This window comes from Neoarius graeffei, chromosome 5 (genome assembly GCF_027579695.1).
Source record: "Neoarius graeffei isolate fNeoGra1 chromosome 5, fNeoGra1.pri, whole genome shotgun sequence".
Lineage (NCBI taxonomy): Eukaryota > Metazoa > Chordata > Actinopteri > Siluriformes > Ariidae > Neoarius > Neoarius graeffei.
The window spans coordinates 65,296,061-65,424,882 of NC_083573.1; the positions used below are offsets into that span (position 1 = coordinate 65,296,061).

General features: G+C 42.5%; 1 protein-coding gene across 3 annotated transcripts; it reads right to left on the reverse strand.

The window, feature by feature from the left end:
- Nucleotides 1-45,527: 45,527 nt before the first annotated feature.
- On the reverse strand, nucleotides 45,528-102,004 carry fhl3a (four and a half LIM domains 3a). 3 transcript variants are annotated; one of them, XM_060922252.1, is made up of 7 exons: nucleotides 101,811-101,882; nucleotides 95,371-95,411; nucleotides 56,592-56,770; nucleotides 55,609-55,783; nucleotides 53,781-53,950; nucleotides 47,488-47,674; nucleotides 45,528-47,384 (listed from the first exon to the last, which is right to left on the reverse strand). In XM_060922252.1, exons 3-7 carry the CDS (start codon nucleotides 56,745-56,747, stop codon nucleotides 47,233-47,235), a joined length of 840 nt encoding a protein of 279 aa, XP_060778235.1. In that variant the 5' UTR covers nucleotides 56,748-56,770; nucleotides 95,371-95,411; nucleotides 101,811-101,882; the 3' UTR covers nucleotides 45,528-47,232. The 3 variants fall into 3 exon arrangements, with proteins under 3 accessions (XP_060778235.1, XP_060778237.1, XP_060778236.1); XM_060922254.1 differs by lacking the exon at nucleotides 95,371-95,411 and having other exon boundaries at nucleotides 101,811-102,004; XM_060922253.1 differs by lacking the exons at nucleotides 95,371-95,411; nucleotides 101,811-101,882 and adding an exon at nucleotides 83,802-83,881.
- Nucleotides 102,005-128,822: the final 26,818 nt, after the last annotated feature.

Consider the following 128,822-nt stretch of genomic DNA (forward strand, 5'->3'; position numbering starts at 1 on the left):
CTTACCTTGTGAAAAGATGGCATCTGGATGCACTATTGGAAGAACGTAAGCCAGCGGAAGCAGTGTGATGCTCTGGACTATGTACTGCTGGGAAACCTTGGGTCCTGGAATTCATAGGGATATTCCTTTGACACGTCCCACCTACTTAAACATTGTTGCAGACCAAGTACACCCTTTAATCACAATGGTATTCCCTAATGACAATGGACTCTTTTAGCAGGATAACGTGCCCTACCATGCTGCAAAAATTGTGCAGGAATGGCTTGAGGAACATGACAAAAGTTCAAGGTGTTGGCCTGGTCTCCAAGTTCCCCAGATCGCAATCCGATCAAATTTCTGAAATACAGCCTGTCTGGCATCAAGCAATTGTGCCAAAGTCAGAGTCACCAAGATTACATTTTCCCCCATTCTGATATTTGAATGTTCCCCATTCTGATATTTGAAACTCTTTATCTGTATGATTTTATGCATTGCACCGCTGCCACATGAGTGCCTGAATGGATAATTGGATGAATGGTAAGGTACTCCTATTAAAGTGGCTAGTGAGTGTATATATCAGATTTTCAGCTGGTTACATAGAGCAGCATGGCAAAGAGACCAAAACAGTGGTGCTTTTTTCATTAGATACATCTTAGAAACTTGAATGAAAAACTTTGTATGGAAACTTCATATTGCAGTCTATGGTGAATTTATGAAAGATCACAAAAACCTCTACCAAGTTGAATAGCTGATAGCCATACTGTTCAAAATGCATTCCTCCTGCTAGCATACACTGCTTTTCAGTCTTACTTACAGTGCTCTTGGCCATTTCATTATCACACAATCTTATAGATGAAACAAAATATATCAGTCAGTTTGCCCATTAGTTTAAACATTTAAAATAATAGATATCTTCTGTTGCATATGTATTTGGCCACAGTCTAAAAGATTGCAATTGATTTACAGCATTTCAACAGTATTAACTTGCTATGTTTAAATACAGCACTTTACTGTTAATACAAGAGAAAATATGTTAAATTACACTCCACTTTTTTTTATCAGAACTATAATTTTATTTAATCCATATATCATTTAAAATTCTATCAGTGATGTTTCCAGGTTTTATTACTGAATATGTGCACATTAATATGTGAAGGATTCAGTAGCTAATGTTAGTTAGAATTTTGATTGCAGCTAGCTAGAATTTCATAGATTATTGTCTATTAAGCAAACAGGGTGGTGTAGTGGTTAGTGCTGTCGCTTCACAGCAAGAAGGTTCTAGGTTTGAGCCCAGTGGTTGACAGAGGCCTTTCTGTGTGGAGTTTGCATGTTCTACCCATTTCTGCATGGGTTTCCTCCAGGCAGTGTTGTATTTGAGTCACTAAACCACTCCCCAGTGTCCAAGTCATTAAAAAAAATTTCAAGACGAGTCTACTATTGGCGGCACGGTGGTGTAGTGGTTAGCGCTGTCGCCTCACAGCAAGAAGGTCCGGGTTCAAGCCCCACGGCCGGCGAGGGCCTTTCTGTGTGGAGTTTGCATGTTCTGTCCGCGTGGGTTTCCTTCGGGTGCTCCGGTTTCCCCCACAGTCCAAAGACATGCAGGTTAGGCTAACTGGCGACTCTAAATTGACTGTAGGTGTGAATGGTTGTCTGTGTCTATGTGTCAGCCCTGTGATGACCTGGTGACTTGTCCAGGGTGTACCCCACCTTTTGTCTGTAGTCAGCTGGGATAGGCTCCAGCTTGCCTGCGACCCTGTAGAACAGGATAAAGTGGCTAGAGATAATGAGATGAGATGAGTCTAATATTGATCTGAGTCGAGTCCAAGAACAAGACCCCAACCTGACCATTTGACAGTGGCTGTTTTAGTGCCATTAACATTAATTCATTCCTGAACATGACGTATGAACAGGTGAATGTGCTTGCTCTTTGTCAGGGAGTGCAAAGTATTCTGTAAGAGATGGTTGGGAGACGGATGTAAGTGCAGAAGGTATGTTTATTAATACAAGGGAAGACAGGTAAACAATCCAGAATGGCAGGCAAAATCGTGACAGGCAATAGGTCGAGTGAGGCACAAACAGGCTATCGTAGACTCGGCAGAATCAAAGGCGAGAAACAGGAAATCAGGGATCAGTGTCAGTAAACCTGTTGAAAATTAACAAACTACAAACATGGACACCTTGAACTACAGTTCTCAAGAACCACAGCGCCCTCTATCTCCAGCCTATTGAATCTCAGCTGTCACTCGTTTCCTTAATCACCTGTCCCTCTATTTAAGCTCCCCTAACACACACACCAGTGCAAAGTATTGTTCTGCTTACTCAGTTCATACCAAGCCTTGTTCCTTTCTGACTGCTTCTCGAATTTCTGACCCTTTGCTATTTCTCTCACATTTTCACTCTTTATCTTCCCTTTACTACGTTGTTCGCGATCGCCGGACCCTTGCTAGTTTACTGACTCTAATTTAAGTCTCTTGTCTTGGCTTTGTTGACAGTTTGTATCCTGCTCTCCTCTGCACATACATCTGTAAGTGCCTGTATTCTAACAGGATACTTTGCCTAACATGGATGTAGCAGAAGATGCAAAACAGACTGCTCTGAACGTGCAGGGGCATTTGCTAGGAGAAAATCAACAGATGCTTGCTGACCTCAACACTTAGATGACACAACTCACAACTGTGATGTTGCAGGCCCTCCTAGCATGCCCTGAGTCTCCTCCTAGCCCAGCACTGCAACTCTCCATGCCAGAGAAGTTAACTGGAGACGCCATCGCATGTAAAAGTTTTCTACTTCAATGTTCTATGTATTTCGCTACCATGCCTAATCTATCTAATGAGCACAAGATCACTAAGTTCCTATCCTTTCTCACTGGCAAAAGCACTCCGCTGGGCAACTGCCATTTGGGACAAGGGCAGTGAGCAGACTCCATCATATGAACAGTTCCTCTCTCTATTCAGGAGAGTTTTTGACCATGGACCAAAAGGGATTGAGGTCGGTGAAAGTCTACTTGCCAGCTCTCAAGGTTCTCGAAGTGTGGCTGAGTATGCCTTGGACTTCAGGACATTAGCAGCTGCCAGTGGATGGAACGATCCACCCCTGAAAGCAGTTTTTTGGCAAGGTCTGCACCCTGAGATCATTAGTGAACTGGCCTGTAGAGGTGAGAACCTCACATTGGACTCCCTCATTGACTTAGTTATTCATCTCGACCATCTGTTAAAACACTGACCCTCTATCCAAGAAAGTGCCGGGTCTGCTCAGCCTTCTGAGGACAGCTCACCCATGGAGGTGTCACGCACCCGGTTAACCCGCGCTAAGTGTGCAGGACGATGTTAGGAGGGTTTGTGCTTGTGCTTCTACTGTGGGAGCGCTGAGCATAACATCAGGCACTGTCCTATCCATCCGGCCTGTGTAGCTCCAGCAGAGACCTCAGCAAGATCTACGAGTCCGGTGAGGAAGTTCAACTCAAAATCTTTTAAGATTCCAGTCTTATTAAAGGTGATGTTCTCCACATACATCCTTTCTGCTTTTGTTGATTCAGGGGCAGAGGGGAACTTTATCAGCAGTACCATCATTCAGAGGCTCAACCTACCTACCACCCCTCTGCACAGTGCACTTTGCATTAGGACCATCAATGGAGGACCCATAGGAGATGGTCTCGTCATCACACGCACCAACCCAGTTCAGATTCAAGTAGGAGCATTGCACAAAGAACTCATATTTCCCTGTACGTGACCACAACTATGGATCATGATATCATCCTTGGGTATCCCTGGCTACAGCTGCATGACCCTGTGATCTCATGGCAAAATTAGGAAATTTTTCAGTGGTCATCCATGTGCTTCCAGAGCTGTCTCTCTCGTCCCCAGGTCAAGGTATCTTCCACCTCAGTGGACAGTCCTCAACCAGACTCCATGGACAACATTCCTGACTGTTATCAGGACCTTTCAGAGGTCTTTAGTAAGGGGAAGGCCTGTGGGGTACCACCACACCGGCCTTATCACTGTGCAATTGACCTACTGCCAGGTATGTCACCACCATGTGGTTGTATTTATCCCCTATCCCAAAAGGAACATGCTGCCATGGAGGAGTATATTCAGGAAGCCGTCAAGCAAGGATATAGCTGCCCTTCCAAGTCTCTTGCATCTGCCGGTTTCTTTTTTGTGGAGAAATGAGGAGGTGGACGAAGACCTTGCATCGATTACAGAAGTCTAAACCAGGTCACCATTAAATACCCTTATCCTCTTCCCCTTGTTCCAGCAGCTCTGAAGCAACTCGGATCTGCTCAGATTTTTTCTAAACTTGACCTACGTAGTGCATATAACCTGATCAGGATAAAGAAGGGCAATGAATGGAAGATGGCCTTCAGCACTACCGCCGGACACTTTGAATACTGGGTAATGCCTTATGGCCTTTCTTCAGCGCCCAGAGTATTCCAGTGCCTTATTAATGATGTGCTATGGGACATGCTACATAGATATGCCATCGCTTACATTGATGATATCCTGATATACTCCCCAGATGAAAGAAGTCACCAGGAACATGTCAGAGCCATTCTCAAATGCTTACTGGAGAATCATCTCTACATTAAGGCAGAGAAATGTGAATTTCATCAAAGCCAAATCTCCTTCCTTGGCTATATCATCAGCCCAGAAGGGATAAGCATGGACTCATCAAAAGTATCTGCTGTCAAGTCAAGTTTCAAGTCAAGTTTATTTGTATAGCGCTTTTAACAATAAACATTGTTGCAAAGCAGCTTTACAGAATTTGAATGACTTAAAACATGAGCTAATTTTATCCCTAATCTATCCCCAATGAGCAAGCCTGTGGCAACGGTGGCAAGGAAAAACTCCCTCAGACGACATGAGGAAGAAACCTCGAGAGGAACCAGACTGAAAAGGGAACCCATCCTCATTTGGGCAACAACAGACAGCATGACTATAATATTAACAGTTTTAACATGAAGACAGTTTCGTTGATGTAACTCTTCATTGATGGAAACTTGAGTGCAAAACTGTTCATGACAACTGCAGTCCTAAAGTTAGCAAGTCAACAGTAGTCCTCAGCCATAAAAACATTACTGTAAGAGTCTAGAGTGTCCTCCAGGTGTGACTTTCAACTGTCCTCATGGGGCCATCCTCCACAGGAGCGATGTGATGAGACTCCAACCAGACACAGGGCACCAGGATGGATCAAGCAGGTCCAAGGAGCAGAAGAGGTCAGAATCTCGATCCCAGGACCGACATGTAACTCAGAGGGACAGATTTTTTTTTTTTGGGGGGGGGGGGGGGAAAGAAAACACAGGTTGTTAGGTATGCCCAATGTCACCTGAATAAGTGTGGGCAACAGGTGTCAATATCTAAAAATAACACAAGTATTAAGTCTGTGTGGTAGGCTCGCAGAGATGAGAGTCCTGACATCAGGCATAATACACAACAATGGCATGTTAATATGGTTAAAAAATATCATGACCTGCTCTGGCTGGATGCTTGATTGGGTGATGGGAGCACACTCCTCAGCAATGAGACCGTTGGAATTATAGATCAGAGTGAGTGCAGACAGATGCAGATGGGACCCTTAGGGCTGGCCAAGACAATTCAGTTACATTTAACTGGGTCTGGGACATGCGACAGAATGTCTGATGGCCGATTCCCTGCAGGCTACGAGAGCCAGTTGAGGTCTCCACCAAAAGATTTCCTGTTGACTCCATGTAACTCAGAGGGACAGATTTGGGGGGAGGGGGGGAGAGAGGGAGAGAAAAACACAGGTTGTTAGGTATGCCCAATGTCACCTGAATAAGTAGGAACAGTATACATATTGTACTGAGTACAAGTAGGGACTCCGACAACTAACAATGACAGCATAACTAAAAGGGGAGAGCTAGAAGGTAACACAGACATGAGGGAGCCCCGGGACATAAAGCAGCAGTCACTACACTGTCAACAAACTCAAGTGAGCAAGCGAGTGGGGACTGACAGCATCCATACATCCCAGTTTACCAAAACACTCTATGTCTGAGGACCCTCCAGATCTACACCTTTACCTCATAAACACCATTAACAAAAGGCTTGACTAAACAGATATGTTTTCAGCCTAGACTTAAACGCTGAGACTGTGTCTGATTCCCGAACATTACTTGGTAGGCTGTTTCATAACTGTGGGGCTTTGTAAGAAAAGGCTCTGCCCCCTGATGTAGCCTTCACTATACGAGGTACCAGCAGATAGCCTGCACCTTTTGATCTAAGTAGGCGTGGCGGGTCATAGAGGAGCAGAAGTTCACTCAGGTACTGTGGTGCGAGACCATTTAGTGCTTTAAAGGTCAATAGTAGTATTTTATAATCAATACAAAATTTGATTGGGAGCCAATGCAGTGTGGATAAGACAGGGGTGATGTGGTCATATTTTCTAGTTCTAGTAAGGACTCTTGCTGCTGCATTTTGAACTAACTGGAGCTTGTTTCTCTTCTTGGAGCTGCTGTCACTTCCTGGCCGACACCCAAAACCATAAGGGACCTTCAGCATTTCTTGGGCTTTGCGAACTTCTACCACCAGTTCATTCAGGGTTTCAGCACTATTGTGGCTCCCTTAACAGCATTGCTGAAGAAGGGATCCAAGCACCTTCAGTGGAACCCAGAGGCAGAGGAAGCTTTCAGTCAGCTCAAGTTAGCCTTCACTTCGGCCCTTGTACTCCAGCATCCCGACCCAACTAAGCCTTTCATCGTACAACCCCGATTCCAAAAAAGTTGGGACAAAGTACAAATTATAAATAAAAACGGAATGCAATAATTTACAAATCTCAAAAACTGATATCGTATTCACAGTAGAACATAGACAACATATCAAATGTCGAAAGTGAGACATTTTGAAATTTCATGCCAAATATTGGCTCATTTGAAATTTCATGACAGCAACACATCTCAAGGGGCGGCATGGTGGTGTAGTGGTTAGCGCTGTCGCCTCACAGCAAGAAGGTCCGGGTTCGAGCCCCGTGGCCGGCAAGGGCCTTTCTGTGTGGAGTTTGCATGTTCTCCCCATGTCTGCGTGGGTTTCCTCCGGGTGCTCCGGTTTCCCCCACAGTCCAAAGACATGCTGGTTAGGTTAACTGGTGACTCTAAATTGACCGTACTGTAGGTTTGAATGGTTGTCTGTGTCTATGTGTCAGCCCTGTGATGACCTGGCGACTTGTCCAGGGTGTACCCCGCCTTTCGCCCGTAGTCAGCTGGGATAGGCTCCAGCTTGCCTGTGACCCTGTAGAAGGATAAAGCGGCTAGAGATAATGAGATGAGATGAGAACACATCTCAAAAAAGTTGGGACAAGGACGATAATGCCGCTTTTCCACTACAAACGCGGCTGAGTCGGGCTGAGCCGTGCCGTGCTGAGTGGAGCTGAGTGGGGCTGTTGGAGTTGCATTTCGACTACAACCGCGCTGAACCATGCTGGCTGGAAGTGGGTGGACACATTGGGTGGAGTTAGCGAAAGTGGGTGGACGTCACGTGATGTCGTTAAGCGTCGCAAACAGTGACATCAGTGATCTTTTAAGCGGTAGTCTCACACCCCGGAGAGTAAACAATAAACATGGAGGACATGGAGTCGTTAGTGTTGCTGGTCTTGGTTCTGTGGCTTGTTGTCACCGACAATGCCAACAGATACTGGCAAGAGCGTATAGATGAGGCGAGGCGCATAAGGCTTCAGAAATTCTCATAATTCTTCTTCTTCCGAGTTTACGGTGTTTACAGATCCCAGCGTGCTCACGGGGCATGTGTGGGCATGTGAGGACACTCCTCCTCACCAATCAGTGCACAGGGGAGTGTCTCCTCACGCCCCTAGCCCCACTCGGCTCGGTTTGGCTCGCTTCAGCCCCACTCCAAAACCGTGCGAGTTTTGGGTGCTAAGCAGGGCTGAAGTGAGCTGAGTCATGCTGTTTTGAGGTAGTCGAAACGCGAGCCGTGTCGGGCTGAAGTGAGCTGAAGCGAGCTGAAGTGAGCTGAAAAAGGGAAGTGGAAAAGGGCCATAAGAGGCTGGAAAAGTTAAAGGTACAAAGAAGGAACAGCTGGAGGACCAAATTGCAACTCATTAGGTCAATTGGCAATAGGTCATTAACATGACTGGGTATAAAAAGAGCATCTTGGAGTGGCAGCGGCTGTCAGAAGTAAAGCTGGGAAGAGGATCACCAATCCCCCTAATTCTGCGCTGACAAATAGTGGAGCAATATCAGAAAGGACTTCAACAGTGTAAAATTGCAAAGAGTTTGAACATGTCATCATCTACAGTGCATAATATCGTCAAAAGATTCAGAGAATCTGGAAGAATCTCTGTGCGTAAGGGTCAAGGTCGGAAAACCATACTGGGTGCCCGTGATCTTCGGGCCCTTAGACGGCACTGCATCACATACAGGCATGCTTCTGTATTGGATATCACAAAATGGGCTCAGGAATATTTCCAGAGAACACTATCTGTGAACACAATTCACTGTGCCATCCGCCGTTGCCAGCTAAAACTCTATAGTTCAAAGAAGAAGCCGTATCTAAACATGATCCAGAAGCACAGATGTCTTCTCTGGGCCAAGGCTCATTTAAAATGGACTGTGGCAAAGTGGAAAACTGTTCTGTGGTCAGATGAATCAAAATTTGAAGTTCTTTATGGAAATCAGGGACGCCGTGTCATTCGGACTAAAGAGGAGAAGGACAACCCAAGTTGTTATCAGCGCTCAGTTCAGAAGCCTGCATCTCTGATGGTATGGGGTTGCATTAGTGCGTGTGGCATGGGCAGCTTACACATCTGGAAAGACACCATCAATGCTGAAAGGTATATCCAGGTTCTAGAGCAACATACTGTATGCTCCCATCCAGACGACGTCTCTTTCAGGGAAGACCTTGCATTTTCCAACATGACAATGCCAAACCACATACTGCATCAATTACAGCATCATGGCTGCATAGAAGAAGGGTCCGGGTACTGAACTGGCCAGCGTGCAGTCCAGATCTTTCACCCATAGAAAACATTTGTCGCATCATAAAACAGAAGATATGACAAAAAAGACCTAAGACAGTTGAGCAACTAGAATCCTACATTAGATAAGAATGGGTTAACATTCCTATCCCTAAACTTGAGCAACTTGTCTCCTCAGTCCCCAGACGTTTACAGACTGTTGTAAAGAGAAAAGGGGATGTTTCACAGTGGTAAACATGGCCTTGTCCCAACTTTTTTGAGATGTGTTGTCATGAAATTTAAAATCACCTAATTTTTTTCTTTAAATGATACATTTTCTCAGTTTAAACATTCGATATGTCATCTATGTTCTATTCTGAATAAAATATCGAATTTTGAAACTTCCACATCATTGCATTCCCTTTTTATTTACAATTTGTACTTTGTCCCAACTTTTTTGGAATCGGGGTTGTAGAAGTTGATGTGTCTGATACAGAAGTGGAGGCAATTCTTTCTCAACGTTTTGGGGAGAAACAGAAGCTACACCCAGTAGCTTTCTTATCAAAGAAACTATCTTCAGCAGAGAGGAATTATGATGTGGGAACAGAGAGCTGCTCACCATTAAACTGGCCCTCAAGGAGTGGTGACATTAATTAGAGGGAGCTACTCACCCCTTCATAATCCTCACGGATCACAAAAACTTTGAATATCTCAGGAAAGACAAAAGGTTAAATTCATGTCAGGCCAGGTGGGCACTATTTTTCACCCAATTCAACTTCACAATTTCATTCCGTCCAGGTACCAAGAACACTAAAGCAGATGCCCTATCCCGGGCCTTTCGTCCATCTCACCAAGATTCAGTTTCACATCCCATTCTCTCACCCCAGTGTTTTGTATGATCTATCACCTGGGAGCTGGACAAGGAAATAAGGAAGTCACAACCACAAACCAGCCCCATTCATCTCCCACCTCGTCTTCTCTACGTACCTAAGCATCTTCGCCACAGACTCATCACCTGGGCCCACGCATTTCACATCACAGTGAGTCATTTACAGTGCGCGCGTGAGAGTCCACTTGGTGTGCGTGCTGGCCGGAGTGCATCTGAGAGTCTATCTAATGCACAAACCAAGGCGCACATGTATGACACACTTGCACGAAATTAGTACAAAATGAATGTAGATATAAATATCTTATGCCAAATTATTATGGCATGTTAGAAAAAATAAAGAGAAAATCCAAGTCCTCATCTCCAATTTACAAGTCCGAATGCAGTTAATGCATGAGTCCGAGTCTAAGTCATCAGTGCTTGAGTCCAAGTCGAGTCATAAGTCCTTAAAATTAGGGCACGAGTCAGACTTGAGTCTGAGTCCTGGACTCGAGTACTACAAGCCTGCCTCTGGGTGCTCCAGTTTCCCCCAAAGTTTCCCCCATTTAAGCTAATTGGCCGCTCTAAATTGCCCATTAAGTGTGAATGGTTGTTTCCCAAGCCCAAAAATGGGAGGATTGTGGCAGGAAGGGCATCTGGCATAAAACTATGCTCCAATTAATATGACATGTGGAAAAGTAGCAGTGGTGCTTGAAAGTTTGTGAACCCTTTATAATTTTCTATATTTCTGCATAAATATGACCTAAAACATCATCAGATTTTCATACAAGTCGTAAAAGTAGATAAAGAGAATCCAGTTAAACAAATGAGACAAAAATATTATACTTGGTCATTTATTTATTGAGGAAAATGAGCCAATATTACATATCTGTGAGTGGCAAAAGTATGTGAACCTCTAGGATTAGCAGTTAATTTGAAGGTGAAATTAGAGTCAGGTGTTTTCAATCAATGGGGTTATAATCAGGTGTGAGTGGGCACCCTGTTTTATTTAAAGAACAGGGATCTATCAAAGTCTGATCTTCACAACACATGTTTGTGGAAGTGTATCATGGCACAAACAAAGAAATTTCTGAGGACCTCAGAGAAGCGTTGTTGATGCTCATCAGGCTGGAAAAGGTTACAAAACCATCTCTAAAGAGTTTGGACTCCACCAATCCACAGTCAGACAGATTGTGTACAATTTGAGGAAATTCAAGACCATGGTTACCCTCCCCAGGAGTGGTCAACCAACAAAGATCACTCCAAGAGCAAGGCGTGTAGTAGTCAGCGAGGTCACAAAGGACCCCAGGGTAACTTCTAAGCAACTGAAAGCCTCTCTCACATTGGCTAATGTTCATGAGTCCACCATCAGGAGAACACTGAACAACAATGGTGTGCATGGCAGGGTTGCAAGGAGAAAGCCACTGCTCTCCAAAAGGAACATTGCTGCTCATCTGCAGTTTGCTAAAGATCATGTGGACAAGCCAGAAGGCTATTGGAAAAATGTTTTGTGGATGAATGAGACCAAAATAAAACTTTTTGAAAGCATTATGTTTGGAGAAAGGAAAACACTGCATTCCAGCATAAGAACCTTATCCCATCTGTGAAATGTGGTGGTGGTATTATCATGGTTTGGGCCTGTTTTGCTGCATCTGGGCCAGGACGGCTTGCCATCATTAATGGAACAATGAATTCTGAATTATGCCAGCGAATTCTAAAGGAAAATGTCAGGACGTCTGTCCATGAACTGAATCTCAAGAGAAGGTGAGTCATGCAGCAAGACAACGACCCTAAGTACACAAGTTGTTCTACCAAAGAATGGTTAAAGAAGAATAAAGTTAACGTTTTGGAATGGCCAAGTCAAAGTCCTGACCTTAATCCAGTTGAATTGTTGTGGAAGGACCTGAAGCGAGCAGTTCATGTGAGGAAACCCACCAACATCCCAGAGTTGAAGCTGTTCTGTACGGAGGAATAGGCTAAAATTCCTCCAAGCCAGTGTGCAGGACTGATCAACAGTTAGCAGAAATGTTTAGTTGCAGTTATTGCTGCACAAGGGGGTCACACCAGATACTGAAAGCAAAGGGGCACATACTTTTGCCACTCACAGATATGTAATATTGGATCATTTTCCTCAATAAATAAATGACCGTGTATAATATTTTTGTCTTAGTTGTTTAACTGGGTTCTCTTTATCTACTTTTAGGACTTGTGTGAAAATCTAATGATGTTTTAGGTCATATTTATGCAGAAATATCGAAAATTCTAAAGGGTTCACAAACTTTCAAGCACCACTGTAGGGTCCACATGGACCCTGACCTGGCAATAGCGCTGGACAAGGAGGAAGAAGAAGATTGTGTATTAATCAAGCAACACAAGGAGGTTAACATGCAATTTTTCTGCGTGTGCAGTTTAAAACTTTTATTTAAAAATTAAACAAAGTGCAATAAGAAGCTGTGGACTTTTTCTCTTGCATTGTAATTACATGACTGAAAATCAGTCATTTAGCTCTGTTCTTCACTTAAAATTATATTTTGTTTTCTGTGCTTTTAGCCAGGTTTGGACAGATTTTGGGATGACTGAAAACCAGTAAGGGCTATTGTCACCTTTTTTCTTAACAAACTTATCTTTAATCATATGTGGTGTGACTTTGTGTGTATAACTTATTAATTCAATAATAATTTCGATTAAAAAGCAGGTTTATTAAAATGTATGTAAAAATACAAACTAAAAAGTGCATTAACACAAATAAGTTAACTGTAAGATACTCACTCACTCCTTCCAGCTTGTCCCACTTATGTGTGTGGGGTCACGGCCATGTGGACCCTATTGATCCACATGTCAAATTAATTGGAGCATAGTTTTAGGCCAGATGCCCTTCCTGCCACAACCCTCCCATTTCCGGGCTTGGGGAAACAACCACATGTACACATTCACACCTATGGACAATTTAGAGTAGCCAGTTAACCTAACTGCATGTCTTTGGATGGTGGGGAAAACCCACACAGACATGGGGAGAACATGCAAAACTCCACACAGAAAGGTCCCCGCAGGCCACTGGCCTCGAACTCAGAAACTTCTTGCTGCAAGGCGACAATGCTAACCACTACACCACCATGCCACCAGTCAACTATAAGATACTGTAAAAGGAAAAAAACAGCTATATATTATATTTTTCAATTAACTGTGAAAGTACTTGAAAAAACAATGTCATACTGTATTTTTAATTAACAGTACAAAATCGTCAATTTTTGGAAAGTAAAAAAAAAATTAATTTTACAGTCACACAATGGCAACCCTTCTGCCAGTTGGTTATTGTTTTATTTTTTTATTTATTTAATTTTTTTTAATAGGGATTTTTTTTTACAGTGCAGTTATTTGTATGCAGTGAGGACTGTGTCCACTGGAGAGCAGTGCAGTATGTAAGATGCTTTATTACTCTTCCATATACAATACTTCACTACTACTAACAGTAATGGAACTGTTCAGCAGGAGAAAAACTTGCCTGTATATACAACATTTAATCCAAGGCATGTAGTTCATGATGTATGTTTTTACTTACATACTTGTACATTTCATTATGAGATGGAGACAACAGAAACGGATTTGCATACACATTACTACATATTTTCCCAAAAGAATAATAATATTTATTCAAATTTTATCATTTGGATTGACATCAGATTTAAGTCTACTACAAATGATTGTATTTAAATTACTACTATATACTTGAAATATTATTTAGAAATTGCTTTTAGAACAAACAGTTGGAGTCCCTCTGTGATAAACACATTTCATGTGTTCCTTTACTGACAATGTGTACTAGTTAAACAAACACATGTAGTGATAATTATGATATAAAACATAAAGCATTCTGCAATATATAATCATAAAATATAATAGTGTATACAATCCAGAATTATTAGTACACTACAGGAGAAGGTGCAAAATCATAGTATAAATACCAGTACACATAATAATTCAAAGTTTCAGTTTTCTCCAGTTGAAGAAATAACTTACCATTCCTCTAACAAAAACATTCTCAAAAGAACTCCTACATTTAAATAATAATAAATACATATATGTTTGTAAATTAGTGACATCCTTAAAGAATATTTAAAATATAGCAATTTTGGTTTTGTTAAAATTCTCTCAGTATCCTGTTGACCAATAAGATATAATACACGTTGCTGATGCTGATAGTAAGGTCAGTTAAGTTTCCATTTACAATAAAATAAATCATAAATCTCAAATTTCTCTAGAAGAAAACCCTACTGAAGGAGAGAAACATGAGTAAATAGAGCACATTGTACAATGTTTGAAGACCTGAAACTCACCATCACAAGATGCCTGTGACTGTGCTTAGCCAGACGCTTTCAATTCTAGCAGCATTAGCCACTGGCCTGTGAGTAATTTGGAAACATTCATTCATGTGCTTTTACCTCAGATGGACACAATCACATTAACAATCTTTTGGTTGATTTTACATAGCCTTCATTGAACTGTAAATGCCTGGTTTGCTTTTCTAGCTAGGCTTTGGAGGAGTAAGTAAAATGGATAAAATGTAAATCACTCTTGGAAGACGACATGACAGCCTTGGCCTAAACACGAGTGAGAGATCCACCATTAATTACATATTAAAGCCTCAAAATTCAAGCAGACAAAGTTTCATTAAATGAATATCTGTGACAGAGTCTTACACAAAATTTTTATTTTATTTTTGATGTGTTGCTCCATTTTTTTTTTTGGCTTAAGACATTCTATTTTTGTGGCATGTTTAAAACATGCTGAAGCAATGTCTGTGGCTTGGCTTTGCTCTCACCATAACCATTCCTCTCTCTCTCTCTCTCTCTCTCTCACACACTCTCTCTCTCTCTCTCTCTCTCTCTCTCACTCACTCACTCTTTGGAGGACAGAAATGGAGACTATCAAAAACTGTTCACAGGGATCTTGCTGCATCACAGAGAGAGAGAGAGAGAGAATGGTTATGGTTATGGTGAGAACAAAGTCAAGCCACAGACATTGCTTCCAAGCCTTCACCATCAAATACAAGGCTTAATGGTGATACTGGTGGATTTAGATTGAGAACTTTCTGTTCAGTTGTGGTACTACAAAATTCTCTAATTTCACATTTCGAGCCCAAAGGTCACAAATGTGTTGACAGCATTCAAAAATGATGAGTGTTTTAAAAAATTGACAAGAAAACCAAATATTTTTATTGAGTTACTTACGTACAAAACCTTACTGATATTATTTTGGCCATACATATTAGACACAGGCGGCACGGTGGTGTAGTGGTTAGCACTGTTGCCTCATAGCAAGAAGGTTCTGGGTTTGAGCCCAGTGGCCAATGGGTGCCTTTCTGTGTGGAGTTTGCATGTTCTCCCCATGTCTGCGTGGGTTTCCTCTGGGTGCTCTGGTTTCCCCCACAGTCCAATGACATGCAGGTTAGACTAAGGCTACATCCACACGACAACGGCAACGAGATGTTATTTAAAAATATATCGCGTCCAAATGGGCAACGATCAGTAAAATATCAGGTCCATATGGCAACGCAACGCTTGCTGAAAACGATGCAATACACATGCCACACCTCTAGGGGCGCTGTAAGACAGTCCCTTCGGAGACACCAGAACAATAGAAGTAGTAAGGACGCATGCGCATAAACTATTATGTGCGAGACTTCATATTAGCCACAAAGTCAGGAAAATCTGTTCGTAAAATTACATTATAATGACCAAATACAATGAAAAGTATTTTTCCAGTCTCACCTGTGAAAGGTAATCCCATGTGATCTCATTTGGACGGCAAACCTGTTGGTACAGTTAAACGCAACTAATCTTTATTCTCCGCTTTGACCTTTCCAATATGGCGGCGAGGATGACGTATGATTCTACGCGGAAGGCGGCGTCTTTAATGGTCCGGAATAAATTGAATACTACACGTTGATGGATTAATTTGTTGTTTCTCACCTGTGAAAGGTAATCCCATGTGATCTCATTTGGACGGTAAACCTGTTGGTACAGTTAAAGGCAGCGCATGAATCTTTATTCTCCACTTTGACCTATCCAATATGGCGGCGAGGATGACGTATGATTCTACGCGGAAGGCGGCGTCTTTAATGGTCCGGAATAAATTGAATACTACACGTTGATGGATTAATTTGCTCCTCTACGCCCTTTTTGAGGAATGTACTGTAGGACTAAAACCAACATCTGAAGAGGTGAGATCGCTCCTTTTTTCCCCTATTTTTGCTGGCGGGATTGACTCTGCCCTAAGGGCAGAGTCTCTCTCTGTCTCTCTCTCTCACTTTGCACCATTACACAATAAATATTCACAGTGAAAATATTTTGTAAGTGCATTTCATGAACCAAGTTATAGGATTTGTTGACAACTCGCATCGCAATGAGAAGATCATTGGCACTACTGGTGTTAAGAATCAGACCATTTCATAAATGAATATTTTGCTGTAGAGCTGCAGTGTTTGTACAATTGCATGTTTTTGCTTCACTATTACTGTCACTATTCTGCTTCTTGCATTACTACTGTGAACTAACACTGAACATAATAATAATAATAATAATAATAATAATATCCGGGGCGGCACGGTGGTGTAGTGGTTAGTGCTGTCGCCTCACAGCAAGAAGGTCCTGGGTTCGAGCCCCGGGGCTGGCGAGGGCCTTTCTGTGCAGAGTTTGCATGTTCTCCCCGTGTCCGCGTGGGTTTCCTCCGGGTGCTCTGGTTTCCCCCACAGTCCAAAGACATGCAGGTTAGGTTAACTGGTGACTCTAAATTGACCGTAGGTGTGAATGTGAGTGTGAATGGTTGTCTGTGTCTATGTGTCAGCCCTGTGATGACCTGGCGACTTGTCCAGGGTGTACCCCACCTTTCGCCTGTAGTCAGCTGGGATAGGCTCCAGCTTGCCTGCAACCCTGTAGAAGGATAAAGCGGCTAGAGATAATGAGAATGAGATAATATCCAAGCTCGTGTTTCACTCTCACTATTGCTCTGTAAGGCTTTTTCCTGGTGATATCCTGGTGATAGGGCGGCACGGTGGTGTAGTGGTTAGCACTGTCGCCTCACAGCAAGAAGGTCCTGGGTTCGAGCCCCGGGGCCGGCGAGGGCCTTTCTGTGTGGAGTTTGCATGTTCTCCCCGTGTCCGCGTGGGTTTCCTCCGGGTGCTCCGGCTTCCCCCACAGTCCAAAGACATGCAGGTTAGGTTAACTGGTGACTCTAAATTGACCATAGGTGTGAATGTGAGTGTGAATGGTTGTCTGTGTCTATGTGTCAGCCCTGTGATGACCTGGCGACTTGTCCAGGGTGTACCCCGCCTTTCGCCCGTAGTCAGCTGGGATAGGCTCCAGCTTGCCTGCGACCCTGTAGAAGGATAAAGCGGCTAGAGATAATGAGATGAGATGAGATCCTGGTGATATTCGTTACACTTCTACCCGGCGTGAAGCACTCACAGTCATGTGGTTGTGACGTCATCGTAAACAAATCCGTTCTACTCATCCAGATGACTTCACAACGGCAACGTTGCCAGATCTTTCCACTCTGGAACCCGTTCTCAAAAAGATTGCGTTTTGGGCACCCAAAACGCCGGTGCCGTGTGGACGCCAGGCCTAAACGATAAGCAATTGTATCGGAGTCACCTGAATCCGTTGCCGTGTGGACAGGGCCTAATTGGTGGCTCTAAATTGACCGTAGGTGTGAATGGTTGTTTGTCTCTATGTGTCAGCCCTGCGATAACCTAGCAACTTGTTCAGGGTGTACCCCGCCTCTTGCCCATAGTCAACTGGGATAGGCTCCAGCTTGCCTGTGACCCTGCACAGGATAAGCAGTTACAGATAATGGATGGATGGATATCAGACTCATTTAAAGGATATGGGACATGAAACATAAATGCACGCTATATCAGTTTCTTTCCATTAAAAATATGAATTAATTGCATCAACAAATACAAAATCATCTATTAAATTCAGCAAAATCGTTATATTCGTGATGATTATATGGCATTTCTGCTCGACTTCCGATATGCATTTTTTGCAACCGGAAGAGCCGCTGTCACGTGATCATACGTCACAAAAACTTTCGGGCACAGCACAAGTGGGTAGATGAATGGAGAAGTGGATGACAAGAAAATTGTTTTTATAGTCTTTAAAGTACATTGGACATCATACATTGGACATCATGGTGTATTGTGCTGCTTATGGTTGCAATAATTCCAATGGGAAATGCCCTGGAGTAAGTTTTTTTGCATTCCCCAAGGACCCGAAGCTGAGGAAAGTGTGGGCTCACCTGCGCATGCGCAGTAGGCTTCGCGCATGCGCAGTAGGCTTGGTAGGACAAATCCAAGAGGTAGGATAACTTTACAGAACACCTGTTGAAAAAACTTTGCACCTACTGTTTCTCACAAACTGTGTTCAGACCATTTCACTGAGGATTCTTTCAACATTAATACTCAGGTACTGAGCGATATTAATTCATGAAACATGAAACAGGAAGTATAAGGATGAGAAAAAAAACAGTTTAAATCGGGAAGCTGCGCACATTTGCGCCAGGCTGCACAAATGTGCGCAGCTTCCCGATTTAAACTGTTTTTTTCTCATCCTTATACTTCATGTTTCATGTTTCGTGAATTAATATCGCTATTTTTTTTTTAAAATCGGATCTGCGCGATTCAGCCGTGAAAAAGGCGGCATCCGCCGAAAGGCGCGCTGTTTGCATCCCTGCACAGAGGCCAGGGGACAGGGCAGGAATATTTTTGTTGATATGAGTGATCCGGTGCGATTTCGCGACCCCCCTGTTGAAGACCTCTGTGCTAAGCGTCTGAAAGCCGAGGTAAGGATTAGTATTATAATTTTGGGTGTATCAATTATTGATTATCATAATTCTGACTCGTTTTGCCATTTTGAATGTTTTCATCTCGGACTCTGGAAGCATTGTATCCCAATCAATCTCGAAAAATATCAGCAAAAAAAAAAACTAGCTTGCAACGGACTTTAGCTAGATCTATGATAAACTTTCAATGTATGATACAAAAATAATACTTCTTTCAACAGATCATTAGCCTTTGAGCAGAATTGTTTTTAACTTACCAGGAAGTGTTATCGAGCCAACCGCTTTCAGTTTCATGAGGGCTGAATGAACTCTCACTCTCAGAATCATCTGACCCGTCAGATTAAAGACAAGATCCATGTTCATGTGAATTTCCAGCTATCGGTTTGAATTGATAGGGTCTAACTTCACATCTCTGTGAAACATCGGGAATGTCACTGTCGATGGTGTCCATTTCGGTAACCTGTTTACATTAGATTCCCAAGCGCTGGCTCCTTGGAAAGTTTTTGTGACGTCATGGGTCACGTGACCACCTAGCTCATTAACGAATCCTTGTTTTACGCTGATGTATAAAAAAACTTGAATAATGTGATGATTTTCACATTTTTGACGCCCTGCAGTGATTTAGATGGCATTTCTTATGTCCTTTATACATAATTATGCCCAGGTAAAAATCCATGTCCCATATCCTTTAACTCCATAATTGAATTTGATGTATGTTGTTCTGTAAAACTTTCAAACTGTAGGAAAATCTCTGAATAAAATGAGTTCTTAGAAGCATGCCACAGTAAAATTTCAGACCAATGATGCATGCAGATGAAATCCAACCATTTTACACTTTATCTCAATGCCTACAAATACTTCACATAGCAGACATAACTGTGACTAAAGCAGTATTTCAGGTGGACTATAGGGCTAGAGATTATTAGCAATTCTTATGTGCTACCTGTTGGGACACTCCTCAACTACTGCACTTGTCTAGAGTCATGTTTCACAGCAGTAATGATAAAAGTTAAATTAAACATCAGATCAGTTAAATATCAGATACCGCTCTTTTTGCTCCCGCCTACACTCCCATCAGACTGAAATACATGACTCCTCAAACTCACGACTTCTTTGGTTATTATATAGCCACAATGTCACTGTGGTGAGAAAAGGGAACTGTATGCCAAGGGTTGAGGAAGGATGTCAAAGAGCTGCCTGGCTATTTACACTTTTTTAAAAAATGTGTTAGAGGGCTCACCACGTGTCTCAGAATCTTGAGGAATGTCACTGTGTTCAGGCCACCCACCGATGAAATGAAGATGTAAATGACACTGCCTATTTCTGAAAAATCCCTAAACCTTTCTCATTTGGTTTAATAGTCACAGTCATTGAAACTATTTTAGACCAGTATGGAGAGATTGCCTAGTAGCTTTTTCGGAACAGTGGTATAAGCCTGCTCTGTACATATACTTTGTGTTTGCTGAATTGAACTGTGTTTTGCCCCAATAAGGTGTAGATACAAACTTGTATATTAGCTGAGAATAGCACTTTTAATGATCATGGTATAATCCTATGTGCTAACAGTTGTCATCAAAATTATATACCATAGCAAACATGCAGGGGCGGCACGGTGGTGTAGTGGTTAGCGCTGTCGCCTCACAGCAAGAAGGTCCTGGGTTCGAGCCCCGTGGCCGGCGAGGGCCTTTCTGTGTGGAGTTTGCATGTTCTCCCCGTGTCCGCGTGGGTTTCCTCCGGGTGCTCCGGTTTCCCCCACAGTCCAAAGACATGCAGGTTAGGTTAACTGGTGACTCTAAATTGACCGTAGGTGTGAATGTGAGTGTGAATGGTTGTCTGTGTCTATGTGTCAGCCCTGTGATGACCTGGCGACTTGTCCAGGGTGTACCCCGCCTTTCGCCCGTAGTCAGCTGGGATAGGCTCCAGCTTGCCTGCGACCCTGTAGAACAGGATAAAGCGGCTAGAGATAATGAGATGAGATGAGCAAACATGCATTAAAAAGTTGTCAATAAATTTAAACAAACTATAAGAAATTGCTGTAAATGAAGGAACAAAAACAAACAGACAAACAAAATAATATACTTTATGTATTCATCCACTGGATGTTTTTGGACAGGTAGTGAAATTAGCTTAGCAGAGGTCAGGCTTTACCATATTCTCTTAAGTATGGAGCGCTCCTATGAATTTGACTGTACATGCTATACAAGGTGTCCAAACTTCTGAATGTATTGTTCAGAATAAAAAGTTTGTCCTTTAAAAAAAAGTTTCCATGTAAACTTTCCTAAAAGGCCACTTGAGTTCTTCCACACCAACCTTGGCAATCATGTCTTTATGGGCCTTGGTTTGTGCACAGGGACACTGTCATGCTGAAACAATGGCAATTGGAAATGCTACACATCATATATAATTATGTGCTTTGTGGTAACAGTTTGGGGAAGACCCACATATGGGTGTGATGGTCATGTGTTTACAAACCTTTGACCATATAATGTATATATTTGGGATTTGCCTTGCAACCAGAACTACTGTCAGAACCATGCTGTTAGAGAACATTAATTAAAGCACTTCTACTTAATGTACTATACACTACTGAATTATAATACTAAAGAATGCCTAGTATGTGACATACTGTAAGTACCATTGAAACTGAAATGAATAGGTTCACTGTAACATACACTGTAACAGTGTGGGAAATGAGGAATTTTAAGCAGACTGTCACAGGACAGACAAGTCTGAAATGTTGTCTGTCCGTCCAAATTTCAGCCTGTCCGAATGACAGGAATGACAGGCCAAAGGCCTGGAACAATGTGACCGGGGGTTTAGGGCCTGCCTTAGGGCCCCAGAGGCTGAAGGGCTTTAGATGTCTGGAGATGGTTTCTCAGCTATTTCCAGGCACATTTTTGTGATCTTCAAAGGCTACACTAGACATTAGTTGCTAATGACAGTACAAATTGAATATAATTTACAAGAAAATGTCAGAAGATTCAAGAAAAACATGCTTAAAGTTATACCCAAGAAAACAGTAGCACACACAGGTCAGTTCCATGTCTAGAAAAAGTATGGGGGGCAAGGATGTCCCAGTTGGTTACAACTTACTGATGCTCATACAGTAAATCCTCTAATACTGGCCTGTATTCCATTACTGGCCGGGATTCTAATATTGGCCGGTCTCGCTGTCGGAGGAGGTAAATAATGGCCGGACTCTAATACAGGCCGGGGCTATAACCAACGATGTTTCTGAGATCATAGTGGCCTTACACAATCGTTCCGATCTGAAAGACATCAGTGGCGCCGCCAGGCGTATGGCCGTACGCACTAGGCATACCTTGGGGAGAGAGATATTTTTTTTAATTATAATTGTTACCTGAATGCTTTGGCAATGCAACATAATTTGAGAAAGAGAGAGAGAGAGAGAGAGAGAGAGACATGTGTGTGCCGGCGCATTTGTGTGCTTCAGGAGTGGGCGGGGTGTGCGTGACCAAGAAAGCTCATTGGTCAATGCAGATATACTTTTCTTGCACCACTGAGATTCTCTCCAGTTTTGAGAAACGGAGACAGACAATCGTCAGTAGTCAGAGCTTGTGCGAGAATTTATTGAGAAGCGAGTCAAAAATGAGTAAACAAACCCTGAAACAAACGAGCTTGTTTCAGACTTTTACGAAAAAGTCCAAAAGCAGTGATCCAGGGGTGTCATCTGCTTGCCAGTCCTCTCCAGTATCAGCTAGTAACACGGCACCGGCAGCTTCCAGTCCTCCGCAACCTAGCAGCAGTACGCTGCAGCTGGATGCTAGCTCAGTTCCTTTGAGGGAATTGCCTTCATCTACCTCTGAGTTTGAAACTAGCCATACATCCAGTGAATTTCATATAAGAACACCTACATCTCCCCATGTCCCTTACGATCAGAAGTAGATGGTTGCTCCACCTTGCTGACAAATGAGCCATCAGATAGCTTTACTAATGAGCCACGAGTCAGCCCGCTACCACTGACATCAGATTTATCAGACATAGGTAAACTTCAACCAGATGCCTTAAAATGTGCACCGGACTCTGTAAAGCTCAATGTCCTACAGAACCGCTTCAAACCAGACAGAGGGTGGGTGGCTCCTTCTACTCTGATTTTCGGTAAACTCAGAAAAATACCCGGGGAGTTTTTCAACGAGTCTATGTACCCCACGTTGCGCTACAGTGTGTCAGAGTCGTGCGTGCGGTAGTGCTGAGCAAGTTCACTAGATTCTAATCGAGGCTATAAAGAGTTTATTGTTTATTGTCGTGTGTAGTTCACATATGTTGTTCAAATATCAGCCTGTGTTCATGGAAGGCTATTGTTCAATTTCAAGTTAAAGTTCTATCGTTGTTTTGTGTATAAGCCTATAGATCGACTCTTCATAGAAACTGCAGCACGCAAGCGTTTTTGTTTTTTTTTTGGGGGGGGGGGACTACACCGCTAGTGCGTACCTTACAGTTCAACCCTGCAGGCGCCCCTGATTGTGATTACCAGTAGGTCTGGTGGTAACCAGGCAACCAAGCATCAACTTGACTCGAACGTGAGACTTCAGTTTTCAGTCACCAGCAGGCTAACGGTGTTTACCATGGCAGCGAAGAGACGAAAATTTGACAGAAAAATTGTAGCTGCTGGAAAGGATGTCTGAATTACCGGTATTTGTTGATAATGTTCTGTATACCATTATGGTAACTGTACTTTTTCAATAAATGAACCTATTTTATAGGTTCAAATAGACACAAAATCTCGTTTTTATTCATTCCACTGGTAGTCTGTTTTGCTCAAATAGAAATAGAGGCCTGCCTCTAATTCTGGCCTCCTTCCAATAATGGCCTGGACCAAGATGCACTTGAGTGAAATAAAGGCCCCGGCCTATATTAGAGGATTTACGGTATATAGGTTCTATAATAACACTCCTGAAACATTATGCATACATATCAAGTTACACAGTTTCCCCATATTTTGTACGGGAAAATGCATTTTTTTGGCTAATACGGCATACACTGATTTTCATATGGGAAAATTACATTTTGTATCAGAGATTTTTTCCGTTACTCCGAGAAAATTTTCTTAGCATCCACCATTTATTTTTTCAAACACGCATGCCCAATGAAACGGAACTATTTTCGATTTATGTGGTTTTATACTTGCACGTGGTTTTCTCGGTCACTTAAGTCCATTGGCTCGGACTGCCCAGACTTCTGTGACGGCTGCAGAAGTTATGTTCTGCCAATTTCTCGTGGAACACAACATCCCCTGACTGTGGCAGACCATTTTTCACAGCTAGTGAAAAAAAATGTTTCCCAATTCAAAGACTGCACAGGTAAGCATTTGTGGGGAATTTTTTAATTATTTTTTAAAAAGTTTTTACTGTTTGCATGTAGGAAAGCTTCCTCCATTATCATGATAATTTCGAGAGGCGATACTGGGAGTCACCGTTTATACAACGGCAACTGTAGTTACCCGGTGATTTCTGGTTTTGCTTCCCAAAACATTTAAATTGCTGATAGACATTATATGTAGACACAGATGACCAACACCCATTACTACCATCAGTCGTCAGTAAACTGGAAAAGTATTGAATAAAGAGTAATGGTGGTAACGACCGTTGGTAACCTGTCTCTAAAATGTGTAGTAGGGGATGGAAGCAATTTAACACCATCTACATGTTTGCCGTGCTCTGATTTTCTTTTATTGACCAGGAAAATAATAGATGTATATTGGGGAAAGGTCTTCGATGTAAAAACTGCTCTGGGTGTTGCCAGGTTTCCAATGCTGAAACGATTTTTTACTGCTTTGCTGTGCTTCCCACATAGCAATGCAGATAGTGATAGGGCTTTTTCATTGGTTAGGAAAATTCATACTGAGTACAGAAAAAATATAGCTGCAGACACATTAACTGCATATCTGCAAATTAAAATGAACTGTGATGAGGAGCTACAACTGCTACCCAAGCAGTGATATTATAGGTAGTGCCAAATCTGCAACATCTTTGCACAGCAAAGAACATAATATTTTTACATAATTGTAGCTTTCCCTAGGTGTGGGTGGAGCACAGAGGACGGCAGGACAGAGATCAGGTTCAACAAATCGTTTTATTGCTTCCACTTTTCAGGGAACACAATCTGTTTAAACCAGACACACGCACACACACACACATCAGGTGTCTGGTTCGGGAGAGATCTCCTCTGCTCTCGCTCTCCCTCTCTAAATAGGGCGCGGTCCCTGGGAAGACACACAAACACAGGTTAATTGCTCTCAGGTGATGTGATTCTGCCACTTACCTTCCCTAACTCCGCCCTCCTGTCACAGACCGGTGCTTGACCACGCCCCCGCTGCCACATACCCCCACCGCCCGACTCAGGCCGGGCAGCCGTCCGGCCTGCAGCCGACTCCCCCCCCCCCCCCCCCCCCCCCCTTGACGGGAGAGGAAGTCAGCCACGACCATCTGCGCCCCCGGCCTGTGGACCACCTTGAAATTAAAGGGTTGGAGCGCCAGATACCAACGGGTGATCCGCGCGTTGGCATCTTTCATGCGGTGGAGCCACTGGAGGGGCGCGTGGTCCGAACAGAGGGTGAAAGAGCGCCCCAGCAGGTAGTACCGGAGGGCGAGGACCGCCCATTTGATCGCCAGGCACTCCTTTTCGATCGTGCTGTAGCGCCCCTCACGCACCGACAGCTTCCGGCTGATGTATAGGACCGGGCGATCCTCCCCCTCCACCTGCTGGGACAAAACGGCCCCCAGCCCTCTGTCCGACGCATCCGTCTGTAACATAAAAGGGAGAGAGAAGTCAGGGGAGTGTAAAAGTGGCCCCCCACACAGTGCAGCCTTTACCTCCGAGAAAGCCCGCTGGCACTGCTCCGTCCACTGGACCGGATCTGGCGCCCCCTTTTTAGTGAGGTCAGTCAGCAGGCTGGTGACGTCCGAATAATTAGGTATAAACCTACGATAGTAGCCAGCCAGCCCCAGGAACTGTCTCACCCCCTTTTTGGTCTTGGGCCTCGGGCAGGCCGCAATCGCTGCTGTCTTATTAATTTGGGGACGCACCTGCCCATTGCCCAAGTGGAAGCCCAGATACCGTACTTCCACCTGCCCAATCGCACACTTCTTTGGGTTGGCCGTGAGTCCCGCCCGTCTCAGCGACCTAAGGACGGCCCTCAGGTGTTGCAGGTGCCGCTGCCAGTCGTTACTATAAACGATAATGTCGTCCAGGTAGGCGGCCGCATAGGTGGCGTGGGGCCGGAGGACCCGGTCCATCAGCCGCTGAAACGTAGCGGGCGCCCCAAACAGCCCAAACGGAAGTGTGACGAACTGGTGTAAGCCGAACGGTGTGGAAAAGGCCGTTTTCTCCCGGGATAATGGAGTCAAGGGGATCTGCCAATATCCCTTCGTTAAATCCAGTGTCGAGTAAAAGCGAGCCGTGCCTAGTCGATCGAGCAGCTCATCAATACGAGGCATTGGGTACGCGTCGAATTTAGACACCGCGTTGACTTTTCTATAGTCCACACAGAACCGGACCGAGCCGTCGGCCTTGGGAACCAAGACCACCGGGCTGCTCCAGTCACTGTGGGACTCCTCGACGATGCCCATTTCGAGCATGGCCTGAAGTTCTTCCCGAACCACCTTTTTTTTGTGTTCGGGTAGTCTATAAGGGCGGCTACACACTACCACCCCCGGGGGTGTCTCTATGTGGTGTTCTATGAGGTTAGTGCGACCGGGCAGGGGCGAGAACACATCCGAAAACTCGGCCTGCAACTGGGCGACCTCCGTGAGTTGGGTCGGGGAGAGGTGGTCTCCACAGGGGACCGGAGAGGTACGTGATGCCAAATTCCCTTTTTGAACCTCCGGCCCCAGCTCCGCCTTCTCCGGAACTACCGACACCAACGCCACGGGGACCTCCTCGTTCCAGAGTTTGAGCAGATTGAGGTGGTAAATCTGTAGCGCCCCACCCCTGTCTGTTCGCCTCACCTCATAGTCGACGTCCCCGACTCGCCGTGTGACCTCAAAGGGTCCTTGCCACTTGGCGATTAATTTGGAGCTCGACGTGGGCAAGAGTACGAGTACTTTATCTCCCGGTGTGAACTCTCTAAGGCGCGTACCCTTGTTGTACAGGCGGGCTTGCCGTTCCTGGGCCTGCCGCAAATTCTCCTGAGTTAGGTGGGTGAGCATGTGGAGTTTTGCGCGCAGGTCCATAACGTACTGAATTTCATTCTTACTTTGTGAAGGTCCCTCCTCCCAATTTTCCCGCAGCACGTCCAGGATGCCGCGCGGCTTACGCCCATATAATAATTCGAACGGGGAGAACCCCGTGGAGGCTTGAGGGACCTCTCGCACTGAGAACAGCAAGGGTTCGAGCCACTTATCCCAATTACGTGCGTCCTCACTTACGAATTTCTTAATGATATTTTTGAGGGTGCGGTTGAACCGTTCTACTAAACCGTCCGTCTGTGGGTGATACACACTGGTGCGGATCGGCTTAATCCCCAATAACCCATACAGTTCGCGTAGTGTTCGTGACATAAACGTAGTGCCTTGATCAGTCAGAATCTCTTTCGGGATTCCAACTCGGGAGATGACGCGGAAGAGTGCCTCTGCAATACTGCGTGCTGAGATATTGCGCAGAGGCACTGCTTCCGGGTATCGCGTTGCATAGTCCACTAGAACTAATATAAAGCGGTACCCTCGTGCTGACCGATCTAATGGCCCGACGAGATCCATCCCAATTCTTTCAAACGGGGTCTCGATTAACGGTAGAGGGCGCAATGGCGCTTTTGGAATGGCCGCTGGATTTACTAACTGGCATTCGCGGCATGCCGTACACCACCTACGGACATCGCCGCGAATCCCCGGCCAATAGAATCGGGCCATTATTCGGGCTAGTGTTTTATCCTGCCCTAAGTGTCCAGCCATGGGATTAAAGTGAGCCGCCTGGAATACCAATTCCCGGCGGCTCTTTGGAATCAAAAGCTGCGTGACTCGCTCTTTAGTTTGAGTGTCCTGCGTCACTCGGTATAACCTATCCTTCATAATCGCGAAGTAGGGGAAGGACGGGGTGGCGTTCGGCGGGAGCGTTTGACCATCGATTACTCTCACTTGGTCAAACGCATGCCGCAGAGTCTCGTCTCGCGACTGCTCCAATGGGAAATCCGCGAGGGATTCCCCAATAGAGAGAGGAGGAGCCGGTGGCTCCTCACCCTGACGCGGAGATGACGTAGACGGCTCTGCGACAGCTGCTCCCGCCAAAACGACACCGGGACCTCCCCCTGTCAACTGGCAGGACCCACTCTCTACTAGGCGCGTCATTAAACCCCGAAATCCCGGCCAATCAGTCCCCAAAATTAACGAGTGGGTAAGGCGAGGATTAACCGCCGCCTTCACTATAAATTTTTCCCCTCTGAAAATAATGTGGACCGACACCAAAGGGTAGCTGTGAACATCCCCGTGCACACACAAAACCTTCACCCCTTGTGCTCCCCCCAATGCCTCGTTTTGAACCAGGCTTTGGCGAATTGAGGTCTGATTACAACCAGAATCCACCAATGCCTGATATGTAGCCCCTTGGATACTCACCGGTATGCGATACGCTCCGGCCCGATCGAGGGCGGCCTCTGGCGCGTCGGGGATCCGAACCACCGCGCCCACTTCCATTGCTGTGCACTGCTGTTGAAGGTGGTCCGGTTCCCCGCAGCGCCAGCAAACCGGCCCGGGCTTCCCCTCTGCACCTGTGCTCTGGGGCTCACTCACCTGAGGTGGGGGAGAGACAGACACAGAAGGGAGAAACGGGAGGGCACCGCGGGTGCGGCGGGCCGGCAGGGGTGGTGCCGGCCCCCGCCTCCGCGGTGGGGGAATGGGGCGAGGACGGGACACAGAAGGAGGGGAGAGAGAGGGAGAAAGAGAAGAGGAGAGAAGAGATGTCGACATCTGCTGTCCTGCCGCCGAGACAGCCGCCAGACGATCCTCCGCCAGCTCGACTGCCTGATCCAGCGACGCCGGGCGGTGGCACTGGACCCACTCCGCGGCTCCTGCTGGTAAGTGGGCGATGAACTGTTCCAGTACCACCTGATCGACGATTCCCGCGGCGTCGCGATCTTCGGCCCTCAGCCACCGCCAGCAGGCGTCCCGGAGCTGCTGGCCGAACGCGAACGGGCTGCCGACTTCCTCCATCCGCAGTGCGCGGAAGCGCTGGCGCTGCTGCTCCGGCGTGCGCCCCACGCGCTGAAGGACAGCCCGGCGAAGGTCGGCGTAGGCCAGCCGGCGATCGGCGGGGAGCTGTAGTGCAGCCAGCTGCGCCTCTCCCGTCAGGAGGGGGAGGAGGCGCGCCGCGCGCTGCTCCATCGGCCACCCCGAGGCTTCAGCGACCTGCTCGAATAACGTGAAGAAAGCCTCGGGGTCATCCTGCGGGCCCATCTTAGTTAAGGTGAGGGGAGACGGGCCCGCGGCCGGAGCGCTGGTGGGCCCCGCCGATGCGAGGAGACGCCGGAACGCCTTGCGATCTTCTTGCTGGGCCAGCACCAGGGCATCGAAGCGCCGCTCTTGTTCCTTTCGGAGTGTGACGAGCGCCTGGTGCTGGCTTTGCTGAGCCGTGGCGAGGGCGTGGACCAGGTCGGTGAACGGGGAGGATTCCATGGGGCTGCTGGGTTGGTGCTCCATTTCCCGGGTTTCGGCACCACTGTAGCTTTCCCTAGGTGTGGGTGGAGCACAGAGGACGGCAGGACAGAGATCAGGTTCAACAAATCGTTTTATTGCTTCCACTTTTCAGGGAACACAATCTGTTTAAACCAGGCACACACACACATCAGGTGTCTGGTTCGGGAGAGATCTCCTCTGCTCTCGCTCTCCCTCCCTAAATAGGGCGCGGTCCCTGGGAAGACACACAAACACAGGTTAATTGCTCTCAGGTGATGTGATTCTGCCACTTACCTTCCCTAACTCCGCCCTCCTGTCACAGACCGGTGCTTGACCACGCCCCCGCTGCCACAATAATATACTTGATGTGGTTCAGTCATCTTTAGTTGGATCTAACACTGCTTGTGGTGTCAACACTTTTTCCTCAAATGGATCTTTTACTAACCTTAATTTACTGTTTGACATGATTATATATAATTTATTACATGTAACCTACTATTTTAATTAACATACAGTACCTACTTAGTACTGCTGTTATATTTCAAGTAATTTTCTTTGGTGGAATGTAATATTGTAGGTGATGTCAACACTTGTCAAATAGAACTTTGTGTAATTTTTATGAACTGTTTAGTATTAATACATTTTATTTGCAAAATTTACATAAATAATTCTGGTATTGCTGATACAATGTATATTAAATAATTAAGTTTATAGTTCAGTCATTGTCTTTAGTAGATAATTGTTTACTTGACTGTACATATACGGTAGTCCTTTTTAATTCAGTTGTTTTCTCTGGGATCTAAAATTTCTTTTTATTCAGTACATGTTTATTTGATCCCTTTAACTTGATGCAATGTGATAAATATGCCTATTACAATAGGAGTGTATAATGTGGAATAAAACAATCGGTGCCTTGGACTATATATTGTAATTGTTTCTCGTGTATCAGGGCTCATGGGTGTATGTAAAGGAAAAGTACAGATTTTTAAGGGCATGGGTAACTAAAGGTTGACATGTATGCATTATGTCAACAATGACTATTTTTATACTATGTTTATAATAAGTCTATCAGAAATTTAGTAATTAACAATACAACTATTTTTACATAATAGAGTTAAAAATTTGAGTACAAGATTCCAAGGAACTTTGTAACAAAATTACTTTTAAAAACTATAACTATAACTGCACTGTGCTTGAAGTGTGCATGTGACGAATAAAGGTTTCTTAGTTAGTTAGTTAGTTAGTTAGTTAGTTAGTTAGTTAGTTAGTTAGTTAGTTAGTTAGTTAGTTAGTTAGTTAGTTAGTTAAAATGACTCAAAACTAGACATAGTCATATCATTTGGCATTCAGACTAAAATCTGCTGGACTAGAACATAGAAAATAGAAGAAAACACAGCGAAAGAGAACCCAATGGAAACCAAAAGAGTGAAAGTGATTATCATGCCGTTACCATGGGAATAATCTTTTATGAATGTGTAAGTGGGCACTCAGTGCGCTGACTCCAGTGTGACTGAGTAAGGTGACAAGTTTTATGTTTCATCTAATTTAGGTAATTTTAAAAATATATGATTTGGCAGTATAAAGTATAAAGTTTCTGCTAATATGTTTATCATACTTGTATGATAAAAAACTCTTGAAGATATTTATCTAAATCCATTACCTACTCATTCTAAACCTGCTGAGCTTTGCCGGAGAAGTTTTCGACCCCAGAGGGTTAAAATATGATGGAAAAAACACTATGTCAGGGTCCAAAACCTGTAGTAGTCTATTTCTTTTAACGTTAGTGGTAAACCTACCCAGCTGATACAGCGTCACGTGATGTCAGGCTAGAATGCACTCTGACTCGCTGATGAGAGGCGACTTGTCATTCATCGAGAGCGTCCGCGATCGGCCAATCACAGGCCATGTTACGACATAACGTATTCACCCAGTGTAACATTTGGAAGAAAATTAGAAGTAGATTAGACTCATATCTTTACAATTATTCATCGGCCATCCGGTTTGATGCTTTTGAATTACAGATGGACAAATGCAAAAATTGCCAGTCAGTGCCCGCCGGTCCGGCCTTATTTCCCACACTGCTGTAAAATACCTTTTATCAGTTCTACCCAGTGGTAGAAAAGTAAATCAAACACAACTGAACCATTCTGTTTAACTTATTTACCTCAGTGAGGCTGATAAGGTGGCTTTTCCCAAAGGAGTTTTTTCTGAGGCTGACTGTGTAGTGCATGTGGAAACAATCTAGAGTGTATGATCACACACCCTCTCCGCTGTTTTATAGACCTGCTTCCTGTTGACCCAGAATAGCTGAGCATCTGTCTGGCCCACAAACATTATTTAGAGGAATCACTTTATTAGGCAAATAATCAGTTTGTGGCACGTGCTAAAACTGCGATCCAATAATGACAAAGATGTGGTGCCATTAGTTTGAAGCACAACACACATACACACACACGTACGGTACTTCTATCTTTGTGGGGACAGTCAACTAGATTAGATTAGATTAGATTAGATTAGATTAGATTAGATTAGATTAGATTAGATTAGATTAGATTAGATTAGATTAGATTAGATTAGATTAGATAAACTTTATTGATCCCTTTGGGAGGGTTCCCTCAGGGAAATTAAAATTCCAGCAGCATCATTACAGGCTAAACAGAGAATAGAAAATAGAGAAAACTTCTAGATAAATTAAATTAAGTATTTACATATACAAATATAAAAAAGAATAAGATATGGGAAAAGAAGAAAGAAAAAAAGTCCAGCAGGAGAGGTATTGCACATTTATATTGCATTGTCCAGTATTGCTTTTTGTCAGGCTAGGCTAGGCTACTGCTCCTTCCTGCCCTCTGTCCTCCTGTTACCCCTCCTCCCCCCTAGAGAGGAGTTGTACAGTCTGATGGCGTGAGGGACAAAGGAGTTTTTAAGTCTGTTGGTCCTGCACTTGGGAAGGAGCATTCTGTCACTGAACAGGCTCCTCTGGTTGCTGATGACGGTGTGCAGAGGGTGACTGGCATCGTCCATGATGTTCAGTAATTTGTCCATTGTCCTCTTCTCTGCCACCGACCATCACCAGAGAGTCCAGCTTCATGCCAACCACAGAGCCGGCCCGCCTGATCAGTTTGTCTAGCCTGGATGTGTCCTTCTTGGATGTGCTGCCCCCCCCAGCACACCATGGTGTAAAACAAGACAGTGGCGACCACGGACTGATAGAACAACCACAAGAGTTTCCTGCAGATGTTAAAGGACCGCACCCTCCTCAGGAAGTACAGTCTGCTCTGTCCCTTCATGTACAAGTGGTTGGTGTTGCAAGTCCAGTCCAGCTTGCTGTCCAGCCACAGCCCGAGGTACTTGTAGGAATCCACAGCCTCCATCTTGACTCCCTCAATCAGAACTGGTCGTGTCCTTGGTCTGGACCTCCCAAAAAGTCAATGACCAGCTCCTTGGTCTTCAAGGTGTTGAGCTGCAGATGGTTCCTGTTGCACCAGATGGCAAAGTCCCTCACCAGGCTCCTATACACCCATGGGCGTAGCGGACGTGGGGTACGCGGGGGACATGTCTCCCACACTTCCTGTATTTGTGCCCTCTGTCCCCTGCACTTTTTACAGTCATTACAACCACTCAATTCATTTTTAACATGTGGAAACGCATTTTCCCGAGCCGCCTCTAAATGCATCATGAGCAGGTGGAGCTAAGGCGGCAAACAAACACCGCTGTCGTGTGTGATCAGAGATGCTTTAGAAAATATTGTATGAGTATCTTTGGTGTGATTCAGATCTGGGCAGTGCTTCTGTATGTTCAGCAAACCAGCCAAGAGGCTAAATACTTTAGACAGTTTTTTTTCCAAACAAACCATGTAAGTTGAGTAATGCTGTAGAATGTAGATAATGTTTAGCTAAAAGATGACAAATAGATGTCAATTTAGTTAGTTAAGCTAGCTAGCTAACTTAGAGGCGGTAGTAACTAGTTACATTTACTCCGTTACATTTACTTGAGTAACTTTTTGGATAAATTGTACTCTTAAGAGTTGTTTTGTTGCAAAATACGTTTTACTTTTACTTGAGTAATATTATTCTAAAGTAACAACTAACTTCTGGGTAGAAAATAAGAATATAAATGTATTTGTGTTCCTTTGACTGTTATTTTTGTAAAGATTTAATTTATTTTTGTGGTAGTTAAAGTTTAAAGTACATGAATTTGCTGATTATTATTATTACTGTATTCCTAATTCTATTTCAAAATGTTGCTTTCCACATATTTTTTAATCTTTATTGCCACAATAGAAAGAGCAGGGTGAGAGAGGAGACAGTGGACCAGAGGCCAACAGGGATGATTATGCAGGGTTACAGGTGAGAAGAGAATATAACTAGCTATGTCACTACTACTATTCTTAATTCTATTTATAAATTTTACTTTATAGATTTATAGATTTTGACTTTAGATTTTGATAGTATATCATTTTAAAGAACTCAAGTCGGTTCCCTGGTGCTGTGTTGTTTGTGGTTATGTGGTTCTTTAGCTGCTAAGGAGAGGTGCAATTGAATGCAAGAGGATGATAAATCACTCAATAGACCTCTGAACAATTTGTCCCCCTCACTTCTAAAATGATGGCTACGCCCCTGTATACACCTCCTCTCTATCGTCCCTCATACACCCCATGATGGCTGTGTCATCGGCGAACTTCTGAATGTGACACAGCTCCGAGTTGTAGCAGAAGTCCGCGGTGTATAGGGTGAAGAGAAGAGGGGCCAGCACCGTGCCCTGGGGTGCTCCGGTGCTGCTAATAACAGTATCAGACATGTTGTCCTTCAGCCTGACGTACTGTGGTCTGTCGGTGAAGTAGCTGGAGATCCAGGTGACCAGGCAGGGGTCCACTCTGCATTCCCTAGCCCCTTACCCTAACCATCACAACTAAGGCCCTGTCCACACGGCAACGGATTCAGGTGAATCTGATAAAATTGTTTATCGTTTCGGCCTGGCATCCACACGGCACCGGTGTTTTGGGTGCCCCAAAACGAAATCTTTTGAGAACGGGTTCCAGAGTGAAAAAATCTGGCAACGGAGCCGTTGCGAAGTCGTCTGGATGAGTAGAACGGATTTGTTTACGATGACGTCACAACCATATGTGCTTCACGCCGGGTAGAAGTGTAATGAACTCGATGCGAGTTGTCAACAAATCCTATAACTTGGTTCATGAAACATGCTTACAAAATATTTTCACTGTGAATATTTATTGTGTAATGGTGCAAAGTGAGAGAGAGAGAGAGAGAGAGAGAGAGAGAGAGAGAATAGCCCGTAGGGCAGAGTCAATCCCGCCAGCAAAAATAGGGAAAAAAAAGGAGCAATCTCACCTCTTCAGATGTTTATTCCGGACCATTAAAGAATTCTGGAGGATATCAGAATGTTGGCGTACCGGCTTCCATCTACCCCCATTCATTCCTCTTTCTGCGTCTCCATTCAAAAAACGAGCATGTGATTTAAAGGGACTATATCCATAGGATAGGGAGTGAGAAAGTGTGTGCGTGTGACAGTGACAGGGATAGTCACTGTGCGCATGCGCAGTTATGCGCATGTGTCTACTTCTATTGTTCTGGTGTCTCCGATGGGACCGTCTTACAGCGCACGTAGTGGTGTGGCATGTGTATTGCATCGTTTTCAGCAAGCGTTGCGTTGCCATATGAACCTGATATTTTACTGATCCGTTGCCCATGTGGACGCGATATTTAAAAAAAAAATCTCGTTGCCGTGTGGATGTAGCCTAAATGTGTAACCCCAACCCTTATCCTCCATCTATGTTGGCATATCACTACAGTGACATGGCCACTCTGATGGCTTGAGCCATCATAGTGTCTAAGGAACATTAGGGTAGTGGTTTCTCATTGCCTTCTATTGGATTATTATAGAGGCTTTCTCCTCTCAATCATTCACACACACATTCACACCTATGGACAATTTAGAGCCACCAATTAGCCTAACCTGCATGTCTTTGGGGGAAACCGGAGCATCCGGAGGAAACCCACACAGAAATGGGGAGAACATGCAAACTCCACACAGAAAGGCCCAAGCCAACCACTGGGCTCGAACCCAGAACCTTCTTGCTGTGAGGTGACAGTGCTAACCACTACACCACCGTGCCACCCAACTCTTACTCTAACCTAAACCTTATTCTAACCTGAACCCTAAAACTAAGTCTTAACCCTCAATCGGTCCTTTGAAGAAGTGAGGACCAGCCAAAATGTCTTCATTTCCCAAGAATGTCCTCACTCTGTTGATAAAAAACATATATTCCATTCCTCAATATGTAGCAAGTACAAGTACACACACACACACACACACACACACATGATTGCTGTTATGGGAGTTTTCCATTGCCCTGTGTAATACTGCAGTTAAAAGGAATTACACATTTAACTACATATACATGTGCATACACACAACTAAAATAGAAGTTTCTAGCTTTACAAATAAAATTTTCTACTGGAAATGACTGAACCAAATTATCAATAATCCTTCTTGGGTTTCAGTCATTTCCAGTGACAGACAGATTCCTGTTTCACACTGGGTGTTACAGAAAGCTCAGAAAGCTTTGCTATCAAGCATGAGGTGAGGTGACTTCTGGTTTCTCATGCTATACTCCTCTCATAAATAGGTTTAGATAAAAGCATCAACTATAAACAAGGATTTAAAAGCATGAGCTAATGAAGGTCTCATAATGGCATTTGGTCAAGGAATTTGTTTACACATAACTGCATCATAGACAAAGATTCAGATTCAAAATGACTTGAAATATTTCAGTCTAAATGAATGAACAATATGCTAATCTATGAACTCATACTAGTTTACTTTTACCGTCATGACTCATATCTTCTGAAATGAAAGCTGTAACTCTTTAATGGGGTGTATTTTTCTGTGTAATAGCTGCTAATCCTTTCTGACTGAAAGAATCATTTCCAGAACTGCCATTTTGGCATTTTCTGTAAGCAGGACTTCTTCAGATGAATTGTGCAATGCCTCTGTTTCGACACTACAAAAAACAGATTGCCAGGGAGTGCATTTGGAAAGCACGTTGAATCAGTGTGTTGGCTGACTGAACATTGCACTGTGTGATATGTGGTCATATAATGAATATCTCTAATCTAATGTACATGTGAAAACCATCAAGGTTGCAAGAATGTAATCACATAATGGAAGGAATGTAATACACCACACAAACACAGATACTAGCAAAACCTTTTTGGTCAAATATGTACATATGTGAATAGGTTTCTCATTTCTAGAAGCACATATATACATATACACACTTGAAAGTTATGTTTGAGCTGGCAGAAAGACAATTAGAGGTATCATGTGTTTCATCTGAGGAGAGCTATATAGTATATGTACATGGGACAGCCTTATACAACTGCTGATCACTTTCTTCAAGTATATCGCTGCATGGACAAAACCTGTCAAAACACACACACACACACTTCCTTTTGAGTCTCACTATACTGTGTTGTGTCTGATATGGGTTTATTTATTTATTTATCAGTACATTTTCAGACTCCATTCACATGAACGTTGCCCTCCTCTTCAGCTCAGGCTTTTTTTCCATAAGCCTCAGGGCAGTGGGTGTTTAAACATGTAACTGACCCCCAGCAGAAGTGCGAAGGAGTAGCTCCAGATGCCTCTAGACTCCTCACTCCCCTGACATGAAATGCTCTCCCACACACTCCTGCTACTTCCACCAGAAGGCCTTGTCCCCTCCCCCTACACCAGCTCCTTCTCCATTACCTTTTTTGGTGAAAATGCAGAAAGAGAGAAGGGGAGGAAGACATCCACCAATGCAAGGATGAGTGAGCAGCACAAATCAGCCTCTCTCTGTGTTTGTTTGTGTGTGCGTGCGTGCGTGCGTGCGTGCGTGTGTGTGTGTGAGCTTCTAGTTCTCATGAAGGTGATGAAACAGCACAGTCAGCAAACACACACGTACACACAAATCAAACTGTGAATGAAAAAAAAATCCACGTTTTTGAAAAAGAATCTGATTTAACTGATGAACGGGAGATTCCATATTTGCACAATACTTTCCTGTATTTTTGAAAAACAAAGCTTCAGGCTTATGGATTGGAAATGCCTACTGGTGATCGTGGAGTTTCCTACCACATAATTGAACTTCAACCCTAAGTTATTACACCTGATCCAATTAATCACACTTTTCGGGAGCATCTGAATATTTGCTGCAGATAATAATAATAATAATAATAATAATAATTTAAATTTATATAGCGCCTTTCAAGGAACCCAAGGACGCTTTACAATTACAGACAAAGAAAAAAATAACAATAAAAAAAATAAATAAATGAATAAATAATAAAAAATAAAAGTAAAAAGTCCACCAAGTAGGGGTCAAGATGTAATTCCAGTGGTGTAGCAGCCACAGTCCCACCAAAAGGTGCATGAAAACAAGTCCCACATCTCCAGCACAGCTGCCGTGACGCCGTCAGCCACATCGCTCGAACACCACGCCGTGGATCCACAAAGCGAGCAGAGAAGCTCCGCCACGCAGAGTGCTGGTGTGTCCCAAACCGCCTGCACAGCCGCCGCGACACCACTGAGCAACATCGCTCGGAACATCACACCAAGCACTAAAGCGCAGAGCGCTGGACAACCACGAATGTTAAATGAGCAACGAGCTCACTGCAGTCCACAGCTGGGAGCGCAGGCATCACCCACAGCGAACCAAGGCCTAGAAGGAACCAACGCCCAAAACTGGGTCCGGAGCTACACCACAACCGGCGGACAAAACACTCAAACAAACATCAAACTACACAAACACACAGATGTGTAAGATCAGGTTTAGAAATATTTTCTAAAGGATTTCACTTGTTTTTATAATTTTCACATGAAACAAAGAATGTCTTTGGACCCACATTGTCGAAAAACATCACTTAAACTACCAGCAGGAAAGGGATACACAAACAAAAGTTTATTAACTTGCTTTAGAGTGGTTGATTTTTTTTACCCATTTATTGAGGATTACCAAAGCTAAAACAAAAACAATTTGATATTTTCATATCAAAAATCAAAGCAGAATTTGCTAATGAGCAAGCTACTTAAGTTGGGTAAGCTACTTAAAAGGGCAAAAACAAAATCATAGTCATAAATAGGCATTGGTTCAGGTGAAAAACAAACAGACTAAAATAGACCAAGCACACTTGGCAAACTAAACCAGCAGGGCCAAAACCTGTGCACCAGAGAGACTACTGCACACTTAATAACACCAGTTTGGTAACATCACTAATTATATGCTAAGAGTGATATGTTGGAACAAGCTGAGGTTTTTGGTGTGTATTTGTGTGAACATGTGATTGGGAATAGGTGTGTGATTAGTTCTGGAGAGACAGCAGGATTACAGGGCATGTGACAAAACAGGTGATAAGCCTTGTTGTTCATTTTTGTTGGAGGATGGGAAACAGATTTCTGGTACTTATAATAAAATATTCAGATTGCATTTTCGCACATAAAAATAAATCCCATGAACAAAGCCACTGCACTCACTCTTTAAAAAAGGTGCAGTTTTGTACTTTTTCCCTGATCACTGGGGTTTAACTTTTGTACATTTAATATGCATCTTTCACATGAGAAATAAATGTAACTGTCTAACTAGACCTCTACTGTACAAAACCAACCTTTGGGATTCACATCACTGAAGATATTTTCCACATTAAATTATGCACCTTTTCATCCTCTTCATGAAATGAGGCATATTACAAGTAGGGGAAACAGGATTTAAGACCCATTATTTTAAATATACTTTATTATTATACATACAGGACACTTTTTCGATGGAATAAAAACATGCAATCTATTCCCTTCTAGCAGGTTTCATTTATTTGGTTTGATAGCATGCAATATTGTTAGCATATCGCTTACATGTATTACATCACTCTACTCAATGGAGAACGAGCGTTGAATATGGTTTACGATATTACATGGTTGTCAAGACAATATGACATCACATATCAGAGATGATGTCAATATTCAATGAGAAAGTTTTCTGCTGCGCATGCACAGAAGCATTTCTTTGTTCACCAGGAAAGAGAAAGATGTGTTGAACACCAAGGCTACCAAAACTTAATTAGATATACTTCATACATATTTATAAGAGAAAAACACACCAACGAACATAAAAAAACTGGAAAAGAGATACATCAGAGATGTGAAACTTCTGTGCCAGCAAGTGACTGTGACAATTTGTAAACAAACATGGCTTCCAGGTTTGCTTCGTTAAATATGCAAGATTTTAAGAGAATTTTGAAAGAGAAAGATGCACTGAACACCCAAAAGGAATGTGTAATAATAATAATAATAATAATAATAATAATTAAAGCCGCTAGCGGCCTTGACGGGCCCTCGCACGTGTGGTTCCGCAACCCAGGACATCCCGCCACCCAACAAAACAGTCACATGTCATATTTTCATCAAATGTTCAAAGGTGATGTGCATGTTGCAAATGCCATGACTGCTTGATGGATGAGAGATAGACAGACAAAGACTGTGTGTGTGTGTGTGTTTCTGTGGTGTGAAAATGTACATTTATATATGTACAAAACTATACATGTGTCTCCTCCTTATCTCTATTTCATGCTGTAATCTTAAAGGAACAGTCCACCGTACTTCCATAATGAAATATGTTCTTTTCTGAATTGAGACGAGCTTATCCGTACCTCTCCGAGCTTTGCGCGACCTCCCAGTCAGTAAGACGCGCTGTTACTCCTGTTTACTCCTGTTAGCAATGTAGCTAGGCTCAGTATGGCCAACGGTATTTTTTGGGGCTGTAGTTAGATGCTACCAAACTCTTCCACGTTTTTCCTGTTTACATAGGTTTATATGACCAGTGACACGAAACAAGGTTCAGTTAAAAAAATTGAAACGTGGCGATTTTCTATGCTATGGAAAGTCCGCACTATAATGACAGGCATACTAACACCTTCTGCACGCTTCGACAGCACATTGATACCTTCACTCAGGAGTGCAGGTATCAATGCGCTGTCGAAGCGCGCAGAAGGTGTTAGTACGCCTGTCATTATAGTGCGGACTTTCCATAGCATAGAAAATCGCCACGTTTCAATTTTTTTAACTGAACCTTGTTTCGTGTCACTGGTCATATAAACCTATGTAAACAGGAAAAACGTGGAAGAGTTTGGTCGCATCTAACTACAGCCCCCAAAAATACCGTTGGCCATACTGAGCCTAGCTACATTGCTAACAGGAGTAAACAGGAGTAACAGCACGTCTGACTGACTGGGAGGTCGCGCAAAGCTCGGAGAGGTACGGATAAGCTCGTCTCAATTCAGAAAAGAACATATTTCATTATGGAAGTACAGTGGACTGTTCCTTTAAGTCATCTTAGCTTTCCTGTGTCTGCAGTGTGTGTGTGTGTGTGTGTGTATACACATGCAGAGTTTTCATATGTCTGCAACAAAATGCACAATGGTCACTAATATATAGATTTAGGCACTGCCTAAAAGCAGAGCTCCCATCTGTTTCTGGGTTGTAGAATTTTCTTATATCCTAGCCAGTCTCTTTTGTTTTATTTCTTTACTGGCTAGCACTGGCCACTAGGCGGTGTGTATGACTAATTAGGCCACCTAATTACCAGTCATGAGATGAGACACACCACCTAGTGGCCAGTGTTAGTAATTACCAGTCATACACACCGCCTAGTGGCCAGTGTTAGTAATTACCAGTCATACACACTGCCTAGTGGCCAGTGTTAGTAATTACCAGTCATACACACCGCCTAGTGGCCAGTGTTAGTAATTACCACTCATACACACCGCCTAGTGACCTGGCGACTTGTCCAGGGTGTACCCCGCCTTTCGCCCATAGTCAGCTGGGATAGGCTCCAGCTTGCCTGCGACCCTGTAGAAGGATAAAGCGGCTAGAGATAATGAGATGAGATGAGATGAGACACACCGCCTAGTGGCCAGTGTTAGTAATTACCACTCATACACACCGCCTAGTGACCTGGCGACTTGTCCAGGGTGTACCCCGCCTTTCGCCCGTAGTCAGCTGGGATAGGCTCCAGCGTGCCTGCATAGAACTTTGTAGAACTTTATCCTTTGTAGAACAGGATAAAGCGGCTACAGATAATGAGATGAGATGAGATGAGATGAGATGAGATGAGATGAGATGAGACACACCGCCTAGTGGCCAGTGTTAGTAATTACCAGTCATGAGATGAGACACACCGCCTAGTGGCCAGTGTTAGTAATTACCAGTCATACACACCACCTAGTGGCCAGTGTTAGTAATTACCACTCATACACACCGCCGAGTGACCTGGCGACTTGCCCAGGGTGTACCGTAACTAACACTGGCCACTAGGTGGTGTGTCTCATCTCATCTCTCATCTCATTATCTCTAGCTGCTTTATCCTGTTCTACAGGGTCGCAGGCAAGCTGGAGCCTATCCCAGCTGACTACGGGCGAAAGGCGGGGTACACCCTGGGCAAGTCGCCAGGTCACTAGTTGGTGTGTATGAGTGGTAATTACTAACACTGGCCACTAGGCGGTATGTCTCATCTCATCTCATCTCATTATCTGTAGCCACTTTATCCTGTTCTACAAAGGATAAAGTTCTACAAAGTTCTACGCAGGCAAGCTGGAGCCTATCCCAGCTGACTATGGGCGAAAGGCGGGGTACACCCTGGACAAGTCACCAGGCGGTGTGTATGAGTGGTAATTACTAACACTAGCCACTAGGCGGTGTGTATGAGTGGTAATTACTAACACTGGCCACGAGGCGGTGTGTATGACTGGTAATTACTAACACTGGCCACTAGGCGGTGTGTATGACTGGTAATTACTAACACTGACCACTAGGCGGTGTGTATGACTGGTAATTACTAACACTGGCCACTAGGCGGTGTGTATGACTGGTAATTACTAACACTGGCCACTAGGCGGTGTGTATGACTGGTAATTACTAACACTGGCCACTAGGCGGTGTGTCTCATCTCATTATCTCTAGCCGCTTTATTCTGTCCTACAGGGTCGCAAAAGGCCCTCGTCGGCCACGAGGCTTGAACCCGGACCTTCTTGCTGTGAGGCGACAGCGCTAACCACTACACCACCGTGCCGTCTAGGCGGTGTGTATGACTGGTAATTACTAACACTGACCACTAGGCGGTGTGTATGACTGGTAATTACTAACACTGGCCACAAGGCGGTGTGTATGACTGGTAATTACTAACACTGACCACTAGGCGGTGTGTATGACTGGTGGTACACGGACAAACCACAAAAAATGGACTCGATGGGTTTACCATATTTTCAGAGGTATGGTGCTCCGCTGGAGCTCCACTATTATTGTGTGTGCATGTGTGTGTGTCTGTCTGTCAGAGGGAGAGAGCGAGAGAGAGTGTGTGTGTGAAAGAGAGTGTGCTCATAGATGTTGCGTATGTATATGAGTGCATACTTGTGAGTGTATGTGTGTATGCATAAATATGCATATGACTGTGTGTATGAGTGTGCACAGAATTGTATATGTTAGATCATCAGACTCATGATATCCAATATTTCGTAAAGTTTCAGATCAATCCATCAATGAACTGAACATTTTTCCCCATTTCCTGCTTAGCCAGATGGTGGCGCTGTGCTAGGCATCTGAATTACACATGCGAATATCATCACAGTCATAATACACAATATTTTTTAAAGTGTCAGATCAATCAGTTGAGGCATTGCCAATTTCTGGCACATTTCCTGCTTGGCCAGGTGGTGGCGCTATAACAGGCGGTGGCGCTATAACAGGCAGGCCCATTGGGCGTCAGGTTATCATAATATTCATAATATCTATTGAAGTAAGAAGTGTCCGACCATACGGTCAATGCAGTGTGGCTTTCTGACACGTTTCCTGTTTATGTGGCAAGATATTAAAATCATAAGGCCATTTCAATATATTACAAGATATCAAAAATCCCTTCGCAATTTAATATCAGCGACATCTTGGCATCACGTATAACAAATTTCACATGAATCTCATGAACCGTCTAGGAGGAGCATGTTAAAATTCATCATGCAGAATCAGAATCAGGGCGGCACGGTGGTATAGTGGTTAGCGCTGTCGCCTCACAGCAAGAAGGTCCTGGGTTCGAGCCCCGTGGCCGGCGAGGGCCTTTCTGTGTGGAGTTTGCATGTTCTCCCCGTGTCCGCGTGGGTTTCCTCCGGGTGCTCCGGTTTCCCCCACAGTCCAAAGACATGCAGGTTAGGTTAACTGGTGACTCTAAATTGACCGTAGGTGTGAATGTTTGTCTGTGTCTATGTGTCAGCCCTGTGATGACCTGGCGACTTGTCCAGGGTGTACCCCGCCTTTCGCCTGTAGTCAGCTGGGATAGGCTCCAGCTTGCCTGCGACCCTGTAGAAGGATAAAGCGGCTAGAGATAATGAGATGAGATGAGAATCAGAATCATATTACAGGATATCAAGTTCAACATTCAGGAATATCTTGACATATGTTATAATATTTCAACATATTACAACATATCAAAAATCCCTTAGCAATTCAACTTCAGCAATATCTTGGCATCATGTTTGCCAAGTTTGACATGAATTTGATGAACCATCTAGGAGGAGTACGTTAAAAATGACCATGTGTAATTTCACTCCAAATGGCCTTATGACATCATTCCAAAGTTCTACCCATTCATTTCAATGGGAAATGGAAAAGGGGCGCTATGAAGTCCCTGGGCCACGCCCAGGAACAAAACTCTGTGGCTGAGTATCAGTGACAATGACTGATGTGTATATCAAATTTTATGAGTTTTCGTGCATGGGAAATGCCTCAAATAAGGCCAAACGCGGCAGAATAATAATAATAATAATAATCCTTCGAAAAACAATAGGGTCTCGCACCGAACGGTGCTCGAGGGTCTTCACACCGAATGGTGCTCAGGCCCTAATAATAATAATAATCCTTCGAAAAACAATAGGGTCTTCACACTGTTCGGTGCTCGGGCCCTAATAATAATAATAATAATAATAATATTGGCTGGCTTTTTTTTGTGGTCTATCAGATACTCATCTTCAACTCGTTCAATATCATGATAGCTGAATGGAATATATCTGATAGACCACTCAACACCAGCCAATATTAATTAAATACTACATTACACTTTTCCATATGAAAAATACATTCTCAGGATGGAAACAAATATATTATTTGGAATAAACAAATAATGTGTTCTAAACAGATACAAATACAGATAAGGACAAGATAAGGACTATTCATGCTTTTTTAATCGACAGGTTTGCAGGGCATCTGGTTGCGACTAGAGGTGTGCATTAGAACTAGAAATTGCATGGGATGCAATAAAACAATTATACAAGAAGGTTTTTATTTTCATGTGGGTGTGATCAGATATGAAACTAATTGGCATGAGCGAGCTGTCAAATATGAAGCTCATGGGATGAAGAAAGAATACATTCATTAAGATGAATGTGAACGATGCATTTATAACATTCATTCAGTCATCCTTAGTAACTTCCTGGTCAGGGTAAAAACAATAACTGTGTGAGTGGGATTAAAAAACAAACAACGCATATCTAAAAAAAAAAAGAAGTGGAAAAAACCTACATGCATTTCAGATTTAAATCCCGATACAGATATAAATATTTGGACCACTAAACAGATATGGATAGGGGTATTATGTTACACCTGTTGACCTTCACCTGTCGACCTTCACCTGTCCTCCTCGTGCCACATAGGGCCTTCACAGAGCTCCTCTCCTTATTGGCCGCCATGACCCACACCTCATCCCATGTACTCCAGCCCATCTCTCTTCTTTCCTGTTCCACAGTCCATCTCCATATTGTTTTTGGTCTTCCTTTTTTCCTTTTCCCTTCTGGTGCCCAGGTCATTGCCACATTACAATCATTGTCTCGATCTTGGCTAAGAATATGACCAATCCTGTAGATTTAGTATATGTTACACCCATAATATATACTAAATCTACACTTGATGCATGGAGAGGTTCAGGAAAGTCAGCTTTAAAGCTACAGAATTTACTTACAAGATCATTAAATTCTCTCAAATCAAACAAGTCTGCTGTGTCACAGATCTGTGCAGAGTTTCCCAAAAGCATCGTAGCACAAAGATCATTGTTAAATAGTAGAGCGAGCACCACAATGAACACTCTCTCTCCTAGTTAAGAGGCTCTTAACATTAAGAGGCTTTTGGGAATCCCACCCCAATCATATTTTGATAAGGACTCTTTCTGATCATACTTTCACAGAGAAAATAATACTAAAATGGGATTAATTTATAAAATATTTATTAACAAATAACATCAACATTTAGATCAGACTGACTCTTTTTTTAAAAAACATTTTTCCCAATCTAAGCGTCAATATTACATATTTCTATAAACAATAAAAAAAGCATTAGCTAACTCTGACTAGCCAGCATCAAAGCTCAAAGTGAATACATACATTTAGACATATTTTGTGGCGAAATCAGGAATATTATCTTCAGTAACAAAGCAATAAACGATAAAGACTAGAAAGGAAAAAAAAAGAACAGCATGCATACCATTCTGCTGACATATTCATATTGCAACATACATTTTCATGGGACTTGCCCAGTCATTCTTTCAACAAACGTGAATTTAAAGAGAATAATTAAAAAAATCACAAACATTTAAAAGATTAAAGGAAAAGAGGGATGTTTTGCGCATGTGTATAGTAGAACAAAGATTATACAAAGAATTGAGAAATAGCAAACAGGCAGTGGTTTGTATTCTATTTATATGCAGTGTATACATGCTGTGTTTTTTCACTTATTATTGTCTGTGCACAAGATATGCTTAATTCAAGCCATAGTGCAAATGCATGAATGTTTTCTATAAAACACATCATTGCCAACATTTTTTTGTAAAAGTCACTTTTTAGTGTGATATACATCCATCCATTTATTTGAAATAACCCATTAATGAATTATCACATACAATATGCTTAGGAACAAATCAGATGAATAAACATCAAAAGTGCTTAAATACTACAGACCTCAAATAGTCACGCCAACATTTTTATCAAGTTTAACAGACTTGGATCAGAACTTTCAGATACAATGTCTTGCCAAGTATGTTCTTGTGGCCAATAATTCATATAATAATTTGTCCAATAGAACAAAATTCAGTCTTCTTTGAGAAATGAACAATGGTAGCGGGACAGAGCACTTTGATGTTTATAGAAAATCTGTCGGAGGTGGTTTATAGGTTGTAATCATATACTTTAACTACTCATTATCAACTCGCTCTGAACAGTTAGGGAGTAGTTCTACTGAACCAGGACAAAAAAGAGTGGATGAATTATGTCTGTACTAATTACTGTATGACACACTCCTGTTTGTAGTCCTGAGATGAGAGAGCTCTGGTGGTTTATCTAAAGTATTGCTTAAGCACTACTGTTGCTGAATGGAAAAAATGATGGACTGCTTTCCATCCCAACAAAGTAAGCAGTGCAGCTGAGGAATCTGCAGTTTGATGAATATAAAGTGAGACATGTAGCACTCTGAGCTGAGCCTGTGTTCTCTGCTTTGGGGTCAAAAAAATCCGACAATGATGGCATAAAGTTGTATAAAGTAAAAGCACACAGGGTGAGCAATGCTAACTAGTAAGGCACAATTCTGAACAGACTGATTTCTAACAAGCATAAGCTTGCACTCACTTTTGCAAACAAGGAAATTCTTAGACAAACTTATCTTTACCTTATAAGAAAAACAAAAAACAGGTTGAACCATCTGCCAAAAGGTTTTGTGTGTGCTAAGAAAACCACCCTGACTGAATATCAAATGGGGATATCATAACTACCACAGCTTTTGCTGAGTTAATCAGTATTTGTGAAAACTCCATGGACTCTGAGTCTGTAAGCATGGAGACGTGCATGTGTGTGTGTGTGTGTGTGTATACGCATGTGTGCATGTGTAATTGGCAGAACAGATAGTGGAGTGTAACTAAAGGCTCTATAGATTGCTGTTGCATTCACGGCACAGGATCTCATCCCTCTCAGGAAAGAAACCAGCTCCTACAAGTGACACAGAACACCGGGTGCAGGTGAAGCAGGACTGGTGCCACTGTCGCTCCTCAAATGAAATGTACTTCCCTCCACCAAAACCTAAGAACACACACAGACATGCATGAGCCAAACAAACAGGTCATTACACATAAAAACATATACAATCATTCCAACATACAGATGTATAGTTACTCTGATGTACCTGTGATTGGTTTGCTACAGGCCTCACACTTCTTAGCATAGAGGTTTCCAAAACACTTAAGGCAGTAGGGGCGGTCGTCTCTGGAGGTGAAGTGCTGGCCAGCTAGCTGCACTTTACAGCCTGCACACAAAAAGCACTCCTTATGCCATGGCTCATCACGATAGGTCACACCCCCTTTGGCCAAGACCTAAAAACAGAGAAACAGATTAAATAAGACACTGTATAATAGGACTCATTAATTAGATGTGGCATGGGACCAAATTTGTGCAGAGCAAATATTGTTGGGTGCCCCCTCCACAACAGACAGTGTGAAAGTATTACATTTTGTTGATTTACATTTTAAAAACAATATTTGATCCATGTTTCTTGGGTATAACATCATTGCCTTGTACACCTTCTGGCATGCACTTCATATAGCGCACCACATGTGATATTCAGCCACTGAAATAATATGGAAGAAACACAGAGCTCAAAGTTTCATGGTAAATGTACAACTCTGTACATAGTAAAAGTAAACACTCGAGGAAGATTAACGTGTATTCCCCTTTAAAACTTCTCTTACATTTTTTTTTGCTCGTACAATTTATTTTTTAAATGCCACTGCTGCTTGACACATTTTATCCAAAAGATAAATAAAATAAAAAAAATCTTTAAAACTGTTGCCAGTAAGTGCCAATACATTCAAGAGCTTTATTATAATGTGCCTTGTACAATGAAATTCATAGTTTGTTTGTTCTCACAGATTTCAAGGTGAATTGCACCACCCGGATTGCAACTAATGAATCTCATGCAAGTGGGGCAATCAGTGCTTTAATTACTTTTTCCTGCAGGCACTTACAAAACTGAACACACACACACGTCCAGAGTGAAACAAACTTTATTGTAGGTTATTTTCAAGCATGTTAAAACAAGACAAGCTGCAAACACCGTTTTTTCTCCACTAAAGTTACCCAGCGTGTGCATAAGTTCTGGGTGAAAACAAAAACAGTGCAGGTGAAATAAAGCACACGCTTGTTCTTGCACATTTCCTTGATTATTATTAGTAGGTACTGTGGCAGCGGGGGCGTGGTCAAGCATTGGTCTGTGACCGGAGGGCAGAGTCAGGGAAGGTAAGTGGCAGAATCACTGCACCTGATGTCAATTAACCTGTGTTTGTGTATCTTCCCCAGTGACCGTACCCTATATAAGGAGAGAGAGAGCAGAGAAAGGGAGCTCTCTCCCCAACCAGACGACTGATGTGCGTGTGTGCGTGTGTGTGTGTGAGAGAGACTGGGAGATTGTAAAGCTGAAAAGCTGCAAATAAAGAGTTTTTTTGGAACTCAGTTCTGGCCTGCCGTACTTCTGTGCTCTACCCACCCGCTCAAAGTCCTACAGTGGTGCCGAAACCTGGGAAGGAGCACAGAGGAGAACAGTCCCATGGAGTCCTCCCCCTTCACAGACCTGATCCACGCCCTCGCCACAGCCCAACAGAGCCAGCACCAGGCGCTGGTCGCCCACCGAAAGGAGCAAGTGCGAAGGTTCGAGGCCCTGGTGCTGGCGCAACAGGAAGATCGTCAGGCGTTCCAGCACCTCCTCGCGTCGGCGGGGTCCACCACCTCCATGGGCCCTCCCCACCTCATCCTAACGAAGATGGGCCCACACGACGACCCCGAGGTCTTCCTAGCGATCTTCGAGCAAGCAGCAGAGGCTTGGGGCTGGCCGGTGGAACAGCGCGCAGCACGCCTCCTCCCCCTGCTAATGGGCGAGGCGCAGCTGGCCGCGCTACAGCTCCCCGCCGACAGCTGGCTGGTCTACACAGACCTGTGCCGGGCTGTCCTCCAGCGTGTGGGGCGCACCCCAGACCAACAACGCCAGCACTTCTGCGCTCTACGCCTAGAGGAGGTCGGCCGGCTGTTCGCGTTTGGCCAGCAACTCCGGGACGCCTGCCGGCGGTGGCTGAGGGCTGACAACCGCAACGCCGAGGGAATCGATCTGGTGGTACTGAAGCAGTTCATCGCCCGACTTCCTGAAGGGACCGCGGAGTGGGTCCAGTGCCACTGCCCGGCGTCGCTGGATCAGGCCATCGAGTTGGCGGAGGATCATCTGGCGGTTGTTCCAACGGCAGGATCGCAGATTGCCTCTTCTCCTCTCTCTCTCTCTCTCTCTCCCCCCCTCCCCTTCTGTGTCTCGTCCTTGCCCCGTTCTCCCACCACGGAGGCGGGGGCCAGCTCCACCCCAGCCGGCCCGCTGCACCCGCGGTACCCTCCCGTTTCCCGCTTCCGTGTCTGTCTCTCACCACCCCTCAGGTGAGTGAGCCCCAGAGCGCCAGTGCAGAGAGCGAGCCTGGGCCGGTTTGCTGGCGCTGCGGGGAGCCGGAGCACCTCCAGCATCAGTGCTTGGCAATGGAGGTGGGCGCGGTGGTCCGGATCCCTGACGCGCCAGGAACTGCCCTCGATCGGGCCAGAGCGTATCGCATACCAGTGAGGTGTCCAAGGGGATACGTATCAGGCTTTGGTGGACTCCGGCTGTAATCAGACCTCAATCCACCAAAGCCTGGTGCAAGACGAGGCATTGGGGGGAGCACAATTAGTGAAGGTGTTGTGTGTGTGTGTGTGTGTGTGTGTGTGTGTGTGTGCGCGCGTGCATGGGGATGTTCATAACTACCCTTTAGTGTCGGTCCATATTCTATTTCGAGGGGTAAAATTTAGTGTAAAGGCGGCAGTTAATCCTCTCCTTACCCACTCGATAATTTTGGGGACTGATTGGCCGGGATTTCGGGAGTTAATGACTCATTTAGTGAAGAGTGGGTCCTGCCGTAGTTCAGCAGGGGGAGGTCCCAGTGTGGCATTGGCAGGAGCAGCTGTCACAGAGCCGTCTACATCATCTCCGCGTCAGAGTGAGGAGCAGCAGGCTCCTCCTCCCTCTCTCGGGGAATCCCTTGCGGATTTCCCGTTAGAGCAGTCGCGAGACGAGACTCTGCGGCATGCATTTGACCAAGTGAGAGTAATCGATGGTCAAACGCTCCAGCCAAATGCCACCCCATCCTTCCCCTATTTTTCCATTATGAAGGATAGGTTATACCAAGTGACGCAGGACATTCAGACTAAGGAGCCAATCACACAACTTTTGATCCCAAAGAGCTGCCGGGAATTGGTATTCCAGGCGGCTCACTTTAATCCCATAGCTGGACACTTGGGGCAGGATAAGACAGCAGCGATTGCGGCCTGCCCAAGGCCCAAGACCAAAAAGGGGGTGAGACAGTTCCTGGGGCTGGCTGGCTACTATCGTAGGTTTATACCTAATTATTCGGACGTCACCAGCCCGCTGACTGATCTCACTAAAAAGGGGGCACCAGATCCGGTCCAGTGGATGGAGCAATACCAGCGGGCTTTCTCTGAGGTGAAGGCTGCACTGTGTGAGGGGGCCACTGTTACACTCCCCTGACTTTTCTCTCCCCTTTATGTTGCAGACGGACGCGTCAGACAGAGGGCTGGGGGCTGTTCTGTCCCAGGAGGTGGAGGATCGCCCCGTGCTGTATATCAGCAGAAAGCTGTCGGTGCGTGAGGAGCGCTACAGCACCATAGAGAAAGAGTGCCTAGCCATCAAGTGGGCGGTCATCGCCCTCCGCTACTACTTGCTAGGATGCCCTTTCACCCTCTGTTCAGACCACGCGCCCCTCCAGTGGCTCCACCGCATGAAGGATGCCAACGCGCGGATCACCCATTGGTATCTGGCACTCCAGCCCTTCAACTTCAAGGTGATCCACAGGCTGGGGGCACAGATGGTCGTGGCGGACTTCCTCTCCCATCAAGGGCGGCCTGAGTCAGGCGGTGGGGGTATGTGGCAGCGGGGGCGTGGTCAAGCATCGGCCTGTGACCGGAGGGCGGAGTCAGGGAAGGTAAGTGGCAGAATCACTGCACCTGATGTCAATTAACCTGTGTTTGTGTGTCTTCCCCAGTGTCCGCACCCTATATAAGGAGAGAGAGAGAGAGAGAGCAGAGGAAGGGAGCTCTCTCCCCAACCGGACGACTGATGTGCGTGTGTGCGCGTCTGTGTGACTGGGAGATTGTAAAGCTGAAAAGCTGCAAATAGAGTTTTTTTGGAACTCAGTTCTGGCCTGCCATACTTCTGTGCTCCACCCACCCACTCAAAGTCCTACAGGTACTACTATATGCACTGAGCCACTGTGCTCCATTTCTCCACATACTCGTTGTGTTTATTAAATTAAAAATGTGCATGAGACCAGCTCACACATCGTTTCACATGCACTCACACAAACACACACCCGAGTGGTGAACTAAATTTGAATTTGGCACCTCATATGATGAGAACATGAATAAAAGTATTTCAATTTGTTTGTGCATGGTTTGTGCATGCAAAATACACGTGCTTCATTATTTCTTAAGTTATTAATGTTATAGGGTAGTCACACTAGTGGCGGAATGAGCCGGAATGCCGTCAAAATGAAAATTCTTTGTATATTCTGGGATATTCGAAGTGCATTCCAAAAATTCTGACTGCATTCCAAACATTCGGACCCATTCTTGTGGCCGGCCCGAATGTTTTACTCATGCTCAAAACATTCGAGGTGCATTCGAAGAGGAGAAATATCTAACGGCATTCAAAGTGTATTCTAACTGCATTCTGACTGCATTCTAAATATTCTTATGGCATTCCAACAGCATTCGAAACATTCTGATCATGTTCGAGGGAAAAATTTAAATGGCAAGCCACTTCAAATCCTGCCAGAATGTCCCGAATGTGCCTCGAATGAGCCGGAATGCCGTCGGAATGAAAATTCTTCATGTATTCCAGGATATTCGAAGTACATTCTAATTATTCGAGCTGCATTCTCTTTGAATTCTTAGACGTTCGAAACATATTCAGTGGCTATTCCGGGAGCGTTCTGACTGCATTTGAGCTGAATTCGTACAGCATTCGAGGCACCTTCCGACCAGACTTCGGGTGGTATTCGGGCAGCAATCAAACCGCACTCGTACGGCATTCGAAGTGCATTCTTAATATTCTGACAGCATTCTAGATATTCCTACTGTGTTCCAACTACATTTGAACTGCATTCAAAAGCTAATACACCTGGAATATGCAAGAATCATTCGAGGCGGGTTCAAAGCGCATTCTAAGTATTCGAACGGCATTCTTACAAAGCTGTAAGAATGTTGGTCAGTTTGAAATTCCCGCCCGAATGTGGCATGAATTTTGAAAAATTTTTCATTCCAGCTGGTTCTGCTTGATTCCTGCTAATTCTGAATAAGTGTGATGGGGCCTTTAATGGGGTGCTGTCATGTCATTAAACCATTTACCAGTTAATTTCTCTAAAACTGAGCAATTTTTTTTTATTTTGTGTGCACAAAAAATGCACAACTGAACTGAAATACTTTTATTCATGTTACCATCATATGGGGTGCCAAATAAAGCCAACGCAGAGAAAACCTCGCTTACGGCAGGCCCAGAGACGATGCAGTCAGGAGGAAAAGAGCATGCAGGAAACCGACAGTGTGTGTGTAGGAGAGATATCCGCTCATTTCCAGTTTGTGAGTTAATTGTTATGCATCTCTCCTGGGTTATTACCTGGGTCCTATTTGAATTGTCATGACCAGGCGTTAACCCATGTTAACTCACTTGGTTTGAACTGAAAAAAGAAGGGCTGAATATTGGTCAAATAACCCATGTCCAACCCTGGTCTTTGGTATGAAAGAGGCAACAAATTCTGTACAATTATATGACATGAAAATGTGTTGCAGTATGGGACTGGGTCAAGGTTGTGATCAGTTCGGAGCCTATTCCGTGAACACTGGGCATGAGGCAAGAATACATCTTGAATTGGACCCCGGTTCATTGTAGGGCCCTGTGCGCGCACACATTCACACATCCATTCACACCAAGGGGCAATTTATAGTTGCCAATCCACCGACCAGCAAGTTTTAGAGAACTGTGACGAAACTAGAGAACCTGAAAAAACCTCCTGTGGATATGGGACATAACCCAAGCTTGAACCATGGACCCTAGAGCTGTGACTTTACAATGCTACATTTTTTCTAACAGTGAATGTAATTGTCTAATTTAAGTTTTATTTAGTCTTTTAAGCACATATCCATAAGAGCAGGCCTGCTTTTCAGAAAAATAGTTAGAACATTTTTAGAAAGCTAGATCTGTTAAGCATCCGAAAACCCCAGAGGGACTCCATGTGTGACAGCTGAAATCCTGAGGAGGAATTTAATTTGGGTTGATTAGGTATTAGTAAGGCATGAGAAATTCTTGAAGCCTGGGTGTTGCTTTAAGGACCTGATACTAACCTGTTTGCATCGAGTGCAGCGAGGAGCAAACTTGTTTTCATAGCAGGGCACACAGTAGTGATCATCCTTATCTGGGATAAAGGACTTGGAGCCAATAGGCTGGTTACAGCTGCTGCAAATGAAACAGCCCTCGTGCCATGTGTTGCCAGCATACTCCAGCTTCCTCGTACCTGAGAGAAAGAAAGAGTCAGCAAGTTTATTCTAATTATTAGCACACAAAGAAAGTGGATCTTACAGCACCATACATTTAATTTACACAAAATGGCTTCATGCCCCAGAGCTTCAAGTGCAGCAGATGTTCTTCAAAAGGCCGTTCCACTGTGATCACACAAAGAAAGCTAAAACAAAGATTTCTAGTGACAGTATAATGACTTGATATTATTACGCTCAAAAAGTGACCTTCAAAGTCTGCTAGGTGTTCACAACTTCTCCAGATGAAAAGGACAGCTGAGGGTTTCTTCAGTTAGGCCATATTAAAGAGATCAGTATAGCTTTCTTCTGCAAAGGTAAGATAGAGGACATAATCCTCCAGGCTTTTTTTTTTTTTGAAGAAATATTCAGCTGGAACATGGCTTTTGAGTTTAAGACTCAGTGGGAAGAGTACAGAAGGAGTCATTTTCAGTCTAAAACCCATGGGGTGAAATTAATCTGAGAAAAGTGAACACACTTTGGTATGCAATGTGTGTTTAAGTGCATTTCTGTTACATAGACTGTATTGTTTCTGACTTTCTGTTCCCACATCACAGACAGAATTCCTGACCACTAACTATGTGCCTTTCTGCAAAATGAAAGCGTTGGTGTAAGATGCATGAAACAAGTTTTGCTCTGTTGGAACAAAGTATTGTCTTTACATTCTTGATTATTACTACGGAAAGGCACAAAACTGAACGACCTGTTTTGTACGTTAGAAAAAGGTCATAACAGAAAACTACAGAATTCTTTGTACTCAATACAAAACCCTTATTAACTCATGGAATCTTTTCCTATTTTATTACTCTTTTTTTTCTGGATGATACAGCCCTCGATGAAATAGCTTACAGGCTTATCTCCTCCTCTCATCAGATGTTTGGCAGACTGCCGCACACAAAGATTTGGCTGAGAGACAGCAAGATCAGCACACTGGCAATTACTGTCATATCTTGCCTTTATGCTCACTGCTTAAATTTTTGTCTCTCTTTCTAGTCCTGGATCTTTTCCATCTCTTCCTCCTACTCCCATTTTTTTCTTTAGCCAACAGTGCTTTCATGTTTGTGATTTTACCTGCATCACACTGCTCATGAATGGCCACCTCACCTAAGCACAGGATAAGCATTTATAGGCTTACGCACAATAGAAATGTGTTACATGTAAGGGTTTTACTCTTTTTCCTGGAGTTATTGAAAAAAAAGCTATACAGGATGTTGATGATGACTGACGATGAGAGCATTAAAAGTATTTAAATCTTCAGTTCCGCTACACCCGGGGCAGCAGTCTATTGAAGGCCACCATGCTCACACACATTCACAACAAGTGGATGTATTAAGTATGAATTTAGAGTAGGCAATTCACATTCTAGCATGTTTTTGGTGTATTGGAAGAAACCCTGAGAATCTGGAGGAAACCCACACAAATATGATTAGAACATGTGAAACTCAGAGACAGCGCTCAGGATTAAACCAGGGATCATGGAGTTGTAAGGTGGCAATGCTAACTGCTGCACCACTGTGCTGCCCCTCCTCCTCCTCCTCCTCCTTTTTCTGAAGGAAAATACTGCACTGCCTGAATAGATCTGACTGACACAAAAAAAAATCTGACTTATGTACAGACAAAATGCATGATAGGTTCATACCAGGCATGACAGTCTTGTCACAGGCAACACATTTGGAAGAGAATTCGTTGCAGTAACAGTCATTGCAAAGCAGAGCATCGTCCTGACTGGTGAAGGGCTCATCAGCCAGTGAGCGGTCACAGCGGAAACAGCGGAAGCAGTGCTCATGATAGTGCCTATCTTCATAGAACAGCTCCTACACACACACACACACACACACACACACACACACACACACAAATTGCCATACATTTGCACACCATGTCTGGGTGATCATAATATTCAAATTATACGCCATGACATTAGTATAATAAGTTTTGTGGGTAAAAATAACTGACAGAGAACTTGATAATACTAAGGACACAATGTACTGAAAGTTGCATAAACCTGGTTAACAAATGTGTTCTTTAAGAGAACGGTAACAAATTATTATCTAACCAAAGACATTTCCAATGATATTAAAATTTCCAGAGATAACATGCAAATCAGCAGCACGTTGATAACTTGTGCCTGTGTAAAAATCCAAAAATATCCATGCGTAAAAATATGCAAAAAGACAGGAATGTAACTTGTTGCTTGCGTATTGTGCAGTAAAGTCAAATAAAAGTTTACTGCCTCCTGCCCCTCAGTGTCAATAACTTGTCAGCCTGTTCAGGCTGAGCTCCAGATCTCAATTTCCTCCATGACTCTCAAATCATTTCCTGACTAATGTTTACTATGCACTAAATGATCTGCTTTGGCAGATGCTCTTTTCATTTAAAGGGGATTAAACCTGTGAGTAAATTGCTTCAAGCGGATTAAGCAGTTCATTTTGGTCATTGAAATGCTGCCTAATGTTTTATTCATTACTGTTTTGAGTTTATTGAAAGAATAATATTATAATAAATAGCTGTGACCCATTCTAGCTCAAAGGAACAGTCTGATGGTGCAGAGTCTCTGTTAATTATAGGGTCCTCCTTTGGAGGTGCAAAACAGTAATTTTCAATTTGTTGTTGGAAACTCACCCTCGCATCATGGCCTATCAGCTCCTTGCATTCATCGCAGGTGTTGGCAAACAGGCTGTCGTAGCAGGGGATACAGTACGGATTGTCCTCCGCCTGGATGTACTTCCTTCCATACAGGGATTCTTTGCAGTTGTCGCAATCAAAGCGCTCACTCATGTTTCCCTGGTCAGTGTCAATCTCTGTAAAACGCAGACACACACAGACAAAGACGGGTGAGCTGTTAAAAATATATGTGCAACGGAGCAGGTGGGAAAAAAGAGAAAGAGCGCTCTCTCATGAGAATTTACACATAATGCCCATTAACTTTTATAGGTCCGTGATAGCAGGCCAGGCACGCAGAGAGCTGCTGCCAGAAGTTACTGACACTTAATAACTCAGTAAAATCTCCTTTCCTTACTTTCAACACTCACTTTTGCACAAGCTCTGCATAAAATGGTTGTATCTCTCCCATAGAACGAAAGGAAAATTAGTATCCAGCTGCTGACAGTACAAACATCTCCTTGTCGCACATGTAAATATTTAGAGAAAAGTGTGTAGGCAAGGACATACAGACCACCTACTGTATAAAGAAGATGAGCAGATGAGTGGGAAGTATACAGAAGTAGACTTTTTACATAAAACATTCACACCACACATTTACACCTATTTACACACCACAAACTATAAACTAACATGACCTTATCACAAACTATTCATGTAACAGCCTTCTATTAACAGGACCAGGTTGCCAAAATAGCAAATAAATAAATAAATAAATAAATAAATGAAAATGCTGACAGAGAGCTGTATTGATTATCCATTTTCTACCACCCAGTAATAAGATAATCACAAACACAAATGAAACCAGAAGACAGTCATCTATATCCCCCGCCCTATATACCAATTATATACCAAGTTTCAAGATATTATTTGTCACATTTTTCAAGTTCTGCTGCAGGAAACCAGCCCTACCTCTTTACACTGACCTCAGCAGCCCATCGCATAAGCCCACCGGACCTTTGGTCCAGGTGAGCTAAAAATTAAAATTTCTCACATTTCTTAGTATCAAAAGGCATATACACATTACTTAAATCAACACATATACCAATTTTCAAGACCTTACCACTCATACTTTTCAAGTTCTGCTCTGGAAACAAAACCTCCCCCTAAGACTGACCTGAGAGACCAAGTCTGAAACTGTTTCCACGGAAACATGAAAAATTTAAATTTCTCAAATTTCTTTGTATGAAAAGGCACATCTACATCACCTTGTTGACATGTATACCAAGTTTCAAATCTGTATCATGAATAGTTTTGGATATATACTCCGGAAATGAACACTGCTCTTAGAAACCAAGTCAAAATCTATTCATGTAAAAATTTGAAAAATAAATTTTTCAAAAATCCAAAATAGCAAAAGGCACCAGTTCACATGTTACTTGATATGTATACAAAGTTTCATGAATATATATTCAGTAGTTTTAAAGATATGGCCCAGAAACGAAAACGTGACCGGACGGACAGACGGACGGACGGAAACCATTTCTATATAATAAAGGAGCGGTTCTTACAGTCTCTGCACTGCCTGTCTTACACAAGACCTCAGCGATCATATAATCATTAACTAGAAGATAAAAGGAAGCCAACACAGCTCCTCTGTTTCTTCTGGTCTCTTCTCAGATGGCAAAATTAATGTGGGTGTGAGTAATTTAGACAAAAAAAGGCACCCTTAAGATTAATAAATAATCAGCTGACATGCTTTTTCACTAGTATGACACCACTAACTCTTTCGAAAGAGGTGCTTTAAGAGCTCCCTCACACTACAGTGACCTATAAATTGGGGCATGGTGGTGTTCAGCACCACAGCCTGAGACTGCCTTTGCCTTACATCATTAAAAATCTACTAATGAAGAAGCTGTGGGGCCTTTCAGGTTCTGTTACATCCATCCTCTGTAACCGCTTATCCTGTGCAGGGTTGGGGGCAAGCTGGAGCCTATCCCAGCTGACTATGGGTGAGAGGCAGGGTACACCCTGGACAAGTCGCTAAATCATCACAGTACTGACACAGAGGTGGGGTTTACATTAGAACGTATCAGCGGATCATCAGATTAACGTTTTTAAAACGATTAGTGTGCACACAGCAACACCAATACACGATTCGCGTGCACACAGCAACACCAATACACGGATACGCTCGGCTCAGCAGGCATCCTGCGCTCCAAATCACTCCGCCCTGAACAGCGAGTGCCCTCTGGAGGGTGCGCACTCCGGCCCTGCGCAGCTCACAGAGCGCGTGAGTGAAGTGCACGAGCCACGATTCGGGACTGAGCCGCTGTGTGTGTGATCCCAGCGCATATCACTTACCACTTGCAAGTGGAAGGATGGCAAGCCTAAAGACAATCATAACTACACAATGGGCAGTATTTGCATCAGTATTTGCAGTATTTTCATACTTTTATACTCTTTAATGAAAGGTGATACAAGGCGGAAGTCCGTGCCGTTTTTCAGCAGTCGCGTCACATGACCAACGCCAGCGAATCAGGAAGGTGGATGTCACAGTGACGTTGTCCAATGACGACGCCAGCTAGAGCTCAGCACAGCGTATCTGCATATTCTCAATGTTTACACAGCACCGGACCAGACACGATCTAGATTGAATACGTGGACCCTGGCGGATTCCCGTTTCCCGGCGTTTCCAGGCGGTTTAATGTAAACGGACAGTGCATCCGCGAAGAAAACGAGACAGATATGGTCTAATGTAAACTTGGCCAGAGGCAAACAACCATTCACACTCAAATTCACACCTACGGTCAATTTAGAGCCATCAATTAGCCTAAGCTGCATGCCTTTGGACTGCGAGGGAAACCGGAGCACCTGGAAGAAACTCACACAGACACAGGGAGAACATGCAGACTCCACACAGAAAGGCCCCCATCGGCCACTGGGCTCGAACCCAGAACCTTCTTGCTGTGAGGCAACAGTGCTAACCACTACACCACCATGCTGCCGGTTCTCTTACACACGTCGCAAAAATCAAGTAATTTATTTTTATGGCCAAGAGAAAACTATAGCTTTGATAGCTGAAAATGAGTGTTTCAGTAAATATGACAGACATAAATATGATTTTTGCATAGAAAAGTAAAATTATTAGAATTATTTAGATTCCTTAAGTTTTGCACTAAATTGATTGACATTAATTATGTGGCTAAAACCCTCAGTGTATTTGTAACTTTTTAAGCTCTGTTACATGACGCAAATAGGGATTAGTTACTTAAAAGAAAGGTACATACAATATAGGCTTGATTAACTTATTTTGATTACGCCCAACCCCCCCCCAATCCACACAGTTTAACCCAAGGTCACTCTTTCCTCGTGCATTAGAAGATCCAGTTTAAGATTATTTTATTTCCTTTGAAAGTCCTTTGCTCCTCCTTATATCATTAATATATCAGACTGTATTCGGGTCTCTGAAATCTTCAGGTCTGTTGCTCTTGGCTATTCCACAGTCCTGGCTAAAACTCCAGGGAATCTGTGCCACTGCAGTCACTGCCCCAAGGTTGTGCAACAGCTTACTGCTGGACATTACGTCTGCTACCATGGCTATTGAGGTTTTTCACCCACGTGACCAAGTCATGTGAGGCTGCCATTTTGGACGGCACGGCTCGAATCAGTTTGAATGCGAGGAAGGCGACAAATGAAAAACATAAAAGAAAAAGAAGCGAGATGCAAAAAACACCTTCACTATCCAGTGACGTAGGGCATTTACAGGGCGAGCAGAGGGAGAGGTATTTGCAAAAATTGAGGTTAGCAGGCTTAGAGAACGACGTTTACCTGCTTCCACCAGGATTGTTCACTGACGTACGGAAGTACACGAAGCCCTCGTCTTTACCTGACTTCGGCCCACATGATCTGTATACCTATGTCGTTAAAAACCCATCGCCATACACAGGTATTGATCTGAAAGCGTATAAGAGTTTGGATACCTACAAATATTTTGTGTCAGGCTGGGTAACATGCCTACATCAGTGGGTCGTCCCTGGAGCCGGTGGTCGCCATCTTATTACAGCTAAGGTTTGTTCACATTTTCATTTACTTTCGGTCCTCAGGATAAACAAAATGTTATGAAATGTCATTGAAATAACTTCTTAGTCTGTTGAGACATGGCCCGTTATAAATTTGCTGTTACCAGGCAATGACCAAGAACTGTATTATTAGGGTCGGTGTCTGTGTTGTAGCAGTGTACTAGCAACTAGCTGTTAGCACTAGCTAATGTCAACAACATCATAGCTGGTATGTTACTGTAGCAATGTTTACGTTCAGTCATTTGGATGACTGTTAAAACCTTTCAGTCTCAAGTTTTTCCTTTACTGTATTTACTAGTTTACTGTAATTATGATCCGGCAGCTATTTACACCGGATCCAGTGTAAATAGCTGCCGGAGCGCGCTCCGGAACCTCGGCCGGAGCACTCCGGGAGCAAGCCGGAGCGCGCTGCTTAATTTGAGGGGGAGCAAGCCGGAGCGCGCTCCGGCAGCTATTTACACTGGATCCGGTGTAAATAGCTGCCGGATCATAATTACAGTAAACTAGTAAATACAGTAAAGGAAAAACTTGAGACTGAAAGGTTTTAACAGTCATCCAAATGACTGAACATAAACATTGCTACAGTAACATACCAGCTATGATGTTGTTGACATTAGCTAGCTTGACCTTCAAAATGGTGGACACCGGGGCGTCACGTGACCCTGTGACGTCAGGTGAAAAACCTCAATAGTCTTAAATGATGACTCAAACCATATTTTTAAATGTTAGCTTTTTGATTAGGTCAAGTGGCTGTTTCTGGCTATTGTGCCTGTTTTCTTTTAATGCATATACAATTGTGGCACTGACTGCCATCAGTTTCTCTGCATCTCAGCCATTATAATAACTGCTGCTACAGTATGAGTGGAATCACTGATGAGATCAAAGACAGTTTCTCAGCAGCTGGGCTGCACCTGGGATTCAAGCAAATAGCCATCTGATCATGACTCAGTATTGTGCCGCTAATGTGTCTCACTTCCTGATAGTAAGTGGTTAGCTTGAGCTTTGATACCGTCTGATCTTGTGAGCCAGTTTCATGTCCTGGAGAAACATGCATGGTGTATAAGAAACAGGATGTCAGTCTATAAGCACAAGGGGTTGGAATATTATGGTAAATACATGACTAAATGTATATGGGAAAGTTTTGCCTCTAACTGAAACTTGCAGATGTATGAAATTTTATAGACAGATAGCTTAAGTAAATTTTTAGTGTGTTCTTAATTACTGGTGTTCAGGATGAATTCATGCCTCTACAAAAGGAAAAAAACACAACATTCCAGTTACAAGTATATTTATGGCCTTAGGGGACAAGTAAGCTTTAGATATAATAACTTCCATCCACAAGTACACACAGGAGCTTTGGGCCTGCTGATTCCAAAACCTGATATACAGATACTGTTTTGTCAAGGGTGGGGATTGTTATTACTGCACTATAGCAATTGGCAAGCACTTAAAATATTGTACAAATGCAGCTAAAGCACACAAATGAATGGACAGTTTGGACATGAGAAACGAACTCCGGGCAGCTCATGATTTAGTTCTCAGAAAGAAGAGGATGATGTCATCATTGACCCTGGGTCAAAACATGATTGAACCCAGAAGCTGGGAATGTGAAGTAACCACTCTGCCTGCTCTTAAAAGACGCAGGCTGACTTTGGTTAAAACTTAAGCGGAGGGAGTGAGACGCAGAACGCTTCTTACCAAAGCAATACTTACTGGCTGGGCCATGTTCATGTTATAATCGCTATTAAAAACTATAATGTACAAAATCTTCATGCTTCTTTACCTTCTTTTGTGGCAGAACAGTTGTTGAGGTCATGTAGAAATCTTTCATGGTGGTTTGCTAAACCCTTACCCAAAACCTTAAACCTCTGTGTCACATCTCATTTTCATCACAGAAAGCTGATTAATGCCTTTTTATGAAAGCACAAGGGTAGACTGCAGTGGAAAGGAAGAGAAATAAAGACACTTCTTGTTTTTTTTTTCATGTTAGCATAGCAATTTCATCCCATTGCTTCTAGAATGGACTGTGAGGTATATTCTTAGATTACAAAAAAGAAATGGTAGCTAACTTAACTCCATATCCACATCAAGAACCCTTGAGGAATTTTGTTTAAGACTGCAGCAACTGCATTTGCTCCAAAGAGATGAACTTTGGACTATGATGGATTAGCTTGTGCTTGAATACCAAAACTCTCCAAAAAGCAGTTCCCAAATGGTCAGGATGTTTAACTTACTGTGCAAAAACTGATCAACAATTGTAGACTGAAAGTTCAATTCAGTTCAGTTCAAATTAACCAAAAGAATGTACAATTATCAAGAAAAGAAAAATCACACTTATACCGATACTAGTGACCCCAGTACAAAACTGATAGACTATTCGACCACATTCTAGTCCAATCTCAACATGATGGACAAGTATGTGAGATATGTGAAGACAGAAAGCTACTCTAGCAAGTTGGTCCCACAGAAAACAGCACTAATCTCCTAACCAAACTCAGACCACGCTCTGATTCACTTTAAACAGGCTGGTTATGCTTTGCCCTGGGAAACAGACCCAGGCTCTTCCTGTTCACAGAGCCAACAAGGATTGAGTTGGACAAGTCTTTCATTCGGTAACAAGAAACCATGGTCGACCACATCACTGAGGATAGCTGCACAACCCCCAAATATTAATGACATAGTTGTGTGCAGGTACGGTAAGACTGATATGCAGTATCAGTGTCAGACAGTCTTGTCAGTACTTCACGTAAATCACCCCATATAAACAGTGTTTGCACGCACACATTTTATAAAAATTACACATATACATATACACACACACAGATCAGCCATAACATTAAAACCACTGACAGGTGAAGTGAATAACATTCATTAGCTCGTTACAATGGCACCTGCCAAGGGGTGGGATTGATTAGACAGCAAGAGAACAGTCAGTTCTTGAAGTGGATGTGTTGGAAGCAGGAAAAATGGACAAGCGTACTGTAGTGCAAACTGTTGAAAAAGTTAATGCTGACACCTTTCTGTTTTAGCCACCATTAACTTTTTCAGCACTTTGTGCTACAGTAGCTCTTCTGTAGGTTTGGACCATATGGGCTAGCCTTCTTGCCCCATGCGAATCAGTGAGCCTTCAACACCAATGAGCCTGTCACCGGTTCACCAGTTGTCCTTCCTTGGACCACTTTTGGTTGGTACTAACCACTGCATATCAGCAACACCCTACAAGATGTGCCATTTTGGAGATGCTCAGCCCCAGTCATCTAGCCATCACAATTTGGCCCTTGTCAAAGTCTCCGAAGAGATCCGCTGTGGCGACTCCTAACAGAAGCAGCTGAAATAAGAAGAGTGGAAAAGAACTACTCCAGAAAGAAAGATGGTAAGAATATTCTCTGTGTGAGTCATTACTTTCCCTTCTAGCTCCATTGGAACTATGGAAAATGACGCTAATGTATCAGCATCCTACTCAGTGTGAAAATAGTGTGCCTTTCTTTTATTTGCATATTACACACAAACTACAGAATTGTTATGGATATATTTCACATTTTAAATATCTGTGTATATTTATCTTTTTTAAATATAGTTTTCAGTTACCTTACAGTGTTAAGCAAACTAGTGTCAAGCAAATATATGATCAGTCATAAGTTTGGACACCCCTTCTAATTCAATGTTTTTTCTTCATTTGTATTAATTAAAAGGCACTTCATGTCTTAAAGTAATGATGGATGTAATTTCTCTTTACTTAGTTGATGTAATATGGATTACTACAATTGTGGAATAGGACTATTTGCTGTATTTTTATTATTTACTGTTTGATCTCAAACACATTAAGAAAGCAAGAAATTGCACTAATTAACTTTTGATGAGACATACCTGTTAATTGAAAAACATTCCAGGTGAGTACCTCATGAAGATAATGCCAATAGTGTGCAAAGCATCATTAAGGTAAAACTTTGAAAAATCTAAAATATCAAACAATGCTTTTAACACTTTTTTGTTTACCACATAATTCCATATATGTTATGTATGTTATTTCATATTTTTGATGTCTTCAGTAATGTTCTGTAGAAAATACAACCCCGATTCCAAAAAAGTTGGGACAAAGTACAAATTGTAAATAAAAACGGAATGCAATAATTTACAAATCTCAAAAACTGATATTGTATTCACAATACAACAAAGATAACATATCAAATGTCGAAAGTGAGACATTTTGAAATTTCATGCCAAATACTGGCTCATTTGAAATTTCATGACAGCAACACATCTCAAAAAAGTTGGGACAGGGGCAATAAGAGGCTGGAAAAGTTAAAGGTACAAAAAAGGAACAGCTGGAGGACCAAATTGCAACTCATTAGGTCAACTGGCAATAGGTCATTAACATGAGTGGGTATAAAAAGAGCATCTTGGAGTGGCAGCGGCTCTCAGAAGTAAAGCTAGGAAGAGGATCACCAATCCCCCTAATTCTGCACCGACAAATAGTGGAGCAATATCAGAAAGGAGTTCGACAGTGTAAAATTGCAAAGAGTTTGAACATATCATCATCTACAGTGTATAATATCATCAAAAGATTCAGAGAATCTGGAAGAATTTCTGTGCGTAAGGGTCAAGGCCGGAAAACCATACTGGGTGCCCGTGATCTTTGGGCCCTTAGACGGCACTGCATCACGTACAGGCATGCTTCTTTATTGGAAATCACAAAATGGGCTCAGGAATATTTCCAGAGAACATTATCTGTGAACACAATTCATCGTGCTATCCGCCGTTGCCAGCTAAAAAACTCTTTAGTTCAAAGCAGCCGCCGTATCTAAACATGATCCAGAAGCGCAGACATCTTCTCTGGGCCAAGGCTCATTTAAAATGGACTGTGGCAAAGTGGAAAACTGTTCTGTGGTCAGATGAATCAAAATTTGAAGTTCTTTATGGAAATCAGGGACGCCGTGTCATTCGGACTAAAGAGGAGAAGGACGACCCAAGTTATCAGCGCTCAGTTCAGAAGCCTGCATCTCTGATGGTATGGGGTTGCATTAGTGCGTGTGGCATGGGCAGCTTACACATCTGGAAAGACACCATCAATGCTGAAAGGTATATCCAGGTTCTAGAGCAACTTATGCTCCCATCCAGACGACGTCTCTTTCAGGGAAGACCTTGCATTTTTCAACATGTCAATGCCAAACCACATACTGCATCAATTCCAGCATCATGGCTGCGTAGAAGAAGGGTCCGGGTACTGAACTGGCCAGCCTGCAGTCCAGATCTTTCATCCATAGAAAACATTTGGCGCATCATAAAAGGGAAGATATGACAAAAAAGACCTAAGACAGTTGAGCAACTAGACTCCTACATTAGACAAGAATGGGTTAACATTCCTATCCCTAAACTTGACCAACTTGTCTCCTCAGTCCCCAGACGTTTACAGACTGTTGTAAAGAGAAAAGGGGATGTCTCACAGTGGTAAACATGGCCTTGTCCCAACTTTGAGATGTGGTGTTGTCATGAAATTTAAAATCACCTAATTTTTCTCTTTAAATGATACATTTTCTCAGTTTAAACATTTGATGTGTCCTCTATGTTCTATTCTGAATAAAATATGGAATTTTGAAACTTCCACATCATTGCATTCCATTTTTATTTACAATTTGTACTTTGTCCCAACTTTTTTGGAATTGGGGTTATAGTCAAAATACAGAAAAACTTATGAATGAGTAGGCGTGTCCTTCTGACCGGTACTGTACATCAGCGTTAAGAAACATCAGTTATTCAACGGTTAATCTTCCATGTTAGTCACCAAAACGTTTTGAATTCAAATCCCAGAGTGCCACTGTTGGGAAGTTAACCCCCAGCTTCTCATTTTTACGCTTCAGTTGTATTGCACACTTTCTGCAATGTTCACAAAAACCCAAACAGAAAGGCAGAGACAGAAAGCAAATGAGGAGAAACCATGTTTTTAATCAAACATTGTGGAGAGACGCACACCAGCACAGCACAATCAATCTGCTCACTGGAAAACAGCCAGACAATCCAAAGCTCCAAGTCTGATTTATAAAGAAGAGAAACTACAGCACAAAAAAAAAAAAAAAAGTGTACATAATTTAAAAAAATCACCCTGAAAATAAATCATGAAAATGCCAAATGGAAATGTGAATAAAATTAATAAATGATCTAATGATTAATTATATCAACAAGAAGTAGTGTTTAGTGATATATAATGATGATTCACATCATTATATAGGCTGGAATTAAGTGCAAAAATAAAGACTGTGGCATAAATTATCATGAGTGATGCCCACCCTTTCTTAATTTGAATAGGAAGGCCTTGTTTTGTACACCAGCTCTAAATATACTTGGTGAATATTTTGGTATTTATTAAATGCTGCTAAAGTATTTGTCTAATCAATGCACAAAAATTGTGCTCTCCATAATACTATGGATTGTGGTCCCCTTAATCAAGCTAGTTTTGATCCCCTTATTTATGCTAAATGATTCCTTTTCTGAGATCATACAAACTGAACAGTAACACTCTTAGATACTAAAGTAAAAGAGAGAGATGACAGAATGCAGATAAGATCAGGAGAGTGTCTGCCTTTCTTGCTGGGTTTCTGAAGTGCCAGAGACTTTATCACTGAAATACAGGAATAAAAGTGCATTCAAGAGCCTGTGCATGTGCACTTGTCATTGCTTCTGGCTTTGGCTTTCACGCCATCAGATAAGACAACAGGAGAAACAGAGAGGAAATTTAGGGAGAGATTGACTTATCAGAGGAAGTGAGGAGGCAACTGTGCAGAAAAGACAGATAGCCTAAAATTGAAACATTCACACTAGTTTATTTTAAACACCACTTCTCTCAAACCAGTGTGAAGAAATAGACCAAAAGCTCTTTTATTTTAACAAAAGTAGTCAGAGCGTAAACTCCAGGCCATGGAATTTGTGCTGTCCTTGGATCAGGCTTGCGAGGCTACATCATGGCCATGCATGGAAACAAAGCCACCTGGTCCTTCTTGTTTACACTTCAAAATCCACAGTGATTTGGGGTTTGAACAGTGTTAAACAATTTCTCTGACTTTGACCTAGAGCTAACGTCTTCCACATTTTTCTTTCGCACAAACATGTCAACAACCTAAAACGTCAGCTAAACCCTTCTTCACAGAGGTGTACAGGATTTAATTACATTTCCCTTTCTATCTAAAGTATAAATCAGTTAAAGTACAAAGCAGAAAATGATACTTTTACAGAATGTAAAATATTGTTGAAAAGGAAAAAAAGTAGGGAATATAGACATTACTTGAAAATGTGTACTCTCGTATAACTGATGTCACTGCATCTTCCTTCAAGTACAATGATTTACTTCTACCATTAGTACTAATCTAACTTAAAAGATACTTGACAGCATCTGTTCTCTAAAATGGTTTTGAGTATCTTCATTTGACCATCAGTTGGAAAAACAGTGCCTGTTCTCTTTCCGATCTTCAACTGGCCAGTTTTGGTTAGCATGTGCCCAATGTAGCATGAGATAGCTGTTTTACCCTGACAGGAGCACAACCTAATGTGGTCTTCTGCTGCTGTAGTCCATCCACCTCAAAGTTTACCATGTTTCTTTCACCATTCTGTGCAAACTCTAGAGACTGTTGTGCATCCCAGGGGATCAGCAGTTTGAGTACCTGAGATCACATTCTTCCTCATCCTGATGTTTGATGCCAACCTTAATTGAAGCTCTTGAACTGTATCTGCATAATTTTATGTATTGTGTTGTTGGCACATGATTGGCTGATTGGGTGAAAGAGCAGGGGTACAGCTGTTCCTATAGAGGGCTACCGCATGACGTCACCGGGCCGCGAGATTTTGTTAGGCGCCATATTGGAAGACCAAGTACATGCACTCACAATATAAAACAAAGTACGAGTGAGAGTAAAGTGACACGATGGATGATAATTCGGGTTATGTGAGTACATTACCAGCTGCAGAAAGGGCACGGTATGTGGAGAAACTCGCTGTGATTGATGGGTTTGACCCATATGATAAGACTCGGGGCAAGGGAGAATGGAAACATAAGGAGGACCGGACACCAATTCTGCCATCTGTTTGCTACCCAGACATTGTAAACTATTTGTTGTTTACACCCAGTGCCTACACTGCTGATGACTTGAAAGCCTACAAAGGGCTACAGGCTTACAATTATGTTGTTAGTGGCTTGGTTCGTGATATTACAGCTGTTATTAAGAATAACCTACACATAGTTATGGCCAAGGTAATCTTGTTGATATTTATCTTTTAATAATATATCTTTTCAGTTGAAAAATTAATACTTTTTGTTACTATTAAGGTATCCATAATTTAGGTTAATTTATCCAAATTATACATATGTATTTATGATATATGCCTACACAACAACTATGCTTTATTTATATAATAGGAGGGAGAGCAAGCCCCAAACCATCCTAAATTATTATTATTAAATTGTAGAAGTCTGGGAGGCTTGCTCCTCATACAGTTATCAACTTGGGGCCAATTTAGCATGTTTTAAATCTGAATTTCTTGCGTTTGCTTACCTCAAAGTGTCCACAGATCATGCACAGACTTATCCATTATATCCACATTTTTTTGCCAAGTCTCGCACAGGTTTCTTTCAAGTCTACTGTTGGGCCAATAAATCATAAATAAAACAGCTCAGATTTGTTTGTTTAAGTCATTTGCCACTCCACTTTATTCTCGTGGGTTCACATACCGCTGCCGTTATTTCCCCCTAATCACGAGTTTGTTGGTCTTCCAAAATGGCGCAGGGTCTGTTTACTTCCGGTTTCGGGTGACGTCAGTGAAATCCCTCTATTAAAGTGGCTGGTGAGTAAGAAATAAAACATGACAAGGTGTGCTGTCATAGGAAAACAATTATAGGGACACAGCAGTGTAACAGTGGCGTATTCATTAAAGCATGACACCTCTTACCTTCCTATCACTTTAGATTTACATTTTATGTCATGGAACATTCACAAAGCAAGTTAGTTCCTGTTATCATTTACATCATCACAGCTATAAACAGAAATCCATCACTAGCCATTTTTTCCTCTCCTGAATACGTTAAAAAAAATGCAGTTTGTCATGTGTCCAAGAAACTGCTAAGCCCTCTGCCTTGAAGATTTTCCTGCATCAGGAAACTTAAAGGAACAGCCTCAGACTGATACAAAGGACTGACACTCCTTCCAAACATGCTGAATAAACGTCTCCTCAGAGAAAACCTCACCATATGAACAACTACCTCACACCTTTTTAGTCTGTTTATGTGGCATGGTCACCATACAAGTCCTTGTGCAAGTTATTACTATGAAAATGATAACATTATAACCAGCAGATTAAAGTGCATATCACGGGTAAATTCAGGAGCAAGATCAATGTAATTCCCCTATTTTATATTAAACTTTGGTCAAATATCTGTCACATTTTGCGCAATTTTTTTACCTCGCGCAATGCCAGAAAAATTCAGTTGAAATCAAGCCATTTGAGGCGAATTTGTCCGCCTCTGAAAAAACTTGGCATTTGGATTTCCCGGCAAACATTGATTTTCCTGACGTCACGTGCGGGACGCCTCCTTCTGAATCCTACGTCAACACTGGTTTGTTTATGAGAAAACGACCTGGTGGTTTTCTGCAAATTTCTTCAATGTTATCACGTAATTATTAAAATGGTTAACAGATGTATCAAAGGCGGGTGTAGCAACACCAATCTTGATGGGATTAGTACTCATCGTTTTCCAAAAGACCGGACAATGAGAGAGAAATGGGAGAACTTCGTGCGAGGCACCCGGAAAAACTGGCAACATGCAACAGACCACAGCGTCATATGCGGGGCTCACTTCATAAAGCCCGACGACTTTGAGAACTATTTGCAGTGGGAAATGGGCTTCAAGAAGCAACTTGATCTGAAAAAAGACGTAGTTCCATCTGTTAGAATGCCCAAAGCAACACCGTCTCTATCTGTGTCAGCGTCACCAAAGGAGCCAGCCGTGTTCGTCTCCCCTGACAGAAGGCGAAGTGCCGCATCCACTGAGGCCCTCGAAGCTGAGGACCAAGCAGAGCTGAGAAAAAGACCAAGAAAATCGGCAATTCACAAGTTGACTGTTGCCAGGGTAAGAAAAAAGAGAGACTATACTCTAAATTAGGTGTTCCTGTGTTTGTGTGGTACACGGATAATGTTATTTATTGACACACAAAAGTAAACAACACGAAAGCGCTGGGCGATAATACACTTACTTCACATGTATCAAGGGATATGCGTGTCAGGGCTTGAGATCTTGGGACCCGTCAAACACATTAAATGTATATACAACCCTGCTTAGCCGATTCCATGTGTGGAGCTTATGAAATCTTTCTCCTACAGTAGCCAGTACTCTTCTAAATGAATATATAAATACATAATAGTAATTAGAAAAAATATGATTTATGTAACAATAGATAGATGAGCAAAATCGCTAGCTGCTAAACTTGGTCTACACAGACTATGCACTGAACCCATGCAGGGTCTCTCTGCCTGCTGGCGGATCCGCACGTGACGTCACGAATCTGGATCAATATGGCTCCAGACTCCCTTGGGATTTTTCCAGACGCATTTTGTTATTTTATTTGTTTCTGCTGTAAACAGATGGCCTTGTGCAAAATTACCCTTCTGGATGAGTGTGTAAAGGGACATGGCAGATTCTACCATAACAGAGGCCAGTTAAGTCCCATCTCCTTAAATTGCTGAATTGATTATTTTGATCATTCTATTAAGTTTTTCTAGTAGCATTTGGGGTCTTGGACATTCACAGTAAATTTTAGGACAGTAGTCCTGGTAACTAATTAATAAAAGCCTGACATGACAGACATGCTAAATGACAATAGAAACACATCGGTTTCTATAATCAAAATCTGACAGACAAACTAACGTCTACCATCATATTCTGACAGACACTCTAGATGACAATAGCAACAAAACTGTTTCTTACATTATTAATCTGACAAATTTAGTAATAATATTAAATACCTCATCACTAGAACCAAATAATAAAATATTGAAATAAAAAAGATAAAATGTATTTTCAAAATTGAAATATCAACAATAATTGTCAGAACAGTGACGACAGACACGACTGTGTCACTTTCGCGGGGAAATAACACATTGAAATGGCCTGTCGGCTGAAAGGGTCGCAAGTGGCTCCAATTTATCTCAACTTACGATAGTTTTCCTCCAGAAAAATTTAAATATGAATGCACAAATATATTCTCAATGTTTCTATCGTCAAAAATTTCTATCGTCAGGATAGCGGACAGAAAATCTTACCTTGATTTATTTGATGAAATCTAGTTGTCAGAACTCCAAGTCTTGCCCGGAAGTAAATGTCTGCTGTCACAAAAATCATGCACAGTAGAATTTCCTCTTTGCGTCAGTCAACATGTGCGTGGTGAGGGCTTGAATTTTGCTATCGTCAGGTGCATTTGACTGACAGACTGACGATAGCATTTTTTAAAAATAACTGTGGGCTTCTCTCGTGAACGAAATAGTTTTTTCGCTGTTAATTTATTTAAACTCTATCTGTTGACACCCAAAAATTATAAAGCCTGCTTCCACACGATAACTACCAAAGATCCATAATGGCTCAGTCTATCGTCAGGTCATCTGACAGAAATTCACTGTCGATAGCAACAGGGATAATGAAAGTGATTTTTAAAATGGGAGTTATGTCTGTCAGATATGTCAAAGAAATAGAACTTTATTCTTTAAAAATCTTTTATTGATATACTCAGTGTATTTTTAAATGACGTGCTGTTTTAGAAGACCAAATACCATATTTTCAATCTTGAAAATATTACCTCACTGAAAAAAGGACAAGAAAAATTTCTTATTTTGTGGGCAAGTGATTAATGGATCCAGTTACGGTAGAATCTGCCACATACTTTCATATAAAAAAAAAAAAACACCACTAAATTGGTCCAGGATATGCCCTTTAATATAAATCAGTGATTTGCCTTGCAGTCAGAATTACTGTTCAGCAATTTGACATCCTCACATGAATCTGACCCAAGAATTCAACAGTGCTGTGATATAAAATAACGGAATACATACCTGTGAAACCCCATGAGGATTCACTACATTAACAATTGTGGAATTAAGAGAATAACAAAAGGCCTTTTTTTTTTTTTAGCTTTGCTGACAAATAACAGTAGCAGCCATTTTCTGGCTTAACAGCCAACTGTGCAACCTGATCTCAGAGTTGACTCTGCTATTTTGTGTTTGTGGGGTCAGGGCTGGGCAGAGTAGCAGACACACACAAGGTCTAACCTGTCATTCCCCTGAGCTCTAAAAGACAGCTTACTGCTACTGGGGGTGGCATTGGGCACTCTACTGGAGGTAAATTTCATAAACATCAAAGAACCATAATGAGTACTTGCCATGTGGGCCATCATTGACAGCCATGTAATTTGTAAGTTTCTTGGCTTGTAACCAGCACAAAGGTGTAAATGTATACTGTCGTATACAGTCCAAGCAAACCGCAAGTTTAAACAGTGTCGCAGCAAACCTCAGATCTGCAGGCTAGATTTCATTTCATGGAGACACTGGTACTCCTTTAACAAATACGGCTTAGAACGAATCTCTCTTTCCCCTTGACTGTTTCTGAACCTGTGTTGTCCATGCACATCAAACAGCTGCTCCAAGATCTAACCACTGCTAGTCCTGGTGGAAGATCCTCCAACTAGAACCATCCAATGTTTTTGTATTTTCTTTGTAACTCTTTGTGCTTATCTATACTGGCTTCTAGTCAAATTAATTGTACTGCTCTAGCACTTGTATAATCCAGTATTAATGTATAGTTCTGTAAATACTTCATAACACTATCATTGCACCTTTAGCTATTTGCATTTTTGCAAGTCACTCCAAATAAAAGCTTCTACCAAAATTACTTACTATAAAAGATATATATTCTGTATACTTTCAAAATACTAAGAAAACGATATACACCGAGTTTGTTCTGATAAGGTTGATGTGTTATATAATCAAAGATTATAATTAGACCAGCGTGAAATAAAGTGTATTAAAAGCCTCCGATTAGATATTAGTTAAGCTACTTGTGTGTCCTGGAGGAGATATTACTCTCCCTTATAGGGAGGCAAGCTTCAGGTTTTACAGGGATTTTAGAATGACATACAAAAATGGCAGCAAAACAGATAAAGAAAGAGATGCAAAAAAAGATAAAAGATTATCCATGGCAAACACTGGAATTGTTTTAATGCTTACCTGATAAAAAGACTTAAGCATTGTCTGGGTATTGAACGTGTACGACTAAATATAGGTGTAGTTGTGTGTGCTGCATGGGTAAATATTGAGGAATCTGAAAATTGAGCAGCCTTTGGATTTCATGATTAGAACACAATCTCTCACTGTGTAGACTCAATGGTTACCCTACATCCCAAATGAATGTGTGTTTATATCAAAACAGAATTTCAGGATATCCCATATTACCCTGTTGTCACCATGAAGGTGAAAATAGACGCAGTTTTACATTCTATTTATAACAGCATAAACTATTGAAAGAGGTCTTGCCTGCATTTTTTCTCATCAAAGAAAGAAAAAAAAAGCTGCCATACATTACAATTTCACATCTGGTTTCCATTGACAAAAGTATGCAGTCGACTTCAGTGAGCCAAAGTAGGTTTTGGAGAGTCACCGCCTAGAGAACACAGGAAAAGCAGTCTTTTCTACACACTGCTGAGGTATTTGCCGGTAAGAGCTTAGTGTGCAAAAGGAATGCAGAACTAGGGGAGGGATGGACAGAATGAGTGGAGCTCACAGTGAGGAAAGTGGACAATGAGCTAAACTAATGAGGACATGTACAGAATCAACTGAAATGAGACTAACATTGAAATCAAAGAACAGGATGGATGAGAAGAGTAGCTGCAGGAGGGCTCCATGGTGCCAGAGGGACGGGGGTGTTCAGGGGCAACTGTATGACTAGAGGTCACGAGTATATTATTCCACTCAGAATAAACAAACATGATCTTAGTCCTAGGAGACTATACTCTCCTCCCTTTCCCACTAGCCATACAGAGTCGATTTATGACCAAACATGGCCATTGTCATCACTGTCACCCATTTGTTATTAACTTACCCCAAAGCAATAGGCTTGGATTTCTATCTCTAGAACTATAAGCCCTGAAGCTTCGTGAGCTTGTCTACAGGGCCCTCAAACTCTAAAAACACTGTTTCCTCACCTCTAATGCAGCTCAGCTCAGGAAAGTCTTAGCTGATGAGTGGGTTAAATTCAAGTGTGCAACTTGGGGCTCATCACAGCTTGGTAACGAGGGCTTTACTTTGTGATGTCAGATGGTCTGGCACATTACTGGAGTGCTGCTGGTTCTTGTGTTCCCCAGAGTTCTTTGATTATAGTTCAAGAGGAAATGAATCCAGCATGAATAGATGTAAAATGTATCGCTCAAGCTGTGCCAGACTCTGTCCCTTAACTACTGGAATTGAGGAGCTGTGCTGTAACCTTTGATGGGTGGAGATGAATTGCCATGCGTTACACTAATCATCTCATCTCATCTTCATCCGCTTACCCGAAGCCAGGTCATGGAGGCAGCAGTCTGAGCATGGAAGCCCAAACTTCCCTCTCCCCAGACACCTCGGCCAGCTCCTCAGGAAGAACACCGAGGCGTTCCCAGGCCAGCCAAGAGACATAGTCCCTCCAGCGTGTCCTGGGTCTTCCCCAGGGCCTCCTCCCAGGGGGACATGCCTGGAACACCTCCCGAGGGAGGCGTCCAGGAGGCATCCGAAAGAGATGCCCAAGCCACCTCAGCTGATTCCTCTTGATGTGGAGGAGCAGCGGCTCTACTCCGAGCTCCTCCTAAGTGACTGTGCTTCTCACCCTCTCTCTAAGGGAGCGCCCAGCCACCCTGTGAAGGAAACTCATTTCGGCCGCTTGTGTCCGCAATCTTGTTCTTTCGGTCATTACCCAAAGCTCATGACCATAGGTGAGAGTCGGAACGTAGATCGACCGGTAAATCAAGAGCTTCGCCTTTTGGCTCAGCTCCTTCACCACGACGGACCAGTAAAGCGACTGCATCACTGCGGAGGCTGCACCGATCCGCCTGTCGATCTCACGCTCCATCCTTCCCTCACTCGTGAACAAGATCCCGAGATACTTAAACTCCTTCACTTGAGGCAGGACTTCTCCACCAACCTGGGGAGGACAAGCCACCCTTTTCCAGTCGAGAACCATAGCCTCGGACTTGGAGGTGCTGATTCTCATCCCAGCCGCTTCACACTTGACTGCAAACCGCCCCAGTGCATGCTGAAGGTCCTGGTTTGAAGAAGCCAACAGGACATCATCCGCAAAAAGCAGAGATGAAATCCTGTGGTTCCCAAACAGGATTCCTTCTGGCCCCTGGCTGCACCTAGAAATTCTGTCCATAAAAATTATGAACAGAACCGGTGACAAAGGGCAGCCCTGCTGGAGTCCAACATGCACTGGGAACAGGTCTAACTTACTGCTGGCAATGCGAACCAGACTCCTGCTCCGTTCGTACAGGGACCGGACAGCCCTTAGCAAAGAGCCCCGAACCCCATACTCCCGAAGCACCCCCCACAGGATACCACGAGGGACACGATCGAATGCCTTCTCCAGATCCACAAAGCACATGTGGACTGGTTGGGCAAACTCCCATGAACCCTCGAAGGGTATAGAGCTGGTCCAGTGTTCCATGACCAGGATGAAAACCGCACGGTTCCTCCTGGATCAGAGGTTCAATTATTGGCTGAATTCTCCTCTCCAGTACCCTGGAGTAAACCTTCCCGGGGAGGCTGAGAAGTGTGATTCCCCTATAATTGGAGCACACTCTCCGGTCCCCTTTCTTAAAAAGAGGGACCACCACCCCGGTCTGCCACTCCAGAGGCACTGTCCCCAACCACCACGTGATGTTGCAGAGGCTTGTCAGCCAAGACAGCCCCACAACATCCAGAGACTTGAGATACTCAGCGCAGATCTCATCCACCCCCAGTGCCTTGCCACCGAGGAGCTTGCAAACCATCTCAGTGACTTCGGCTTGTGTAATGGACGAGTCCACCTCTGAGTCATCAGCCTCCGCTTCCTCAATGGAAGACGTGACGGTGGGATTGAGGAGATCCTCAAAGTATTCCTTCCACCACCTGACAATATCCCCAGTCGAGGTCAACAGCTCCCCACCCGCACTGTAAACTGGAGCCAGGCCTGGGGTTGGGGCTCGTATGCGAGCGCCTGGTGGCCGGGCCTTTGCCCACAGGGCCCGGCCGGGCTCAGCCCGAAGCGGTGACATGGGCACGACCTCCTGTGGGTTCACCACCCACAGAGGTAGCCGTAAGGGGCCGGTGCAGTGTGGATTGGGCGGCAGTCAAAGGCAGGGGCCTAGACGACCTGATCCCCGAGCACAGCAGCTAGCTGTTGGGACATGGAATGTCACACTAATCGTTAATTAGTTTATTTATCCCTTTTAGCAGTAAAGACTGAATTACAAGGAATGTCAGCAAGACATAATCCTACATACAAAAATATATGAATATATTAAAATAACTCATAAAAGTGAACATCAGTGTTTGATGTACTGACAAGATGGAGAACGTCACCAAGAGGTAGAAAGAAAGAAATCTTGTAGTATTTTGAGTTGAAAAATACCTCAGTCACTACCTTTCTCACAGAAACATAATATTAAATAAAAAGTTTAATTGGACTGCGCGTGACCTGAATGACCACTGGATCTACTATAAGAGCTACTGAAGTGGCCAGCTGTGTTTCCTGCCTGAACGTTTTCAGTAGAGCCTGAAGAATTAAGCGTGGCACTGCAGGGGTTTGGCAACGCTACATGTCTGATGTGTGGCTCTATCCCTATGAAAAGCTGGGCAAAAAATAAGTACACAGTGTAGTGGTCTGGCAAATGTGAGGGATATTTGTACACCATTTCCTGGAGCCAAGGGTGGGCTTCTAAATTTGAGTGGTGGTTTACTACATAATGTATCAAAGAGCTTTGGAACTCCAGAGCACTTGTCATGATGGTGTGCCTGAGCACGTCAGTAGTGGAATGAGGCTTGAACTAACGTATGCAAAGTATTTCAAGAGGCAAGAAAAATAAATTGGAACAGTGAAGATGAATGATTAGTGTAATGGGCTGAGTGAATAGCTGTTCTTAAGCCCAGCTTTTAGGGGTGACAATGACCTTAAGCTCTGCACGACAAGTTTAGATGGATAGAAAAACACTATAATTGCAGGGTCAAAATACATCCACCCATGTTGAAAAATCCTGGGAAGTGCTTCAAAGAAAACAAGTATTGCTCTTTCTCGCTCCCGTTTTCTCTCTGCCTGAAACAGAGAAAATACTTGTGCCATTCAAAAGCAAATGCTTTATTAGAATAATCATTAACTTAAAAAAATACTTCCTCACTCTTAAAGCAGAGGAAAGTGTTTGCTGACAAAACTTTTTGTTTTGTTTTTTTTAAATTCATGTACAGGTTCCTCTTCCTCCAGATTCTTGAGTTTCCTCCCACTGTCCCCCACAAAAAAACCATGAAGTTCACCTGATTGGTTATGCTAAACTGCCTGTCGGGGTGTGGGTGTGTGTTGTCCTGTGATGGCCTGTATTACTTGGATAGGATGACTGAATAAATATACATCTAAAAGGTTTTTTTCCAACTCTATTATTCCTTCCCATGCAAATCTTAAAAAAAATTAAATGGAAACAGGTGTACTTACCAGGGCTATTTACCTAAAATTTATAAAGGTCTAGCTACATAAAATTCAGTGCTGACAAAGGTCTGGATGAGAATATATATGGCAAAATGGGGGCAACAGTTAATGTTCAAACATTAATGATAAGTTCATGGTTATAATAATATAGATGAAAGTAGAGCAAAGAAAAAAATCCTGAACTTTTGAAAGTCAAACTAAGATGGGGTCAAGGGGCAACGTCCCCCGAAAAAATTTTAACAACACGCAAAACCCTGCATTCTAGTGCATTTTAGTACTTATTTTCACTAAAACAAGTTATAACTTTTAAGCCTTTTTCTTTCATGTACATTAATGATTAACATGTCAGAAATATCAAATTTAATTCCCCTAGTTAATGAGTAATTTTCAGGAGTGCACTGTTCTAAATTCAGAATTTTCACTATTGGATGTCAAAACTTATATAAAGTGATGCTGTCACATCTTATGTGCAATACTGCATATATGTTTAGAAAATAATAATTCAACTGATATTAAATAGTTACACAAAAGAAAGACCGCATTTTCTAAAGCACGATATCGTGATAAAATCTCGTTCACATGACATGAGGTATGTATATAAACATATAAGGTCTCGTACACACCAGCAAGCATTGCGAGACTACAAAAATGGTGGCGCCCTGTTGCCGAACGTAAACAAGCAGTGTGATCGCAAAACCGAATTTCTATGAAACGGAACACAAAAAATCCGAAAAATAAATTTCTCCATTCGGAAAACTGGAGATTTTCACGTTGTCAAATATCTGGATTTCCGGGTAAATCCGGAAGACTTTCATCTATATAATAAGATTATTCGATGTAGTTGTGTTTTGTTTTGCAGTGGCACTTCACATAACCACTTTTGACTAGCACTGATGAGACTTCTGTTTTGAATGTGAAGCAGGCAGAACAAACACGTACTTCCCTGTCCATTTATCTTTGAACATTCTATTTTTAACAAGCCATGTAACTTCACTAATCAGACTAGAAAGGGTGAAAAGAAAGTTTGTGAAAACTTCCATTTCCGACCTAACATCTCTTGCCCTGTAGCTGTAGCCTCTGGTTAGAGTCACTGAATTACAGACTGCTTTTTCATATGTTGATTGCTTTGCTGTAGTATTTCTTTTTTCCAGTGATCTGCTGAAATACTTTGCTGGGTTTGGATCCAGGCTGCGGTCCACCAGTTGATGACTGCTGTGCTAGACCATCAAAAAGAGTGGCAACAAATATGAAACAAATAGAGGTGAAAATCGTTCTTAATCAATCATGATTCTAAAAACACTGATTCTAACCCCAAAGTGCTAAGACTTAGCCACAGGGAGCACGCAGTTAGTTTAGTTTGGACTCCGTCATCAGGCACTGTGGGCTCAGTGTTGATATGGATGTATAAGCAATAATTCAGGAAGCACTAAAGACCAGGTTGGAGCCAAAGTTACAGCAGTTGCTTGGTCAGCAAACTGATCATCTGATGATGCCCACATGCAGTCGCATGCAACTGGAAGCAATTACCCTGACACATGGCTGCTGGTAGAGGCTGTAGATAGAGCAGGGACTGACCTTTTGGTTAATGCACCAAAACTGTGGTAAACCTCTACTTCATCATTTATTTTTCCCTTTCTTGGTCTCTCTCTCCCTCAATCTCTCTTGGTGACTGGTCAATGCATCTTCTCATAAAGCTTTAGTTCAACCCTAAATGGCTGTGACTCGTTTCTTTTCCTGTACCATTTTATCTGTTAGTACTGGAACAGAAAGCAGAATCGCCTCAGCTTTTCTTTCTACCCATTTAAAAAAAAAACGAGCTGCCAGATAAAAAAATGATAACATATGAGAGAAAAGATTCTGCCAAATGGGAAGTGACTCTGGATGAATAACCAGCAGAAGTCATTTCCAGTATTTTTATCTTTTTTCCCCCCAGCTTTATGACTCTTCCCCTTGGAAACTTGTAAACAGTGCTTAATTCCCAAGGGTAATAAAATGCTGAGCAGTGACGTGTACTTTTAGCATCCTTGCTTGGAGAAGTCAGAGAAGCACATATCCAGTAGTCTCATAGAGCACACACCACATACACAGAGAAGACTGGTTTTGATCTCATGTCATTTCATATGCATACAGTTTTCAGCTGAATTTAAAATGTAAATTGTAACAGACAATTAAAGAACGAATATACTGAGGTATGTCTGTGAAGGTTCTCAGTCATCCAGGTCATTATAAACTGTAGATGTTAAAGACGGCAACTGGACTTGCTTGAAATTCTCGAAGACGTTTCACCTCACATCCGAAAGGCTATTTCAGTTCTGTCTGACTAATGGGGAGTTGCAGGTGTTTATCCTCCAGTGGACCAAAAGCAAACCTAAGGAGTCATTGAGGTCACATGGGTTGTTGACACCCTCAGTAGAGGGAAAAGAGAAGGAGTAAAAACACATCAAAGAAGCACTTCAGAAGTGCGGGTATTCCAACTGGGCTTTCGTCAAGACCAGAAAAAGAAACATAACGGACAGGGAAGAAAACTGCAACAAACACAAGAACATTGTCATTCCCTATATTTCTGGACTATCTGAGAAACTCAGGAGGGTCTTCTACAAACACAACATCTCTGTACACTTCAGACCCAGCTAGGGTTGCAAAATTCCCAGGAATTTTCAGAGTGGAAAACTTCCATGGAAATTTTGGGAATTAACAGGAATTTATGGGAATTTTGGGGAACTTTCGGGAATTTTCAAAACCAACTTTACTTAAATTGATACAAAAAAATAAGGATATTTCTCTGGGTCTCTGTTCTGTTCAGAAGAACATACAAGCAAAAACAAGCATGTAACTAATTAAACAACTGAGAAAATTAATAACCACCAAATGTTTTACAAAAACAATACGGGTTTTCCCTGGTACATGTATAATAAATGAAACAATAACCTTAGACTTTGTGAGAACTTATCTTCAAAAGCAACTTTAACTCTACTTGTAGTTTGAAGACTGCTTCCTGTAACTTTTTTGTTTACTAATTATACTTCAACAACTTAAATTCCTTTTTCATTTTGCAACTGGTTTGTAAACCATATCCTGTCAAGTAATTTGCTTGCAAATTATCGGATTAGAAGTAATGATTAGGGTATACAATGCTATTAAAAACAATGACATTAAACAGCCTTGCTCCAGATTCAAAGAAAAAAGTGGCACTAATATATTTTATAAGCACCAAAACTTATTTCAAGACAAGTAATTAGAAATTTTACATTTTAAATTTAATATTCCTTGTTATTTTATGACGTGATACCTTTGTGATTAAATCTGTAGACAATGTAGACAAATCAAGTTTTGTAAAATTTTGCAATAAAAATGGTCAAAATTGAGTTTTTGCAAGATTTTTAGAAATCACTAATTGTTATGCAATGAGTTAGATTTCCAGTTAATTCTTACCAAAGGGTACACTCTAGAAAAATAATCTATTCAATTCAAAATTACTAGATATCTTGTCCGAGGGACACTTAATAGAAATCTATTCAAATGCAGATTCGAGAGGTCCCCAACACACACAAAAAAAAATTTATTCAAAATATGTGTAGTAGACCAAGGGATACAAGACCTTCTACACTTTTGTGGTAGGGAACTTGGGAATGCGCATTTGACCTTTGACAATTTTGACTGGATTTCTATTAAGTGTCCCTCAGACTAGATAATTGAGATTGAGAATAATAATTTTTCACTGAAAAATCTGAATATAATACTAATATTGAAAAACAAAGCCTTTTATTAATTGACCTTTAGCAATATGTCCTATTCTTAATTAGCACAAAACAGTACATAATTGAAAGAAATGCTTAACATGGGTTTTAATTTGTTTTTCTGGGTGATGAAATGTTTGAAAATGTTTAAAACTTAATAAATGCCAAAATTGAAAATTCCCGAAAATTCCCAATATTCCTAGGCCCTTCAAAATTCCCAGAAACTTTCCACTCCTTTGCAACCCTCGACCCAGCAACACTCTGAGGCAGAAATTGGTCCACCCTAAGGACAGAATACCCAGACACAAACAGGACAATGTAGTGTACACAATTCAATGCAGTGAGGAATGCACAGACGTGTACATTGGGGAAATGAAAACAACCACTTCACAAGCGCATGGCTCAATGCAGGACAGCCAGTTCCTCAGGCCAGGACTCTGCAGTCTATCGTCATCTCAATAACAAAGGACACTTGTTTCAGGACTGCAATGTATGCATTTTAGCCAGAGAAGACCAGTGGTTTGAAAGAGGAGTAAAAGAAGCCATCTTCATCAACCTGGAACGACCATCACTGAACAGAGGAGGTGGTCTGAGGCTACATCCACACGACAACGGCAACGAGATGTTATTAAAAAAAATATATATCGCGTCCACATGGGCAACGGATCAGTAAAATATCAGGTACATATGGCAACGCAAAGCTTGCTGAAAACAATGCAATACACATGCCACACCTCTAGGGGCGCTGTAAGACGGTCCCTTCGGAGACACCAGAACAATAGAAGTAGTAAGGACGCATGCGCATAAACTATTATGTGCGAGACTTCATATTAGCCACAAAGTCAGAAAAATCTGTTCGTAAAATTACATTATAAATGACCAAATACAATGAAAAGTATTTTTCCAGTCTCACCTGTGAAAGATAATCCCATGTGATCTCGTTTGGACGGTAAACCTGTTGGTACAGTTAAAAGCAGCACATGAATGAGGCATCTTTATTCTCCGCTTTGACCCATCCAGTATGGCGGCGAGGATGACGTATGATTCTACGCGGAAGGCGGCGTCTTTAATGGTCCGGAATAAATTGAATGCTACATGTTGATGGATTAATTTGTTCTTCTACGCCCTTTTTGAGGAATGTATTGTAGGACTTGAACCAACATCTGAAGAGGTGAGATCGCTCCTTTTTTCCCTATTTTTGCTGGCGGGATTGACTCTGCCCTAAGGGCTATTCTCTCTCTCTCACTTTGCACCATTACACAATAAATATTCACTGAAAATATTTTGTAAGCGCATTTCATGAACCAAGTTATAGGATTTGTTGACAACTCGCATCGAGTTCGTTACACTTCTACCCGGTGTGAAGCACTCACAGTCATGTGGTTGTGACGTCATCGTAAACAAATCCGTTCTACTCATCCAGACGACTTCGCAATGGCAACGTTGCCAGATCTTTCCACTCTGGAACCCGTTCTCAAAAGATTGCGTTGTGGGGCACCCAAAACGCCGGTGCCGTGTGGACGCCAGGTTGAAACGATAAACAATTGTATCAGATTCACCTGAATCCGTTGCCGTGTGGACAGGGCCTGAGACACCACTTATCAGTCACATGTAGTCCTTGGCACACTTCCCAGAAAACTGAATACACATCCACACCAAAACTCAGCTGACTTCAATGACTTACATGATGGCAGAGAGAGCCAAAGACCCACAGATCACCCTAATGACTCTCTAGGCTGCTAACACAGTTCACACCCGGCCTCCAGGGACCCCAACACCTACAGGATGATTGAGAGTGTCAACGACTCATGTGACCTCAACAACTCTCTTTAGGTTTGCTTTTGGTCCACTAGAGGATAAATACCTGGAATGCCCCACGAGTCAGACAGAACTGAAGAAGCCTTTTGGATGAGAGGTGAAATGTCTTCAAGAATTTCAAGCAAGTCCAGGTGCCTTCTTTAGCACCTATGGTATAAATTGAGGTAACATTATAGTAACAGGTTATAATTCAGTCTATATCCTTCTGTACATTTGTAAAATCAAGAAAATATTTAGAAGTCAGCTCCTAAAGTTACCAGCTATATGCGATGACACTGTGATAACATTGAGGAGCCACTGTCAGTATGAAACAATATTCTTTAAAAAAAAACAAACTCTCAGAATCCATATGCATCCAGACTTACATTCCTCACTATAACTACATTAACAGTTGCACAATTTAGCGGATCCTCATATCCAGAGCAACTTACAGATGTGCTTTTCATCTACAAGAAAAATGCATCCTTATGCTTGTGCAGAGCAGCCTGCAGTTAAAGACAGCAACAAGATAAGACAAGCAAAAACAGGAGTCTGTGCTCAGACCAGTATATAAATAAGACACAAGTTGTCCTATTAATTTCACAATACTTATTATAGTCATTAGTGAAGAATATGCTTTAAGGTGAACAACTGAGTAAATAAGCTGGGGCTTTAAGGGGTTTGACCACTAACTATTTAAACTCTACTCAACATTAAAAAAAAAAAAACCCAAAACAAAACCCATAACCCTCCATCAACTGACATGATTTATGGAAACATACACTCTGCTACTTCCTGCATGACTCCAGCACCAGAAACAGCTCACATCATTTGACAAACAAATTCAGACATTGATAGATAAGCAGCCTATCACTAATGTTTAGTACTAAAATACTTACAGACAGACTCAGAGAGGAAAGACAGACACTCATTATTTGGTTGCAAGACACCAAAATAAACAGCGATGGCAGCAAAAGATCTAAAAGACAATGAAAGAGTTGTTCAGGAAGAGCCGTCCTTACAACAGCTGCTTGCACCCCTCCGCTAGACCCTTTGTTTATGTCTCTTAGTGATGGCTTTCTGCTGAGTCTTGCAGAACTATGCACAGCACTCTGACTCCATGTCAACTAACTTCACTTGAACTATTAACATCCTCACAAACAGATTTCAGCACACACTTCCTGAAGCAATGACTATCATGCAGAGGAATGCATCATAAATTTAAGTCAAAGTTGTATTAAATCAATACCGCACACTTGTCCAAATGGATAAACAAGCTATGGTATTCAGCACAAGTATTTTCTTGTGAATCACAGTCTGTGGGATGCTGTGTCTTCCTAAGAGGAGCTTCCACTGAGAACAATAACACCACGGACACCTCCTGATTACTTCCTGTTTTCTTCAGCTCCTGCAACAGCTCTGGCTTCTCCATGGCCCCTGATCATTGTTTGCAGCTGGGTCTGGTTTGTCACACCTGTGTCAAATATTTATATCCCTCTCTCTGTAGTCTATCCTTGTGGAATCTTGCACATGTAGACACTGTAATAAGCACATTGTTACTGTTATTGCATTTTTTAAAAACTTTTTTAAATTATTTTTACCCTGATGTAGTTTAGATTTGTGTTTTTCCTGGTTTTGAACTCCACCCGTGTTTACTCCGTGTATGGATTTGCCGATGATGGCCTGTTTGTTACATGACACCTGATATGGATTATTACCACAACTCTTGCATAATTTTGAATAGATTTTATGGTCACATCTGACTACACCAAATGGAATCCACATAACTCTACATATCTGCAAAAGATCAGCCTCTTGATCCAATAATGATCCAGTAAATGTCATATTGAGAAATAGCATATGTTTCATGTACAGTTGAGATCCGAGATGCTCTCATATACGACTGGCTATATTCTGGTGAACAGAAAAAAAAAAAAAAACTCTCAAGGTACCAAAATCAGATTGTTCTGTTTAAAGCATAATTTGATACCTCAACTTTAAGAAACCATAAATGTATTTAATTCAAATGATATGAGGACCTTTCTTCATATTTATCTTCATTTAGCCATCATCATTGTACATTATTACTACACCACTACTAGAGTCCTATATAAACAAATCAGACATTTTCCAAATTGTTGAGAGCAAGCACTAATACTTCTGAACAGAATACACACACTAACAGTTACATAAACACGTGTTTCTTTTGAAGATTTATCCAAGAAAAGCATAACTGGTGTTCTCTGCCATGGCCTGCTGGCTTGGATTTAAACATGTCTCCACGTCTTCTCTTTTATGAGTCTCAGCAGACCCATCAAAACTGGACCACCTTTCCTCTTTTCATTCTGCCACGTTTTACAAGAGTATATCTTATGTGGAAAAGTGAGTGCTTCAGAAATGTCCATCAGTTTCTATCAAGAAGTCGGATATGCCCTGGGTTGTCAAAAACTGAGGATGTGTATGAATTCAGGTTGTGGAGAGGGTCGCTGATCTGCAGGAGTCTTTCCCCCCCCCCCCATTTCTGTACTCTGGGGGCTACGTCCCAGGCTCTGAAACAGAGGACGGCAAGCCTTATGGCTAGAATGAACTCACTTCAAAGGTGCCTATAAATCAAGCTGCCATGGTCCCATCCCCCCTTAATTCCCTCTGTCGTCCCACAGTCTAAGACACAAGGCCACGCGTGCGCCAGCGACGGGGAGAGACATTACCTCATAGACACAGCGCTCTGGCTCCTGCTTTCTCTGCCTCTGTTCACTGCACTAGGATCTCCACTACCTTCTGGTTGATCCAGGCCATCTTGAGTTTAATAGCAGTAGAAAAATACAACTGATTTACCCAAAATAATCTCACTTATTGGCAATACCACAAATGTTTATGGAAACAGACACACAAAATCCCTCCACATGCTCGGACAGCCCCTTGGTGGCACATGTCTATGTACCAACTGTGAGTGTAAATAAAAGATGGTAGGAATGTGACGGGACTGAAATCACATTTTAATGTCCAGTAATTTCAAAATGCTAAACTGATTAAGCAGATTTCATGTCCAGGCTAACTGTGTGGGTTTTTTTTTAAATACATGGCCTGGCAGACCAATAGGTTCAAGAATCAGAGAAAGGAAAAAAAAAAAAAACACCTCCTATAAGTTTTGCAGAAGTTTCAAGTTGGTGTATAAACATATTGTGTACTATGTCAGTGTGCTGCACCTTGATGCTGTAACTACAGTATCCATCCATCCATCCATCCATCCATTTTGGCATATCACTACAGTGACGTGGCTGCTCTGACAGCTTCAGCCATCAAAGTCTCTAGGGAACATTACAGTAGTGATTTCCCGTTGCCTTCTACTGGATTATTATAGAGGTTTTTCTTCTCTCAACCATTCACACTCACATTCACACTTATGGACAATTTAGAACCACCAGTTAACCTAACCTGCACGTCTTTGGACTGTGGGGGAAACCGGAGCACCCAGAGGAAACCCACGCAGACACGAGGAGAACATGCAAACTCCGTACAGAAAGGTCCTCGCCGACCGCAGGGCTCGAACCCAGAACCTTCTTGCTAACTATAGCGTACGTTTCCAAATCCCACTGCCTGATGCACATCAACCGAAGCACTTCTAGCTGATGGTGGAACTATTTTTACTAGACAGTTCCCATAGTCTATTAATGCACTTAACTTGCTGACTAACAGGAAATGTGCCATTACTTTACTTTAATGACTGATTCTTTCCTTTGGGTTTCCGGGTAACCAAAACATGGACTGAGCACTTTGGAGTTTTGGAGTTTTCACTTGCCTGGTAATCTTACATGGGCAATTTTTCAGCAGAGAGGCTAAAATTATGAAATTATTAAGCTTGCTTAACTTGTCAGGTCAGTGATATAGCTAAAGTATGGAATCCAAGGCAAAATGTACCATAAACCATGTTTAAAAATCATCACCCTGATTACAGCAATGTTTCTTCAGAGAAATATTGGTTTTAATTGAAGAAATGAAAGTTCAGTTTTTTCTGACGTAATTCCGTTCTGACTTTTCTTTCCTCATGAAAGATTTTGCGTTCACAGTTAAAGATAGCCAATTTTTCTATGCTTTTTTAGGATCAAAAGATACCGCATACAGTATGAAATTTTTATTTAATACCATTATCTTGAGTATTGCAACTAAAAGAGTTATCACATTTTGCTGTGAATGTAATTCCGTTCCCGAAGAAATACCCATATAATGAATTTTTCATTTGTTGCTATAATTATCCATCCACCCATTATCTGTAGCCACTTATCCTGCTCTAGAGGGTCATAGGCAAGCTGGAGCCTATCCCAGCTGACTATGGGTGAGAGGCGGGGTACACCCTGGAGAAGTCGCCAGGTCATTGCAGGGCTGACACATAGGCCAAGTTTACATTAGACCGTATCTGTCTCGTTTTCTTCGCGGATGCACTGTCCGTTTACATTAAAACGCCGGGAAACGGGAATCCGCCAGGGTCCACGTATTCAATCCAGATCGTGTCTGGTCCGGTGCTGTGTAAACATTGAGAATACGCGGATACGCTGTGCTGAGCTCTAGCTGGCGTCGTCATTGGACAACGTCACTGTGACATCCACCTTCCTGATTCGCTGGCGTTGGTCATGTGACGCGACTGCTGAAAAACGGCGCGGACTTCCGCCTTGTATCACCTTTCATTAAAGAGTATAAAAGTATGAAAATACTGCAAATACTGATGCAAATACTGCCCATTGTGTAGTTATGATTGTCTTTAGGCTTGCCATCCTTCCACTTGCAAGTGGTGAGTGACTTGCGCACAGCGGTTCAGTCCCGAATCACTGCTAGTGCGCTTCACTCGCGCGCTCTGTGAGCTGCGCAGGGCCGGAGTGCGCACCCTCCAGAGGGCACTCGTTGTTCAGGGCGGAGTGATTTGGAGCGCAGCCGCTGAGGAGGAAGCGATGAGCCGCACTGACACATTTCAACTTGCGTGCCGAATTAGTCATGTGATTAGCGTATCCGTGTACTGGCATTGCTGTGTGCACGCGAATCGTGTATTGGCGTTGCTGTGTGCACGCTAATCGTTTTTAAAAACGTTAATCTGATGATCCGCTGATACGGTCTAATGTAAACCCCACCATAGACACAGACAACCATTCACACTCCCATCTACAGTCAATTTAGAGTCACCAATTAGACTAACATGTCTTTGGACTGTGGGGGAAACCAGAGCACCCGGAGGAAACCCACAAACTCCACATAGAAAGGCCCTCGCCAGCCGCTGGGCTCGAACCCAGGACCTTCTTGCTATGACGCGACAGTGCTAACCACTACACCACCGTGCTGCCTGCTGTAATTATACTGATTATAAATATAATATCCATAAAGTAAACAAAGAATTGTAGCATCATATGTGATGTCATGTGACTGAAGAGAAGCTAAGTCAAACAAGTCTCATCTCATCTCATCTCATTATCTCTAGCCGCTTTATCCTGTTCTACAGGGTCACAGGCAAGCTGGAGCCTATCCCAGCTGACTACGGGCAAAAGGCGGGGTACACCCTGGACAAGTCGCCAGGTCATCACAGGGCTGACACATAGACACAGACAACCATTCACACCTAAGGTCAATTTAGAGTCACCAGTTAACCTAACCTGCATGTCTTTGGACTGTGGGGGAAACCGGAGCACCCGGAGGAAACCCACGCGGACACGGGGAGAACATGCAATCTCCGCACAGAAAGGCCCTCATCGGCCATGGGGCTCGAACCCGGACCTTCTTGCTGTGAGGCGACAGTGCTGACCACTACACCACTGTGCCGCCCCTAGTCAAGCAAGTTTCATGGAAAAATAATTTTGATTCATTGAATCATTTTGAACTTAAATAGAACATAGACAAATATTTTGCTCTGATGAAAACATTCATTTAGCTGAAGTGCATAATACTGGTCAGCATAGTCTACTTAGGGCCTCTGCATGCTCTTGCGACAAGGCTTTCGCAGATAGCTTTTCGCAGACAGTTGTAATTTATCGTTGAGCGGGGAGTAATAGGCGTGCGCGATGTTATTCACCGCCACAACGCAAGGGGGTGCGAAGTCGCGAAATCGCTAGGAGTAGTTGGTGGGTGTGGTTAGTAGAGTGTTTATCCTCCGGTTACTTATAATGACTAGAACTGGAGTCGTATAGATGTACGTACTTCCTCACTTCCTCGATCAACCGCCCTTCGTGCTGCTCCATCTTCGCTCATGTTTTTAAAAATGGCGGTAGTGAAAACAAACCAAACGGGGAAAGTAGGGAAGCGGAAGTGCGTGTACAGCGGATGTAGAGTGGACCAATCAGAGCCCTCTTATCTGTGACGCTGTCTGCAAGGCTTCTGCGGTGGTCACAATTTTTGGGAGGTGCGCGCAGAGCGTCTGCGAAGGGGGGGGGCTACGCAGACGCCATCTGCGAGGACTGGGTTGTCAGCATAAATTGGCCTTTACTGGGACTGTTATGTCTTAATGTTTCTTTGGCTATCTTAACATCGGGTCCTCAACCTGGATCAAGTATCATGTGTGAAACATCTCCATTGTGAAAGCTGTAACATTAACATTGTTTAGTGTTCCTTAATTAGGTCTTATGAGGTCGAGCACAAGTTGAGGAAGGCATTTTTGTCTTTGAGGGAACAACCCTGCATGCATCATCTTGTTATCGCTCTGTGTCACATGGTACACTCTTTATCATTCAGCAATGCAAAACACATTTGTCACTAGTACCACTGATAAAGTTCTTTTTGGCTGAATAGAGAACAAAGATAACAAAGGTAAATTATGTACGTGTCCAAACAGAAATTACTGCTAATCAAACACAAATGCCCCCTCTCTAAGGTCACTGTATTACCACAATACCACATTAAAATGCCGTAACCCTATTTTCTGCATGTACTGGTTAAGTCCAGGATGGATTACACTTTCATTTCCTATTAATAAAAATATATATTTCCACTTCTCCCTTAATAAAACAAATCTGATTTACTTGACAACTTAAATTCTGTAGTAGTGCACAGAAAATTAGCTTACAAATAAATGAATGCTAACAAAAACTACTACTACTACTACTAATAATAATAATAATAATAATAATAATAATAATAATAATAATAAAACAACAAAACAGTGTCTGATCCGAGATAGTAAGTAGCACTAGTTTCTGGAAAAAGACTTCCAGATTCAGGTGTTACATTTTATATAAACATACCGAGCTATTGTCTAGTAGCAAAGCTAAGCAGTCACATTTTCCATAACCTACATTCCTACTCATCTAACCTTAGCTATCAGCTGACCTTGTACCAGAAGAGTAATGAAATCAAATGAACAATGTGTGATAAACAGACATTAAAATTACTTTAACTTAAAATATTACAGACAATTAACGTGTATTAACATTTACTAAACTATATTATTTTGGTATTGTTTGACGTCAACATGAGGACAGTCACTGACCAAACATTAGAACTCTGTGAAATCTGACATTTGTTATTGTGCCTTTTTTTTTGTCCCCCACCCCATTTTCTCCCAGTTTTGATCATTTGATAAATATCACCCACTACCTAGCTCTCTCCTATCACATGCCATCAACAAACCAATGAGAGCACCTGCTTCCACATGTATTCAAACTACTGCTCACGATGCATCACAGGACAAATGAACATATTTGGAAGGAAGCGCTAACTGCCCTCTTCCACATACATGTCCTCACATGATTGGTTAGTATCTCTCTAATAGGCATGGGAGAGAGTAATGTCATCCCTTCCATTCAGAGAGCACTGGACTCCTGGCCATGGATGGCTGTGGCATTGCTGAGGTTCAAACGTCCCAGTGACAGAGTGAATGTTTTTCTGTTGTGCTGATTGATTTATAAATTATTTTTCATTGATTTTTGGATCAAGGCAAGAAATATGTATGGAATCAAAACTACATTTGAAATATATAGTATTTGGTGGTCAACAATTATTTTGCATATAGAAATCCATATATCCATTGCAGCAAGTAAATATAATTGCACAACTATTCATTAGCCAATGGCATTAATAAATACACTTTTGAAAAACAGTATTTTTTTTTGTGTGATTAATGGTTCTAGGCTTCCAAAGGGACTCTACTTTAAATCTTTTCCATAAATAGAAGGAGACTATTACATAGTGTTTCACTATGAAATTGGGCTTTACGCAGTATCCAAGTATTCCCCCACACATACTAACAGAACACCTTTAGGGTACCAGAAGGAACCCCTTTCTTTCCTGAAAGTGGATGCCAAAATGACTGCCAAAAGACCTTCTTGGCCATTTGTGACAAACACATTGCTTGGTGTTCAAAATACATCAGGCTTGTGTTTGTACAGAAGTGATCATAACTGGTTTATCCAAGCACGGCTACATTAGCCTGCACTGTGTGCTGATGACAAGAGTGTAGTGGTTTCCTCGTAAGAGCCTCCTCAAGCATTTAGTTAAAGATGTAGTGGTTTTTACCTCCGCCAAGGAGGTTATGTTTTCGGTAGCGTTGGTTTGTTTGTTAGCAACATTACGGAAAAAGTAATGAACAGATTGCTCTGAAATTTTTTCCCAGGTGTGACTGGGCACAAGTAACAATCCATTAAATTTTGGCGGTGATCTGGATCACCTTCTGGATCCCAGATTTTTTTTAAAAGGATTCTTGGTGGAGGTCTGCGCTCTCCGAGTGCTTTTCTAGTCTATAGATGGATCACTGAGAAACAGATAATATCAGCATCGTGGTTAAAACAGAACCTCCTCTGCTCTCAGGCTTTAGGAGATTCATATCTTTCACTGCAGATATTAATGGGAAAGGAAAGGATACATTTTACTAGAACTGGGGAGGCTGAAAGAACAAAAAAAAAAAGCACAAATAAGCATAATTATTCTATCCACATTCACTGGATATGAACAATCGCATGCTCTGATTGGCTACTCTACTACTAGGCTATCAGCTCATATACTGGGAGTAGAGAAAAACAAAATGGCAGAGTGCATCAAGTCAGATATATCACTTTGTTATCAAGTATTTAAAAGAAACAGAAATAGCTAAAAGAATATATTTTTTTGCCCCCTAATATCTCCTGTTCCACACTCCAGCCCAGTCAGGGGCAGCAATGCACCTTCAAGTTGGTTTGCCAACCGCCAAAAAACCCTAAAGAAGCAGAAGAAGAAAATGGCGGAGTGTGTTGCCGAACCAACCGAGGACAAAATAAAAACTCTACTTGAAAACAAAAACCCCAAAAAATAAAAAAAGCTACAAAATATGGAATGAAAGTATTTGATGGTAAGAACATATCTTTTATTTCTCAAGAATTATTATTGTAGCATTTTTCATAAATTGCTCCTGTCATTTTGCCAGTTTGTTTACATTCAAAGCGGAAATGATTTTGTTGGACGTTTTGTACAAAGTTTTTTTTTATGGAATTTGCAAAAAATAAAAGTAAAAATGCTCCGTTTCTCAAAATCCAGTGAATGTGGATAGAATAACAGTTATTCCACTCAATCTCATCATATATGCTTGGTGCTACATGCCTCATCAGCTCACGTACGACTCGATTTCGTGGAATAACTGTTAAATATCTGATTTAACACAATTTAATTTGGGAAATATGATTCCAGTCTCCAAATGACCACAAGGTATGATAACACTGCTTGAGCAATCCACTGGGGTAGGCCCTACTAAAGCTCAACTTTAGGCACCTGTTCATGAACATTACTTAACATAGTGACTGCATGCTCAAGGCAATATTGTCAACAACTCAACCCCTCGATGATTCTCCTGTCCTGGTGCACAGATCTATAAAGCACTGTGTAAAGCACTGGCCTTCTGTTCTACATCAGATTCCCCTCACAAGCCATCGTCCTTTTATAGACACACAAAATACACTTTCTCCCATTTATGGGCTCCTGTAAGAAGCCAGAGAGAGAAGAAGTACTATCAAGGTGTCCTAACAAAGGAGACAACCACTGCCTCTGTCTCTCCACAAAGTAATGGCATCCTCTAAAACCCTCATCAGCAGTACCATGCCATCCCCTGAGATTGTCAATAAACATGAGATTCTGTGCATGTGAGAAGAGGTCTAGGCTTATTCACTACTTTTTATGCTTTGTTGAGCACTGCACAGTGGATCTCATTCGTCATCGCATGGCTGGCCTGTCTGAGCCACATGACTGATGCACATTTATCGTCTTGAGCATACACAGGGCATGATGTTTGCAAGTCAAGAAACAACATTTCTGCAGTTCTAGTAAGACTAGACAAATCCACAAATGCCAAGTTATCACGCTCTGCCGTGCACCACTCTGTGCGTGGGTTGGCTGGGTTAAATGATTCCATTGTAAACAGCTAAATTTATAACAGGTTGCTTGCTGTTAAGGTCAAGGATTGTTTAGCTCTCCAAAAGAACCAAACCAAGTCAAAGCAGGAGTGCACACGAGCACGCACACACACACATACTCTCTCTATTACAAAATGGAAACATATACGCGTGCAGTTTGTCCGATTATGCCTCATCTCCCATGATGTCACAGTCATTTGCTCTTGTGCCATACAGATGTGGATGTTAATTAAGTGTTAGCAAGTCATCATGGTTAATAATCCTTACTTGGCACTCATTCCAATTGAGTCTGCTCAGAGGCAGGCAGATTACTCAAGACACACAGAAGTGATGCCAGTGCTATAGCACAAACAGCAATTTCCATGTTCTCACACAAGGGTAGAAAATATAGGGCAGAGGATACTTGCACATGAGGTATGTCGATGCATTGATCCTAAACTCCTACAAACAGAAGCTTGTATGGGCATTATACATACATACCTTTTCAAAATTTCTATTTTCTATTCTTCTATTTAGCTAGCTTGTTCATTAATTTAGCTATTTGCTAAAGCCAACATACTGTTAGAGCTAACTGACTACTAAGCTAAGCTGCCTACCTAATAACTACCTAGCTGGCTAATGTTGACACTGGCTAACTTGGTTAAAGTTGCTAATTCAGAATGTGTCATTTCTATCGCAGTTACACAGTGAAAATAGTTGTAGTCTGTAGCCACTGCAATTTTTAGTCATTTGTAGCTAGGCAATGTGAAAATAAAAATATTATGGTGCATGAATGCAGAATGGCTGATGGTAATCATGTAAATGCTGCAATGTTGATTAGGAGTGACAAAGCTTTATTTTGAACAGATGCTACAGAAATGTCATGGATGAAAGGAGACAAGCACTTGTCATGTTTGCTGCAGACAAAACAACATACAGTCAGGGTAAAGCTGAATGTGGATTCATATCGGATTAATAACCACAGGAAAATCAGATAAGCCTATACTATGCCTATACCTTCAAATCACTGGGTGTAAACATAACAGGATTCCTAAAATCTAAACAGCAAATTCACACTTCAGTAACAGACATGTATTCAAATCTAACTGTTTAATAAATATTACCTACCTGTCTGAATATTTGATAATACAGCACAGCTAACTTCATATCTACAAAACACAATATCCAATTACTTCACATTCTTATTCACTTTAAATATAACATAGCATGAACAATGCATTGGTAAGCCAATAGCAATTTCTACTGGATTAGTCCCCATGGTAATTCAGCCTTGATTATTATTTGCCTTGGCCCTCACTTTTATAGCACACTGCTGAAATACAAGGAAGGACTTATAGTTTATTTGACAGTAGTACATAAAGTGGCAAGTAGGCAAATTTTGCGAGTTTTACAAGTTGGGGCCAGAAGGGCATTCATATCCTGGAGTCGTACACAATGTCACGTTCACTCACATGCAGGCTAGAGCACGTCTCTCTGATGATAAAATAATGAAGCCTCTTCCTTTTGGCTCAGAGTCTCTTCTGAGAACAAATCTCACTGAGTGACTTCATGTCTTTTCTGTCACAAGATTAGCAGGATATGTCTCCTAGGGCTAGTGGAGTGAGTCAATGCCTGGATATGGGCCATGTTTGGCTGACAGATTGAAATGGATGTAAGGACTGCACTCTAATGGCCGATGAGATACCTCGGGGCTGAAGAAAAGACTTCAGTATAGCCTGAGAAGTTGGCCATCACAATTTCACACCTAATCACAATGTGTTTCTGCAAAATCCATGAAAGCCTGCCCATTACTTAGCTATGGATGTCCCACTGACAAATTACATTTTACAACCCCAAATCAGAAAACAGTGGGATGGTAGGGAAAATGCAAATAAAATAAAAAGCAGTGATTTCTAAATTTACTTTAACTTTTATTTTGTTGCAGACAGTATGAACTGAACATATTTCATGTTTTGTCTGGTCAACTTCATTTCATATATATATCTCCCTGTGTTTCAGGCCTGCAACACATTCCAAAAACCAGTTGGGGCAGGGGCAATTTAGGGCTAGTAATGAGGTAAAACAATTAATGATGCGATTTGAAACAGGTGGTGTCAACAGGTAATTGTAATCATGATTTAGTGCAAAATCAGAATCCAGGAAAGGCCTAGTCTTTGAGGAGCAAAGATGGGCTGAGGATCTCCAGTTTGCCAACAAATGCATGAGAAAATTATTGAAACGTTTCAAAACAATGTTCCTCAAAGAAATTTATGAAGGGATTTGGATATTTCACCCTCTACTCTGCATAACATCATTTAACAATTCAATGAATGGAGAGGAATTTGCAAAAAGGGAAAGGGCACAAGCCTAAGCTGAACACCTGTGATATTCAATCCCTCAGACTGCACTGCATCAAGAAACGTCATTCATCTATAGCTGATATAATCACATGGACAAATGCCAGTTAAAACTTTACTGTGCAAAAAGGAAGCCTTATCTTAACTGTGTCCAGAAGCACTGTCAACTTCTCTGGGCTCAGAGGGTTCTGGGATGAACTACAGTGGAAATGTGTCTTGTGGTCAGACAAATCAGTATTCCAGGTCTTTTTTTGGAAGAAATGGATGCCATGTGCTCTGGACCAAAGACAAAAAGGACCATCCAGACTGTTACTAGCAACAAGTCAAAAAGCCAGGGTGTGTCATGGTATGGGGTTGTGTCAGTGCCTTTGGCAAAGGTAACTTACACTTCTGTGATGGCAGCATTAATGCAGAAATGTACACTGAGATTTTGGAGCAACATATGCTGCATTCAAGACGGAAACTTTTCCAGGGAGATTTCAACAAGACAGTGCAAAACCACATTCTGCACACATTAGAAAGGCATAGCTCTGGAAGAAGAGGGTGTCTGTCCCCTCTGTCCCAGATAGAGAATGTGTGTTGAATTTTGAAATGAAAAATATGACAATGACGACCTCGTAATGTTGCACACCTGTTTGCAGGAAGAATGGGACAAAATAACATCTGAAAACGCGTCATCATTTTAAATGTTATGAGAAGGAATGACAACATTATAAAATGGCAAATGCTTTACTGTCCCAACTTTTTTGAAACGTGTTCCAAGAATCAAAATTTAAATAAGTAAGTGTCTATTTTGAAAACAAAACAAAAAAAAAACAGTACAATTCTTGGGGTAAAACATAAAATAATGTGCTGTTGTATTGTTTTGAATGCAATGCAGGTCAAAGATGATTTACAAATCATTGTTTCAGTTTTAATATCAATTTCAACATACCTTCCAAAATTTCTCTTTGATTTGGGGTTGCAAGTTATTTTCATGTTTATGAAGACGAGGATTTTTAAGTAACCCTTAACACATTTGTTTCACTGACAGCAGGTACTGACATGTTAAATACGTTAAAAATAAAACACACACACACACGCGCGCGCACACACACACACACACACACACACACACAGAATGTGACAACTAAAATAGTGTCAAGGCAAGAATGGAAAAAACAAAAAGAGGGGAAAAAAAACAAGCTTAAAACAGAAGGGAAGTGACCCAAACTCACATCCAGCCAGTATCCATATTGACATTACAGCTAGCAAGAGGAAGAGAACAAGGAGGGATAAACAAACAGGAGATCAATGACCGAGACGAAGCAGCACACTGCCTCCTATGAGGCCCTGTTTCAGAGGATCTAATTTCGCCCATTCATTCCCTCTAGCCTAGGAGGAAGCCACCAGCTGCTAAAAGCTCCACTGCAGCACCTGGAATCCCCACAAAGGAAACCTGAGGTCATTTCCCAACATTCAGTACACACACACCAGGTCCTGAACCACCAGACGTCATAAGTCAGGATACAGACAAGGAAATGAGGCGGTGGACTACAGAAGATTAAAGTCTGTTTTATCTTCTTTTTTTTTCCCCAAGTAGATTTAGCCAGTGAAATGAGCACATTCCTTACACACATTCTCTGAATAAGTCTACATGAAGTGCACATTCAAAATTATGCTGTATAATAAAAATCAGTACATATTCACAGAATAGTATACATGCTTAAATTAGTTTAAACTTGGAAAAAAAATGATTGAGGTTAATGGATTGTAAATGCAGACGATATTTGTCAAGTGGGTGCCTACTGTTCTCAAGTGCCTCTGAATTTATTTCAAGCCTGAAACAGCTTGTTCCTCATAACAAGTTGAGGGTTGCACTGATGCACTGTGAAATTCCCAAGGACACAGACAAGTAAATGCATTCCCAACAAGTAATATCTTTCGCTGATTGTCTTTTTCACAAGAAAAGACAGAGTACTGTGAAACTCAACTCCTCACCACCTGCTAAGTCTAGACTCAGAGCAAAATATATTTTTAAAAAATAGTCAAGGGAAAGCCTATGTCCAGTCGACTCTCTTTTTAGTCACACCACAGATGGTGGTATTCCAATGCCTAAGAGAGGCTAACCTTAGAAAAACACCGCTCTGAAAGAATGTGACCATTTTCAAGGCTCATTTGACTCTCTTAGCCTCAACACTGGGCTCAGGGGGAGAGAAAATGCAAACAAATGCATTTTCAACCTCCCTCAGCCTCTGTCAGCATTCAAATACCAGACACTAAAATTACATGGGGGATAGCAGGATTGAGATTTTATAGACTTTTTGACTCATTACCCCAGTATGGAGACAGTTAGAGGAGGAAAAAAGGTTCATCATCAAATAATAGTGTTAAAATAGCTGCCACCACAGAAAAAGAAAAAAAAAAACACACACACACACACACACAAAAAAAAAAAAAAAACCAGGCAGACACTGCTTTTCTTAAAAGCACACTCTGTTGGGGCTAGTCAGGGAAAAAGTCCCAAAAATCACTTTGCACTTGCAAGATTGCATATGGCCCAGTCACATGGTTGCCACATGTCTGGTCCCATAACAGCTCCAGTTTACACTGTAGGATAGAAAAGCTTTTCCCAATTCATGGCCTGCTATTGTTTACTACCCACAAAATGCTTATATACTGCTCTTAGTTTATATAAAATGCTTTCATATGGAAATATTACACTAAAGACCTAACACAAATCCACTAATTTTAAAAGAAGAGGATATAGAAAGTGTAATTTTGTGCAAATAGGGTCCTGAATAGGGGCCTAAACTTGCCAGCCAATAAGGAGCCACTTACACTACGTTCAGACTGCAACCTGAAATGACCCATATCCGATTTGTTGTGAAATCCGATTTTTTTGTTAGGCCGTTCACATTACCAATTATATGAGACTTGTATGCGATCTCCAATATGAATGGAAAACGACCCAAAAGTGTCCCGCATGCGCAAATTGACACGTAATAAGCACATCTACCTAATACGTAAACAAAAAAAAAAGCGCACTCTTCAAGTTTAATGATTTTCTTTTTTTGTTTGTTTGTTTAATTATCTGGTTAGTGTTAAAGTGTGAGGTGTCGTGTGTGTTTTTGTTTCTGAACTGAAATGAAAACGTGTAGCCTGGTAACGAGGGTTGACTCCTAAATGTCTCTCTAATTTCTATATAAGTGCACTACATGTTACTAGGAAGTAATGGATTTTTAAACTCTATATAGTGCACTCGAGCTTCAGTAGGCAGTCATTTGGGATACGGCCGCTGTATTACCAAACTCTTAATTCAGGCTTAATGATTTGCACATATTTATTTCGTCATATTAATAAACTTTTTCTACATGTTTATAAATATTTATTTAGATTGTTTATAGCCAGCTGAATTCTGCAACTTCTCTCAGCGCTGGCTCAAGGTGCATAAACACCAGTGCAGTTTGCTATGGAGATGAGGCGAGACCTGGCGATGTGGTACAGGATGGTTTAAGTTATAAATCAGTTATAGAAACTGTTTTATTTAATCAGGCTAACAGATCAACATCCAGGTCCCTACCAAATCCACCATTAGCTTGATCAATTCTATAAAAGTCTATTTAAATTCTGAAAACTGTACAAATGTTGTTGTTTTCCACCAAAGAGGCGGGATTAGCCAACGCAGAATAGTGACGTTTGTCTCTTGTTGATGACGTGTAGGTCGCATGAATGCGACCTGTCCGGTCAGACTGCAGTCGCATGTGAAAATATCGGATATGCATCGGATTTAGGACCACATATCCAAGCGGCCTGGGTCGCATGTGAAAAAATCGGATCTGTGTCGTTCAGATTGTCAATAACAAATCGGATACAGGTCGCATATGGGCAAAAAAATCGGATATGGGTCGTTTCAGGGTGCAGTCTGAACGTAGTCTTATATTTTGTGACTTAGACAGCTGGTTCAGGAATTCTGTCTCACATCTAAGAAAAGGCTAGAGCTTAGTTTCAAGAGTCATGGCATTTTTGTTCATAAAGGTTTTCTTTATTGAAGTAAATTGCAAATGCACTTATTTAAGACGACCTTTTATTCAAAACAGAAAAAAACAACTCAATTTGAATGTGTTCAGTGGGGAAAAGAAAGTTGTCTGATCACCTGTGACATGCAAAGGATGCCCCTGAACAGTGGCCAGTCTCAGGAGTTTGGCTTAATTTTTGAGGTAAAAAAAAGAAAAATGAAGCAGAAAGGACAAAGCTGCTCTTCCTCTTCACCAGCTCCAGCTAGTTTACACTCAGTGATAATATATTACGCTTGTTACACTCCCTCCATCATAAGCTCATTACCTTTTCCGTCTTTGCACACATCACTGTTCATTAGCCCTGCCAAAAGATTTCAATGATAGGCTATGGGTGTGAATTGTACTTTGCAACAAGTTACACGTCACTTTTGATTCACTGAGGTGCAGCTTGCTGCTCATGCGTCATGCACGAGGTGTAAAAACTCAGCGGTTCAGTTCCAGGTGTGTCTTGATCAATGATTCATTCAATCTGAACAGAACGTTTTGATTTTTTTTTTCTCAATAAGCATGACTGTCCCATTTCCATTTCATTTTTGACTGCCTTCAAGGATGTTCATGCATGCAGTCTCAATAACCACAATAAGGGTCGAAGGAAGTTGCATAACAACCAACCAACCAATCAATCCATGACTCAGTCACACATTCCACAGCATACCTTTCTTAAACCTCAACATATTCATCAAAGCAGGATATCTACAAGAACAGACATGAGATTTGGTTTATATATTACATTTATATGATGTTTATTACCGTACACTACATTTGAAATCTAATGTAAAAGACATTACTCTAGATTTGGGCCTATGACTACAGGAGTCATAGTGGGGTTTGTTTGAAGGTGTCATTACTTTATAGTAATAGAATGAAACTTTCAGCAAGTGTGTTTTGTTTTCAGCTGAATGGAAATATCAAATGTGCATCACCATGCCAAAAAAAAAGAAGAAGTTAGGTCTGTAGCATTATGACTGGTGGAAGATTATGGTTTACAAACAAAAACAAACAAGCAAGCTATAGGTCTGTAAAACAGTACAGAATATGAGATTAAGATGCAGAGTCTACCAGGCAAGAAGGATGTGAGTGAAAATCCTCTATAGTGAGTGGGGAGAGAGAGAGAGAGAGAGAGAGAGAGAGAGAGAGAGAGAAGTGTGCTTACCTAGAAAAGAAAACCAAAAAGTAGTCGAATAAGAAGTGGAAACCGATGACACGACTTCACTATTGCAGCTCTGCCGAAACAAATGGTTTTGGTGTCTATTCCTGAGGTGTCTATGGCGTGCTATGTGGAAGTTCAGGGTTTTCTCCCAGCCATAGAGCAGAGTGTTACAGAGCTCCACAGCTCCACGCTTTACTATAAACCTCCAGAGGAAGTCAGTGAGTCACAAGTTCCCGCCCTGATTCAACTGCCTCGTGGCTTTCTTCCTGCACAAACACTGTTGCAATTCAGCGTTTTCTAAAGATACATCATTACATCGACTTTTTTTTTAATTATTTTAAAACACGTTTTATATTCGCAGTGTCTGCATAAAACTAGTGCACTTTACAGGATGAAAGTCCGCTTAATATCTATTCCCTACATAAGGGCACTACATAGGATTTAAAACAGGATTTGCACAGTAGATCTACCTCTACTGTATGTTTGCACATTGTTTGTTTGCCTCTCTTTTTTTTAAAGACATTGCACAGTATATCTACCTCTATGTTTGCACATTGTTTGTTTGCCTCTCCTTTTTTTTTTAAATGTTATTGTGGCAGGGGGCGGCACGGTGGTGTAGTGGTTAGCGCTGTCGCCTCACAGCAAGAAGGTCCTGGATTCGAGCCCCGGGGCCGGCAAGGGCCTTTCTGTGTGGAGTTTGCATGTTCTCCCCGTGTCCGCGTGGGTTTCCTCCGGGTGCTCCGGTTTCCCCCACAGTCCAAAGACATGCAGGTTAGGTTAACTGGTGACTCTAAATTGACCGTAGGTGTGAATGTGAGTGTGAATGGTTGTCTGTGTCTATGTGTCAGCCCTGTGATGACCTGGCGACTTGTCCAGGGTGTACCCCGCCTTTCGCCCGTAGTCAGCTGGGATAGGCTCCAGCTTGCCTGAGACCCTGTAGAAGGATAAAGCGGCTAGAGATAATGAGATGAGATGAGATGTTATTGTGGCAGCGGGGGCGTGGTCTAGCATCGGTCTGTGACAGGAGGGCGGAGTCACTACACCTGTTGTTAATTGATGTGTTTGTGTGTCTTCCCAGTGACCGCGCCCTTCTTAAGGAGAGAGAGTGAGAGCAGAGGGACTCTCTCCACAACCAGACGGCTGACGTGTGTGCGTGTTTGCATCTGAAAAGTGCAAAATAAAGAGAGTTTTGTTAAACAGTTCTGTCCTGCCGTCCTTCTGTGCTCCACCCACTTACATGGACCGTTACAGTGGTGCCGAAACCCGGGACCCGAGCACAGAAGACAACAGCCCCATGGAGTCCTCCACCTTCGCCGACCTGATCCACGCCCTCGCCACGGCCCAACAGAGCCAGCACCAGGCGCTGCTTGCCCTCCGAAAGGAGCAAGAACAACGGTTCGAGGCCCTGGTGCTGGCCCAACAGGAAGATCGTCGGGCGTTCCGGCACCTCCTCGCGTCGGTGGGGTCCACCAACTCCACCGCCGCGGGCCCTTCCACCCTCACCCTCACGAAGATGGGCCCGCAGGACGACCCCGAGGCATTCATCACGCTCTTTGAACAGGTAGCAGAGACCTCAGGGTGGCCGGTGGAACAGCGCACGGCGCGCCTCCTCCCCCTGCTAATGGGAGAGGCGCAGCTGGCTGCGCTACAGCTCCCCGCCGACTGCCGGCTGGCCTACGTGGACCTTCGCCGGGCTGTCCTCCAGCAGGTGGGACGCACCCCGGAGCAACAACATCAGCGTTTCCGCGCTCTGCGCTTGGAGGAAGTCGGCCGGCCGTTCGCGTTTGGCCAGCAACTCCGGGACGCCTGCTGGCAGTGGTTGAGGGCCGACAGCTGCGACGCCGAGGGACTCATCGACCAGGTGGTACTGGAACAGTTCGTCACGCGTCTACCAGCGGGAACCGCAGAGTGGGTCCAGTGCCACCGCCCGGCGTTGCTGGATCAGGCAATCGAGCTGGCGGAGGATCATCTGGCGGCTGTCCCGACGGCAGGACAGCAGACGACCTCTTCTCTTCTCTCCTCTCTCTCTCCCCTCTTCCTGTGTCTTTTCCTCACCCCATTCCCCCACCATGGAGACGGGGGCCGGCGCCACCTCAGCCGGCCTGCTGCACCTGCGGTGCCCTTCCGTGTCTCCCTTCTGTGTCTGTCTCTCCCCCCCCCCTCAGGTGAGTGAGCCCCAGAGCACTAGTGCAGAGAGGAAGCCTGGGCCAGTTTGCTGGCGCTGCGGGGAACCGGGCCACCTCCAACAGCAGTGCTCGATAATGGAGGTGGGCGCGGTGGTTTGGATCCCCAACGCGCCAGGAGCCGCCCTCGATCGGGCCGGAGCGTATCGCATACCGGTGAGTATCCAAGGGGATACATATCAGGCGTTGGTGGATTCTGGCCGTAATCAGACCTCAATCCACCAAAACCTGGTGCAAGATGAGGCATTGGGGGGAGCACAATTGGTGAAGGTGTTGTGTGTGTGCACGGGGATGTTCACCGCTACCCTTTAGTGTCGGTCCACATTATTTTCAGAGGGGAAAAATTTATAGTGAAGGTGGCGGTTAATCCTCGCCTTACCCACTCTTTAATTTTGGGGACTGATTGGCCGGGATTTCGGGGTTTAATGACACACTTAGTCAAGAGTGGGTCCTGCCATTTGACAGGGGGAGGTCCCGGTGTCGCTTTGGCGGGAGCAGCTGTCACAGAGCCGTCTACGTCATCTCCGCGCCAGAGTGAGGAGCTGCCGGCTCCTCCTCTCTCTATTGGGGAATCCCTCGCGGATTTCCCATTGGAGCAATCGCGAGACGAGACTCTGTGGCATGCTTTTGACCAAGTGAGAGTAATCGATGGTCAAACGCTCCAGCCGAACGCCACCCCGTCCTTCCCCTACTTCGCGATTATAAAGGATAGATTATACCGAGTGACGCAGGACACTCAAACGAAAGAGCGAGTCACGCAGCTTTTAATTCCGAAGAGCCACCGGGAATTGGTATTCCAGGTGGCTCACTTTAATCCCAAGGCTGGACACTTAGGGCAGGATAAAACACTAGCCCGAATAATGGCCCGATTCTATTGGCCGGGGATTCGTGGCAATGTCCGTAGGTGGTGTACGGCATGCCGCGAATGCCAGTTAGTAAATCCAGCGGCCATTCCAAAAGAGCCTTTGCGCCCTCTACCGTTAATCGAGACCCCATTCGAAAGAATTGGGATGGATCTCGTCGGGCCATTAGATCGGTCAACACGAGGGTTCCGCTTTATATTAGTTCTGGTGGACTATACAACGCGATACCCGGAAGCAGTGCCTCTTCGCAATATCTCAGCACGCAGTATTGCTGAGGCGCTCTTCCGCGTCATCTCCCGAGTTGGAATCCCGAAAGAGATTCTGACTGATCAAGGCATCTCGTTTATGTCACGAACACTGAATGAACTGTATGGGTTATTAGGTATTAAGCCGATCCACACCAGCGTTTATCACCCACAAATGGACGGCTTAGTGGAACGGTTTAATTGCACCCTTAAAAACGTAATTAAGAAATTTGTAAGTGAGGACGCGCGTAACTGGGATAAATGGCTCGAACCCTTGCTCTTTGCAGTGCGAGAGGTCCCCCAAGCCTCCACGGGGTTCTCCCCGTTTGAATTATTATATGGGCATAAGCCGCGCGGCATTTTAGACGTGCTGCGAGAAAATTGGGAGGAGGGACCTTTACCAAGCAAAAATGAAATTCAATATGTTATTGACCTGCGCACAAAACTCCACACACTCACACAGCTAACCCAGGAGAATTTGCGGCAGGCCCAAGAACGGCAAACCTGCCTGTACAACAAGGGTACGCGCCTTAGAGAGTTTGCACCGGGAGAGAAAGTACTCATACTGTTGCCCACATCGAGCTCTAAATTAGTCGCCAAGTGGCAAGGACCCTTTGAGGTCAAACGGCGAGTCGGGGACATCGACTATGAGGTGAAGCGAACGGACAGGGGTGGGGCGCTACAGATTTACCACCTCAACCTACTCAAACTCTGGAACGAGGAGGTCCCCGTGGCGTTGGTGTCGGTGGTTCCAGAGAAGGCGGAGCTGGGGCCGGAGGTTCAAAAAGGAACATTAGCATCACGTCCCTCTCCGGTCCCCTGTGGAGACCACCTCTCCCCGACCCAACTCGCGGAGGTTGCCCAGTTGCAGACCGAGTTTTCGGACGTGTTCTCACCCCTGCCCGGCCGCACTAACCTCATAGAGCACCACATTGAGACGCCCCCGGGGGTGGTAGTGCGTAGCCGCCCTTACAGGTTACCCGAACACAAGAAAAAGGTGGTTCGGGAAGAACGTGAGGCCATGCTCGAAATGGGCATCGTCGAAGAGTCCCACAGTGACTGGAGCAGCCCGGTGGTCTTGGTACCCAAGGCCGACGGGTCGGTCTGGTTCTGTGTGGACTATAGAAAAGTCAATGCGGTGTCTAAATTCGATGCGTACCCAATGCCTCATATTGATGAGTTGCTCGATCGGCTAGGCACGGCTCGTTTTTACTCGACACTGGATTTAACAAAGGGTTATTGGCAGATCCCCTTGACTCCATTATCCGGTGAAAAAACGGCCTTTTCTACACCGTTCGGCTTACACCAATTTGTCACACTTCCTTTTGGGCTGTTTGGGGCGCCTGCTACGTTTCAGCGGCTGATGGACAGGGTCCTCCATCCCCACGCCACCTATGCGGCCGCGTACTTGGACGATATCATTATTTATAGTAATGGCTGGCCGCGGCACCTACAACACCTGAGGGCCGTCCTTAGGTCGCTGAGGCGGGCGGGTCTCACGACCAACCCAAAGAAGTGTGCGATTGGGTGGGTGGAAGTACGGTATCTGGGCTTCCACTTGGGCAACGGGCAGGTGCGTCCCCAAATTAACAAGACTGCAGCAATTGCGGCCTGCCCAAGACCAAAAAGGGGGTGAGACAGTTCCTGGGGCTGGCTGGCTATTATCGTAGGTTTATACCTAATTATTCGGACGTCACCAGCCCGCTGACTGATCTGACTAAAAAGGGGGCACCAGATCCGGTCCAGTGGATGGAGCAATGCCAGCGGGCTTTTTCTAAGGTTAAGGCTGCACTGTGTGGGGGGCCACTTTTACACTCCCCTGACTTTTCTCTCCCCTTTATGTTGCAGACAGATGCGTCGGACAGAGGGCTGGGGGCCGTTTTGTCCCAGCAGGTGGAGGGGGAGGATCGCCCCGTCTTGTACATTAGCCGCAAGCTGTCGGTGCGTGAGGGGCGCTACAGTACCATCGAGAAGGAGTGCCTGGCGATCAAGTGGGCGGTCCTCGCCCTCCGGTACTACCTGCTGGGACGCCCTTTCACCCTCTGTTCGGACCACGCGCCCCTCCAGTGGCTTCACCGCATGAAGGATGCCAATGCGCGGATCACCCGTTGGTATCTGGCACTCCAACCCTTTAACTTCAAGGTGATCCACAGGCCGGGGGCGCAGATGGTCGTGGCGGACTTCCTCTCCTGTCAAGGGGGGGGGGGGGGGGGGGGGAGTCGGCTGCGGGCCGGACGGCTGCCCGGCCTGAGTCGGGCGGTGGGGGTATGTGGTAGCGGGGGCATGGTCTAGCATCGGTCTGTGACAGGAGGGCGGAGTCAGGGAAGTTAAGTGGCAGAATCACTACACCTGTTGTTAATTGATGTGTTTGTGTGTCTTCCCAGTGACCGCGCCCTTCTTAAGGAGAGAGAGTGAGAGCAGAGGGACTCTCTCCACAACCAGACGGCTGATGTGTGTGCGTGTTTGTATCTGAAAAGTGCAAAATAAAGAGAGTTTTGTTAAACAGTTCTGTCCTGCCGTCCTTCTGTGCTCCACCCACCTACATGGACCGTTACAGTTATCTTCATTTTTCACTCTACCTTTTATATTTTGCATTCCATATGCACTTTATATTTTATATTTCATATTTTATATATAGGGCGGCACGGTGGTGTAGTGGTTAGCGCTGTCGCCTCACAGCAAGAAGGTCCGGGTTCGAGCCCCATGGCCGGCGAGGGCCTTTCTGTGTGGAGTTTGCATGTTCTCCCTGTGTCCGCGTGGGTTTATTCCGGGTGCTCCGGTTTCCCCCACAGTCCAAAAACATGCAGGTTAGGTTAACTGGTGACTCTAAATTGACCGTAGGTGTGAATGTGAGTGTGAATGGTTGCCTGTGTCTATGTGTCAGCCCTGCGATGACCTGGCGACTTGTCCAGGGTGTACCCCGCCTTTCGCCTGTAGTCAGCTGGGATAGGTTCCAGCTTGCCTGCGACTCTGTAGAACAGGATAAAGCGGCTAGAGGTAATGAGATGAGATTTTATATATATATTTATTTTTATATTGGTAAGCGTAGTTTGGTCGGGCAGTTGCAAAATAAGAATTTCATTACCCAATAATAAACCGCTGTGTCTGTTATTGTGTATATGACAAATAAACATCTTGAATCTTGAAATAATGACTTCTCCATCCTATGTAGTGCACTCTGTGTACAATCGGAGGACCATTTGGACTGCTGCATTGGCTTATCTGTCTCACAGTTCTCTTAGTCATGATATGGATGGGTCACACCCCACTTTATGTCTGGAAGCACGTTTAAGCCACTTAGAAAAAAAAGACACATAGTATAAGTCATAATAATGAGACGGTATCTCATAACTAGAAGGGTACTCGTTAGAGTTCATACCTCCACCAGGCTACATGTTATCAACATCAAAATCAAATCACTTGAACATAGGATAATACTAAAGGTGTCCAACAAATTTCATCAAAATCCATTCACTCATTTCTTTTTTTCAGTTACACTGGAAACAAACAAATGGAGGCAAAAACATAACGACTTTGTATCTCATAATTATGAGAGACTAAGTCACTTATGTCATAATAATGACTTTTTATTTCATAATAATGAGAACATTTTCCTCAATATTATGACTTCCATCCATCCATTATCTGAACCATTTGGACTGCTGCATTGGCTTATCTGTCTCACAGTTCTCTTAGTCATGATATGGATGGGTCACACCTAGCCTGGGCCCGCCCATCCTAAGCGTGACGCAACACGAGGGCCTGTTGCGAGCTTAGTCTGGCCAGGCAAGCTATCTACAGCTCTTCCAAGCTCCCGAAAAATCGGGAGCCAATCAACTTTGAGCATCTCCAATGGCCCTGGGTAGAGGCGTGTTCAAGGCACTGACGTAGTAGAACTGCGACCGGAAGCCATAGATTGTTTACAGAATCTATGCCAGAAGCGCTTCATTCACTAGAAACATTATGAACATGGAGCAAGTTCTCAGTGAAAACGGAGCAAAGAGCAGCCCTGGAGGTATTTATTGAAAGGAAGGATGTTTTCGCCTTGCTCCCGACCGGCTTCGGTAAGAGTTTAATCTACCAGTTAGCCCCGTCGCGTCACATACGTCAGAGGAAAGAGTGATGTGATTGGTTTAAGCTTCGTCACAGCCTTTTCTGGCTTCGACCAGTAGCAAACTGAGGCATTTCAGGGAGGCGGGTCAACCACGCACTTTGGGAAACGGTTAGGCTTAATATCTTTGCCAGACCAAATGCTCACAGAGCTTTGAAGTCGCGTTAGCCAGACTAGGTCACACCCCACTTTATGTCTGGAAGCACGTTTAAGCCACTTAGAAAAAAAAAGAAGACACATAGTATAAGTCATAATAATGAGAAGGTATCTCATAACTAGAAGGGTACTCATTAGAGTTCATATCTCCACCAGGCTACATATTATTAACATCAAAATCAAATCACTTGAACCTAGGATAATACTAAAGGTGTCCACCAAATTTCATCAAAATTCATTTACTCCTTTGTTTTTTATTTGAGTTACATTGGGAACAAACAATCTGCAGGTTGGACAGGATAAGGAACGAGGACATCATTGGGACAGCACATGTGGAGAGCTTGGGAATTAAGCAAAGAGAGATGAGACTGAGATGGTATGGGCACACCCTGAGAAGAGATGCAGAGCATGTTGGAAGGAGAATGTTGAGGATGGAGCTGTCAGGCACACGAAAACGAGGAAGGCCAAAGAGGAGATACATGGATGTGGTGAGAGAGGACATGAAAGTGACAGGTGTGGTAGAGAAGGATGCAGAAGACAGGGAGCAATGGAGACAAAAGATCCGCTGTGGTGATTGTGAGCAGTCAAAAGAAGAAGAAGAAGATTGGGAACAAACAAACGGAGGCAAAAACATAACGACTTTGTATCTCATAATTATGAGAGACTAAGTCACTTATGTCATAATAATGACTTTCTATTTCATAATAATGAGAACATTTTCCTCAATATTATGACTTCCATTCATCCATTATCTGAACCATTTGGACTGGTGCATTGGCTTATCTGTCTCACAGTTCTCTTAGTCATGATATGGATGGGTCACACCCCACTTTATGTCTGGAAGCCCGTTTAAGCCACTTAGAAAAAAAAAAAGAAGACACATAGTATAAGTCATAATAATGAGAAGGTATCTCATAACTAGAAGGGTACTCGTTAGAGTTCATATCTCCACCAGGTTACATATTATCAACATAAAAATCAAATCACTTGAACCTAGGATAATACTAAAGGTATCCACCAAATTTCATCAAAATCCATTTACTCCTTTGTTTTTTATTTGAGTTACCTTGGGAACAAACAATCTGCAGGTTGGACAGGATAAGGAACGAGGACATCATTGGGACAGCACATGTGGAGAGCTTGGGAATTAAGCAAAGAGAGATGAGACTGAGATGGTATGGGCACATCCTGAGAAGAGATGCAGAGCATGTTGGAAGGATAATGTTGAGGATGGAGCTGCCAGGCACACGAAAACGAGGAAGGCCAAAGAGGAGATACATGGATGTGGTGAGAGAGGACATGAAAGTGACAGGTGTGGTAGAGAAGGATGCAGAAGACAGGGAGCAATGGAGACGAAAGATCCACTGTGGTGACCCCGAATCGGGAGTAGTCAAAAGAAGAAGAAGAAGAAGATTGGGAACAAACAAACAGAGGCAAAAACATAACGACTTTGTATCTCATAATTATGAGAAACTAAGTCACTTATGTCATAATAATGACTTACTATTTCATAATAATGAGAACATTTTCCTCAATATTATGACTTCCATCCATTATCTGTAACTGCTTATCCTGTGCAGGGTCGCAGGCAAGCTGGAGCCTATCCCACCTGACTATGGGCAAGATGCAGGGTACACCTTGGACAAGTTGCCAGATCATCACAGGGCTGACACATAGAGACAAACAACTATTCACACTCACATTCACACCTACGGTCAATTTAGACCCACCAATTAGTCTAACCTGCATGTCTTTGGACTGTGGGGGAAACCAGAGCACCCGGAGAAAACCCACACAGACATGGGGAGAACATGCAAACTCCACACAGAAAGGCCCCCATCAGCCACTGGGCTCAAACCCAGGACCTTCTTGCTGTGAGGCAACAGTGCTAACCACTACACCACCATGCCGCTCCAATATTATGACTTAATACTGTATGCAAAGAGTGTTTACCTGATCTGTGTCAGAACTCAGTGAAAACAAATTGGAATTGGTTGGCAATGAAAATGTAGCCTAAGAGTGTAGAGAGAACTGAGACTCAATGTCATATTAATGAGAAATCCAAAGTTTTGGATTAATTATAGGATACAACAAACATGGGACTAAACCCTCTATTAAAAATGTCAGCTCAGAATTTCAGTACAAAATCATCTTGGACTCCATTGAAGAACACTTGTCAATTATAAGTTAGGTGAAATTTTTCCTTGAACTAATTGTTCAATAACTGTATTCTATTTCAGGCTTAATTGTGATTTAATTCTAATTATCTTGGTCATAGCAAAGGCTGTGCTACTTTGAAAGTATATACAGGATATGAATACAGTCTCTCTTTCACCATGACTTTCTGTATTTTGCATATCTGAACAGGAAAACAGTGTGAAGTCACTAGGTCATGTGTTTGGGATCATTACTCTCACAGGATTGTAGTCTAATTTGTTTTGCAGGCCTATGAAGCCATCACCAGACACCAAAGTGTGTAAAATTAGAATTAAATAACGAGAATATTGATTGAATGGATGGACACACAAAAGCATAAAATACAATTTTCCATCCATTATCTGTATCCGCTTATCCTGTACAGGGTCGCAGGCAAGCTGGAGCCTATCCCAGCTGACTACGGGCGAGAGACGGGGTACACCTTGGACAAGTCACCAGATCATCACAGGGCTGACACATAGAGACAAACAACCATTCACACTCACATTCAGACCTACGGTCAATTTAGAGTCACCAGTTAACCTAACCTGCATGTCTTTGGACTGTGGGGGAAACCGGAGCACCTGGAGGAAACCCACGCAGACACGGGGAGAACATGCAAACTCCGCACAGAAAGGCCCTCATCAGCCGCTGGGCTCGAACTAAGAACCTTCTTGCTGTGAGGCAACAGTGCTAACCACTACACCACTGTGCTGCCCTAAAATACAATTTTGATTTGTTTATTCATCTTCAGTAACCGGTTTATCATGATCAGGTTTATGATAGATCCAGAGCCCTTCTGTAGCCCTTACACAGGACTTTGCAGTGCTAGTCTATGGGCTACAAGGTACTATGCACATACATTTGCATACTTATTCACATTTAGGAAGTATTTTATGGATATGAAAAATAATGTTTCTTGACTGTGTGCCATACCAATAATATATTTCAGTTTGATTCATCCGTGTATTTAATCATCTGTAACGCCGCCTTAATAAATTATTGCTTTCATTCACACGCTTTCATTATGACAGAATGCTTTGTGAAATTTGTCATGGCACACAACATGAGACAAATTAGCTCATCCTCTCAAACCTCGGTGCTATGATTCAGAATGTGCACAGCTGGATCCTGTACTTACTCAGTGGTAGAAGACAGACTGACTCCAACTACATCATCAGGTTTTCTGATGATGGTATTGTGTGGGACTTATCACCACCAACAGTGAAACGCCTCTAGGAATGAAGGGGAACTGCTTGCAGTATGACGCATAACCATCTGCCACTCAGTGTTAGCAAGACTGTGGAGATAATTGGTCCCTTTAAGAGACTAAATGTGTAGTGTTACTGAAATCATCAGTGTGACTCCAGCAAACAATATAAGTTTCTTAAAATGAGTATGTACATGAGTATGTCTGCTGGGTCCAGTTTCAGTACTGTTTTAGCAGACCTATGCAAGCTTGCCTAAGCCATTTCTCCTTGACTGACTCCTCATCACCAAGTACAGTTACAGCGGCATTTTTAAAAATAAGTTTGTTAGACACCCCTTAGATGACCTAGAAATGAAATCTCATCTCATCTCATCTCATTATCTCTAGCCGCTCTATCCTGTTCTACAGGGTCGCAGGCAAGCTGGAGCCTATCCCAGCTGACTATGGGCGAAAGGCGGGGTACACCCTGGACAAGTCGCCAGGTCATCACAGGGCTGACACATAGACACAGACAACCATTCACACTCACATTCACACCTACGGTCAATTTAGAGTCACCAGTTAACCTAACGGTGGTGTAGTGGTTAGCGCTGTCACCTCACAGCAAGAAGGTCCGGGTTCGAGCCCCATGGCCGATGAGGGCCTTTCTGTGCGGAGTTTGCATGTTCTCCCCGTGTCCGTGTGGGTTTCCTCCAGGTGCTCTGGTTTCCCCCACAGTCCAAAGACATGCAGGTTAGGTTAACTGGTGACTCTAAATTGACCGTAGGTGTGAATGTGAGTGTGAATGGTTGTCTGTGTCTATGTGTCAGCCCTGTGATGACCTGGTGACTTGTCCAGGGTGTACCCCGCCTTTCGCCTGTAGTCAGGTGGGATAGGCTCCAGCTTGCCTGCGACCCTGTAGAACAGGATAAAGCGGCTAGAGATAATGAGATGAGATGAGTTTTTCCACAAGGGTGGCATGGTGATGTAGTGGTTAGCGCTGTCACCTCACAGCAAGAAGGTCCTGGGTTTGAGTCCAGTGGCCGACACTAGGTTAACTGGTGACTCTAAATTGACCGTAGGTGTGAATGGTTGTCTGTGTCTATGTGTCAGCCCTGTGATGACCTGGTGACTTGTCCAAGGTGTACCCCACTTCTCACCCATAGTCAGCTGGGATAGGCTCCAGCTTGCCTGCGCCCATGTACAGGATAAGCGGTTACAGATAATGGATGGATGGAGTTATTCCATGAAATTGAATCGTGCATGAGCTGATAGCTGATGAGACATGTAGCACCGAGTTGGCTATAAGCCATGTACAGCAAGATTTAGTAGAATAACTGTTTTATTCTATCCACATTCACTGGATTTTGAGAAAAAGAGCATTTTTATTTTTTGCAAATTCAATAAATAAATACTTTATATACAACGTCTGACAAAATTATTTCTGCTGAGAATGTAAACAAACCGGCGAAATGACGGTAGCAATTTGTGAAAAATGCCATAATAATAATTCTTGAAAAATAAAAAAGATACTTTCTTACCATCAAATACTTTTATTCCATATTTTTTATTTTATTTATTTTTTTTAAGGGTTTTGTTTTTGAGTATAGTTTTTATTTCATCTCCGGTTGGTTCAGCAACACACTCTGCCATTTCGTTTTTCTCTACTCATGGGATATGAGCTGATATCCTCATAGTAAAGTAGCCAATCAGAGCACGCAATTGCTCATATCCAGTCAATGTGGATAGAATAATTACAGTTATAGCGTTTGCCAGGTGCTCTTATTCAGAATGGCTTATAGAAGTGCTTTGAACTCTCCATCAAAAAGAAAAACCCAGATCTTCATGCTCATACAAATAGGTCAGGAATATCTCAAAATCTGTGTTAGATAGGAGTTAGTACTGCTCTGAAAACAGTACAAGTTGGATGTAGGTTTAATGCACACTTCAGTGTTTTAATGACAGTTTGGCTTTTTAATCCTTGTCTGAGGATAGCTAGTGAATCAGCTGTATGGAAAGCCAGGAGAAGTTATTTCCATCACATGAGTGCCAGAAATTCAATTAAATACAATATTATTTGTACAACCTTTTATATAATAGACACTGTCACAAAGTAGTTTTACAGAAATCTGGATGTAGATCTAGATCTGTAATAAGCAAGTCAGAGGTGATAGTACAAAGGAAATACTCCCTGAGACGACACCAAGAAGAAGACTTCAAAGAAACCAGGGCAGAAATGTTTAAATGTGAATGGATCCAAGTCATATTCTTTTGAAAACAACCAATGGTTGGCCCAAAGTGCTGTACAGTGAGGTAGAATTAATTCAAGGTAAAACACTAGTCAATAAATGAAAGGAATAATACAACCCCAAATCAGAAAAAGTTGGGATGTTATGGAAAATGCAAATAAAAAAAGAAAGCAGTGATTTCTAAATTTACTTTGACTTGTATTTCATTTCAGACAGTACAAACCCAAGATATTTCATGTTTTTCCTGGTCAACTTCATTTCAATTTTTAATATATATCCATTCCTGCATTTCAGGCCTGCAGCACATTCAAAAAAAAAGTGTGGCCGGGTCAATTTAGGGCTAGTAATGAGGTAAAACAATTAAATACTGATGTAATTAGAAACAGGTGATGTCAACAGGTGATTATAATCATGATTTGGTACAAAATCAGTATCCAGGAAAAGCCTAGTGTTTGAGGAGCAAAGATGGGCCGAGGATCTCCAGTTTGTCAACAAATGCATGAGAAAATTATTGAAATGTTTAAAAACAATGTTCCTCAATAAAGATACAAAGGGATTTGGATATTTTACCCTCTACGGTGCATACCATCACTAAACGATTCAAGGACATAATGTAATGTAATGCTTGTCTCCTCTGTCCCCAATAGAGAATGTGTGGTGAATTTTGAAATGAAAAATATGATGATGACCCCGTACTTTTGCACATGTGAAGACTGTTTTCAGGAAGAATGGAACAAAATAACACCTGAAACGCTTCATTACTTGGTGTCTTCAGTCCCTAAACATCTTTTAAGTGTTATAATGAGAAGGAATGGCAAAATTACAAAGTGGTAAATGCTTTAACCGCCCAACTTTTTAAAAAAAATGTGTTAAAAGAAAAAAGAAAGAAAGAAAAGAAATTCATGAGGTAAAACATCAAATATTGTGCTGTTGTATTGCTTTGCATGCACTATAGGTCAAAGATTATTTACAAATCATTGGTTTTAGTTTTAATTTCAGTTTCAACATTCCGTTCCAACTTATTCTGATTGTAGTATTGTAAATAACATGGCACCATAAACACAGGAATCATTACCACTTTAAACCTTATATGGACTCACAGGCTAAACAAAAAGAGACGTAGCATTCAAACTTAATCAGTTAGTACAACCCCGATTCCAAAAAAGTTGGGACAAAGTACAAATTGTAAATAAAAACAGAATGCAATAATTTACAAATCTCAAAAACTGATATTGTATTCACAATAGAACATAGACAACACATCAAATGTCGAAAGTGAGACATTTTGAAATTTCCTGCCAAATACTGGCTCATTTGAAATTTCATGACAGCAACACATCTCAAAAAAGTTGGGACAGGGGCAATAAGAGGCTGGAAAAGTTAAAGGTACAAAAAAGGAACAGCTGGAGGACCAAATTGCAACTCATTAGGTCAATTGGCAATAGGTCATTAACATGACTGGGTATAAAAAGAGCATCTTGGAGTGGCAGCGGCTCTCAGAAGTAAAGCTAGGAAGAGGATCACCAATCCCCCTAATTCTGCGCCGACAAACAGTGGAGCAATATCAGAAAGGAGTTCGACAGTGTAAACTTGCAAAGAGTTTGAACATATCATCATCTACAGTGCATAATATCATCAAAAGATTCAGAGAATCTGGAAGAATCTCTGTGCGTAAGGGTCAAGGCCGGAAAACCATACTGGGTGCTCGTGATCTTCGGGCCCTTAGACGGCACTGCATCACGTACAGGCATGCTTCTGTATTGGAAATCACAAAATGGGTTCAGGAATATTTCCAGAGAACATTAACTGTGAACACAATTCACCGTGCCATCCGCCGTTGCCAGCTAACACTCTATAGTTCAAAGAAGAAGCCGTATCTAAACATGATCCAGAAGCGCAGACGTCTTCTCTGGGCCAAGGCTCATTTAAAATGGACTGTGGCAAAGTGGAAAACTGTTCTGTGGTCAGACGAATCAAAATGTGAAGTTCTTTATGGAAATCAGGGACGCAGTGTCATTCAGACTAAAGAGGAGAAGGACGACCCAAGTTGTTATCAGTTCAGAAGCCTGCATCTCTGATGGTATGGGGTTGCATTAGTGCATGTGGCATGGGCAGCTTACACATCTGGAAAGACACCATCAATGCTGAAAGGTATATCCAGGTTCTAGAGCAACATATGCTCCCATCCAGACGACATCTCTTTCAGGGAAGACCTTGCATTTTCCAACATGACAATGCCAAACCACATACTGCATCAATACAGCATCATGGCTGCGTAGAAGAAGGGTCCGGGTACTGAACTGGCCAGCCTGCAGTCCAGATCTTTCACCCATAGAAAACATTTGGCGCATCATAAAACGGAAGATACGACAAAAAAGACCTAAGACAGTTGAGCAACTAGAATCCTACATTAGACAAGAATGGGTTAACATTCCTATCCCTAAACTTGAGCAACTTGTCTCCTCAGTCCCCAGATGTTTACAGACTGTTGTAAAGAGAAAAGGGGATGTCTCACAGTGGTAAACATGGCCTTGTCCCAACTTTTTTGAGATGTATTGTTGTCATGAAATTTAAAATCACCTAATTTTTCTCTTTAAATGATACATTTTCTCAGTTTAAACATTTGATATGTCGTCTATGTTCTATTTTGAATAAAATATGGAATTTTGAAACTTCCACATCATTGCATTCCGTTTTTATTTACAATTTGTACTTTGTCCCAACTTTTTTGGAATCAGGGTTGTAATTGCATTCCCAACTGATACATCATATCAAAATCGAACAGGTTTTTTTTTTTATTTGCACTACCAAAACACAACATCTTCCTTAAGTAGTACATGAATTGCACAGCTACTTGCAAATGCCTGACTGACTGGCAGGAAATGGAGATAGCTGAGATGTGCTGACTGACTCACTTCCATCCTCGATGTTGCAAGAACCATGACTGTTGTTTAAAATATTTCACATGATAGGTCAAGTCCTGTCTTCCAGGCAAATGTGCTATGATCTTATAGCTGAAGCTGAACTCTCACTATAATGACTGGTCCTTAGCAGTGGGTGGCATGGTGATGCAGCGGTTAGCAGTGTTGCCTCATGGGAAGAAGGTTCTGGGTTTGAATCTCATGACTGACGGGGGCCTTTCTGTGCGGAGTTTGCATGTTCTCTCCTTGTGGGTTTCCTCAGGGTGCTCTGGTTTCCTCCCACAATCCAAAGACATGCAGGTTAGGCTACTCTAAATTTCCCATCAATGTGAATGTGAGTGTGTATAGTTGTTTGTCTCTGTGTTAGCCCAGGGTGTATCCTGCATCTCTCCTGAAGTCAGCTGGGATTGGCTCCAACTTTCCCCCATGACTCTAATGGCTAACGGTATAGATAATGGATCAATGGATTGATGAACTTCTTAGCATTAGCATTGTCCACCAAATCGCTAACATCACACTTATCAACTAATGTCCCTTGAATGATATATAGTTATGTATTTTCAAAATTATGTCATACTTTAATTTTGATACTTTTGTTGTAATATTTTATATTTAATTTCCATACATTTGCATGTAGGGTATTTTGCATTATATATTGTTCCTGAATACAGAAACCTACAGTGGTTGGTCCAATCACATTGTTCTACTCATGGTGCCATTAAAAAAAAAATTGTAAAAAACACACATTTCTCATGTCAATAAATGTTGTATTATTATTTCATTTTTTTATTATTAAGGGGGCGGCATGGTGGCGTAGTGGTTAGCACTGTCACCTTACAGCAAGAAACTTCTAGGTTCGAGCCCAGTGGCTGACGGAGGCCTTTCTGTGTGGAGTTTGCATGTTCTTCCCGTGTCTGCATGGGTTTCCTCCGAGTGCTCCGGTTTCCCCCACAGTCCAAAGACATGCAGATTAGGCTAATTGGTGGCTTTAAATTGACCGTAGGTGTGAATGGTTGTTTGCCTCTATGGCTACGTCCGCACGACAATGGCAACGAGATTTTTTTTTTTAATATCACGTCCACATGGGCAACGGATCAGAAAAATATCAGGTTCATATGGCAACGCAACGCTTGCTGAAAACGATGCAATACACATGCCACACCTCTACGTGCGCTGTAAGACGGTCCCATCGGAGACACCAGAACAATAGAAGAAGTAGACTCATGCACATAAACCCCTTCTTCTGTAGCATCAGCCACATAAAATTTTGATTATTAATCAGTAGCGTAAAACGAAAGACGCGGAAAGAGGAATGAATGGGGGTAGATGGAAGCCGGTACGCCAACATTCTGATATCCTCCAGAATTCTTTAATGGTCCAGAATAAATTGAATGCTACACGTTGATGGATTACTTTGTTCTTCTACGCCCTTTTTGAGGAATGTATTGTCGGACTTAAACCAACATCTGAAGAGGTGAGATCGCTCCTTTTTTTTCCTATTTTTGCTGGCGGGATTGTTTTTGTTTTTGGAAAGCGCACGGGCGGTGCGCGGTTTGGTACTGCTTCCGCAGTGTTTGGACTAAAGACTCTGCCCTAAGGGCTATTCTCTCACTCTCTCTCTCTCTCTCTCTCTCTCTCATTTTGAACCATTACACAATAAATATTCACAGTGAAAATATTTTGTAAGCGTGTTTCATGAACCAAGTTATAGGATTTGTTGACAACTCGCATCGAGTTCATTATACTTCTACCCGGTGTGAAGCACTGACAGTCATGTGGTTGTGACGTCATCGTAAACAAATCCATTCTACTCATCCAGATGACTTCGAAACGGCGCCGTTGCCAGATTTTTCCACTCTGGAACCCGTTCTCAAAAGATTTCGTTTTGGGGCACCCAAAACGCCGGTGCTGTGTGGACGCCAGGCCGAAACGATAAACAATTTTATCAGATTCACCTGAATCCGTTGCCGTGTGGACAGGGCCTATGTGTTAGCCCTATGATGATCTGGCGACTTGTCCAGGATGTACCCTGCCTCTCGCCCATAGTCAGCGGGGATAGGCTCCAGCTTGCCCACGACCCTGTACAGGATAAGCGGTTATGGATAGATGGATAATGGATGGATGGATTATTTATTCATTTGTTATTTTTTAATAAGATTTTTTAGATGACAATGACTGAATTTTGCTTTTAAATGACTCCCAGCTGTGACAGTAACAGGCTTGAGTGACTAATTGAGTTACTTGAGTCCATATTACTAAAATGAGGACATGAAGGGTCTTCTAATAATAATTTTTTTTAATTAATATTTTAATTTCCATATATAATTTGGGTAACAGGATTGCAGTGACCACATCAGGCAACATCATAATATCAGTGAAAGTAAAGATCTCATCAGTCAGTATCACAATAACATTGAAAATAAAGATGCTTATTTTCCCAATGAAACCACAAGAGTTTCGGGAAATGTTGGTGAAACTTCCATTTCATAGTGGTGAGTGTGTTCAGGTAAGAGAGCTGAATGAATGTTGTAGGATGCAACTAAAATGTACACTTTTTTTTTAGAAATGTGGGAAACAAATGGCACCAATCACCCACATATCTTACTTATGTCAACTATATCTGAAGACTGGTGACACCAGATTAATAGCAAAGACACGCTTGATGTATTCAGTTCAATAAGGCATGCATGCAAAAAAATGGAAATAAGCATGAGCACATGAGTTCGAGTGACTTATTCAAAAGCCTATACCGCAGACAGGGGGAATGTGAGAGATGAGGCCCCTGTGATGATAATGGTCTTCCCCTCTGGGTTGGGGGCAGAAGGAACATTTCTGTGGCCAACAGATACATTCCAGTGCCATGAGCTCACTACTGCCCAGCACCATTATGTCACTTGTGTTATTTTCTCAGACTTCTATTAAAGAAACCAAGCAGCGATATATCTGCCAAGTGAATGCATTCCAGATACTCTGACCCATCACAAACCAATGACCCCACACTCAAACAGCGTTATTGTTTCATTCAACCCTTGTTCAACACTATGTTTTAACGAATCTTTCACCTGGCTAAAAATTACTGGTGGACAGGCCACAAATCATTAGATATGATGTTTATTTACACCATTGTAGCATGGCTCGCCAAAGGATGGCCAACAAGGATGTTTGGTTTCATATGGCTGAAGAAGTATTTTGAAAGTGGAAACCCCACAAACCCCTAGTCACTCAGTTATAAAACAAGCTGTCATACAATGGAAAAAGTGACCCATTCAGGGTTTCTTTTACCACAGAACATTCTGCATGCTGTGCAATCCTTGCAAATATAAAACAAATTCTTGTCAGTTATGAAAAGTGTTGTCTGAAAAAGAGAGGGGAAAACCCAAAGATGAGATATTTATGTTCTTCTATTTGCTAGATTTTGTTTTCTGGTCTGGTTATAGACACAGTTACAAGTTAGAAGAATTGCTGTAGAACTATAGTACTGTGCAAAAGTCTTAGGCACCCTATTTTTGTCATACAAACTTTGTTATAGATTTCTATTTTATGACTTCGACATTATTGAGTCAGTACAAAAACATTTGGTGGCACAGTGGTGTAGTGGTTAGCACTGTCACCTCACAGTAAGAAGGTCCTGGGTTCAAGCCCAGAGGCCAACGGGGGCCTTTCTGTGTGGAGTTTGCATGTTCTCCCCGTGTTTGTGTGGGTTTCCTTGGTTTCCCTCACAGTCCAAAGACATGCAGGTTAGGCTAATTGGTGGCTCTAAGACTACGTTCAGACTGCACCCTGAAACAACCCATATCTGATTTTTTTGCCCATATGCGACCTGTATCCGATTTATTATTGACAATCTGAACGACACAGATCCGATTTTTTCACGTGACCCAGGCCGCTTGGATATGTGGTCCTAAATCCGATGCATATCCGATATTTTCACATGCGACTGCAGTCTGACCGGACAGGTCGCATTCATGCGACCTACACGTCATCAACAAGAGACAAACGTCACTATTCCGCGTTGGCTAATCCCACCTCTTTGGTGGAAAACAACAACATTTGTACAGTTTTCAGAATTTAAATAGACTTTTATAGAATTGATCAAGCTAATGGTGGATTTGGTAGGGACCTGGATGTTGATCTGTTAGCCTGATTAAATAAAACAGTTTCTATAACTGATTTATAACTTAAACCATCCTGTATTACAAAACTATAAGATTGTTCTGGAAATTTCCAGTAATTTGACACCTTCGGTCTCATTAGTCTGCTGCCCACATTAATCAGATTATTGTGCGAGTTCCGCCACCGCCACAAAAACCACATCGCCAGGTCTCGCCTCATCTCCATAGCAAACTGCACTAGTGTTTATGCAACCTTGAGCCAGCGCTGAGAGAAGTTGCAGAATTCAGCTGGCTATAAACAATCTAAATAAATATTTATAAACATGTAGAAAAAGTTTATTAATATGACGAAATAAATATGTGCAAATTATTAAGCCTGAATTAAGAGTTTGGTAATACAGCGGCCGTATCCCAAATGACTGCCTACTGAAGCTCGAGTGCACTATATAGAGTTTAAAAATCCATTACTTCCTAGTAACATGTAGTGCACTTATATAGAAATTAGAGAGACATTTAGGAGTCAACCCTCGTTACCAGGCTACACGTTTTCATTTCAGTTCAGAAACAAAAACACACACGAGACCTCACACTTTAACACTAACCAGATAATTAAACAAACAAACAAACAAAAAAAGAAATCATTAAACATGAAGAGTGCGCTTTTTTTTGTTTACGTATTACGTAGATGTGCTTATTACGTGTCAATTTGCGCATGCGGGACACTTTTGGGTCGTTTTCTGTTCATATTGGAGATCGCATACAAGTCTCATATAATTGGTAATGTGAACGGCCTAACAAAAAAATCGGATTTCACAACAAATCGGATATGGGTCGTTTCAGGTTGCAGTCTGAACGTAGTGTAAATTGACCGTAGGTGTGAATGTGTGTGTGAATGGTTGAGAGGAGAAAACCTCTGTAATAATCCAGTAAAAGGCAATGGGAAACCACTACTGTAATGTTCCCTAGAGACTTTGATGGCTGAAGCCATCAGAGTGGCCACGTCACTGTAGTGATATGCCAAGGTGGATGGACAAAAACATTTCAGATTTCCAAATGTTCGTTTTCCAGCACAAAATTAAATGTTACAGAAAAACAAAAGTTTGTATCTGAGCAGCATATTACATAAGAGAGCACTTTTCAGATTAAAAAAAGAAAACATAATGAAGGCTGCTGGGTTTTGGTGCAAAATGAAGAAGCGAGTGTGACAGTCAAAGTGTCCAGAAGAACTATGGCTGGTTCTGGAAGATGCTCAGTAAAACTTACAGCTCATTTCCTTATAAAACTGCACTCACTGTACCTGAGACTACTATTATTATTTTTAAAGCAAAGGGTCATCTCACACCAAATATGGACTTTGTTTCATTTATTATCGCTTCCTGCTGTTTATAGTATTTTTTAAATGTTGAAACATTTCATTTCATTATTTTAAGCTATTTTTGGTCAACGGCATTTCTTTCCATGTGCCTAAGACTTTTGCACAGAACTGTAAAACTAGTAAAGCTACACAAAAATTCAGTGTTTACAAATTTCATGGTGGCACGGCAGTGCAGTGATTAGCACAGTCGCCTCACAACAAGGTTCTAGGTTCAAACCTCACAGCCGACAAGAGCCTTTCTGTGTGGAGTTTGCATGCTGTCTCTGTGTGGGTTTCCTGCAGGTGCTCTGGTTTCCTCCCACAGTCTAGAGACATGTGGATTAGGTCAACTGGCTACTCTAAATTGCCCATAGGTGTGAGTGTGAATAGTTCATGTCTATTTTAGTCCTGTGATGGATTGGCGACCTGCCCAGGGTGTACCCCACCTCTCACCCGAAGTCAGCTGGGATTGGTTCCAGCTTCCCCTGCCACCCTGATGGAGAAGCACTATGTATGGATGGATTATTTCATGGCTATTAAGACAATTTGAAGTGGGGTTTTTTTTGTAGTGGCACTTCACATTACCACTTGACTAATGTCATGGACTTTGAACAGGAGGGAAATTAGTTTTGAACAGGATGCAGGCAGAGTAAATGCATATTTCTTTGTCCAGTCAGATTTGAAAAAAAATGTTTTTGTCATCAACTTTTGTAAACCTTTTCATCAGTTTCCTAATCACACCAGAGAAGTACAATAAAAATGAAAAATCTATAAAAGTCTGTGAAAATTCTCCAACTTTTTGATCTTGTTGTGGCTAGTCTCTGGTCCATTGAGCTTCAGCTCAATAATTTACACAAATGTATATGACTGGCCACAGAGTGTCTGCTACAGAAGCTGCATAAGCTCAACTCATCTCATTATCTGTAGCCGCTTTATCCTGTTCTACAGGGTCGCAGGCAAGCTGGAGCCTATCCCAGCTGACTACGGGCGAAAGGCGGGGTACACCCTGGACAAGTCGCCAGGTCATCACAGGGCTGACACATAGACACAGACAACCATTCACACCTACGGTCAATTTAGAGTCACCAGTTAACCTAACCTGCATGTCTTTGGACTGTGGGGGAAACCGGAGCACACCCACGCGGACACGGGCAGAACATGCAAACTCCACACAGAAAGGCCCTCGCTGGCCCTGGGGCTCAAACCCAGGACCTTCTTGCTGTGAGGCGACAGCGCTAACCACTACACCACCGTGCCGCCCTGCATAAGTTCATGTTTAGAAAAATGGAGTTGCTTAACTATGGATAGATTTTTTTTCTTCAAAAGTTTATTGGTTGTGCTATTTTTTTTAGTTAATTGGTTCAGTTCAATGAAATACTTTGCTGGGTGCACATCTGGCCTGCAGTCCAGCAGGTGATGACCCCAGCCATGAGTTTTTACAGCTGCCATTTTCCCTGCAGCTAATTCTGCAAGGTATCTGTGAAACATCTAGCTGCAGTTGTTCACACTAATGAAAAGTCTTACTTTGATAAGAAAGGAAAGGACGGCTGTTGTATATTTTCCTGCTAATGTACTGTTCCAGCATGTTTTGACATCAGACAGTAATTTTCCATGTTTTTCTAGTCATTCCAGGAAGTGGAAGTGGAATGAATGAGCGTAAAGACCCTGAGATCTGTACAGGTGTGTGTTGTCTCTGAGGTTGTTCACACTGATATGTGCAAGCTGTCTGAATGGGAATCAGGTTAGGGACCGGAGCCACGGGATACAGAAGAAAATCCATTTGAGAAAAACAAAATTATTATATGTTTGTGTTAAACAATCTCTTTGGCAGATGTAGGCCTTCATTACTGTGACCAGAGTGACTCTGGAGTGTCAACACTGCAGCCAAGACACATAAACTGAGTGGCTCAACACTCTGCGTTTGTTATAGAGCGCTTCCCCAGGCTCCAGTTTATGCAACACAGCTGAGAAAGTAAATTCCTGTGATGAATGTTGCTGATCAAATGGCCATATAAAGTGAACATGCTGGTGCATGTTTAGTGTCCGAGTGTCCTGTAGAGATGTAGGCGTTTGGAAAGAGATGAGTCAGAGCAGCTGCAGCAGGATTAAATCAAAATGTATGACAGTGAGAAAGCGAAGGCTTTATATATAGTTTTACTGTCCATACATGGTAGCTGTGAATCAACTAAATGAATACGCTGTCTCTTGTTCTTTAAGCAGTTTATGCCCTCTGCTGTTTAGGTCATGGAAGTGCACTGCTTATTCACATGACTAAGATGAGGGAATATTCAGTTGTTCAAGGATGCTTATTTTGGCTTTTTTAAAAATGTATCTGACTAACAAACAATACAGTGTGTATTTCAAATTTCCTAAGTGCCCCAAGAGCCTCAGTTCCAGGGTCCCAGATTCAATCCTGTGTGGAGTGACAGTGTGTGTGTGGTGTTTCTGTGCAGGTTCTCCCCGCATCTGGATTCTTTGGTTTTCTCCCACCTCCCAAAAACATGTCAGTGGGTAGACAGGTTAAGATAAATGTCCTTAGGTGTGAATAAGTGCATGAATAAATGTGTTCATGAATGTGGGTGAATGAGTGTGTGAATAAACATGTGTGCATGAATGGGTGCATGAATAAATGAGTGTGTGAATAAATGTGGGCATGAATGAGTACATGAATGAATGAATGAATGAATGAATGAATGAATGAATACACTAATAAATATGTGCATGAATGAGTGCATGAATGAATGAGTGTATGAATAAATGAGTGTGTGAATGAGTGTGAATAAATGAGTGCATGAATGAGTAAATAAATGAATGAGTGCATGAATGAATGAGTGTGTGAATAAATGTGCACATGAATGAGTAAATGAATAAGTGTGTGAATAAATGTGTGCAGGAATGAGTAAATGAATGAATGAGTGCATGAAGAAATGAGTGTGTGAATGGGTGCTTGAATAAATATGTACATGAATGAGTGCATGAATAAATATGTACATGAATGAGTGCATGAACGAGTGCATGAATAAATTAATGCATGAATAAATGAGTGTGTGAATGAGTCCATGAATAAATATGTACAGGAATGAGTGCATGAATAAATATGTACATGAACGAGTGCATGAACGAGTGCATGAATAAATTAATGCATGAATAAATGAGTGTGTGAATGAGTCCATGAATAAATATGTACATGAATGAGTGCATGAATAAATGAATGCATGAAAAAATGAGTGTATGAATAAGTGAGTGTCTGAATGAGTGCATGAATAATGAGCACATGAATAAATGTGTATGAATGAGTGCAAGAATAAATGAGTGTGTGAATGAAGGAGTGCATGAATAAATATATGCATGAATGAGTGTATGAACAAATGTGTGCATGAATGAGTGCATGAATAAATATGTGCATGAAAGAATGAGTGTATGAACAAATGTGTGCATGAATGAATGAGTGTATGAACAAACGTGTGCATGAATGAATGAGTGCATGAATAAATTTGCATGAATGAGTACATGAATGAATGAGTGTATGAATAAATGTGTGTTTGAATGAGCAAATGAATAAATGTGTGTGAATAAGTGCATGAATAAATGACTGCATGAAAAAATGAGTGTGAATGAGTGCATGAATAAATATGTACATGAATGAGTGCATGAATGAACGAGTGTATGAATAAGTGAGTGTGTGAATGAGTTCATGAATGAATGCACGAATAAATGAGTGTATGAATAAGTGAGTGTGCGAATGAGTGCATGAATGAGTGTATGAACAAATGTGTGCATGACTGAGTGTATGAATATATATGTGCATGAAAGAATGAGTGTATGAACAAACGTGTGCATGAATGAATGAGTGCATGAATAAATGAGTGTGTGAATGAGTGCATGAATAAATATGTGCATGAATGAGTACATGAATGAATCAGTGTATGAATAAATGTGTGTTTGAATGAGCGTATGAATAAATGTGTGTGAATGATTGCATGAATAAATGAATGCATGAATAAATGAGTGTGTGAATGAGTGCATGAATAAATATGTACATAAATGAGTGCACGAATGAATGAGTATATGAATAAGTGAGTGTGTGAATGAGTGCATGAATAAATGTGTATGAATGAGTGCAAGAGTAAACGAGTGCGTGAATGAATGAGTGCATGAATAAATATATGTATGAATGAGTGTATGAACAAATGTGTGCATGAATGAGTGCATGAATAGATGAGTGTGCAAATGAGTGCATGAATAAATATGTGCATGAATGAGTACATGAATGAATGAGTGTATGAATAAATGTGTTTGAATGAGCGTATTAATAAATGTGTGTGAATGAGTACATGAATAAATGAATGAATGAAAAATGAGTGTGAATGAGTGCATGAATAAATATGTAAATGAATTATTGCATGAATAAATGAATGCATAAATAAATGAGTGTGTGAATGAGTGCATGAATAAATATGTACATGAATGAGTGAATGAATGAATGAGTGTATGAATAAGTGAGTGTGTGAATGAGTGTATGAACAAATGTGTGCATGAATGAATGTATGAATAAATATGTGCATGAATGAGTGCATGAATAGATGAGTGTGTGAATGAGTGCATGAATAAATATGTGCATGAATGAATACATGAATGAATGAGTGTATGAATAAATGTGTGTTTGAATGAGTGTATGAATAAATGTGTGTGAATGATTACATGAATAAATATGTACATGAATGAATGAGTGTATGAATAAGTGAGTGTGTGAATGAGTGCATGAATGAATGCATGAATAAATGAGTGTATGAATAAGTGAGTGTGTGAATGAGTGCATGAATGAATGTGTATGAATGAGTGCAAGAGTAAACGAGTGCATGAATGAATGAGTGCATGAATAAATATATGTATGAATGAGTGTATGAACAAATGTGTGCATGAATGAGTGTATGAATAAATATGTGCATGAAAGAATGAGTGCATGAACAAATGTGTGCATGAATGAGTGTATAAATAAATATATGCATGAATGAGTGTATGAATAAGTGAGTGTGTGAATGAGTGCATGAATAAATGTGTATGAATGAGTGTAAGAGTAAATGAGTGCATGAATGAATGAGCGCATGAATAAATATATGTATGAATGAGTGTACGAACAAATGTGTGCATGAATGAATGTATGAATAAATATGTGCATGAATGAGTGCATGAATAGAAGAGTGTGCAAATGAGTGCATGAATAAATATGTGCATGAATGAGATGAATGAGTACATGAATGAATGAGTGTATGAATAAATGTGCATTTGAATGAGTGTATGAAAAAATGTGTGAATGAGTGCATGAATAAATATGTACACGAATGATTGCATGAATAAATGAATGCATGAATAAATGGGTGTGTGAATGAGTGCATGAATAAATATGTACATGAATGAGTGCATGAATGAATGAGT

Bases quoted from the DNA above. Each gene is read 5' to 3' on its own strand.
- fhl3a (XM_060922254.1), bottom strand. From the start codon at position 56,747: ATGAGTGAGCGCTTTGATTGCGACAACTGCAAAGAATCCCTGTATGGA. The intron at 55,784-56,591 runs GTGAGTTTCCAA...GTGTGTGTGTAG, and splicing joins TGATAGGCCATGATGCGAGG to GAGCTGTTCTATGAAGATAG. The intron at 53,951-55,608 runs GTATGAACCTAT...TCTTTCTCTCAG, and splicing joins TGACAAGACTGTCATGCCTG to GTACGAGGAAGCTGGAGTAT.